Here is a 144,179-nt window from a genome sequence, read left to right as displayed (position 1 = left end):
TTAGGTGCTAGAGAAAAAATCAGTATCTGCATAGCCTGTCCCCTGGGCAATACTTGTTGACCAAATGTATTTTCTTTAAGCATCTAATAGTGAACTCAAACAACACTAAAAGAAACAAAAGTAATGAGGTAATTTATTTAGACCTTTCTTCTATAGCTTTATCTAAAATTGCTTTATACACATCCCAAATTTTCACTGAACTGACTAGAAGCACTCTGGGTGCCCTGGTTTTCCAATACTTCTTTCCCAAAATATCAAAATTGTAATGATGAAGTGCAAAATAAATGCAATAGATACAGTGAAAAATGACAGAGTCAAATCCCAAGTAATAATTCACTCAAGGGGACCCGCTGATGTCATCAAGCTTCAAAGTAAAGCTTGAGTTATTTATACTTCATAGAATTTTAAGAGTCAACTATCACAATTTATCCAACTTGTGGGTATCAATTGTCTTTTCTGTGTCTATCTATCTTGAAAATTGATAACCAAGGGGAAAGCAAACAAACAGATTATTCTTTTGAACGTTCTTATACTTTGTGAGTGATAAGCAAAAGCTATGGTGTTGTGTACTTAAATCAAAGCTATATGAATACACTTTAAATACAATCAAGGAAAGTGACTAAGCAAAGAAAAAAATCATATGCTGGTTTCTGTAATCAATTTGTATACCTTGTACCTTTTGGTTTTGTTTTGTTTTGTTAAGATTTTATTTATTTGACAGAGACAGAGATAGCGAGAACAGGAACACAAGCAGGGGGAGTGGGAGAGGGAGAAGCAGGCTTCCCGCAGAGCCGGGAGCCGGATGTGGGGGGCTCGATCCCAGGACCCTGGGATCATGACCTGAGCCCAAGGCAGACGCTTACTGGCTGAGCCACCCAGGTGCCCCCCTTGTACCTTTTTTTAATCAGGTAGTTTTCCTGATACCATGAGAAGTTTTATGTTACCTTTTGTTACTATTTCTCTAAACTGAAGGAAATCTTATTCAATATCTCAGGATTTTTATTTTTTATTTTTTACTAGACATTTGTACTGAGGGCACCACATAGAGGAATCATCAGTTAATGGGGCTTCATATTTTAGATTGGGCTGTAGACTCCCACTGGGAGGCCATCAGCGGGAATGAGTTTCTCTGCCCCTGGATCCCAGCCTCCTCAACACCTCAGCCTGCTCCTGGCCGTCACCCTGACTCTAGTATTTGTCCATTTGGGGTTTTACATCTAGTGTCTTCCTAGTCAGTTAATCTCAGCCTTATTTGCTTTCTGTCTGGATTCGAAGAAGTTATCTCCATGTCTCCTAAATAGACCTGATCATTGCAATCTAATCCTGTTCTAAGGGAAGGAAGATCTCTGGGGAATTTCCCCTAGTAGAATCATGACTAAACTTTCTCTCTTCCACCCATTAATACTGAGAGTAACTTTCTCTCTTCCACCCATTAATACTGAGAGTAACATTAACAATAACAAAATACCTCCTGTTGTGAATGTAAATTCTAGTTCACTCTCTCATCTTGTTTCTTACCATGTACTGTCCAATACAGTCCAATAGAAGGCTTTCAAATACATAAAACCTCTAATACTTTTCCTTGTTACTAAATAAATGTAGAGTCTTCTACTCCAATATTTTCACAAAGAGGATTTCCCTGGCAAATATTCTTTGTCTGTTGCCTTGTTTTCTTTCTGTTTCTTCTATTTCTCTTTACACATTCTGAAAATAATACAACATAGAGATAGCATTTTTCTTAGCATAAGAGCAAATCCTCAAGATTATAGTCCCTTTATGTTCTTGATAAAAATGAAAATTTCTCTATACCCATCCAAACTACTGAATCAAGATTGCTAGAGATAGCCTCAGAAGGAGCATATTAAGTAAACACCCAAATGTCATGCTTTCCCTTGAATGGGAAATTTGGGACAAATTAAGGAGTACATTCAGATCCAGGGCTTTGTAGATTTTTCCACAGTTTTCATTCCTGATTCACTATAAAAAACAAACAAACAAAAAAACCTAGTGCAAATGTCTCTGTGATCATAATTTGCCTACAATCATCTGTTTGGGGGATGGGGAAGAATCCAGTGGATAAAGTTTTGCAGAAGCAGTTAATTACTTATCATAATAAATTCCTGATAAATTGCCATCCACAGACAGCTTAAGCCATCCCAGTATCTCAAGGGTGAAAGGGATACAGTATTTAAATATACTATTAAATATAGAATTTTGAATAAAAAATAGATAAAATGCGTGTAAAACATGAGAACTGTATTGTATTTTTTTTTCTTTTTTCCTTTTTTTTTTTTTTAAGAGAGAACATTCGTGCATGCACGAGAAAGTGGGGGGTAGGGGGGCAAAGGGAGCGGGAGAGAGAGAGAGAGAGAATCTTAAGCTGGTTCCATGCCCAGCTCAGAGCCTGATGCCTCACAGTCCTGAGATCATGACCTGAACCAAAACAAAGAGTAAGGTGCTTAACCAACTGACCCACCTAGTTGTCCCTGAACTGCATTGTATTTTAGAATAGATAACGGATTCACTAATACATCAATAATTTAAAGCTGCATTATTTTGCCACATGTTCACTAATGCTGAACTGATGACTTACAAAATGAAGTTGTCACTGGAAAACAGCATCAACCATTGCTTCTGAATTAGAGCTTTGTATTCAAAGCAACTTTTAAGATTCACTTTTTCATCTGTAATTTAAACCAATTCCCTTTTGTGATTAAAAAAAATCACTGTATGTATAAGTCATGACATAACTAATATCCAACAGTTAAAAAAAAATCACTATAACAGTTCTTAATGTTGAAAATATCCCCTGAACTCCTTGAAGAAATCAACTTAGATTTTCAATAACTATACAATTGTCATATTAATATTCCATTAGAATATTAGAAGTTATAGGGCTGGGAACATCAGAATTGTCTCAATGATTATTTTCTTCCAAATTAGGACAGGTGTATAGAGAATGAAAGCTGAATGATGAAGGTGATGAATACTGTGTGGTTCAGTTGAAGAATCCTATTAAGAAAGGAGAGTCATATCTGAAGGGTCTGTAGCCAGGAACAATATTTAAAACACAATGCTGTTTGGATAAACTACTACTTCATTGAGTCTACTCAGTTCGTAGAATCAATTCTATATACGAGGTAGATTTATCGCTTTTGTAATCAATAGTGCTATATTGGTTGTTCATTGTAATGATGTCAACATACTTGATTATGCAGTCCGTGGTTTAACACTAGTATAATTCAAATTTTGGCTTTTTATATATTTTTTGCACCTTCCATTTCTTAGGGCATTTGTGTGTATTCAGTAATATATTGTCTGTGTGGTTCCACCTCTAAATCATAAGCACAGTCTTCTTTCTTTTGGGTGCAAAGATGCTGGATCACCAGCACTTCCAGGGCTACTTTTGATATGCTGAAGGATCAACCATCAGGATTTCCTTCAAAAATTGCCATGAGGCCACCAGGGAAGCTCCAGAGTCTTGGTCTCTTCCTTTGTAAACTGGTACAACTGCTATGTGACTTGCCTATCTCCCAAGGGCAGGGCTGCCTTCAGGGCCGTGTGACCTGAGCAGGTACACAGAATCTGGGGCTGACAAGGACCCCATACCTCTTTTAAGGTTGCGCCGTCGCCATCCTAATTTTTTATTTTTTGAATGAAGAGTCTCGTATTTCAGCTTGCTCTGAGTCCTGTCAATTATGTAGCCAGTCCTGAAAAAAGTTGCCGCAAAGATTGGACAAAATAACATAATGTGCAAGATTACCAGAGCTCTAGAAAATAATTTCTTGTCCTGTCCTCATAAAAGCACTTAAATAAATGCTTAAACACAAGGAAGAGGCAAATTATTCACCATCGAATCATATTTCAAGGTCCAGCTAAAGAATATCACCTCAATTTTAAAGTTGTTTTATGATTCTTCAGTTGAAGGCTGTTAGCAGTAAGCACCTTAGTTTTGAAAAGAAGAATCATAATAGCTAATTTTAGCAGTAAAAGATTTTTTCCCTTTCAACCCATTTTCCATGTGACAGTTAAGACTTGATCTGCTAAGGCATGTATTGGATGCAAAGAATGAACTTCCCTCCTATGCATGTAGAATGGTGCGATTACAGACCATCTTTGGGAGAATTGAGACAATAATCCCTCAAGTCATTTCTGCGTTGTGTGGTTCGGTTGAGGAACCCAGTTAAGGTAGTGCTTGAAGTGTCTGGATCCAGGAACAATATCCTAAATATGAGACAGGACACCTCCCGAACAGCCCATTGTGGCTTCAGGCCCTGCAGGTCCGTGGTGATGCCAAGCACCAGGTAGCAGAAGGATGTGTGTAATATGGCCGCTCCCTGGGCAGGTCCTCTCTCCTCACCCTTAATGGAATATGGATCCCACCCATAGCTGCTTCCTAGAGCTGACTTTCCAGAACCTAAATTCTATTCTGCTCCTCTTCTTGGCTTCAAGAGAGGCTGGGAAATTGAGCTTAGGGCTTCTACATTGTGGAGGCAGGAGTCATGAAACAGGAAATACTGACCTGCTATCATCATGAAAAATGTCCAGTAAAGAAGCAATTGCTTCTTAATCCCATGATTCTTAACTGGGGATATTTTTGTCCCAGGGACCAATTGTCAATAACTAAAGGCATGGTTAGTTATCACAACTTGCATGGGGAGGGCCAGGGAAGGGGGTGTGCTATTGTCAACTGGCATATGGAGGACGGAGATGTTGCTAAACATCCTATATGTGCATGTTAGCCCCCCGCCCCCCATAACAGAGGAGTATCCAGCCCAAAATGTCAATACTGTCATCATTGAGAAACCCTGCTTTAAGCTGTCTTTCCCCAGTAGTTACCAAGGATCTCTCACATCATAACGACTGGGGGTGAAGCCAAGAATCTGTATCATTTTAAGTTCTTCAGATGATACTGAAGTATCCAGGTTTTGCGCTCAGCCCAGAGCTCCTCAAGGTAGGGTACGCGTGTGTTTTCAATCTAAAATAATAAGTCTTAAGATTTATCTCTGTAAATTCTTTATCTGATTAATTTTTGTCGATGATGAATCTGTATCCTCTAGGAAAACAGATTGCACCAGGTGGTTCTCAAAGGATTTTTGTTTCTTGGTTGAGGAAACTAAGTTGTATAGCTATAATGTGACAAACATTGTGCTAAGTGTTTTTACATCATAATCCCACCAAAATCCACAACAAAACTCTGCTATAGCCTTCACCTATTCTGTAAGTGAGAATAAACGTTGAAGAAACAGATAATTTTATAAGTGGACCATGTTTGCAATGATGGGACTGACATTTAAATCAGTTCCTGTAGAATCCCAACTGTTTTGTTTCTGCCTATTCACTTATTCCTTTTTTTTTTCCCATTGATTCCAGAAATATTTTTAAATAGTGAATAAGAAAATAATTTTCAGGTTGCTTGGGGATCTCATTTGGAGAGATAGAAAAATGAATAGGCCCTTTTCAATTTATTGTGGAAAAATCATGGAATTATGAGGTATAAAGGGTCCTTCTAGAAACTGAAATTAACTCCAGACTGGGGAGGTGTGGAGGGTTAAGGAAAGCCATCAGGGAGAGAGGCTGTCAGCACTGATTTAGAGCCAAGAAAGTAGTGCAAGGGAGGGCCTCACCAAATAGGTGCAAAATGCTAACTTCTAAGGGGTTGTATTTGCCCCTGCAAAGGGATGCTTTTAAAAGTCAAATGTCATACAGACAGAACATGGATCAGGCAATTTAAGAAATGGTAGAATAGAGCAACTGCCCTATTTAGGGAGAAGATACTGATAGTAAGTATTAATAAAGCAGTAATAAAGAGGCAGGTTTGGAGTCGGAACATGAGGTTAACAGAAAAGGCAGGAGGCTAAGATGGTGCCCAGGCTCTTAGTCACCTGGATGGATGGTAATAAGATTCACTGCTAGTAGGATCATCCTCTGCACCGTAAAAGGGAACGATGAGTTTGCCTTCCAGAGCACTGTGTAACTATCAAGAGAATATAGACCCCTCTTGGGACTTCCTCTTGGATTTATTTCCTTTTTACTGGAGTGTTACTTTAATATTTATTCCAAATACAGACTTTGTGTTTCCAAGTCTGAGTCTTTTATGCTGAAATATATATATATATATTAAAATTTATATATATATATATATATATATATATATTTTTTTTTTTTTTTTTACCTTTTCATTTAAATATGAGTTTAGCGATATATAAAATGTTGAGTTCCACATTCCCTTCCCTCAGGTTTTGAGAATATCTCCATCTTGAATATAATATTGCTGTTCACATAGCCAATGTCAAGTTGATTCCTAGTTCTTTGTACACAAACCATATACAAAGGATTGTATTTTCATTCTGGAGGATCCCAGATTCATTTCTTTGTTTTGGATTTTTTAAAAATTCATTCAAATGGGTTGAGGTGTGTTTTTGTTTTTGCCTTTCATATATAGTGCTATGGGCCCATTCAATCTGAATTTCTAACTGATTATTAAATACAAGGAAAACTTCACTCAGTTTTTAAAATATTTGTTCTTCTAAGAACTATTATTTTCTTCTGAGATTTCTATTATGCAGATGTCAACATATCTTCTTTTGTCCACTATACCCTATTAGATTTTAAATTTTACTTCTCATCTATCTTCTGCGAGGCTTCTTCAACTGACTCTTCCAGTGCCTTATTTACTTATTAACTTAACCTATTTTATTACTTATCCCAACTACTGATTTCTTTACTTAAGGTAACATACTTATCGTAACCAGAAACTTCTTTGTGAATATCTGTTCCTGTTCTTCATGAATATTTGTTCCTGTTTCATTTTTTCTAATATCTATTTCTATTCATTCAAAGATGTTTATTATTATAGGCTTCTATTGTTCAATTTATAATCGCTCTAGTCTGTTACTCGTGCTACCTGGGCAAAAGGTTGTCCATTTTGGTTACTTTTTACGTTGCATACATTCCATAGATATCTCAATAATTTTTCTTTTAAACTCATATTCTTTTGGAGGATCTACTGCTGTATCTGGTTTTGGGTACCCATAGAGGTGATCAAGAACCAGGATCTCAGTATAAACTCCGACCAGACTGTAGGTATGGAAGTGTCCTTTGTGCAAGACAGCTTTTGGTGTACCACCAAGGACTCAGCTGTTCTGTGTCTCCTCTCTCTGCAAATACGTATATGGTCCCTATGGGCCATACCAGCCTCTCATCTCCATCCTGGACACTCCTCTTTTTAAAGAGATGCCTTCCTCATTTCAGGAAAGAAGAAAGATGCATGCTATCTTTTGCTTTTCAATCTCTTTCATGTACAAATGGGTTTGCATATCAGTTTAGCTTGCCATCTCATTTTGACACTGGATCTTAGCTACTGAATTCCTACCTTGGAGGTGACAGGTCTGGAAAATTTCCTCTCAGGTCAAGGTGGACGGGGAATGTAGGACAACTTGTCACTAGAACCTTTTTCACACACTATTATCACCCTACTTAAGATCATTCCTGTCCCCTCCCACACCCATAGCACACTCTGGACCCCTTTCATCTTTGGCCTCTAAGAGCTTCTTCATAGTATTTCATGAAAGATTACAAGACTCATGTATGCCTCTTCCCATGCTTGGGATCATTCCAGAGAGAATTCAAGCAGCAACTGTAGCTTTATCGCCCTCTCCAGAACTGGAATTCTCGTATCATCTGTCTGATTGTCTGCTCTCCTTACAATGTTGGTCTCACTTTGTGGTCTGGCTGATATTTCAAGAAACCCTCTTAAATAAGGGTATTTAAGTGTTTCTCTTTGTAAATGCTGTTCACCATTGGAGATGGGATAATTACATGTGATAATTATACTTGAAGTTCTTTGAAACAATTATCCAAGCCACTCTATTGTTTTACTTTAAATGACTGAAAAACTATACAAAAAGATTTTTTGGTAGTGTTCTTTGCAAAAATATTGCAGTTGGAATGAACTTCTCAGACAACCAGGGTTATTCACTTTTACATGCCTATTGTCTAACCCAGATCCTAGGATGTGATACAAGGCATACCCTCCGATAATGTCCATCTTATTGAAATGCTGGAAAACAAAGGGGAATGGTGCTTGGTTTAACAACCCGGTTTAAGTGCTAGCTAATGAACTAAGCCAGATGTTTGCTATTGCTAAACCTTAATTGTCCTAAGATAAAAGGGTAACAGTGGCTGTAAAAATGTGATGCATTTATGTATCTGTGTGTGTATAAAGTTCTTAATAAATAGTTATTGATGCTTAATAAATTTTCATCTTATGGTAGCCATTACTTCTGTAACAGTAAGTATTGATTCATTTCAATACATGTACATTCACAAATCTGATTCTCTAGGTACTATGCGAATCTCTGACCTGGCTTACATAATTACACAATCATCTAATTGATCCTGAATACTGCTGCCAAATCCCTTTTTCTTAGAACCACTTTGATCATTTCACATTCTTATTCAAAGGCTTTGTTGGTGTCATTTCCTATTATACCTAGTCACAATTTTTCTGCTCAGCTTTCATGACTCACCATGATTTGGCTTCATCCTACATATCAGTGCTAGTCAAGATTCTTTGGTTACAAAAAAAAAGAAAGAAAAGAAAACCACTTGAGAAATTCCAAGCAAGGGTGGTAGGAATAACAATTTTCATAGTGCAATAGCCCATGTGATGAACACAAGATCTAAACCACCATGCACAGTAAGAACATTACTGGGAAGAGGCTGGGAAGCAAATCTCTTCTTGTGTTCCTTCAGTGACATACTCTCTGCCTCTTCTGCTTCAGAAATTCTTCTACTAGGGAGTGGCAATGAATAGCCTCCAATGTCAAATCAATATGATTTTATAGAGTCAACAACTCCCAACGACTAGCTACAGACTCTCCATCTTTTCAGATATGTGTACTGGATTTGGACATGACCTCTACCTCTGGTCCAGTCTGCAGAAGAAGTGGCAGTTAGGGAGGTAGCAATGCAGTGGAGTGTGCTTTCTACACCATGGTTGCTAGGAGCATCTCTACAAATATTATAAATTATCTTTTTATTGTAGATTATCTCTATAAAGATTGTATGTACAGTGGAGTATCCAGTATAAATTTCTATGTTATTATTCAGTCTTCTGTGTTATCCAGTCACGTCTCTCCTAAATCAGGAACCAAACACATTCCAACCTTCCTCATTGTGTTTGCTCCCGATACCCAGGCCTTAACAGACAAGTGGCACCTTCCTCTTCTTTACTTCTACAAGCTTACAAGGGTCTTAGACTGGGCATAGATATATGCTTAATAAGTGGGTAGATGAGCGAATGAATAACACTTGCCAAGGTTGTTCCACTTTCTACCAACTCATTTCTGTGCTTCCAGAAATTTTTCTATCTGCCCCATATATTTATTTATGCCATTCTGTCATAGACAATCTGTTGTTTGATGTGTGTTAATTAGACCTTCTTTGGGTGTTACACATCATAGGGCAGAAATTATATCTGAACTTCTATTACATCTTGAAATCTTTTATAACACTTAGATTGTGGTTTATATACAATAAACACCTGTTAGACCAGGCCTATAATTGGTCAAAACCAGACCAAACTAATTTAGAAAAACTGGATGTGCTTTTTTTTTTTTTAATGTGGGAATAGTGATATTGAATCATTGGAGAAATCATAATATTTCTAAGTTATAACAGCCATTGCTCAGTGTTCATAAAATAACAACTCAATGATATCATTTGTTTTGCTTTTATTTAAAAATTTTCTTAGTCAAGTGAAATTGAAGAATTATAATATACAGAAGTAAGACAATGATCTGGACTATCACTTCAGTTAACAACTGATATCACTTCAGTTTCACAACACAAGAATGTGAAAGGAGGACTTGAGTGAACTCCATTCAATACACCAACATCAAGGGATTTGCTTAATATGCATCAGAGCCCTAACCCATATTATTCCCCCAGCTATTAATGAAGAAGAAAGAGCTCTAACAGCTCATGTTTTTAAGTATCTTAAAAGGAATCAAAGAGAAGGTTTGAAGCATGTACTCATGAGTCCGTAACAACAGCAGTAGCAATGCTTACTGAGTGCCAACTAGTTAACAAGCATTGCATTAATTGCTTTACATAGATGATCCATTTTATCATCATAGTTATCTAAGGGTTTACTAATATTTTACCCCATGAAATTAAGGCTGAAGCAGTTTGAGTAATTTGCCCAAGGACACAGTCAACCAGTGGCCGATTTTTAATTCAAAGGTGTTCGGAAAAAAAAAAAAAAATGTGTTCAGACTTAATAATCCAGGTTAGCTCCAGGCAAAGCAGACAGTTGAAGAGTCCTGATGAAACCAAATAGGGTTTTCTTTTTTTTAGAACATAGTTGATTTTGAGTATACTTATCTTTCAAAATATAAAAGTGAAAACTATTATGTTGAATCCTTAGTCATTTTGAATGCAATTGAGAAGACATTAAAACAAAAATCATTATTTCTTTAACAAATATCAAACATGGTAAGAAATTATTTTTAAATGAAGTTCTCTCCCTCCATTTTCTTTTATTGTACAAAACTTTTATTGAACTTAATGGCTCATAGAACCATAAACTCTGAATCTTTAGTGTACTTATTAGATATTTTTTTCTGTAGGTTTAGAGGAATTTCTTAATGCAAAAATGTCTTTTGAATTTTAACTTCAAATAACTGCAGTGTGCCACATCATGGATGACTCATAACTTTTGCTGAGCCCAATGAAGTGTAGATTCCCTTGCAATGGTAAAAAAGATATATGGTTTTATGCTGTCTTATGTTTTCTTCTTTTTCTCTTAATGGCTAAAGAAGTTGAAAAGACTAACTTGGCAACCTGAAAATATTCCTCAATTCATCCAGTTTTCCTCTGGATAGTATAGTATTTCCAGTTTGACTTTATAGCTTAACCTAAATATCATCTATCTCTGCTTAGAGTAGGATGAAATGAGGTCTATGGCTTCTCTTGAGTGCCCTGGTCAAAATAGGAGGAATAAAGAGAAAAAGAGAAAGAAGAAACATGCTCATCTCTCTATTCTTCCAATTTCCCACTTCTGTGATTCCAAACTTAGTCAAACAGGTTTATGTAGATATCACTAAATGTCTAAAAGGAACTTAAAAAAAATTTGCTACATATTTTATTTTAAATCAACAAGTAAAGGAAAGAATATTGAAAGGCACAGATGCGTGTGTGAATATGTAAACTTAAAGTAAGATTTTTTCAGATGGCTCTTCTCAAACATTAAGGTGCAAAAACTCCCCCAGGTCTTCTTACAAGATTCTGAATTTCAGACAAGCATCCGGGAGATATGGTAGATATATGATCCACTCCTTCAGTAGAAAGCGTTTAGATCGAATTACCTGGTCCCTGCAATATTTTGAATGCCAAAGGATAGCTATAAGAACTGAAGCAAGTTTTCATTTAGGCAAAGTAAATGTCTCCTTCCTCTGCTCCCCAAATTATTACTTTTGTTGACTGCTAGATCAAGGATGGTAAGAATAAACAACTCTTTATAGAGGTTTTAAAACCACCAATTTTTTTCAAGATCTTTTAATTTTAAGAAATTCAGGCACCTAGTTATACTTTTACCACATTAAAGTAGGAACTAGGGTTCTATCAACTCACATGTACCCATGGACGAGGCAGGAGATGTGAAAGTTTGACAGATACTGATGTAAACAGGTGAGTCTTAAACTGTGTGTATTGCATACCTTGTAGAATTCTCAGACAGCTCCCCATGTGTCATGCCTGTGTACTATCCTCACTCTGAGTGTGGGCAGGAGCTTTAACTTGTTTCTAACCAAGAGCTTTTGGCAAAGGTGGGAGGAGATACCACTCTCCTGATCATATTACCTTCTGTGGCAAAATTGAGAGGATTTTGCCACTGTTCCAAGGCCCTTAATCAGTGGACTTTATGTTCATCAAAAGGGAGACTATCCTGGGTGGGTCTGGCTTAATCAGGCGAGTCCTTCAAAAGACGGTCAAAAGGTCCGAAACCAAACAAGAGAGACACTCTGCTGCTGGTCTTGAAGAGGTAAAATGCATGGTGTGGAGAGAGCCACACAACAGAGAATGGTGGATGTCTGTGGAAGCTGAGGGCCTTAGTCCGATAACCACAAGAAAACCAATTCTACCAATTGCCAGTAAGCTAGGAAGAGGACACCAAGCCTCAGATGAGATCACAGCCACAAGTGACACCTTGATTGCAGCCTCATGAGACTGTGGGCTGAAATCCCATTTGAACCTCACCCAGACACTGACCTCAGAAACTATAAGATGATCAATGTTTGTTGTTTTAACCACTCAGCTTGGGGTAATCTCTTCTCAGCAATAGAAAACTAACACAAGGGCACCTGGGTGGCTCAGTTGGTTAAGCGACTGCCTTCGGCTCAGGTCATGATCCTGGAGTCCCGGGATCGAGTCCCACATCGGGCTCCCTGCTCAGCAGGGAGTCTGCTTCTCCCTCTGACCCTCCTCCCTCTCATGCTCTCTGTCTCTCATTCTCTCTCTCGCAAATAAATAAAATCTTAAAAAAAAAAAAAAGAAAAGAAAAAGAAAACTAACACAAGCATCATAATGCCTGCTTATTTAAGTTCATTGTGATATTATATGCTGGCCACAGAAGCTGCCAACACCCCGGCATACATGTGACCTGAACCTCCTTTATGCAACACTCCTCTTGACCTCAGACTTTGCAACCAATATGTCAGGTTTGTTTATAGTCCATGACTAGCAATGGTTTTACTCCTATAGGGCATTAGTCTTCTTATCTGCAGAATGAAGACCATGAGATTTATTCTACAGCATTGCTGTGAGTCATGTCAGGAGGGGCTCCAGCAGTCCCCCTTCTCAGGATGAAAGTCCATGTCCTAGATTCTGTGCACCACTGGTCAATAGAGGAGACAGCCTCAAGATCTGGAGTGGACCTGACAATACCTCCAACACTTCTGCTTTCCCTCTTATGCTTTTAGATGCTTCACCAATATCTGCTGGGGTATATCATCTCAATTCATCATTTTACGCTCGCTATTCTAGTTTAGACTGCAAAAAGTTAAGGCTATCCCTTGTCCCTGGTTGTCATTTCCAGATAGACTTGTAGTCAGTGTGGACACCTCCTCCAAGCACTTTGCCCCCTCCTCTCCTTTTTATTTATCTCCCCTTCTTTCCTTCCCCATCCCTCCCTCCTTCTGACTCTCTCTTCTCACTCTCCTCCCCAACCCTGTCCCCCTTCATATACCTTCTCTTCTCCTTCCCTCCCTCTACAGACATATATATGCATATAATTTCCTGAAGAGTGTGCTTGTCCTTATTTATTTTATTCTTTTAAGATTTTATTTTATTTTTATTTATTTGAGAGAGAGAGAGAGTGAGAGAGGGGGAGAAGCAGACTCCCTGCCGAGCAGGGAGCCTGAGGTGGAACTCGATCCTGGGACTCTGGGATCATGACCTGAGCTGAAGGCAGTTGCTTAACCAACTGAGCCGCCCAGGCGCCCTGTGCTTGTCCTTATAATATGACCAATAAAGGTGAGTTTCGTTTCTCAGTTCATCCCTCATGGGTAGTTATGGGAATTTAATTAAATACCCCATGTGATAGTAACTAGAACACAGAAAACTCTCAATTTTTGTTTTCTTTTCTAAGCTCTAAATGATAGACGCTAACTCGCTAGTAGAATCAATTAATTAAGGATAGTCGTGGAGGTTCTGCTATGGCAAGGTCTTATTATGGGTTCCATGGTGGATATACGAATATATTCAACTATAGTCTACCATTGAGATCAAAGTTTGTTTACATGAAATGAATTGATGCTCTGAGTCATTCATGAATACATTTTTTTTTCAAACTGCATGTATTTATGCAACTTAAAAGCCTGAAAATTTGCTTGAAATTTAGAAACGGTTTGTGCCTACACCATTATTCTTACCTTCTCAGAAATATTATTCATATATGACTATGTCAACATAGGCCTGAAAAGACAATTGTCCAAATCCTACACTATACATTGCATGGAGCTGTAAGGGTCATGTTCTTACCCTCACTTTTCTGAGTCTTCTCAAGAGCACCTCAGCCTTTTCATTGTTGTCTACACTGACCAATACCTTGTCACTGTTTTGTTCATCCAAAAGGTTAGATATTTGTTCATTTAACAAATATTATTTGAGCAGCTTTAGATGTCAAGCACTAATCTAGGTCTAGGGATATGACATGGTATAAAGAGGTGCCCAGGCCCATGTGTGTAAACCTGGCCTATACGGAGGCCTTCAACTACAGGAAATCATTGAAAGAACAAGATACAGTGTATGCGGGAGATGGGAGAAAAGGACAGGTGATCTTGGGAATTTTTATAAATGAAGGAGTTCTTGAACAATACTATTACTTGTAAGATCCAACTCACTGAAAAAAACAAAAACAGAAACCATATGTCAGCATTGTGTGTGTACTACTGAAGTTTTAAGTAGTTAGCAATAATCATTGGTAAATATTTATTTTGTATAAATTTGAGACCTACACACACAATTAAAAGCAACAAATAGCATTATACAAAGTCCCTATTTAGGGGCTCCTGGGTGGCTCAGTCGGCTAAACGTTTGCCTTCGGCTCAGATCATGATCCTGGGGTCCTGGGATCGAGTCCCGCATCGGGCTCCCTGCTCAGCGGGGAGTCTCCTTCTCCCTCTCCCTCTGCCTCTCCTCCTGGCTTGTGCTCTCTCTCTCAAATAAATAAATAAAATATAAAGAAAGAAAGAAAAGAAAGTCCCTATTTAAATTTCTCAAACTATCTTAGGCAAAACTTTTTTTTTTTTCCCAAAATAAATTATCTCAAAATGATAGCATGTGATTTTCTGTGTGCCTTAATGGATTTTCTCCAAAAAACTGTCAAGCTAAAGCAGTCATCAATAAGGTCTTGTGGTTTTCAGGAGAGATCAAAGGAGCCTTTCATAATGCATAAAACATGTATGTTTATAATATATCATAAACATTCAAATAGATGTGACTACAACACATTTAGCTCCTTAATAAGGCTATACAGTAGACTTTAAGTTAAGCCATTTGGGTTGGTTTTCACTTTTGATTTGAAACATTCTACTTTGGTTTTGCTAAGCTGAACATTGTTTTTAATCTAACCAGATCACTTGATCGGTTTCATCCTCATGGCCTTTTCATACCATATTTTGACCTACATCAAAACCTCTCTACCTGCAAGAGCACTGAAGAGATTGAGAGACTCTCAATCAATTTACAGAATGCCATCAGCTTCATGGTAATTTTCAATTCTTATGCATGAATCTCATGGCAGACCATAAATATATTTATTGGAAAGATGTAATTTACTTTTTTTAAAAAAAGTACAATATAAGAATAAAGATAAAGCATACGAGGTCTTGTAGTCAGGAAATTAATGTTCTTTTGTTCTATAAAAACCACACACACAAACTTGACAGAAATTTCTTATGAATTACTAATGGAGGTTTAATCCTGACAAGGCTTTATTTGTTCAAGAGTCAGCTCCTGGGTCTGGTTGCTCAAAAAGCCAATTATCAGAAAATATCCTCTTGCTGCTGTCATTCAAAGACAGACCCTGAGGACAGTTTAGCTTGGTTTCAGGGCAGCTCTTGGCCACAGCTGCTCGCCAGGCAAGCCAAGGACCACTGGAGATGCCCAGTTGCATATTGACCCTGTGGGAATTGAGGTTATTATGAATAGGCTCTTGTTCTCAGAACTCTTGAATGAGCTTCTCTCCCAGAGGGACCCCAGAGGACCCTTGAGGAAGGCCAATCCCCTTAAAATCCTGAACTGCTCAGAATCTCAGCCCTGGGCCCAGCAAGGTCAGGTCAAGAAACAAATGTTAAGGATGGCTATCAGAAATGCCAGAGAGTAGCACATTCATCTAAAATGCCGGATTCTGATTCTTTGTATTGTTTTGCTGGATGTTCTCTTTCATCTATTCTGCACCAAAAATAAGCACAGGAACTGAAATCTGTTAACATTTTAACCTGGGTGTCATGTGGAAACCTTCTCTTGTTGAGTTTTGGCCACCCGACCACTAAAAGCCAGGGAGTGGTTGCTGGTACAGATTTCTTTGGTGTGAAACTGCTACTTTTTTATCAGCTGTGTTGCGCACAAGACCGGCAACTAAACCTTTCCTCTCTCACAATAATTGTCATTATCATTAGGTGGGAATTAACGGGGAAGTGGTCAAGGAAAATTGGGATAATTAGCCCAATCAAATGAATTGCACAACAGCGTTTTTTAGAAAAGCATCTCCCATCAATTAGTTGTGCTATTACCTATGATTGATGTGATAAGTTTTTTTTTTTTTTTTTAATTAGTAACAACAATTACCGGGAAGGAAAATTATTGATAACTCTGTGGGTTTTAAAGGTCAAGATTAAATATGCTTGGTTTTAAGTATGATATAAAAGATAAATAGCTGCATTATGAATACTAGTCTTTTATTTATGTACTACACAAATGAAGAGTAAACATTTTGTGTAATTATTATCTGGCAGGTAATTGTTTTATATTTTAAATTACAGTGTGAATATGTATGTGCACAGTAAAAAAGAAGGAGCCAATTCTTTGACTTATTTAACAAATATTTGTGGTGCTTCTTCATTATGTTCTAGGAAGGATGGTAAAGGCCAGAGACACAGTGGTTGGAAAGATGATGACAGTCAATGCCATCATGGGGCTTGAAGTCAGTACCGCTCACCTTCTAGTGGAACTTAAGTAGAGTGAAGTGTTTGAGATTACTCTGAAGTTTTCAAGATCTGAGAAGTAGATAACCATCCACAGTAAAGAATTTTGTGATAAAAGGAGTAACAAGCTGGATTCTCTTTTGAAGGAGTTTGGACCCTTGCAACAATATCCCAGTCAGTAAGGTCATGCCTCAAACATGGAAATTTTAGTAAAATAGAAGTTCTAGTCACCACATTTATTTCTAGCTTCTCATCTCTTGTGATACCTCTGAGGTCAAGGAACACATGCATGAACTTGGTCACTTCGATAACTTTTTCAGATGGCTCGCTAGAGAAACTTAGTAAAAGCTAAGGTTTCCTTATAAAATTCTGGATAAGAACTTGTAGAATTTGTGAGCCTCAGTTAATGTTGACCTCAAAATATGACTTAGGACTTCTAATGTCCTAAATGTAAAATAGTGCTTCTAATAGTGAAGAAGTAGTTAGTATAAAACAGTACTAATCCAGAGATCAGGTTAGCTGAGTTGGTTGCAAAATTGTACATGAGTGTCATACTGTCCTGTGATTTATTTCCTTTGACATGAATTCTTCATTATACTGCAAAATAAATCTCCCAGATATTTCTAATATTTTGAAATTAAGTAAATGTATATATGACTGTTTATATGAATGTAGGTAGCTAGGTGGGGAGGGTAGATGGGAAGGATAGATGATAGGTAGTTGGTAGGTTGATAATGTAGAAGTTATAGTAATAGTGCTTAGAAAAATGTTGAATAATGTAAAAAACTATATTGTGACTTTAAAATAACAGCATATACAGTAAACTTAGACAATTAAAAAATCTAATTTTTCTCTTATAAGTTAGTTCAAATTATGTGCCTAATAATGTAACGAGGAAATTAAATATTGTACAGAAACTGCAATAGAATTCCAAATGGTTAAAGTCAAAATTAGCTTTATTTCACTTATACTTTCTCTCATTCCTGCTTTGTGAAGGTTAACTGTAGTACAGTTAATGGATGAATCCTTTGCTGTTATTTATTATGAAATATTTTCCCTTTACAGTTACCCCCCACTTCTTAAAAGTTTGTTTTATGCCAATTCACTTTTATGAAAGACCTACATTAATTCCTATTTTTGCAGGGTGCCTGGGTGGCTCATTTGGTTGAGAGTCTGACTTTTGATTTCAGCTCAGGTCATGATTTCAGTATTGTGAGGTTGCCGGCCCCCACAGCCGGCTCATGGAGCCTGCTTAAGATTCTCTCTCTCCCTCTCCATTTGCCCCTCCCACCCAAGTCATGCACATGTGCACACACACACTCTCTCTAAAAAAATAATAATTCCTGTTCTGGGTAACTGAAAGAAATCCAAAAAGGATTTTTGCTCTGAAAAACAGATTGTTCAGCTTTTTGCTTTGCCATGAGCCCTCACAGAGGCACTGCTCATCCCCAGCAGTGAGAATGGCCCTGCCAAGCTCCTTTCCTCAGAACCACACTTAGCATCTCAGCATTTAGCTGCCTATCTTTGAACCTTGCCTGTGAGCATCTGTGCTTTATCACACTTTATTTTGTGCATCCACTAACAAGATGTGTCCTAAAGCATCAGAAAAGCCTAAGAGAGGTGGTATTGTTTGGGTCTAGGAATGCTCAACTTTCCACGTAAATGAACAATAATTGCTCCTTTACTTTCTGCCATTTTGGCTTACTAAAGTTTTCATGGAATGCCCTATTTTGGGATGGGGGGATACCTGTATTGTTATTTAATTATGATTGATATTAAAAGCAAATACCAGCCGAATAAGAATGAGTTTCAACTTATATATCAATCTATAGTAGATGTTGGAAGATGGTTTGCTTTTTGATAAGAAGCAGAATGTATACTCAGGAAAGAGATGTTTGGGAAAATCCTGTTTAAGGTTCTCTTACCTTGTTAGTCGTCTGAGCTCATTAGGATTGCTAATATAACCTCTTCCCACCTCGACGCAATGATACACTGGGATACTATCTCACTTCAACAGAAAACAGGTAACTTTAACATCACAAATCTTATATACAGACTTTTGAATACTTCAAATCTTAAACTCCCAAGAATTTTGTACTTCACACCATGCTACATCTAAATTAAACACTAAGGTTGGAGTATTGAAAATAGTAAGTTGATGTTTACATAAATTTGTTATTTTTACCATTTCAATACTTAATACTACCACAAATTAGTTTTACGTGTTTCTTAGATAAGAAATGTGAATGAATTGAATAGAAAATTGTAAGTTTATTAACATGAGAATATCATTCAAATATTATCCTAGCCCATCACATTGGCATGTAATAAATGGAGAAGACCCCAAAGCCTCAAGGAAGGACCCTGCATTTACCATTGGAAGAAAAATGAGTTTGTCTTTCTGTTGTTACTCATTTTCCTCAAAACTTCCTCATCTGCCATGTGATTTTAAACTAAAAATGTACTCTTACAAATACTTAAATACTTTTTAACTTTGAAATAAAAGATATTTTATCGTTATCCTTTATGAGGATTTGTCTTAGAGTTTCTTCTTTCTTTTTTTTTAAGATTTATTTATTTATTTGACAGAGAGAGAGAGAGAGAGAGAGAGCACAAGCAGGGGGAGCGGCAGGCAAAGGGAGAAGCAGGGTCCCCACTGAGAAGGGAGCCCGATGTGGGGCTCGATACCAGGACTCTGGGATCAAGACCTGAGCTGAAGGCAGACGCTCAACCAACTGAGTCACCCGGACACCCCTATTCTTGTGCATTTCTTTTAAGTTCAATAAATTTTTAATTTTTTCATGTTTTTAGTCTCCTTTCCTTTTAGTTTTGAATTTAAATTCAAGGTGATTTTTATGTCCCTGAATGCATTTCTGAATAGATTTAATTTAATTTAGATTGTAGCCTGACAGTTTTGCTCTGCTTCAAGATGGATTGTTTTGGGGGGTAATTGTTATCATTTGATGTGCATTTGACATATTTTTGATTATTTATAATAAACCTGTATGGATTTACTTTTTTCTGTTTACTTTTCTTATTGATGTAGTTTATAAGAACTCTGATTCAATGATACACTCTTCTGCTAGCATAGCACAATCTTGATTCTTAAAGGATTATATATATATTTTTTTTTAGTGGTGGTTTTGAGATACTGTATAATTTTCCATTTGGGTTATTTTGTTCATTGAGGGCCACCTATTTTCCTCTTTTGCTTCTTTTCATTTTCGCCTTTTTGTAAAGTGTGGCTCACCCTTCCCTCTTTGCCTTCTTTTCTCTGGAGATGTAGACTATGAAACCTGCCACTTCAAAAGGCCATCTTTCAGGTCTGTTACCTGTGGACTGTGCTTTGGGCTCTGAGAGCATCCTTACTCCTGCAGTGTTTTCAGCGTGGGAGGAGACTCATTCTCTTATACCAGCTTCACTCTGGTTGCTGGCACCTCTTCTCTACTTGCCACTTTCTCTTGTCTGATCTTGCTTGATGCAGAGTTGAGGGACGGAGCATAGCCATGAGGGCTTGCTCACCCAGCTTCAGGATCCATTGAGGGTATAGTTTTTTGCTGCATATAATTTATTTTATATATAAATAAATATATGTAATAAATATAAAGATATATAAATATATGCTTTTTGCCAACTGTCATTTTCTCTACCTGCACCTCTCTAGTCATGGCTTTTTTTTTAATACATATATTTTTAATTTTATTTATTTATTTGTCGGAGAGAGAGCACAAGCAGAGGGAGCAGCAGGCAGAGGGAGAAGCAGGCTCCCCGCTGAACAAGGAGCCTGATGTGGGACTCGATGGATCCCAGGACCCCAAGATCGTGACCTGAGCTGAAGGCAGACGCTCAACTGACTGAGCCACCCAGGCATCGCAAGTCATCTCTTTCTTAATTAAAAAATATAAGGAAATGGGGCGCCTGGGTGGCTCAGTCGCTAAGCGTCTGCCTTCGGCTCAGGTCATGATCCCAGGGTCCTGGGATCCAGCCCCACATTGGGCTCCCTGCTCAGCGGGAAGCCTGCTTCTCCCTCTCCCATTCCCCCTGCTTGTGTTCCCGCTCTCGCTGTGTCTCTCTCTGTCAAATAAATAAATAAAATCTTTAAAAAAATAAAGAAAAATTAAAAGTTATCACATAAAATTTATTTGGAAAATAGAAAGAAAATAAAAATATTTCACCACCCATAAACAATGGAAGAATATCCAATTTAGGTCTTTTATAAAAAACAAAACAAAACATAGAAGTCTCCTAATGCACACACTTTTTATAACCAGCTTTTTGTATTTAACAGTATATTTTGAAACCCTTATCCTTAAAGCTAAATGGAATCATTTTTATAACACCATATTAGCAAATCCTAAGTTTTAAAACTAATTTCTTTTTGTTTGGTTTTGTTTTTTACCCTTGTAAATAATACTATAAAAAAGAAAACCCTAACAGCAAGTAATATGCTTCAGTAATCCCAAAGGACAAATTCCTTAGAGTGTTATGAATACAAATAATCACTTACTAAAAGTATTTATTGTACATTACCAAATTGCCTTCTAAAAAGTCAACATAATTTATGCTTCAAAACGTATTAGGAAAAAAATGACCATTTATTTGTCCGAAATCCTAGCGGCACTAAATATTGTGTATTTAAATTCAATTTTGCGGGGCGCCTGGGTGGCTCAGTCGTTCAGCGTCTGCCTTCGGCTCAGGTCATGATCCCAGGTCCTGGGATCGAGCCCCGCATCGGGCTCCCTGCTCTGTGGGAGGCCTGCTTCTCCCTTTGCCTGCTGCTCCCCCTGCTTGTGCTCTCTCTCTCTCTCTCTGTCAAATAAATAAAATCTTTAAAAAAAAAATAAAAAATAAATTCAATTTTGCATATATGTTAGACAAACATTTTATGTATTGGGTATCTTAGTTTATATTTCTTGAATAACTGGATATAACCATTTGTTATATCAGTTATTAGATCTTTTCGGTTTTCTCGTTTGTGATTTATATGCTAATATTTTTAAAATTTCTATTATGTAATTAATTTTTCCTAATTTTAAAAATGTTTACATATAACTAATATTTTGACCTTTGTTATTTTTTCTTTAGTTTGTTTAATAGTTTTGAAATGCTGATTATGATGATTTTGCCAGACAGGAGTTTGTAAACAGCAAGATTTATCAATATTCATGTTTTAGCCTATGGCATTGTATTTAGATATACAATATATTTTTAAAGCAATATGGTGTATGGGCTAGCAATTGGGAAAAAAAGGTTTCCTTCCCTCACAGTTTCAATAATATCAAATAAAGCTACCTCTATGATATGTGGTTTAAATTAAATATAATTGTAACTAAAATTATAGAATGCTAACTATGAACTAAGCACTCTGTCTCTCTCTAAACAAAGATAAGGAAAGTAGAAAGAAATATGGAGTGATAATCATTCTACTTTACAATCTCTTCTGTTTCATTTTGTCTTTTTCAAATGCTTTATATTTTTTTACAAAAACAAGTATACGTATCTGTAATATGCATATGTATCTAATGCAAATGAAAGAGTCAAACAGAGGTTCAGAGAGAGAAAACTATGAGGAGAATGGGGGAGGCTGGAGGTTGGGGAGTCTGGGGGAGGCAGGGGGAGGCAGAACCGGAAACCAACCCTCATTGGCAACTTTTTAGATCATCTTCAAAATACTCTAAACATATTATCTTCATTTTTGTTAAGCACAGAAAACAAACACTTCCCCTTTCCCCCCCTCCTGCTTGGTATCAGTTTATTTTAAAAAGGCATTGCAGGAAATTATGAATGAGAAGATAAAACAGTGGCTTCCAGCCGCCTCAGTAAAACATGCATACTGCCAACATTTTTGTCACCGATAATTCTCCCATAAACCTGGGTCTCTCCTCTCATTATGCAGGCTGTCATGCTTTATTGAACCACATAATTTCACCTAATTAAAATAAGCAGTATGTAGTTTCCTCCCCCCACTTTTTTTCTTTGGTTGGACAAATGCCAGTAATTATGTTTAGAGTGCCCTAAGTGGACACCATATTAAATATTCATCTTGCTGCTCGTCTGCACAACCAAATATAGCCCCTGCTGCGCTTGTAAATATTAATATTCATTTTATTTATAAGATCTAAAAAATGTACACTTCTGAAAAAGACACAATGAGTTAGGTTCGTGGAGGTGTTTGGCATGCTTGCAAAGTGGACATAAGTTGTTTGGCCTCAGTCAAGTTTGTGGTGAGACTCCTAACAAAACCCTCACATGCAATTAGCTTCTAAATTGTTTAATTTGTTTCAACTAATACAAGTCTTATTTAGGCAACCTGTCAGATATGAGAACATTTGTTTTTCTGTTGTTGTTTTTTGTTTTTTGTTTTTTGTTTTTTTCTTCTCCATAAATAAAAAGGTGGGTCTCTAGCCTTGTCAGTTACTGTGCTGGAATTATCCCGCAGCTGCCCACTATGGACTCCGAAAAGAACCTCTCATATTTTCAGTAGGGGTGGTAGTTGATACACAGCTGGAGCCGGACTCAGCTGTGGCTAGTCCGATGGAGGATACAACTTAAGAAATTACAACAAAAGAAAGGTAGCCTTTTTCGGTGCTTGAAATCAATATGATTGTCTATGGGAGAGAAGATACCCCTCAAAATATGTTCCCTGAGTTGAAAAAGGCAAAAATACGTAGCCTAACAGCTATCAAGCGTTCTGTCACCTTGACTGTGCCCTGAGGTGCATCTGGTTCTGCATAAAGCCTCGTCTTGAGTCACAGGTAAACTCACCCTAGGAAAACGCTGTTACATGAGAGTTCTTGCAGTTGCAGGTTACTCTCCTAATAGAAAGAGATATTCGTGTGAAGGCAGCTTACAATTTAACGTATCAACACCTTTTTATTCCATTTGTTCACTTCTGTTAACAGTTCTTACCTTGCAACTGAATTTCATTTTCAGACAGACTTAAGATCACACTGAATCCCATTTGCACAGATGGGTAGGCAGACAGGAAAGCAGGCAGCTTCTGAATCCCAGCAGGCTGAACGGGGCCACAACCATTGCCCACAGTGGGAGGCAGCGGGGCACCCGGGGCCCACAGACAGATCTCCCTTACCTGGGGGACCACTGCCCTCCCCTCCCCTTTGGGGTGTTGCCTTAGGACGACCCTTCCTTTTGATGCTTTCTTAGAAGTCCAAGAATGATGGACATGAAGTGTTCCCCACTGCGTAACATGTGCTGGGAGACCCACTCACACCTTTCTCTGACCTTTCAGATGTGTTTTACAGAAACCATTTCAAATCAACCTGATTGAACAATCTGACCCTTTTATTTGTTGTTCTTTCATATCTATTCTTTTCAAGTAAATGCTACTTAGGAAGTAGGTAACATTTCCCAAAGCCATCCCATTAACAGCGGGTTTATGTTCCCTTAGTCTGTATTATCTTTTCATTATCACAAAACAGAAGAAGATTCTGCATGGAGAAGCAGTTGTGGAATGCCTTGGTGAATGAACCTTGTATATAAAGATGGCGTCAATTTTTACAACAGAAGATAAATCTGCTCTCACTTTCCCCCCACAGCCCCCTTTACTTGCAGGGGATAACATGCCCACTGTTTTCACACTGTAATGCAAAGCAGACTTTAATGGCAGTTTTGAATCATCCCCAAAGTATTAGCTATTCAGACATTTTCTGTTGTGTCTACTTCTGAATCTGCCAATGGCATGATGCTGAGATTAATTATTTCCTGCTTCATCTGTTCCATAAAACAGCAAGGAACAGGTTTTCTAACTGACAAAATTTACTTCAATTTATGACAGGCTGCTCAAATTACAACTTATATTTTTTTAACAATGATAAAGTTAATTTGTTCAAGGGGAGGTAATGCTTTGGTAAACCCGTATGTGTAATTTTATTTTGTTTTCTGTTTTAAATCTGATTTCGTGTAGTTTGGGTCACGTTTATAATTGTTTCCCCTCCTGAACAGAGCAGGGGTGAGAGAGGGAAAATTATTTGAGTTCTAGAAGTGTTAGCATAAGATAACCACAAGATGCTGAGGAATAAAACATAAACTGAAACTTCCAAACAAAACATTTAATAAAATTCTGCTTACTTGAGGGTACAATTTTATAAAAGCAATTCTTATAATGTTCACTAAAATGGATCTTCAAAGAAGTAAGCAGATAAGTTCATGTAAAGACTGGAGTTACTTGAGAACAAAGACATTGCGAGAGAATCATCTTTTTGAGTTTGGATATCAAAACAGTACTTGGGGGTTGTGTTTCTTCCACATTTCAGGCTTAGGAAGGCCAAAACCTCCATGCAGAGGACAGGCAGGTAATTGGGGTTTGCTGGGAAGCATGTTCAGAAGCAAGCTCCTCCAAAGCTGAGGGAAACAAGGTTGGGCAGAAGGTGAAGGTAGATTTCCACATGGTTGTAACAGAGGACTCGTAAGATTCAAACATCTTGTGCCTGTCCTACCTGGGGATGGGGGAGGGGGGTGTGGGCCTGGCAGCACAGCTCTCTCCTCATTTCCCCCTGCAATGACCAGCTGTTGAATGCAGACTGCCTCAGGGACAGGCCAACAGCAGGAACACTCCTCTCGCCTGAGAGCAATTCCTGGAGAGCATCTCACCTGTAGTCCTTCAGCAGCAGGTACTACTTGCTGGTCCTGAAGGGGGTAATCAGAACCCTCTAAACTGATTGGGTGGAGTCATCACTGCAGGCAGGCCAGGCCACGAATACGCACCCCCCCCCCATTACCTCCACTCCAGATCACTCATTGGGAGGAAGTTCCACAGTGGGAGAGCTAAGTGGGGAAGACCCGGCTATTGAGCCCACCCAAGGATCCAGAGCAATTGCTCTGAGGTTTTTCCAGGGAGAAAGGTTGGAAGGCTGTCAGAACAGGGAGCTCCTAAATCCTCACCAGAGGGATTGACTATGTGAAACAGAGGAGGTGGGGGCAGTCCGTGTCTAATGGGGCATTTGAAAATGATGGAAATTTTGATGATAAGTAATTAAGATGACACTGGTAATTATATTAGAACAAGATAAACCATAGGATGGTCAGTTTATCAGAGAGAACCAAGGGAACACAATAGAGCAATCAGGTAACAATTAGTCAGTGTAGGCTAACAGCTGGGTGTGATCCCAAAGGAGGCAGAAAACATACCAGAGAGACTGGAAAAAGACAGTCACCGAGAGCAACCTGTATACACTTGTAAACTGGGTCCCCAAATGCCCTAGTTTTGTAGTCCTTTCTCAGATTAGGTGTCAGAGTTCCACGTGTCCCCTTTACCCACCAGCACCTGGGCTCCTTTGGCTCACTCTCAAATTATAACCTCTCCTAAACCTTCTCATTGTTTATTTTATTAAATTGTGGTAAAATATACATAACATAAAAAATACCATTTTAACCACTTTTAGGTATGCAGTAGAGTGGCTTTCACTGTATTCCCATCATTGTGAAAATTTGAAATGTTTATAATCAAACTTCAGATTAAAAACCAGTTAGCATGAATCATACACACAACTTTTTTAAAGTTCAGTTGAGCATTTGGAGTCTCATCCTCCGTTCCCTACTACTTTGGATATGTATAAAAATTATATAAAACTATATGTGAAATGTGCATGTGCAATATGTATATGTAATAAAAATGCACTTTTGTACTTATTTTTTAATTCCCATATTTTACAAAAAATATTTTACAAGAAGACATTCTTAGATTATGAGAAAATACTATTTCTCCTTCAACTCACTCTGGTCTCACTAATAGACTGGCTCTGAGGTCTAAAGTTAACTTTCCTTTTTTTTTTTTTTTTTAAGATTTTATTTATTTATTTGAGAGAGTGAGAGAGCAAGAGAGCACAAGTAGAGGGAGGGACAGAGGGAGAGGGAGAAGCAGGCTCCCCACCGAGCAGGGAGTCCGATGCGGGGCTCCATCCCAGGACCCTGGGATCATGACCTGAGCCAAAAGCAGACGCTTAACCTACTGAGCCACCCACGTGCCCCTAAAGTTAACTCTTCTTGACTTTTATTGACAGCTTCCTCTGTTGCTGCCACTTGATATTAATCCAGTTCTAAGCCCTGGGAAGCAGATGTGCTTCACAGTAATATCCCATTTAGCAGATGAGGAGACTGAGGCACAGAATTTTAATTAAGCTGCCTAAGGGCACACAGTTGTGAATGGGCCCATCTGGGATTCGGCATCAAACAGTCTCTTCTGCTTCCTATCTCATCACCAGTATCAAGAGCTCCAAACGTGGTGGGATTATCCCACCTGGCATCTAGTTTTTTTTGTTGTTTTTTTGTTTCGTTTTGTTTTATTCTCTTTAAATCTGGGTAACTACTTACTTATTTCATATATGTATTTCCTTTTAGTTCTTTTTTGGTAATATTTCAAAAATATACTAAAAAATGTTATATAGTAACACGAATGATGTGAGAAAGAAAAGTCCTCAGGTAGTCAGTCCTCCAGTGAAGTGTTACTCAATTTTTAAATACTCAGAATGCTATTTTACAATATTAAAATTTTGCTCCACACTTCAAATGTTCAAACCTTTAGTTCTTATGTTGGATAGGACAAAATTAATTGCAGAAAATAGGAAAAGTAATTCATTTTGATATTGACTCTTCTATATTTTTGTAAAAACTGTTATAACCCTTTATCCCTGGTGAGAAGAATTACTGCGTGCTTTTTCTGGGATTTGAGAGAAAATGATTTAGGATGATTATAGTATCTCACTTGAAAAAAATATTGGATATATATGATAACAATAGTTTATGTCACAGGTCAAGTATTAAAATATATTTAAATTCCTATATTGTTATGTGTACATTATAAGAACCTTCCGACCTATTTCTGATAGTATCAGCCATTTAATGATATATTTTATTTGCATGTATTTGTATGTATAATTTATAATCTATTTTGAGGGGTGTGGATATCATCTTTACTGTGAGTTCAGGTTCTTTATACTACAGTTGAATAAGTTGACCTTTCACTAAGGAAGTCTTCTTGAATGGTTTCTTTTTCTCTTACTCTCTTTTAATTAACTCTCTTTTAACTTTACCCTTACTCTATTTTCACACACCTCATAAGCATTATAACCATGTCTATACACTTTAAAAATGTTGAGCTTCAGATGCCAGAACTATGCAGTAGGGACAGATGAAAAAGAGAGGAACACAAACCTAAGCAATATAATATAATGTTACCAAGGCAAGAGAAAGGGTCTGCAGAAGAGTAGAGGGACAGACGTTCTATATGTGCTGAGAAGTGATTTCTTCCCAACTCGACTGGCATTTCTTATGGTGTAGGGCCAATGCCAGGCTCTGTTGCTACCTCCTTTAACAGGGGGCTGTGGAGAGAATACCCAGTGGGATCTCAGATTACACTTGTGTTACCGCTCTATGGCAGAGTAATAAAAGGAAAATAGTCTGACAGCTCCTCACATGATTAGACAGAGTTTCCAAATGACCCAGTGATCCCACTCATAGGTGTGTACCCAAGAGAAATGAAAACGTATGTCTACACAGAAACTGCTACATTATTCATTAGAGCCAAAAGGTGGAAACAACTTAAATGTCCTTCAACAGATGAATGTAAACAAATGTGATATGCACATGGTGTGGAATATTAAATATTATTAAAAAGGAATGAACCACTGACATGTGTTACAATAGGGATGAACCTTGAAGACGTCATGCTAAGGGAAAGAAGCCAGCCACAAAAACCCACAAACTCTATGATTTTGTTCATATGGAAGTTCAAAACAGGGATATCTATAGAGACAGAAAGTAGATGAGCAGTTATTTAGAGCTAGAGAAAGGAAAGGGAAAGAAGAGTGATGGCTAAATATTTGGAGTTTTTCCTTCAGGTGATGAAAATGTTCCGAAATAGACCCTGGTGATGGTTGTAGGTATTTGTTAAAAACCATTGAAATCTATGGGTGCCTGGGGTGGCTCAGTCAGTTAAGCATCCAACTCTTGATTTTGGCTCAGGTCATGATCTCAAGGTCCTGGGATCCAGCCCCACATTGGGCTCCATGCTCAGTAGGGAGTCTGCTTGGGATTTTCTCTCTCCCTCTGCCCTCCCCTTCTCACCGCTCACTCTCTTTCTCTCTAAAAATAAATAAATATGGGCACCTGGGTGGCTCAGTCAAACATCTGCCTTCGGTTCAGGTCATAATCCCAGGGTCCTGGGATTGAGTTCTGCATTGGGCTCCCTGCTCAACGGGGGACCTGCTTCTCCCTCTCCCTGTGTCTGCCGCTCTGCCTACTTGTGTTCTCTATCTCTCTGTTAAGTAAATAAATAGAATTTTTTAAAAAAGTAAATAAATAAAAAGAAATAAATATTAAAAGAACACATTGAAATCTATCCTTTAAATGAGTGAATTGTATGGTATGTGAATTATATCATAATAAAGGTATTTAAAAATTGAATTTCATAATTTATATATATGCATAGAAAAGTATTGGCAGGTTTCAGATCAGAATGTTAACATTGGATATCTCTGAGCTTCAGAGTTACTGTTGATTTCTGCCCCTCACTTCGTGCTTCTAAATTTGCTACAATGTATATATATATGTATATATATATATACATATCTTTATTAATCAAAGCAAAGAAATTATTTTTAAATCCCATTTTTATCTTGTATTGCATTCCAGTAATTATAAATCTCATGTAAATTGTTAATCAATTCTGACATGAATTAAAGCTAAGTTTTGATGGGGAAAAAAATGAAACAAGCCTTTTGAGAACACATGGTGGGGAAAAATAGAGGTCATGGTATCACAGCTGTGTACAACATATGCTCTATTTGGAGTGTGCATTTCTGGAGGAAAAAATGCATTATCTAGCTATACTAACTCTGGCAGGCCTTGCTTTTTACTTGTCTCTACATAAAGCTCAAATGTAGATATTACATTCTAGCATTTGTCTAAAATCACAGGAAGAAGTTACCCATTGTGTGAAAGTATAGAGAATTTTGCTTATAAATAAGTACTTTAGTGGATTTGCTTTTGTTTATAGCTATTGTCTTTTCACAGTAAACGTAGCTAAATGAAACATAACTACTAGCTGAATACTTACTTTATACAATCTGTAATATTTCTAAAAGCAATCTGAGGACTGAGTATGGGGAAAAAATGTTACCTTTTTTTGCTGGATTTTATGACTAAAAACTGAAGAACAAATACATTAATATGTTAGGTTGAATTGTCCAAAATTGCCATTTTATATGATAAAAACTGCAAACTAGTGGCGATTTCATATGGCTCAACTTAATGTAAATATGATTAATGTGTAGTTTCCCTGAAGGAAATATTTCAGTTTTAGATACTTTTATTTAATTAATATTATTAGAGGGGATGCTGGTCTTTTAATTATTTGCTCACAGACATTTTGCTTTTTTACCCTTCTTTGACAGATTTTTTTTTTTATGAACAAAATATCATAATCAACTTGATGTAGTCTTACTGTTGCAGGAATTAATCCCTACAAAAGCTAATTAGTTTCTTAAATATAGAAGTACCTAATATTAATTTTAGCTAATATCTCTGACCTCTATCCCAGTGTGTAAAGAAGGAAGAGATGTAATTTTCAATATGACTCCTGGCTATTCTCAAACTAATTCCATTTAAATCAACATACAATTGTTGGATATCCACAGAGTACATCAACCATGAACGATACAAAGACAATTAAAACTCATTGCCAATCATCAGGCTAGCAGAGAATTAGATGTGTTAGCACCAAAGATCAATAAAGCACACGTAGACAATGCATGTATACAATAAACTACAACACAACACAGCAGGGAACAAAAGGTTTATTAGAAGTAAATTAATCTGTCCTCAGCACATTGTTGAAGTTAATGAAGATATGTTGAGCTTATTTTTAGGGATCCATTCTTGGGCGGAGTCCCAGCAATGAAAGTAAGCTATTTAAATAGCAGTTGTTGAACACTAGGCTGTCTTGATAATCATTTTCCCCTTCATCTTCTTACTCTTCATTTGGGTACTGGGGTGTGGCCAGGGGCATTAGTGGGAGTCCACCGGGAAGAAGCTGAGTCAGGTGTACATTTAAAATCAGTTTGGTGGGATAAGTTATGTTGTGTGCACTTACTTCCATACGAAATTAACTTAGACTGGGCATTCTTGGGTGGAAAAGGATTCCTCTGTCACTGGGCACTCACCCAGGGTCATGACACAGTTGTGTGGTACTGGAGTGGAGTTGAATAGCAATATCAAGCATCCTCAAACACGGACCCCCAAAAGTGTGTGTGGAGTGGCAGGGCAACTTCTTGAAATGTTTAGAGACAGAATCTAGTCCGTGGAACAGTCTTTAAAATAGTCCAGCTGATGTATGGAAGAAGTTGATAATCCTATAATTTTTCATAATAGTAACAAGTTTTTAGACAAAAGGAAATTCTAAGCTATTGGTAATCTGAAACATATTTTGATCAATCACGATGAAATACTGAATTACATTTCTACTCTCTACAGAAGAAAATATTATAATATATAATATTATCCTTGATATTATAATATATAATGATATGTTACATATAACTATATTACAATATGTAAATATTGCATTTATTATATAAATATTATCATTTGTGTTATAGTGACCTGGCAGGTAGTTCACTAATGAAAATATTATATAATATTGCATGGTTTGTGTTTTTTGCAGTTTTCATCAGTTTTAAGACATGTTTAAGATCTTGTGATTTCTTTTCCCACTTTGACAAATTTCACTTTCTTATCCAATTTTTTTACTCATAGTTTTCTACCTTTCTTTTTCTCTGGGACTCCAAAAATTCTAAGAGCTTCAGGCTTTACAAACCCGAATCTGCCTATTATTTTGACAAAGTAGGGGAGGAAGTTACTTTATGGTAACTTGTGGAATAAGTGAAATCTCCAGTAGGAAAGATAAGCAAAACATGGAAATGTGGAAGAAAGGCAAGCAAATACGTCATTTCAGGAGAGGAGTATTTGAACAAGGGTATACCTGTAGGAGGTTATTGCATAGTCTGAAGCAATAACTGAAAGACAGAAGGGGATATGACCGGAGGTGGGGTTAGAGCCAGGTGTTGGAGAATACTGAATACCACTGTGACCTTTAGTCAGGCAGCCATGGTGAGTCACTGGAGTTCTTTGAACGGATAAGTGACTTGATCTTATCTGTATTTTATTAAGAAAAATCTGGCAGCACTGAGGAAGATGAATATAAAGAGCAATAGATTTTATCCAGGGAAAACAGTACAAAGCAATTGAAATAGTTCATGTAAGAGATGATAAGCATCTGACCCAGAGAGATAGTCATGGGGATAGATTCAGGCTAAGACTATGAGGCCAATATAGATTAGCAATTTTCTGGATTATGTGAAGGGAGCCTGGTAGATAAAGGCCAAATGAGAGCAAGGAGAACTTAAATATAATTTCAAGTGTGTGCAAGTGGGAGAATGAGGGAGAATTGAGACAAGGAACATAACAGTATGTAGCAGAATCTTGGGTGAGAGTATAATCAAAGTATGAGAGAGGGGCACTGAATTGAGTAGGAGTCAGAGACATTGAGGGTCATCCAGTGTTCACATCTGTGAAGGGAAACAGATCAGAGATCTTAGCTGGAGTGGAGATGATTTAGAATAAAAAGAGGCTAGAGGACAAGAGGCTATAGGAGACTATAGACAAAAATTCTGAAAACATCTACAATTGAAGAATTTTTTTTTATTTTTTTTAAAGACTTTATTTATTTATTTGACAGAGAGAGACACAGCGAGAGAGGGAACACAAGCAGTGGGAGTGGGAGAGGGAGAAGCAGGCTTCCCACTGAGCGGGGAGCCCAACATGGGGCTCGATCCCAGGACCCTGGGATCATGACCTGAGCCGAAGGCAGAAGCTTAACGACTGATCCACCCAGGCACCCCTACAATTGAAGAATTTAAAGAATTGTCAGAATTTAAAAAAAAAGTGAGCCAACAATTTTGATTTGCATTAATTTTAAAAAAGTATACATTGAACAAAATTATAAAAAATAGCTATAGCATAGATAGTTTGTGATATGAATGAAAATAAGTTGCCCTACTCTTTAATTTGAGATCAGTAATAGCTGTTATTTATTGAATACTCACTATGTGCGAGGCATTTTTTTTTTTTTTTAAGATTTTATTTATTTATTTGAGAGAGAGAGAATGAGAGAGAGCAAGCACATGAGAGGGGGGAGGGTCAGAGGGAGAAGCAGACTCCCTGCCGAGCAGGGAGCCCGATGCGGGACTCGATCCAGGGACTCCAGGATCATGACCTGAGCCGAAGGCAGTCGCTTAACCAACTGAGCCACCCAGGCGCCCTGCGAGGCATTATTTTAAGAGCTTTACTTACACCTATTAACTCACTGAATTCTCATAACAATCCATAACTGAATACAATCATAAATATTCCCACTTGCAAATGAGAAATCAGTGCACAAAGAGGTAAAGTATCCTGGCCAAGATGGCAGTGGGCAAACTGAGGAACCTGAGTTTAAACATCAGCGTTCTGGCTTCAGAATCCATTCTCTGCAACACAGCGGCAAGCTGCCTCCTAAAACTCAAACTTAGGAAAATGTTTGACTGATAGATAAAAAACAAACAATGCACCTTCACACATAGTTTGGACTGGAGTCTGAAACTATGTCCCCACATAACGTACTCATCATATTGGCATGGCTTTACCATTTCAGGAAACTCTTGCCCCAACAAAAGGCCTGATGGTTCCTTTTTTTTTTTTTTTTTTAAGACTTATTTATTTATTTGACAGAGAGAGACACAGCAAGAGAGGGAACACAAAGAGGGGGAGTGGGAGAGGAAGAAGCAGGCTTCCCGCTGAGCCAGGAGCCCGATGTGGGGCTCGATCCCAGGACCCTGGGATCATGACCTGAGCTGAAGGCAGACGCTTAATGACTGAGCCACCCAGGCACCCTGGCCTGATGGTTCTTTACAGAAACTCTCCATGGACTCTTCAATGGAAAGATCAGTAGACAGTCCTCTGTCCTAAGGTTCTTTGAATCTCTTACCTCCAAAGTTCTCACTTTGCTGTTTCCACCAATACTCAACAGTTGTTTTATAATCTTCACCCACTCCTAATCAGCCCCTGCTTTGGAAGACCTGACTAAAACTAAACCTCAAATTCACACCCACTTCCACCTTTCCCTTCTGCCCCAGATACCTCAACAACCATCCATGGAGTTGGTATTCTCCCTCACTGCAGTAAGCAACAAGCTCAACTGTGTTTTATCCTCAGCTTGCTTAGTGATTATAGGGAACTGGCATTTGACAATAGCGTACTTATTGTTATAATTCTAGTAAAATGGCAGAAATTCAGAAGCAAGAAGGCACATTCTAAAGAAAGAAATTGTAATTTAAGAAAGGAAGTTTCTACCGAAAGGAAAAATTAACCACAGAGCAGATGATACACTGTTCTAGACCACTGAATGAGTAAGAGATTTCAAGGAGAAGGGAAATTTCTTTAGGATACATATCCACTGAATGGGAATTAAGAAGAAAACAAATCTCTAGTAAAATTTTTACCAGGAGAATTTTGCCCATCACATTTAGATTAGAGCCTTTACATTGTACTTACTATGAGTTAAGAGTTTCTGATTCTTTACAAGCATTAACTCATTTAATATCCATAACAATCCTGTGGGCTAGGCTCTAGTTAGTCCCATTTTGCAGAGAGGGTAAGGAGGTTATAGGGTCTGCCCAAGGTTACGTAACTTCTAAGGGATGGGGCCAGGATTTAATGAGGCAGCTTCTATCTGAAGTGCAGCTCACTACCCGACTTCCCTAAGTAATGAATATCCATTGAGTATGGTTTCAGTCCTAAAGAACTGTACCAATTTCTTTGAAATACCCTTTCCACCATTGTAAATATTTGTTATATTCCATCTGGAATATAATAACCATTTTTCAAGATTGAACCAAGTGTTCCCTCCACCAGAAGGCTTTCTGGGCTCTTGGTGGAGAAATGCAGAATGGACATTTCCTCTTTGGGCTGAGGCTGTGTGTCTGCATGTGTCCAACTTAATTGCTAGTTTGTTTCCTCCCCATACAACTATAAGCTTTGTGCATATCCTATCTCTGGTACATAACACATGAGAATTGATTAAATAATCTCCAGTTTCTTTCTTTCTTTTTTTTTTTTTTTAAAGCTTTTATTTATTTATTTGTCAGACAGAAAGAGAGCGAGCACAAGCAGGGGGAGCGGCAGGCAGAGGAAGAAACAGGCTCCTGGCAGAGCAGGGAGCCCGATGCAGGACTTGATCCCAGGGCCCTGGGATCATGACCTGAGCCAAAGGCAGATGCTTAACCGACTGAGCCACCCAGGCATCCCTAATCTTCAGTTTCTTTTGGTGGTCTTTCACCCACTGAATTTGAGAACATAGGGCAAAAATCATGCAAGTGCAGGGCAGCCTGATAAAGCGATGGACATTTTCTTTGTGGGCAGTGTTGCCTCACGGGCCCCTCCCTATCAAGTCTCAGAGTCTGAACATTCCTGCTTCTTCCATACCACCTACCTCATCTTCTAGGCTTCTGTGTTTGGTTTGGCAATCACATTCTGCAACCTATTTCTGCCCCTATGGCTTATTTGTTTTAGCTGCCTCGCCCGATTCTGAACTCCTAGCTAAGGCGGCTGGCCTGGTGATCCTGACTGTTCTCTCTATTGGCCAGTTCGAACTGATGTTCTTCCTTCACATGGACTTTGATCTGAATTAACTTTGTCAAAGTGCTGTAAGGAAAAGAGCCTGGAAACCAACCCCTGACAGCTATTAGCAATGCAAATATAAATATCAGACTTTCTTATGAGCAGAATAAACAAAATAATGAACTCATTAGTAAGGCCTTGTGAAATATTCAAGCTTTGAGAACTTTGACATAGAAAGGCCTAAATATGTAGTACAACTAATTCCTTTATTCTGCTTGAAGCGTGTTAAAGAAAATATTCTAATATTCAAAGGCATTCTTAATGGTTATCATGATTAATTTAGCATTCTTCCTGGCATTTATTTTTCAGATATCCTATAGACATGAAATAATTTTGTATGACCCACAGGAAAATTCCTGGATGCCCTAATCTTAATTCAAAAATTTCTGGCTGACAGGTGTTGGGAAAAAGATTCTAGACTGCAGTAAAGGGACGTTGGCTCTAAGTTTTACTCTGCCACTTGGAAAATTCACTAAATTTTTTCAATCTCAATTTCCTAATCACTACCTCTCTCTTTATGTGAACATGTATAATCTATCTTCTTATTATTGTACATATTTTTAAAAGTGGCGTATACTTGCAATAAGATACTTATCAAGCAATCCTGTGTCTTACTTCCTTTGAAAAAAGCACATGCATGAAATATCTTAGAGAAACACCAAAATACTTGCTTCTACCACAACCATGATTAGAGTCAGAATTTGTTTCATTGGATGGCTCTTTCTATGCAAATTAACTCTTGAATTGAATTCATTGCCTATTCTTTCAAATTATATACAACTGTGTTTACTTGGATATATCTGCAACATTAACATTTGTTAATAAAAAAAAAACTTATCAAAATTAACTGTCAATTAACTCAAGAAAGAAATTTAAAAATAACTGAGCTTATGTGAAGTAAACTGTCCAGACATGGTATATTTTATAATAAAAGTAAAATCACCTAGTCTACTGATTTTAATACATTAGCTGCTCTTCTAGTTTACATAAATGAAAATTATGGATTTTAAAATCAGTTTTACTTTCCATATACACAGAAGGAAAAGGAGCAAAGCTTAAATCTTTGAGTTTATCCATAAATCATAGTTCAAGGAAAAGAGCCAATTTAGTGACTTCATAATAAAGATGTAGTCAATATGTTTATTGCCATCAATGACTTTTTTTTTTTCCATTTTTGTAGGGAAAATGATATAAGGGAGCAGTAAAAACATAACATTTGATTTAAAAATGCAATTTCTGCTACTTAGCTGAGGTTTCCACTCAGGAGATCCCTGAGTCATAGTTCCATCCTCTGTGACATTATGTCCATGAACTTGAATTTATGGAATTAAGCTCCATAACCTGTGTGAGTCGTCTTGGAATACAGGAGCCACTCAATTCCTGTTTGATAATTTTTAACATCAGTTAGAAATATAATAACCTGGAGAATGTTGGGCTTACTTTGATGTAGATGAAACTATATTCTGAAATCTTATAGCCTATAAGCATCATTTTCATTTATATTCTGCTCATATAATTTTTCTATCATCCAAACTCAAGCCTGACCAGACACTGAGATATTTGCTTACTACAAAACTGGGAGTATTTAATTGGAAATATACAAAGAAATTCATGGATAATTCATTTTATAAATAACTAAGAATGGCCATGTGTATCCATCTACAGTGGAAAATATATATCTTCTCTGGGATTCCAAAAACCTTCATTCAAAATCAAGTGTCACTACTTCCTCGCTATGAGAACTTCAACTTAGCTTCATCCTGTTGTGCCCTGCCATTCCTTGATCTGTTAATCTGGACAACAAACCTCAACCTTGGAGCAGAGTTATGACATTTAAATGAGAAAACATAAATAGTGTCTAGGATTTTGCAAGGGAAATGTTAGGCAAGAAACAAATCTCGGTTCCCCTCTCTTCTTTCTTCTTTCATTTCAGTCTTTATTCCCATGCTGTTCTGTGAAGTAGAAGCCAGCACTTGATATTTTGAATCCAAAACTTTTTTCTCAGACTTCACTCTCCTCAACTATTTTCAGTTTTTCGACTACTGCTGACCACTCGTTCCATTTTAATAGGTTTGCCTGCCTATCTCTATTAAAATAAAATTTGCCATTGCAAAAGTGAGAGGGTAGACATTCCAGATAAATGGTCTTCTGCATCTTGTCCAGCTGTATGATCATGCACAAGTTATTTCACCTTCCAAAGCCTCTCTTCTTTTCTTTTTTTTTTTTTCCCCCAGAAAGTGGGGATAATAATTTCTATCCAGTAGGCTTGTAAAACAAATAAGACAAAGATCCTAGCATAGTGTCTGGCACAACGTATGTATTTAAGTTTTATAAAAGGCAACATAATAAAGATGATGATAAAATCCACTATTCATCGGTGCCTACATTCTGCCCCTCATGCTCCGATTAGCATGTTTCAGAATGATCTGAATGAAGCATCCTTAATAAGGATGGAACATCTAACTGATTTATGAACAGACTTTGACAAGCTCTTTAAGTATTAACTAACAACAGGAATAAAGTTCTGAAATTCCTTTGCTAGGTCCTAAACCCCTGATTCTACTCACTGGAGTATTTCACTGATTAAAAAAAAAAAAAAAAACAGTCCAATTGGGCAAAGAATTCTGTCTCTTTCTCAGTGAGATAATAAATAGAGATACCATCTGCAATGTCTGAGTAATGACTTTTAATTTATTGGTGATTAGAAAATACCTAGAACAGGTGCCAGGTCCAATAAATTCGGATAGTGTCCTTTTTTGAAACTTGCAACCCAGTCAGTGCAAGATGTGGCATGTTATTTCATGATCCTATTTGATATCTCTTCCCTTACTAAACCAGCAGAGAATCTTTCATGGTGTATAGTATTGGTATGACTTTGAACTTAAGTATTTCTTACAATTTATTGAAATGCTATCCTTTTAGGAAGACTTTGTGTATTTTGAGAAGAAAAGAGAAGTCTTCCAGGATATTCTTTATCAATTTCAGAGATGGGAAAACTGAACAACAGGAGCGGCAGATGTTGCTGCCTTTTGAGGACTTCCTTCACCTGTAGAAACATCCCTTCCATCCACCAACTGATATTTTTGACTTAGCAACTTTGATTTGGGTATAAAAAAGTATTCATAGAATAAATAAAAATAATATTTTTATAAAAACCTTATTATTAAAAATATGTGTTTCTAAAATCAAAAATACAAGAAATAACAAGTGTTGATGAGGGTGGAGAAAAGGGAACCCTCCTACACTGTTGGTGGGAATGTGAGCTGGTGCAGCCCCTGGGGAAAACAGTATGGAGGGTCCTCAAAAAGTTGAAAATAGAATAACATATGATCCAATAATTCCACTACTGGGTATTTACCTAAGGAAAATGAAAACACTAATTTGAAAAGATATATGCACACCTATGTTTATTGAAGTATTATTTACAATAGCAAAGATACAGAAGCAACCTAAGTGCCCATTGATAGATGAATGGATAAGGAAGATGTGGCACATCTATATAATGGAATATTATTCAGGCATGAAAAGGATGAGGTCTTGTCACTTGCAATGACATTAGATGGATCTAGAGCGTATCATGCTAAGTGAAATAAGGCAGAATGAGAAAGGTAAATATCATATGATTTCACTCATATGTGGAATCTAAAAAAAACAAAACAAGTGAATAAACAAAAAGCAGAATCAGACCTATAAATACAGAGAATAAACAGATGGTTCCTGGAAGGGGGTTTGGGGGATGGGCAGAGAGAAGGGGGATGGGAGATCCAAGTTTCCAGATATGGAATGAATAAGTCCCAGGAATTGATGGTCCAATATACAGAGTACAGTCAATGATACTGTAACAGTGTTGCGTGGTGACAGATGGTAGCCACACTTGTTGTGAGCATAACCCACAGAAAAGTTGCATCATTATGTTGTATACCTGAAACTAATGCAACATTGTTTATCAACTATATGCAAATTAAAAAATAAGAAAAAAAAAAAGAAAAGAAAGAAAAGAAAAGCTTTCTTGGGTATGAATATGTACTATGTTTTCAGTTGGAAAAAAATGTGTCTCCAAAGAGTTGTTTCCACCAAATATATATATACATGTATGTATACATATATATGTGTATATATATAGTATTTATATATATGTATGTATATTTGTTGTTTGTTTTTGTTTTTTTTTGCTTAGTTTTAAAAAAGTCACCTGAAAGTTTTCTAGGTGGGCATATCTTTGAATATCAAATGAAAGGTGAAACATTTCTAGCAGCACAGGGAAAAGAAAAAAAAATCCCCAGATGGAATATTCCATTTAGAAGCAACTCCGGTTGGGGGCTGGCTTCTAAGATATAATTGCACTATATCCTGAGGACAGCACTGTGCTGCCAAAGGGAGTGGTTTTCCTGCTGATGCCCAGGCAGTTCCTACACCCACAGATGCTATAATACGGCACAGCCAGCCTCACCCCTCAGTAGATGCTCCAACAACAACACATCCGTGAAGACTCCATGGCGGGATGTCACGCATGTTGCTGTGGATAATAAGAACTCTATTCCCATTGTGGAGCACTTTCAGGGAAAGGAGGCTGGGAGGGAACAGAGCAGGCCACGCATCATGGGCATGCCTCTATCCTAGTTGTGCACCTGGAGTCCAGATCAGCCAGAGAAATGCAGAGAACAGAGCTACTCTCAGAACATTCCATTGACACTCTCCGAATGCCTCTCCATGATGCCATTCATCTCCTAGGAATATGCACCATGACTCTGACATGCTGGACTATATAGCTTGGGCAGGAGAATGTTAGTTATGTTTTGAAGACTGCCTTCTCATGGTATTCTGGCACTGAGACATCTTTTTAGCCAAAAACCAAGTAATGAGATTCTTCAGTTAAGCAAATGAAAGAAATTCTCTTAATAAATTAATAGTGTCGGGTGCCTGGGTGGCTCAGTTGGTTAAGCGACTGCCTTCGGCTCAGGTCATGATCCTGGAGTCCCGGGATCGAGTCCCGCATCAGGCTCCCTGCTCGGCAGGGAGTCTGCTTCTCCCTCTGACCCTCCCCCCTCTCATGTGCTCTCTCTCTCTCATTCTCTCTGTCTCAAATAAATAAATAAAATCTTTAAAAAAAATAAAAATAAAAAATAAATTAAGAGTGTCATACCCTATTGTAGTTTGTAAGAAGATACCTAGAAACTTACCAGTGTTCAGGAAAAGGACACCAAATAAGATCAGAGATGATTTCTTCTTGTTATAAGAAATATATTCACAAAAACATATAAGATATGCTTTCCAAAAACACATTTAGATTTATAAGTCCCTATGTATATATACACATATGTATATTTGTGTGCTTATGTAATGATTGTCCTATAGTATTAAATAACAATGATAACATTTGAAACAGGTTAAAAAGCAAAATAAGAAAAGGAAAAATATCTCTTTAACTGGCTTTATGTACTTTGAAAAGAATTCACTGATAATTTAAAATAATCACACTTTTAATACTAACCAGGGTGTTACAAGGTTACCAACTGCCTGTTTGGCTAAGATGAGTCTCAACATCACACCCAATAATGTTGCTTAAGTAAAAACTTTAGATTTATATTTTATTATTTTTTTTAAAGATTTTATTTATTTATTTGAGAGAGAGAGAATGAGAGACAGAAAGCAGGAGAGGAAGGAGGGTCAGAGGGAGAAGCAGACTCCCTGCCGAGCAGGGAGCCCGATGCGGGACTCGATCCCGGGACTCCAGGATCATGACCTGAGCCGAAGGCAGTTGCTTAACCGACTGAGCCACCCAGGCGCCCCATAACTTCAGATTTATTTGAAGGTATAAAACGCCTATGCTTTCTGGTAGCTTTGCAGAGCCCTTATAAAAAACTATTGTCTTTCTGGCAAATCTAACAAATCTAAATCTGAAAAACAATTCAGAGTAATAGAAACGTTTATTGGCATTTACCTGGGCACTATTGGAACACTGTATGAGTAAAATGCACATCGGTTTCGTAACACTTATTATGTAATAATCAATACAGATCTTCCCAGCTAATACATGCTTGTGCTAAGTAAGCAATGTTGTTTACTCCATTAACTCAGTCAACATTTGGCTTTCCAAACACAGACAGAAAGATAAGAAGCCAAAGCAAGGGAAGGAGAAGGAAGAGGGGAAGGAAGTTCTTTATTCCTCCCCATTCTTTGATTTTCTGAGTCACTGCATGCAGCACGAACCACATTTTGTTGTGCCTTGAGGTCTACCATTATGTTGCTCAGTTTGTGATAAGAGGAGCAAGAAGAGGATATTTTTGTGAATGTTTCATTTCTAGCGCAATACCCTGAGTTCTCTCTCTCTCTTAGTAAGTGGGCAGGTATATATACAATGTGTAAGTTACTTTATGAAATGGTGCTCCCGTGAATCTCTTCCAAAATCAAACCCCTCAATTAAGCCCCAGTGTTTCAGGCACAGTGTTTTGAAATGTCTCTGCCTGAGTCCCTACCTGCACATCTGCGCCTCGCTGGTGTCTCTATTACAACATCTGACGGTTTCTGCGGGCGGCCTTCGGCAGCAGTGGGCAGGTTTACGGGGAGGGTGTTCTCCTGAACAACCACACAGAGAGATGTAGCTCAGCCCCTCCTCTGATTTTCCTTCAGCTAGGAAAATTTTATGCTAGAACAACTTCATGCAAATAAGGCTCATTCTTCATTGGGAGAGTTTTAAAGGTGGAAGGGACACAAGGAAAGGAGAATTTCAATGGGCTGTAAACCCAGGTTTAAAAAAAAAAAAAATCTTTAGAGGTTGTTCAGCTGAACTTGTAAAAACAAGTATTTATTTTTTATTTATTTATTTATTTATTTATTTATTTATTTATTTATATTTACACACACACACAATATCTTTGAAAATTTAAAAAGTAAGGCAAAAATTATAAAGATACCCATGCATGAAACTGGCCCATGAAATTCATATGGTTGCTGTTGGTCAGTGCCATTTCCGTGCCTGGGCTCTGAGCATGCCCATTTCCTTTCATCTTAAGGAGTCCTTATGCTTGACAACAGTCTCTCCCCTCCATCCCTCCTCCCATCTCAGTGTATGGAACCAGCCAGCTGGAATTAATGGGTAAATTAAAAGCAAAAAGCAAAAAAACACAGCAGTGTGTCCCTGGGTACATTCTAGTGACTCAAACCTGGAAGGCCCCTAGTAGATGCTGCCTTCTTAGGAATATAAGTGAACTTGTTGAAGAATGAAAGTGACATATTTAGTTGAGTAGTTTTCAGTGGTATACATTTGCCAAATTTATGGCATTTGGAACCATATTAATCACCTTCGCTGCCTTCTTGCTGTCACAGAGAGGGAAAAGGAGGCAAAACAAAAAACAACAACAAGAAAACAACCCACGGAAACCCCAACACATTTTGTCTCTTTAAACACTTGAGCTCTTTTCTTCATAAGCAGTTGGAAACATTCTATAGCAATGTGTAAGCATCGGGAGGTCATGCAGACACGGCAACATTCCAAATATCTAATTTCTTTATAGGGCATGCCATGTATCATACGTTTTACAGAGAGAACCAGGACGTGAAGCATCCCTTAAAAGAATTAAGTGAGATGGCATTGGACCTTGATTTTTTTCAGCCCATTTCTTCTTGCTCAAAAGGTTAAATATCTAAAGGAACATGAATCAGACTTACATAATAGCTTGCTCTTACGGCTGCTCTTCTAACAAAAGCGTGTTCAGAAACAGGAAAAGGGGGAGAAAACGTAATGAAGAAAATCTGTGCTGAGAGAAGACCAGAGAGCCAATAAAAAGCCTCACTTAATTGACAAGCAGCTGCCTTAGCTCTGAAAGCATTTATTCAAGTATTTTTTTGGCTCTTGCAGTAAGTTGGACAGATCTACAGACCCTTATATTTCCTGTGGTAAATCAAGGTGCAGAGATATTAACCATGAAAAGGATTTTAAATCATCCATTTCGTGAATGAAATATGGGAAACAATACCCTGTTGTTTCAAAGGTTCCAAAAACAGAAAACAGAGTCTGCAGCCTCATTTGAATTGAAAAGGAAGTTCTGTAATTGACCTTGTAATTCCTTTTTGTGAATGCAGTTTAGGGGGTTCTCTCGCTAGAGATCAGAACCCCCCCTCCCCTCCACAGGAGAGCCTGGAAGCTCTTGGAATTTAAATAAAGGAAAGTAATGGAACCACTCAATGCTATTAAAGGCTATCGCTAAGACAGATGATTAAAACATTGAGTTATTATATTAAATAATATATTTGTGTTCAGTGACAAAATTCTAATTCTGTTTGTGTCATGCATCTGGGGTTTAAGATACAGAAACTTTATAATTTTAGTCATATTTTCTTCTTAAAGATGTACATTCCTTAACTGTTTTTCAGGAACGTGCTGATTAAAACAACAATTTCATCTGAATATTTCAGAAATAAACAGTGTTGTTCTTTGGGGAATGATGTTAAAATTCACCAGTTAGCATTTACGAATTTTTCCATAATATTGTTTGCTCCTGTATTTAAGAGGCTTTGTCATTATCTGACTTCCTCTCTTCATTTGATTTTTACTTCTGTCCTGTTTTCTCCCTCCCTTCCTTCTTTTCTTTCTTTCTTTTCCTTCCTTCTTTCCTTCCTTCCTGCTTTTCTTTCTTCTCCTTCCTTCCCCCCTTTCCATCTCTCCTCCTTCCCTCGCTTCCTCCTTCCTTCTTTTCTGTCAATCTTTCATTTCCATTCTTCCTACTTGATTTATGAGGTACTTCTGTCTCACTCTACTAAAACTGCAACTCCCAGAAAAAGGAATCTTTTCTACTTTGTTCACAAATGTATCTTCAACACCTCTAATAGTGTTTGGCATATAATAATCCATTTAAAATGTTGTTTGAATAAATGGTTGAGGAAAATTTATAGGTAATCTCTCTAGGTGCAATTACAGACTAAATGTATATTATAAAAATCAGTGTTACATTGGCAATAAATGTAAAACCCACAAAGTCCTCTGTTATATTACTGGATAACTAATTTGGGCAAACAGGTCAAAAAATAATCTGACAACATCTAATCATCTATAAACATTTAGGCATTTCCTAAATATTACTTATAATGCTGAGTTTTTAAAAACAATTGTTTTCAGAAACATTATACCAGCAGAAATAGAACTTATTAAGGACACTAGGATATCAACATTAAAAGAATAGTGTTTTTGCAGCCATTAAAATTATATTTATAAAGCAGTTAAAATAATGTAGAAAAGGGCTTGTTTTCTTGTTATGTAAGTAAAGCAGAGCATACGATTTTATTTACTGAATAGTTGCAACTATGGAGAGAAGACGAATGTCAGCAGGAGCGTTTTTGTATTTTCGTTTGTTTTTATGAGACTATTTAATTTTTTGAGTACTTTTTCCATGCTTTATATGTTTGTTTGATTTTTAAAACTTTCAAGTCTGAATATGAAGTGAACAAATTTATTTAAAAAGACTGAAGAGAATCAGTGATAGTTCTAGTGATAGTACTTGTATAAAAGAACAGTTTAAATCCAAGGAGGAGTTGGATCCTCTATGAATTGGAAGAGAATAAAACTAAGATCACTAAATTTTGGGCATAGCCTCTTTGGCATTGCTAGGTTTCAGAGTGGAAGGAAATTCCTGTCTGTAACACTAAGATTGTCAAATTTAGGGCAGCAGTCTCCAAACTATTTAATTTGTAAGTGTTTTTCTTCTTTAGTAATACTTTCTTTTAAATCACAAAAAGCAATTGAATTTTCCATATGAGAGAGTAGAGGACTTGAGAGACCAAATTTATGAAGTTTTCAGAAGTTTCTGAAAACTTCATAAATTTAGTGGTGGTAAGGGTAAAGCAGAATATTAATTCTAGCCATGAATTCATCCAAAATCTGGGCTCTTAACTATTATTCTCTAATGTCCTTCCTCTTATTCCCATGTGATGGAGAGGACGCTTGGGTCAGGGGTGTGCAAAAAAAAGAGCAGAGTTACCACTCTGTTCTAAGACCATCCTGGAGCTTATTGGGAAAGGCTGTTTTTACTAAAGCAGGGCTTGGAGACTAACCACCACGATTTGGCACCAAGATCTGATGATTCTATTCCTCCAAAACAGGCAATGAACATTCATTTTCCAATTAGCTGTTTGTCATCGAGTCTTGATAAGCATATAAGCTTTCATGCCCCTGTTGAAGGTAACCACAATGTCCAAATATTTGTAGGCTGTTTTAGCAGTAGATTGGTGTTATCCATGCTCTACATTTACCCTAGATCATTATGATTTTTCTGTAGTTCTACTGGACTAGAATATGTGGTACAGAATAATGGTAAAAGATGAGGTTGGAAAGAGTATCGGAGGCTCATTCACAAAGGACTATGAGTGCCATTTCGAAACAGTTGGCTATAAACATGGAGAAATCAGCAAAAATGGTGACTCACAGACAGTGGGAGGTGAGCGAGAGGCAATGCCCATGTTTTATGAGAACTTCTGTGGCCACATTAGGAAACGTGGGGTAGGGAGGAGCGATCAAAAAGGGAAAAGCCAGGGAGGAAGTACACAACTTCAGAGGGATGATATTGCACCTATGTGTTCTAGCAACAGAATAAAATGTGTCTGTGAGATCCAAGACGCTCACAAGCTGTTTGCCCCAGGCCCCCATCCTTGGCTTCCCAATAGCATGGTTTCCTTATTACTTAACTGCTCCTACTTTCTCCTGATGTCATCCTTTTTTTTTTCTATTTGAATCTTGATTTATAAATGCCAACAGAAGAGTCATCAGGGAAATTAGATTCTGAAGTTCCTGGATTTCATTCTTTTTCTTTTTAGGATGCTTTTTCTTTTTCTTCTTCTTCTTTTTTAAGATTTATTTATTTATTTTAGAGAGAGAGAGCACTCAAGTGCACGCACATTGAGGGGGTAGGACAGAGGGAGAGGGAGAGAAAGAATCCTCAAGCAGATTCCCCACTTGAGTGTGGAGCCCAATGAGGGGCTCAATCTCATGTCCCTAAGATCATGACCTGAGCCGAAATCAAGAGTCCGATGCTTAACTGACTGAGCCACCCTGGTGCCCCTACAGTGCTTCTTCTTTAAGGGAAGAAGAAAAAAAATGAAGGTAGCTTAAAATATGCAAGATGACTGATTTACATGAAATACTTGGATGATACCAGATATTACATAACAGCAGCGCAGATGTATATGAATGTATTTATATATACTGTTGCTAGAAATTTGCAAATTCATCACAGATTGAATCCCAGTAGTCTACTTTTCAAAACTTCTAAAGACCTTCAATGCTTGTGGAATTAAAGTTCCTATCCAGCCAGTTAAAAACTGCTGTGGGCTACTACCTTGCAATTAAAACCCATGTCCTCAGTTAGACCAGCGTTCCCCAGTCTACCAAACAAACCACACTTAGTCATTCTTTCCCCCTTTCTGTCTCTCCAGTTTTGCAAGATTTGTATAATTCCTAACTTATAAAGCACTCTTGGTTTTAATATTCTATTTTATGTGTTTCTGTTCCACATATTCTGCCACCCATGGAGTATCACAAAGCAACTTTAATGTGTCTCTCATTGTACCTCTAAAATTTACAGTATGGGAAGTTCTTCCTATGTCCCTGGATGAAAATTCAGGCCGTCTCCTGGCTCTCCTCAATGACTCTTATGTGGCAAAAATTCTTTTGTTGTTTTAAGAAACACTCACAAAAATCTGATTGGTTCTTAGACTTCCATTCTCATGAAACAGTCAGACATACAATTTTTTTTCAAAGTGGAAGCTACTGCACTTCTCCCACCCCCTCTGGCTTGGGCTGGGTACCTGAAGCCTGGGGAGGAGCTGTGCTTGGCTTCCCAGCCCCTCCTCATTGTCTCTGTCCTCACTGTGTATTGTTTCTAACTACTTAGGTATTAGAGGGTGTGCACGGAAGACAGAAAAGGGGAGCAAGGAAGTCTTTACAAATGGAGCTGCTGAATGATGACTTTTAGGTTTGGGGTTACAGCTCATGCATATGGCAGCCTCCTCTTCTGATGGCCCCTTGGGGAGCTGGGGAGACCTAGCTTCCCTTGCCAAGACCATGTCACCTGCACTTTTGATGTGGTCAGTGTATGATTCTCTAGCTCATCATCTACTCCCTTCTCAGTCTCTTGGGATCCTGTGATGCCTTCAGCAACTCTGGGATGAGGTCTGCATCCCCTTTGAGATAGTCCTATGTAGCACAATTTAAGATGATTTAATTCTGTATCTCTCTTACGTCGATAAGGACCACACATCCTTTGTCCTGGCAAACTCCAGTGGAACAGAGCCATCCTTGGAGCAGAAACCTTTTATTTATATCTACCATCATGTCCAACAATGTTGCTTGTTTTTGAGATTTCTCAGGCAGAAATTCAAATGTCACCTGTGATGGTTAGGTTTATGGATATAAATCAAGATTCAAATAGAAACTTATCTAGGCTATAGTACCCATTCAACCAAAATGAATCTAGGTATTCCTGTGAAGGTATTTTGAAGATGTGTTTAACATCTGGAATCAGTTGACTTTAAGGAGGTGATCCTTGATAAGGTGGGTTGGCCTCATCCAGTCAGCTGAAGGCCTTCAGAGTGGGAATTGAGGCTTCCCAAAAAAGAAGATATTCTGCCTTGATAGTGGAGTATCAGCTTTTGCCTAAATTTTCAGCTTGCCAGACTGCCCTACAGATTTCAGAATATTCAGCCTCCACATCATGTGAACCAAGCCTTCAAAATACCTTTATCTATCATCTATCTATCTATCTATCATCTATCTATCTATCTATCTATCTATCTATCTATCTATCTATCTATCTACCTATCTAATATCTATACTACAGGAGAACCCTGACTGAAACACCATCCTCTCATGCCTCCAACTGTAGGAGACAGGATTTAAGCTTTACAAATGATCCAACTGAAGCCTCTCTCACTTGACTTGAATTAAAAAGACGTGAAACCCAAACCCCCCCCCCCATACTCCCCGAGAGGCTCTGCACACACAACAAACAAATCTTTTCAGAGCATCCAACCCAAATTCCCATAGTTCTTTCATACCTTGTTATTAGTACCTGTGAACTAATTCCTGGTTCCTTAGAAAAATTTCGATATGATCAGATACCTACTTCTTTTATCGTATATGTACCATGTAGTATCTTTGGTAAAAACTTACTTATTCTTAAACAGAATATCTGATTCATGTGAATATGTGAAATGGAATTCAGAAGCATTGAGCAGATGTTATGATGTGGCCAACCACGCATCTGCTGTACGACCCATGGTACTGTCTTAGCTTCTAAGGAGCTTACAATGCATTTGAGAGACGAAATTCACAAACACATTGTGATGCTTACATAGGAGTTAAGGAAACAAATTTTTTAAATGGCCTAAAGTGATTGTTGGTGGCCATTGAAAAGATGATGCCTTTTTGGAACGGTGAAGAGGAGGGAAAGAGGAAAAGTATTTCAGTTGTGCAGAACAGCAGAAGTAAATGGCTGGGTGGGTCAAATGCAAGATTAGAGTGGGAAAATGAAAACAAAACAAAACAAAAGAACAGTGAGATGGGAATGGATGCTACCTTGTGAGAACTAGTGGAATATATGGTTAGAACGATATATTGAAAGTCAAACAGATCAATTTGTGCTTGAACCAAAAGAAGCCAGAGAAGCAATTGGTTGATGTGTAATGAATTAGGAAGCTATATGCAAGAGGGGACCTGGTAGGGTGGGGAAGAGTATAGAGAATGGTAAAAATATGTGAAGGACAGCAAGCTAGCTAGAATTCTGTTGCAAAGATCCAGCGATGTTGAAAGCAGGCAGGCAGCAAGTGATGGAACACAAGAGCTGAAGGACACTTGAGTGGATCGTGGGTTCCAACTCTGTTTTATTGTTGCAAGACTATGACATGGCCTGTTCACAGAACATAGCAGCTAGTGTCAGAGCTACAACTATATGCAGTTAAGCAGGTTTCTAACATGCATTATTTCCCCATTGTTTTAATTGAAATATATCTGTTTGGAATAGTTTCGAACTAATCTTCTGACATAAGATGCTATTTTCCCAACTGTCATCCAAAAGTGTTGATGTTATGTACACTCATCAGAAAAATACTAAAGGCCCTTATCTATGATAAATATGGTGACCAAGCACAGATCTTTTCATTTACCTGTGCCAAATTGAAGACATTTTGTTCCCAGTTCAGTTTTCTTTTTACTTAAGTGTCTATGAATTAGCTAAAACAATGTATTGCTACCATTAAGAGGAAAGTAAAGCATAGCACCTGACTATAACACTAGGTGGTAATTCTATCTTTTTTTTTCTATTTTCTCAGCAGGCCTGTTCCATCTTTTGTGAATTTTTGGCAGTCAAAATGCCAAGTTCTAAGAAGGAAGAACAAGTGAGTACTTTGCTTTAAGAAGTGCTTTTGAAATGGGTATTTAAGGTTTCTGAGAAGTTATTTACAAGAATAGATTGGATAAAATAGCAACATACGACACAGAAGTGGCAGCAACAGCAGCTTCCTTTCTCACTCTCAGTGGTGGGAAAGCACTTATGATAATTGCTAGACAATTGGTAAACTCGGTTGGAAGTATGAGATGGATTTCCACTCCACCCCACTCTCGGTATTTTGTATTTTTGTAATTATACCATGTCTTTAATATTTCTATTGGGTGCAACAAAATTTTTTTAAATACTGTTTTTTAAGATCCCAAGGAACAAAAAACATCCTAAATTCAATATATTTTGAGACATAATCTCGATCGTTCAACAAATGTGCTTAATATGTTTGAACATTATTTATGGAGTAACTATATATTAGTGATTTGTTTAATAAATCAATAAAGATTCACACATAATGTGTTCAGTGATTACAGAAGGTACCCCTCTTTCACAAATAAAAATGTGTTTGTACTCTTAAAGGCAAGATTCTACTGAAGATCCTACCCCTTTCACTTCAACTGCCTTTTGTTTTACTTCAGGGAATATGTAAGAATTGATTTGACTCTTATATTTATGTTCTAGCATCGTTAATGATATTGAAATCATAATAGCTTGAGAGATAACATGGAATTTTTGTAAATGACAATTTAGAAGGTAGGTGTTCAGTTTTGATACCAAAGCTACGCCAGTTGTAAATTGTGGAACTGTTGGAACCGGAAGCAATCCGCCATCTGGAATTTGAACAGAGTGTTGGCATGGTTTGCCAATGGTGCTTCATTCAAAAGGTTTGGATGTAGAGACAAGTACACACATTATCATACTCATTATTTTAGCTCATCTGCGATCAGAGGCTCACAATGTACAACTTCATTGGCAGATAGGCTTTTCAGTACATGAATTCCCCTCTATAGTTCAGGCATTTCAGGTACAATATTGTACCTCTCACCATGGGATATACTTCAGCTCTCCTAACTATAGAAATCTGGAACAATCACTCATCTATACCCCCAAGACCTTTAACTGTAGACATTTTAACATTTTTACCAAATATGTTAGAGAGATAGCTCTTAGAAAACCAGTGCCCCTGTTGAGAGTATCTGGGGGAAAAAAATGCCATCTCAAAGACAAACAAACAAAAGAAAATGAAAGATATTAGAAACTACTAATTCAATCAGGCATGCAGATCAAGATATAACTGGGGTTTCAGAGAGGTGGACTGGCCTTGTTTAAGCTCCTTTTCCCCAAGGTGATGCCCCATTTTGTTGGTGTAAGATGAGAAACTAAGACTTCAGGCAAGAAGTTGATGCTAAAATTCAGAGAAGCTAGCAGAGCTTTTGATAATCTAAGGTGGATGGAGATAAAAATTACAGTATGGGGAAATCAAGGCAACCAGAAATTAAGAGGCTAATATCTCAGTGAATAAGGAGATACACAAAAGTAAACTTTATGTTCCACAGGTTCCTCCTCAGCATAGTTACCAAATTGTTAAGTTCTGTTGGGTAAGAAGCTAAGATGTAAAGCAAAACACAAATAGAAATGACCCACGTACTTGGTAAAAAAAAGGTTGCCAATATCAGCTAAAGCTGACAGGCTTAGCTTGATTCAGCACTTCCATTACTAGCCATGCCCAGTAAAAGGATGTATATATATGTATATCATCTATCTATCTATCTATCTATCTATCTATCTATCTATCTATCTATCTATTTATCTATCTATGTCTCTATGAGGGTATATATGTGCATCAAAAGCTTTCTTTAGTAATGCTCATGGCAGCAACATTCATAACTGCTAGAATCTGAAAACATTTCAAAAGTCCATGAACAAAAAATACGGATAAACAAATTATGTGATATTTTACTATAATGATAGCAATTAAAATAAAAGAATAAGTATAAGGAAGAACCTCAGAGTTTGAAACTCAAGTGAAAGAAACCAAAAAACATAAACTGTATATACATATATATATACACACATACATAAGCAAAACTAACTCTGAACTGACTCAGAGTATTAGATGTGAATATAATGGTATAATGGTGATCTGGGGAGCCAAGGTTATAACTTTGAAGGAGTAAGACGGAGCTGATGATAATTATCTCTTCCTTGGCCTGGGTGATAATTACAGTTAAAAACTTATTGGCTTTTGCTTTTATGATTTGTGAAGTTATATTATCCTTCAGTAAAATTTTTATTGAACTACTTTGGGGAAATTTTCTCTTGAACAATAGAGATGGGGTAGGGTGGCAAAAATGTCCTTGCTAATACATGTTTCTATTGCATGTGTGCTGGAATTCTGCTATAAGCTTCTCCTTTTTCAAATACTCAGGGTTTAACCTAGGTTTCTTCTGATTTCCCCATTAGGGTTGGCAAAATATGTGAGAAATTCAGTGAACCAACTTAACATGCAACACAACCTAGGAGAAACAAATCACAGAGATTAAAATAAATGGTGATATGTTTGATGTGCTCAGAGCAGCATGACAAAGATAAAGCCAAAGAGAGGTGGTGGGACTACTACTGGATGGGGAACAGTATTGATGTGGAATTGTAGCTTGAGATAAAAACAAAGCAACTCTGGAAGTCTCTACTTTATTGTATTAGGAAGACATAGGCTTGGGAGATCATGGTAGACGTGAAATCATGGTGTGCCTGATGAAGGAGATCGAGGTAGCAACGCCTGAAATGCCTCAATAAAAACGAAAGAAGTAACTAAGAGTAGCATTATGGAGACCCTGAAAGTCCAAGAACCTAGAGCACCTTGAGGTCTGGACAAAAGTTTGCAGTAGTGGATGCAGTTTAAGTCACACGTCCAAGTAGAAATGCAAACATCTCTATGGATTGGTGAGAGAATGACCAGATGTTTGGTGTCAGCAACATGGCTACTGAACCAGTTAAAACCTAGATGCAATCACTGGGGGAAAGAGGGAGGTAGGAGGCCCTGTAATAGAAAATCTGGCATTGATGGAATTTAATTTGACTCGAGATCAAAGGTTTTTCGCTACTTGATGGAATGGGGCAGTCAACATAGAAATAATCTCAAAGTGAAAACCTGTATGTATAATCCAATGTCTTACAGACTGTATATTGTGGAATTTCACAATGAGAAAGGAGTGCTATTATGTACCAGGATGTCAGACAAGTCCCTGTGGGTGGCAAGAGCAACAGAAAATACAAAGAGTAGAACGTGTAGATGTAGGAGTTAAATAATGAAGCTGGAAAGTTGTGTGATGAGAACTATCAAAAAGTATTATTTTAAGGTCCAAGGATCCAATGCAAAACTTCTGTCCCAATGCTCTTTCCATTGGCCATGCTGCACTAGAATTTTTAAAGACACTACAACAAGTTGAGAGAGAAAAAAAGTAAAAATATAACTCAGACATTACGTGTTTAGTCTAATTGGAAAGATAAGATATAGACACAGAAAACCATAATACAAAGTAGGAGAGAAGTGATCAACGAGTTACATGTCACAGACATTGCGGACTAGAAACAAATAATGGAGAGTTTGAACAATTAGGGAACTTTTCATGGGGCATCAGTTTTGTATTTCTACCTGAAGGATGTATAGCATTTGAACAAAAAGAACCAAAGTAACTTTTGCATACCTGATATGTTATGGATGCAGAGACAAAATTATGAATGCATCACAAAGTGGTGAGAAAACCAGAGCTCATGTCTGGGAACAGAGATTTAAGAAGGGTAAAATTACAATATAATATATATATATATACAAATTATAACATAATACAGAAAGCTAGCTCACCATTTCAGAGCATTTTATCTATATGCTATTGGTAAGGGGGAGTTGGTAAAAATTCAGCCAGACAGTCAACAAATAGCTATTGAGAAACTACTTATTTTCCCTTCAAATGGCAGTGGCAAGATGATTTTTGGAAAATAATTTGGTGGGGATATTTGTGAGTTCAGGAAAGACAGCATAAAACTTTTGCAGCATTTTAGGGAAGTGGTAACAGCTTAAAATGTGGTGATGATGGGGGAAATGGAAAGACATGGTGGAGGGAGAATCAATTATAGTTGATCTGATTAGAGACCACTAGAGACAAAATCATAAATACTGAGCAGAAGTGGCCAAGATAAATATGATAATATCACCAAAAAACTGAGGACCGTGGAAGCGAAGAAGCCAGTGAGTTGGAAATTACAATAAAATTTGTTTTGGGAATTTTGAACATGGATCTATAAAGAAGAACCAGAATTTGGAAGAATGGTGTTGATATGAATCATCTCGCAAAAAGGACAGTGGACACTATGTTAATATAGAAAGACAAAGGCTGTAGGGGGAAAAAAAAAAGCCTTGTAGAATATTCTTACTTAGGGGATGTAATGGAACTTACAGTCCTGGGGCAGGGTCCAGTTAGAGAGTTAGAAAGAAGACAAGCTAGGGTTCCAAATAACAGTGCCAAGGGCCACAGCAATATGGAGAGCAGGCAGCCATCCCTGTGAATACTCAAAGTCAGGGAGAATTAAGACTCAGGAAGATCTTTGAATTTCAGACCTATGGCTTTATGTATTTCCTTTTAGACATATAAAAAGAATTAAAAGAAAAGTGTGCTGAGATGAAGTAGTGATTTTGAACATTTCTGGCACCTTTTCCTCTTGTGATCTGACTAAAATAAAGAGGCAGAAAATTGTTGTTTTTCTGAATGAAAAAGTTTTCTGTGGGGAAGCTTACCCCTCTTTCAGGTATAGTAGTTGTTTTTCACACAAATACAGCAAGAGGACATTATTATATACTTTTTAATATATACATTATATAGAGAGAGTGTATAATTATTACAAACTTTAAAAGGAGGATTGCTGGTTGAATTCATTTAAAAGGCAATAAATTCTATGTGCCTTGCTTCACTACACAAATTTCATTATGGGTACAAATGTTTGTCCATGTCTTTGGACAAACACACAGCCATGATTATTGTCTCACATAAGTTTTGGGGAGGGTATCTGGAAGCTGGAAGGTGTAAAGATGAAAAGGAATTATGGTAATGAATAACATAAGGAGGAAGAGGTTCCCCCCAAACACACACACACTCACGGGAATGTGGTATAAACTCCAGTAACTGTAGAATGTGCTCTTGGTGAAATATATCACAAAGGAAGGACAACATCCAAGAGAAAATCCATGTGTATTTGGAATGTTATTAGATGATAATGATAACATTTCATATCATGAAATAGCTGATGGATGAACTGTTAAATAAATGGAGCTGGGAACATTGGCTCCTCTTATGGAAAAAGTAAGGATATCTAACTTTGTTAATGTGACACTTGGAATTTCAGCTGAAGAATGTATATTTTATATCTATCTATCCATCTATATGAGGTTTGCTTTTCAAATTTTGGATTAAAATTTGTAAGCATGATAAAAAACTCGTAAGACATAAATAAAAATATTAAGATAGAAATCATTATTAAAAACAAAAACCATGTGGCAAACACAGCATAAACTTAGCTTAATAGAAATACCAGTTGAGGAATGACATTTGTGACACTAATCATAAATAGTTCATACATAAAATATATCAAAACGATACTCAAAATCATTGAGGAGAAATGCAAATAACCAAATGGAAATCTGAACAAATTATATAAGTATATGAATCCCAAAGAGGTCATGAAAATGGGTAAGAGCCAGAAAAGAGCTGAGAATATATTGAAACAAGTTAGGATATTTCTCACTCAGAATGGGGAAAAAAAAAATTATGGAGTTATACGTAGAATATTGTTGAGAATATAGAGAGTTCGGTATTCTCATATTCAACTTGAGGAACATGATGTAGCAACAACTCTCAGAAAAGCCATAAGTACTATCTGTTATTTTTAAAAAACGTGTGTAGCCTAAGACCTGTCAATTCTACTTCAGAAAAATCTACCCTATAAAGATATTCCTATGGGAATGCAAAGTTATTCACATGAGAATCTTTTGTGATAGTACTCTTAAAAAATAATGAAAATTGAATCATAATAATAATGGAATGATAGGTCATGCGTACATACACCAGGAAGTGAGAGGAATAAGTAATTCCACTCAGTAAGACCAAAGAAACACTGCTAAATAATAAATAATAATAATACAAACAACAAATCGCTGTAGAACAATTTGGGATAGTCCTAAGTATTCAAGAGAGAAGTCCTAGGAAGGAGGAGAGTGGGGAGTGTGTCTGGGCATTGACATTTTAAATCATGTGGCCAGAAAAGACCCACTGTAGAAGTAATGATGTCAGATAGGTCTATGCGCTCCGAGGACACATAGAGAAGGGAAAGGAGACTGGGAAGAACTGAAGTTTATGTAGAATGGTAGTGGACGTGGACGCTGAAGCCAGCATTAGAAGTTCTGGATACACAGCCCCATGTCCGTGGGAGAGACTGAGCACTCCAGGGGAGGGAAGGGCAAGTGCAGAGGCCCCGGCTAGGGAGGGGAGGAGCAAGGGCCCGCGTGGCTGGTGTTGGGACACCAAGCAGGCAAGCAGCGACATTCAGACAGCTAAAGGGATAGGACTTGGGCAGATCGTGCTGGTCTTTAGGCAACTGATAGTATTTCCTCTGAGGTAGAGGAGAAGCCAATGGAGAATTTTTAAATATCTGATGTTTATTCCTGGGTTGAAAGTAAGTTTTAGGGGGAAACAGGGAAGCAAAGCCTCTTCTCATAATCAAGGTAAGCCATGAAGGTGGCAGGATCTGGGTGGATGTGCCAGGTGTGGGGAGAAGTGGTCAGATTCTGGATGTCACTGGGGGGCTAGGCCAGAGAATGTTCTGGTAGGTAGGATGACTGTCCTGAAATAAATTGGTTTGTGGCCTGAGCAACAATATAGGCACCATTGAAGAATGGTGAGAATAGTTTGAGGAGACAACAGGGGAGGGCTTCTGCATATGGTTGTGCAAACTGTGCTTGGCACATTTTTCCAGCCATGGCAGTGAGTGGTGAATAAAATATAAATCCCATTCTCTACAAAACGTGCACTTGACTCCTGACTGTTTTTTGCCAGTGTCTTTTTTTTTTTTTTTTTTTTTTGATATGGTAATGCAGTGTGCAATGTAGTCTGCATGCAGCCAATGTTTTGGTCTGTATCTGGCCAAAAAAAATGTTTTCTGATTCACAAACAGGCATTGTGAATTGGCCTAGAGGGAGATGTCCGGACATATGACATACCTTTTGACCCATGAAATTGGATGTATCTATTAGGCATGTGTATGGATTTGTCAAGTAGGCATCAGGATTGGCTTGTGTGGAGGGGAGAGGCCAGATATAAATTACACGAACTTGGGGCTGAGTCTTAGAATAAAATCTTATGATTTGATAAGCTCCCGGAGGGGGTGAATGCATAAAGAGTAAGGGAGACCAAGTTTAATCTCTGAGGCTCCCAAATGTTTGGACTTCAGGAAATGAGGACAGAGTAAAGGATATTGAGAAAGAATAGCCAGTGAACACACAAAACATAAGCTCACACTTAGGAATTCTGCAAGAGAATATGGCCTCTGATTTAAGTGATGTGTAAAAGAATACTTCTTAATTAAAATCGCTCCTGTGAAATGTGAATGGATTATGACCCTTTACAAAATTACTTTATGAAACTTGAGAACTGGGCCATGTGAATCTGTATATTACCCCAATTTTTAAAAAAAATATTTTTACAAGATACATGCCTTGTGTTTTTTAATGTAAAACCAAAATAATGAAAATGAGGACAAAATATTTTAAACTTTATGATATGAACCAGTAGCAGATAACAGGTTCTTTTCAACAAAATTATATATGTATGTATGTGTACATAAATGTTTGTGTGTGTATGTGTGTGTGTGTGTGTATCTTCCATTTGTTTTGAAACAATGGGTCATAGCATTTTGATGTTGGCAATCTACATAACATACTGAATCAAACTTTGTAACATTTTAAGATCTGGAGTAAATGTGGAGACTTGATTTAAGAAGACATTACCATAAATTTCTGCACAAAACGCTGTGTCAAACATATTTTTTCACATCTTCAAAGAACCAGAGTCCATATTTCATATGGAGCAAAGGAGAAATGGTTCTATTGAGATAGACCTTGAAACCTCAGGAACATTTGAGGAAAATCACAATCAAAAGTGAAAACAAAATTAATACTGCTCAAAAACAGTTATCTTCCCAGAAGGAAAAATGTATTCAGAATGAATGTGGTAAATATATATTTATCATCATTGCTATACGGTTCTGATAATCTCCTCCCAAAAACTGCATGAAGAATGTTTTATATGCATAAATATATATTAGGAAAGTGTTTATTATTTTCTGATAGAAAGAATGGTTATAAACTTCCTCTCTACCATAGAAAGTAGTTATCCATACATCACGGCTGCTTATACCCAAGATATATTAAATGGGGAAAAATGGAGTCCAATCGCTTATATAAAATCCAGAAGGAAAGGATAGTCTCTGCAGAAACACACACTAATGTTAGAAGTATTGCAGTCAGATGCTTGTGTTTTAGAAATGATAGGGTTATAAATTAAACTTTTATTTGACCTTAGTTAAACATGTTTAGCAAACATGAATTTCATGATTTGCCAGTTCCGAATCTAAGAACATCAACAATGCTCCCACCACCAAAGGTATTTATGTGGACCCTGTTTACAACAGAAACAAGAACACTGACTTGATGTATCAGCTTCTGACCACCAGCTCTCTGAGGAAAGGGAAGTTAATAATATACAATTTAAGATGATAAAACAGAGGTTCCAAATTCTTAAGGGATTTCTCTAAAATTTACAACCCTGAGCATAGGTGTTACAACTAGACCCCATGACTGCAAGTAAAAATACTGCCATTGTATTATATATCCTGTGATATTTGACCAAATCATTGCTGTGTACTTTGATCAGAGATGTATGCACCATACCTGACTTGGAATGGCATTTGCCTAATTTCTAAAATCAAAATCATTCCCTTAAAGTAAGATTTCTCACCAGTCATACTATTTAAAAATTTTAAAATACTCCTGAAAAGTTACATAGGAATAAAATTTGGAGTTATTTGGGCAAGTAAAAGCATGGCAAAATAAAATATCAACTTTCAAGATTAAAATATGAGGAAGATCACAAGGTTTTGACCTTGTGTGTTCTGATACACTTGCTAAAAATAAAATAAAAGGCATCACTAAAAATGTCCCAGTCCACATGGGTTATGCCGTTTCCTACACTTTCCAGAATAGAACATTGTACTGAATGACACCCAAGTGACCCAGTAGAGTTAATTATCTACATTAGTGTCTAACTTAAAGCCAGGAAGTGATTTAGGGTTTGACAAGAATAAAGACCAATATGCACTCTATATATTAAGTCACTAAAACTCTAAAAAATGCAATTCCCCATTCCTTTAACAATTTATATAGCAACTATTCCTTCTGACTATATATGAAAATCCCCAAACTAAAATAAACATATTTTAATTTCCTATATTAGAACTATACGGATATAACCATAATTAACATTTTGGTGTGTTTATCTTTTCAAATTCTATCATATGGATGTTTCCTAATTCATATAAAGTCCCTTCATTCTAATAGACGAGCTCATTTCCCTTCTTTCTGTTTGCTTATTTATTTGTTTCTATTTGCTAATCACATTATCTGGAAATAATAACTTTCTAAATATTCAATTCCAAGATGTATTTTATTTGCTGTTGTTGTCATTGCTGCAATTTTGTCGTTGTTGTGTTGATATGAACTTCAGAACACACCACAGACTCAGGTGGACTTCGGACTTGGAAAGAAATTAATTTCAACTCAGATGGCATCAACCATTTATCTGCAATAGATATGTTTTCCTTAATAAGAAAGAAACTATATTTTAGCCAAGAAACTTTTCTTCAGAAATGGAATTTATCTTTTTAGTAGCTCCTAAATTAACGTAACTACTTAACTCCCCCTTGACCTCCTAATATAAAAAGTTCATATTGATAGCTGTCCTTTCTAAACAATGTGCCTATCACTTGGAATAAAGAATGCATAGTAATAGTTTTTTATTATTAAAGTAGCGATGTGCATTATTATCCTGTGTGCTAGAATTTTAAGATTTTGCATTCTTACCAATAAGTACAGATAGCCAAATTTCTTGTTTGTTTTTCTCCTTATTAATTCATCTTGGTTGAGTCTTTTTCCTAGATATTATTTCTCTTCAAATAATGAAGATGACATCATTTTGTATTCTCTTACCTTCCTGGTAGAGATTGAGTTTAGAATGGAGATAGACACATTGTTATCTCAATTTCTTTTTTCTTCTTTCTACTTTTTTTTGGTTTATTTACTTCATAAATATGTATAAGTGGACACCTTAGTAGAAAGGGGTGATATGACAGTGAGCATGAAAATATATGGACCCTGGGCGCCTGGGTGGCTCAGTTGGTTAAGCGACTGCCTTCGGCTCAGGTCATGATTCTGGAGTCCCGGGATTGAGTCCCTCATCAGGCTCCCTGCTCGGCAGGGGGTCTGCTTCTCCCTCTGACCCTCCCCCCTCTCATGTGCTCTCTCTCTCTCATTCTCTCTGTCTCAAATAAATAAATAAAATCTTAAAAAAAAAAAAGAAAATATATGGACCCTGATACACAAAATCAAATAATCACACGGATAAATATAAATTTTTTGTCTGTTCGGAAGACAAGGGAGATTTTTCTCTGAGGAAGTAACAATAGAGTTAAAATCTGAAAGACAAGCTGGACTTAACCAAGTGAATTTGGAGATAGAGGTGGTCAGGAGAAAGAAGCAAACATATTTTAAAACCCTAAAAGAGAGAACAAGGAAAGAACAGAAACTCAGACAAGACCAGCCTGCCTGGAATTTGCAGAGAGGGCTGAAATACAACTTGTCGGCATCTGGACCTAAGGAACCCTCTAGGTCCTATTACTGAGTGCCATCTTTAAGTGAGAACAATGGAAGCCACTGTGGCACATAAACCAATGGTGGACACTATTCAATTTGTTTTAAGAAGTTAACTAGGTGCAAAGTGGTGAAGGGACGGGTCTGGCTCGAGGACCTGGAGGTTGGGGGACCATGAACTCACTGCAGCAGTACTGGAAGAGGACGGAATCAGGAGGGGCCATCACGGGTTGAATTCTGGATGTTGCAGCAGAGCTTTCCACTGTTGACTTGAAACCCTTCATTTTATGAACACGACCCTGTTTTTGTGAGGTCGTCGTACTACATGTGGGTAAAAATGTGATTTTCCATACTACCTTGCATCTAGGGGTGGCTGTGTAATGCATTTCTGGCCAATGAGATAGAAACTGAAGCCTACTGCCAGAGATTCCAGGAAAATTATTATTCTGTTAATTAAGTAATTAACATTATCTCCACATGCCTTTGCTCTTCTCCCTTCCCCTTCTTCTTGCTTGAAATAAAGATACATTCCTTGAAGGAGGAACAGCCCCTCTTATAACCATGGGGAGACAAACCACACATTAAGGACAGCTCTGCATGACAAAGGAAGGAGCCTAGAACACTGCCCAACTGCAGGAACACTGGACTATCTGCCCTTAGACATTATATTGCCTGAAAAAAATCACTTACTTATTTAACCTACACTTTGTTAATGTGTGTTACGTGTGACTGACAACCCTCCTCATTCTTATTGCCCTGTTTGAGGTATCATTCAAGTGAAGGTATCTAGAGAGAAGATAGATATATTCGTTTCTGGGAGCTCAGTGTGGGCTAGACAGAAATTGTGGGGGATCTGTGAACAGGTGGTAAACAAATCCCCAACTGTAGATGAGATTGCAGATGGAGAAAGTACAGAGCAAGAATGTCTGTGAAGGAAGATGTATTGGCTTAGAAGATTTATTGGATAGCTAGAGGAGCAGGAACTTTTAAGGGCAATAGGAGTATATCCAAAGCATTAGGAAGAACATCAAGAATTCCCATTTTGCACACTTTTCCCTGACTGGTCTGCCAAATGTCGCCTTCACTGTGCGAACCCTCGCTTAAATGTCTATGATCCCTCTTAACTTTATACTGTATCATTATTTAATGAAGCTGAATGATTTAAGACCTCTCCCCTTCATTCTCTAACGACACCAAGTATTTGCTATCTTAACCACTTCATAGTTTTCTTGCTCCACGAATTAAGTGTGCCTTTTCTCACATCCTGTGTACTTTGTATTGTCTTCTTTACCTGAAGTATATTCTTCTCCACTCTACTTTTCCAAATACCACTCCTAAGTCTTTGCTCAAATCCCAGTTCCTCCATAAAGCTCTATTCGATGCTCTAGTCCAACTTTCTCTCTCTCCTACAGCCCATAATACTTGAGAGTTTTCATCACACAGTCTTGAGAATTAATGATATGTGTTGTTCACTCATGGTTTCATGAATATTTATCAGGTCTCCCAAGGAGATTTTAAGGACTCTTTCTTATACTTCTCTTTTGTATTATTAAGAGTATTTAGTGAAATTTTACCCAAGGGAGGCTTGCTCTGCTAGGTTAGAAAAATGTTGGTTTAGAAATCCCCCTGTACTCCAATCCATGGATTTGCCCCTATATGTTACTCCTCCCATAGCAATTCTTGGATTCCCTAGGGTCAAGTACTCTATAAAGAATACTGTGGCTCATTTATATGACCTGTTTCTCGGAGGATGGATAGCATGTCCCACAAAAAAATAGGAGAGACTCCTATTAATTAATTAATATTGTGCTTAGATGTGGGACATGGCTGAAAGGCATGATTCTCTTTAATGATGGGGATAAAAATCATGCTTTTGCCAGTTCATTTGGAATAAACCAAACACCAAAGTTTGTGTGGATACCACCCCCAGTGCTGGTGCTGATGTTGGGGTAACACTTGGGTGTACAGTAGTTCTTTATCATCCACATGACCAATTGAATCTCACAGGTATAAAACTAGCTGTTGAATAGGTATGCAGTGGGAGCACTGTTCCTGTAGACTTTAAGTCTTTGATGTCGCCCTAACCTCTGCTGTTTTTTTCTGAGACATAGTATTATTTCTGCCTTGTCATCTTGCCTGGGGGCAGAAAGCTTCAAGGATTTCCATGTGGTCTGCCCACCATATTAAGTTACTCCCAAGGTCAGGGAACCAAGGGGAGTGCATTGCTTTCCAATCAGTTGCTAAGAGTATCCATCACAATTATGCTCACAGGGGTCAGGGAAATGACAACACGGTAAGGTGTGGTCCCATCTGACTCACTTTAAGTGAACCTTAGCCAAGGCTCAATGATGTAGCCAGGCTCTTCAGTGAATTCTATATTGTCAGAGTAAAATGAGTGACCACTGGGCCTTCGGGGGATGTAATCAATCAAGTGATGGGTTCTCTGGTCTCACATAATATATCAAAACTAATATCTTCCTGCTTGCTTCTTGAACCTTTCCTCAGGAATATGCCAGAATGTTTTCAACATCTTTATTCCATTTTCTGTAGGTTACCATCATGTCTAAGCTTCAAAAAATAATGCAAACAGCTGATTAGAACCTGCACCAGGTGTCCTGGCTGGGATATCCAAGCCTGAGTCACTAAATTGACTCCAAGTGCCCCATATCAGTACATTCCCTTCTTTCCAGCTTTATGTTCTGGCCACCTGGACAACAATCCCAAAAGCCACCCGAAAACATGATCCCCCCATGTCTGCTGGCTCATATTAGCTATATACATCTTTTCCTTCTCAGAACAAGGACTGTATTTCCTTGCACAGATTAAAATTTAATATTCTCCATCCAGAGCAGTGGTTTATCTAATCAACACTGTCAGCAAAACCAGGGAACTTACTGGAAATGCAAATTCTCAGCCCACCCAAGACCTACTCTGCTGTTGGGTCTTAGAAATGATCTTATCAGGTCCCCTAAGTGACTCTGATAGATTCTAAAGTTTGAAAACTAACAGGTTGAGGTCATCAGTCAGCAAACTATGACCCAGGGGCCAAAACCCACCTGTTCCTGTTTCTGTGTGGCCTGAGACCTAAATATGGATTTAACATTCTTAAGTGGCTACAGAAATGACCACATAATGATATCAATTTTGCCCTTTGGCCCACAAAACCAAAAATAGTTATAATTTGGCTAATTATAGAAAAACTTTGCTAATCCTTAGTCAAGAGGCAATGTGGGAAGATAGCACAGACTTTGAAGAACAAAGATGATCTTGTAAGACATTTGTGTGAGGACATGTCTTTACACGTTGCCATCTGAGGAGAGGATGTTTTCCTCCACCAACAGAAAGGGAGCTCAGTGACAACTGGAGACAATTAAAGATTCTCAAGCTCATCAAAGTAGTGTTCCCAAGGCAGATCTCAGGGCCCCAATGTTACCTTATCAGTGCCTTTGATTTAGCAAAAGAGACCTATTAAGTGTTGCGTTTAGTCTACTCATGGCTCTGCAATCCTTACAATTAAATTTGGGGCCTGATTTCAGCACCATCTGTCATTGCGCTGCAGAAGATAAGGGTCCTTTTGAATGATGATATGGAAGTTTTTGACTTTCATCATCTGTTTTGAATTAATGGCTCAATTGAGCATGTCATTTTGTATTTTCAATGTTTCAAAGCCATTTAATAAGTCAGTTCACTGTCCTGTCCTTCTACTTACCATTGGCTAGGAAATTGAGAACTCCCACCTTGTGTCACCTCAAGCCACCATCAGCAAGAACCCTGTAATTGTGGTATTATAGCCTGCTGGGCAGGATACCCAGCCCACACCACCAATAGTGGATCCCCACAGCTGTGGGATTAGCGAGTGCTCCAATCCAGAAACACTTCTCCCAGTCCTTGTCCACAGCCACTCACTGTGCCAGCTCTCTTATGTGTGACTCCATCCAGGTACAGAGCTGAGGCTGAGGATTGCATGTGGATCCTCTATTTAAAAAAAAAAAAAAAAAGTAATCTCAAGGAACAGGAATGGCAACTGGAGAAAGGAAAACTGAGAAGGAAAAATAGCTAATCAAAGGTCTGCTATTGATCTGATTCCTGCTATGGGCACCTGGGTCTCAGATCCATGGGGACCCTTCATGGAACAGTGCACCCTACAATTTTTTATGCAAAATAAGGAAGAGTAGGGCATTTATAACCTGGCTTCATCTCCCATTGGTCAAGGGATGTCCCAGCCAGCATGTACAACTCTAGACTTGAACAAGGGTCAGCATGACCAAGAAACTCTTGCAGGAAGAGAAGCTGTAGAGGACACAAGATGTTACTGAGCTGAGAACTTACCAGGCTACACTGCAGGCCTCTGGTTACATCAGGATAGACCTCTGCGATGGCATGAACAGAGAAGTAAGCAAAGAGAAAATGAGACTGAGGAGAAAAGAATGTCTGGCATACGAGAGAAATACTTTTAGGTCTACAGAAGCAAATAAATATCTCAGAATACTGCTGTCTTTAAATGAATCCAGTAGCACATCAGTCCTGCCTGATGTCCTCAGTTCTGCTAGGTTCCTGTGGCTCTATAACAAATTACCGCAAACTTGGTGGCTAAATCCAACAGAAATTTATTCTCTCACAATTTGGGAGTGCAGAAGTCCAAAATAAAAGTCACAGACCTAGGCTCTGAGGACAATCCACTCCTTGCTTCTCCCAGCTTTGGTGGCTGCCAGTATTCCCTGGCTTATGGCTGACTTCAAGGCAACATTTTCAAATGTCTTTGTGTTCCATCTTTGTATCACCTTCTCCTCTGTATATGTCAGATACCCTGCCTCCTTCTTATAAGAATAAATGTGATTATATTTAGGACACACCTAGATAATCCAAGATTCCAAATTCACAACTTACTCATATGTGTAAACACACTTTTTCCATATAAGGGCAATATTTGTAGGTTCTAGGAATTAGGGTCTGATCTTTTTAGGAGTCATTTTTCAGCCTACTACATGTCCCATTCTGGAACCATTGCCAGGGCCTAATTTGAGATTGAAGCAAAATGTAGACCATAACCTATGTTGAGTGCTTATTTAATTTTCTTAAAATTTAATTTTAAATTTTATTTATTTATTTGACAGAGAGAGGGAGAGAGAGAGCGCACAAGCAGGGGGAGCAGCAGAGGGAGAGGGAGAAGCAGGCTCCCCACTGAGCAGGGAGCCCAACTCGGGGCTCGATCCCAGGACCTTGGCATCATGACCTGAGCCAAAGGCAGATGCCCAACTGACTGAGCCACCCAGACACCCCTAAAATTTAATTTTAAACTTAATTTAACATTTTATTTACAAAGATGTAAAAATGAATATATTAAGGTATTAATAAATATTTCCAGAATTTACTCCTGACTTTTATAAAACTGACCAACAGGAGATAAATGGTGTTTTTACCATGAGCTAGTGTTAGGTTATTAAAAGTATCATGTGACAGAAATTTGATGACCCCATTCTATGAGAAATGACAATTAGGAGAGTAAAGAAATGCTAAGAAGCAGAAATATTGCATAGTGGGGACAAAAGTATGGAAGAAAGAGAAAACCCCAAAAAGCCAGAGTAAAAAAAAAGTTCTCTACTTGTTAGCTAACAGTAGGTTTTTTCCCTGGTGAAACCCTCTTTGAGCCTCATCATGCGTAGTTACAAATTCACGGTAGAACAATAGTCAAAACTTCATACAAAGTTATGCTGCAGAAGTTATATCATGAAGAGATATTTCTTAGTAATTAGTGAAAGAGAGATTTGAAATTATCTAGTACTGATATAGTTATTTCTTAGTTTTTTTATATTTTTTTAAAGATTTTATTTATTCATTTGTCAGAGAGAGAGAGAGAGAGAGAGAGAGAACACAAGCAGGGGGAGTAGCAGGCAGAAGGGAGAAGCAGGCTCCCAGCTGAGCAGGGAGCCCAACATGGGACTCGATCCAAGGACCCTGGGATCATGACCTCAGACAAAGGCAGATGTTCAACCAACTGAGGCACCGAGTCATCCCCTTGTTATTTTTTAAACAATTTTAAGGAAAAGACCAATTTTGCTGATGTCATTCTTATGTCTGAAAACATTATTTTTAAATACTTTCCTTGTTATACTTAACATAACCTGCATATAACATATTTTACCAATGCTTTTTTTATGAAGGTCCCTTTTAATTCTCCAGTGGTGATGCAATGTATCATGATGATGGTCATGGCAAGCTTACTTTTTATTCTTTAATAAGTACAATCATATGCAAAAACCCACATAAATTGTTAGCATATTAGTCACACTTTCTTAGATTGCTAGACAATCTAAGGTTCTTTCACAATTCCCTAAGCATCCTTATGTATTCCCTATGTTTAAGTCTGAACTTAATCACACAAAAGGCAGGAAAATTTAAGACATTTCATTTTAGATTATAGAGATAATTATAAATTAAATTTATATCATAAATTAATAAATTATTACAAGTGCCAAGTTAAATTTGAAAAATATACATCTTTAAGTTATTTTTAAACATTCATTTGAAAGTCCTGAAGAAAAAAAAAATATTGCCTGTATTTGGTTTGGTTACAACTATAACTACAGAACATAATTTTGTGCTTATTGGGTTAATAGATGGTGTATAGTGGTAATTAAAGAGTACTTACGAAGCCTGAATAATTGAACATCCAGCTGTTGTGTTTGATTTTGATATGGGCATAGGGAAAGGGGAGATGGTGTTGTTGCAATATTACGAAGGACCATTTCCAGATGGTGGGAACCCATCCTTTGCCCTTTGGGCATTTCCAGGACATCTGGTAAGCCATATGAATCTAGACAAGATTAAGGGGAAGATGTGAGATGTTTGAATACCAATGCCTTCTGATTCCATTGAGGTTTCCTTATGAAGCTCAAATACTGAGTGGAATTTAGAAAAAGATGCCCTCCTCTGTTGAGCAGGAGAATATTATCTATTATAAACTGGGTGCTCTTTGAGGGCAAGGATTGGACTTATTTCATATTTTGTCATGACCACCTAGGTCAACACTTACTGTGGTATATTGTCGCCATTTATCTTGTCTCATTAAGATTATTTAGAATGACCAGCATGGTGCCTGGCACATAAAAAATGTCCAGTAGTTTCATTTAAATGATTAAATCTTTGAAAAATATATAAACTATCTTATATCTGATGTTGATTCTAATACAAATGATTTATGATTTCATGTAGGTTTTGATGCTAAAAAGAGTCCCCTATAACCATCTATTTGTTTACTCAAGAAAGAGGCAAAATATGAGAGTTATCTGAGTACCTGGGAAGAAAGAAATCTTTATGTAGGACCAAAAAGAGAGCATCAGGTTGAAACAAAACCGATGGATATAATGAAGGGGGATTTTGCTTACTTAATTCTTTACTTTTGAGGTGACTCATTACCTATGGGGAGTGATTCTATCCCAAAATAACTCCAAATCTTGGGAAGCCAAATAGCCTCCTATTTTTTGAGATCTTTATTATTTGAGGTCAAGAGCAGTTATGTAATTCCTGGAGAAGTGAGCGGACAGCGGCAAAAAGCATAGCATTTGTAGTGAGAAAGCATTTTAAGACAGTGTTTTCACATATTAGCTCTAAGACTAATGGAGTATCAATCTCCCCAAGACTGTCAGTCTGTGGGTCCTTTGACGCTCAGTCTGGTTTTATTTTGTTTTGTATTTGCTTGTTTACTGTAATTATGATGAAACCCTTCTCACAGGGCTTTGAGAATTAGCTTATATTTTAAAGCCCCTTTGAAATGGAAAATGCAAAACAGAAGTTCATTACAATTAGCAGTAGTAGGTACAATGTGAACCTGGAGTTTGAAAGAGAATACTGTTAACGTCTGTTTTCTGCAAGTTTGACATTCACCAATGCTCCCACGGTACTGTAGTATAGCATTTGTGTTTGTAGAAATTCAGTCCTGAAAATACCCCTCTACTCATCCGTGAGCAGAGGACGAGTTGCCTTCTTATTATGATATGAAGGATGCAGAGAATCTACCAGAGAGACAGAAGAAAACAAAACAAAACAAAACAAAATCCAAAAGTGCTAATGGCCAGATTAACGAATGGTACAGCGCTGCATCATAATTACTTAGAATAAATATGTCTACCCTGCATTAGGTGCTTACTGTTTGTCGCTCTCTATAATTAATGTCTTAAATGTATTATCTGAACTAATACTGGCAAACCCTGTGAAGTCAGTATCTTTGCTTCTACTTCTTCCAGATGAGGAAAGCAAGTCTTCCCATTTAGTTAGCAAATATGCCCATACAAGTAAAAGCAACTTCATTCACTCAGCTGCTCCAGCCAAAAAGTATGGAGTCAAACTTGACTCCTTTTTCAATTGTTTTAAATAAACAAAAACCGAATAAAAATAGTGTAAGCTCTCTTCAAAATACATCTTCAATCAACTCCCTTTGAGTCACTCCCAGAACTGCCACTTGTCCCAACCGTCGATATCCCTGTGGGGTCCGAAGAGCCTCCCAACTAGTCCTACTGCTTATTTATACCCTTGTTCCTATGCAACAGCCATGGGATCTTTTCAAATAAGTCAGACCGTGTTATATCCTACTTGACTGTATTACACTAAGAATAAAACGCCAACGCTTATTCTATCCTCTGAGGGTTTGAAGGACCAGCTCCTCACTCACTCTTATCCTCACCCTCTCCCCTCCCCCAGTGCACAGCTCAGTGCACAGCTTTCTTTGCTCTCTGGACTGGCCGAGCACACTCTGACCTCAGGAACATGGCCCATGCAATCTCCCTTGCCTAGAACACTATTGTCTAAGAGGAATCCTTCATTTCATTCAACACTTTGTTTTGTTTGTTCTTTAAAAGTCGTTCTGGCTCAGATGGTAGAGCATATAGGACTCTTGATATCAGGGTCGTGAGTTCAAGCTCCATGTTGGGTGTGGAGCCTACTTAAAATTAAAAAAAAAAAAAAAAAGTCATCAAGCAGACCTGAGCATCCTATAGAAAACAGAAGCTACTCCACCATTTTCTCTCTTTACTCTTCTTTTTTTTTTTTTTTTTTCTCTTAATAATAGTTTTTTACTCTCTGGTGATATATTAAAAATTAATGTATTGCATTCTTTATTCTTTCTTTTCTACACAAGCCTTAATGTGATATAAATACTATGAGAACAAGGAATTCATTTGTTTCCTTTATGGCTATTTTCTATGCCTTGAAGAGTGCCTGGCTCAGAGTAGGCACTTGGCAAACATTTATCAAATGGAAAAAAGTAGAAAAGCTGGATATTCAAACTGGGGTCATTTTTGCTCCAATGCTTTTGTTCATAACCATTTTTGCATACTGCTTCTAATAAGTATATAAATCTAGATAAAATAAATTCAATACAGATATTCTCACAATTAAGGAAACATGTCCGTCTGCTAGGGTATGGGCATTGCTGTGGTACAATTTGCATTTTACATATTCATCCAATTAATTACATGACGATTTGGATAAAAGGAGACAGCCGGCTGTCTCGTAACTTTGCAGGCTTTCCTGGCATTGATACTGAAAACTAAGTTATACCGATTCTGCCTCTATCAATGTATAATTTCCAAAAAGTAACTTGTGTTTAGTTTTTCAGTTACAGAGTTTTTATTTCTACAATTTACTAACCCCATTAAGGGTTTTTTTTATATTATTAATATACATAATTAAAATTAAGATTTTTCATATTTCAGAAAGAGATACAGGGTAGCTTTTCCATTTGAATTTTTTAAAAAGATTTATTTATTTATTTATTTGAAGGGCGAGGGGCAGCAGGAGAGGGAGAGAGAGAATATTAAGCAGGCTCCAAGCCCAGCACAGAGCCCAACACAGGGCTCTATCCCACGACCCTGAGATCATAACCTGAGCCAAAATCAAGAGTCAGTTGCTTAACCAATTGAGCCAACCAGGTGCTGCTCCATTTTAATTTTTAAAAATACAATTATTAATAAGTTTGTTAAAATACTAACATATTAAATGAACAATTGTGCAGAATTTTGTTGAATGTTACCAGGTAGCTCTAGCACACTCTCCCATAAAATGCTTTTTTGTATATTATTTTTCCAGACAGCACAGTACTTTTTTGTTACCAAATGCTCAATCAGTTTAACTAAAAGGACAGCCAGAAGCAGGTAGGGTTGAGGAAACACACAACTGTGTATTTATCAATAAAACTGTATATATGGAGAGATATTTATTTAAATAGCTACTATGGGATGTACTTCCCTAATCAATATACGCCATGAAAACTTACTGTCAATAATTGCTAGTTCTAATTCAAAAATACCTTTTCCTTTGTCATTATTGATCTTGAAACCCATGATTTTGGTTCAAGATGAGTGACTATATTTGCAAAAGTATCTAGAGCATAATGCCTTCTCACTCTGATGATGCAATTTATGCATAGGAAAAGGGCTTTTTACCTCCCAAATATAATCACAATGAAATCTGAAATGTGTATAGTACATATAAGCAACACTGTTCCCTAGGCAGACACTGCTTCCATTTAGAAACAGGTTAGGTTCCAACAGGCAGTTTATCTATTTCACTGGTTCCTAAATAACATAAAACTAAAGGAGCGTAGGCATGGGACCCCACTTGCTTGTCCTCAAAATAGGCATGACTTTTAGTCCTTCTTAGTGTTGAAACCAAGAATACTCCTTTTCTATTTCATTAGGCGTCTTTATTCAATATAGAATTTTGGTTAGTTTGGTTTACATTGAAAATGTCCCCTTTTCCAGTAATATTTGCATTTTGGTAGATATGTCAGCATCTATATTGTCCTTTGAAAATCTGAATGATCCATAAAATTATCTACTGTTCTTGAAGGAAAAGAAAAAAATAAAAAAGAAAACAAGCAAAACAACATGTTTTTACTATGCATGGTATATGAGTTTTCAGTGAACTATGAGCCTTTTCCTAAATTAATATGAAGTAGATTAGCATCCAGCATCTATGTCATTTTCTAGCACAGACTAGAAGAAAGTGTTTTACTTTATCAACTGCATTTCCTTTTCTTATGCCGATAATTAATAATAACGATACCACTATAATTCACATTATTTCACATTTTGCTCTTTAGGATTTCTTGCACTAGAGATTAATTTGTACTATATACCCCAAAGCTTTGTTAATTTGTTTATTGCTTTTAATTTTCCTTATATTCATTTCCAACATAACTGAATATTTATGGAGTAATATCTATGAAACTCAGGCTACACATTTAAGTGTGAAGCAACTATACCCATATTTTAAACATACACATCGATGTGGGAAGTTAGATTTGCAAGAGAAAATATTCAAGAAAATTTACTTGCAGAACAATCAGACTTGTACAGTATTTGACTGTAGATTTTGATTATGTCCCTATATCCTTAACATAACCAGTTGTATATATAAAATAAAAAGCAGAAAAAGAGGTTTATCTGCTCTTTGACTTCTCAAACAAATGGCTTAGCCAGTTCTCATTGGTTTGATTGATAACCAGTTTTCAAGCATTATCAATTTATCTTACGATTTAAGTCCCACGATATGCGGGAAAAAATGAAAAGTTTGAGAAAGTTATGTTTTCCTTCTTTTTGTTGCTGTAGTAACTGACTTGCGCAAGATGAAAAATATTTGGGGGAAAATCTCTTATAATAAATGGAAAAGTTATTTTATCCATAGATTTTTCTATATTAAATCTTATTTTCATATTGCTAGACTTATTAAAAGGCACATTTTACTGATGTTGAAATTATATTAAAGCTGCTAATTGAATAATGTGTGTTTCCTATTTGAGTAATAATACCGTATAGGAATTTTGATGCATTTCTCACATGAGTCCCATTTTTTCAGTGCTAGCTATTTAAGCCTATGCCATTTAGTGCTATAAATCATCTCCTACGAGCATAAAATTATCCTGAATACATTTGCTGATACATCATTTAAAATGGCATTTTAATGGTAAGAATGGATTCATAATGAAATATGCATTATATTTGATGTTGAGGAAACAACCTCAAATAGGTCTCATCATATTATGAATGTAGTGTGTGTGTGACTTCCTCACTAACAGACTGTAAGAAATCATAAAGCAAACACGCCATCTATTTGAGATAGAAAAGGTCACAGTTGAGCGTTGATCAAATTACTCCCTTGAGATGTACCAAGGATAACTCTCTCTAATGCTTTAATATGGAAAATGAAGGAGGCTTGTCTATCTCTCCCCTCTGTCTTTGCAATTTATGCTTTGCACTTAGCAACCTTATTCTTAACAGTATCTGTTTTCACTTCGGAAGCTGTCCATCATAGTTGTCAGAAGACTATATGGTGAAGCACCCACTCCCCAGACCTCTAGCCACCAGAAGCCCTTTTCCTTCACAATATGTTCTGTCCTTGGCCTCTCACAATACGCTCAATTCCCCTGACAGAACAAATTTTTTTAAAAATTCGTTTTGTGTTAAATTGAACCCGGTTTATGTTTCACATTGGTGACATCTAATAAAATACCACAAATAGCAGCTTCTGAAGATAGAGGCCCCAGTCTGGCCCAGTTATGCCTGAAAACCATCCTGGTTAGTGATTGCCATGACATTCGCTAGCCATATTCCAGGGTGATGCATTCACACACATGTCTTAGTTTATGGACTTGGGACAGATTGCTGGTTGCCTTCTTTTGAGGCCTTTCCTTCTGTATTTTGATAGATCTACACATGACCTGAACCTACGGCAGCCTGGGATTACTTGTATTTTTCAGCTTCCTTATAACTGAACTAACTGGCTTTGAGAATGTTTTGGCCAACGGCACGTGAGTGGAAACCTTGTACGCCATTTTTAGGCTGTGTTCTAGAGAAGGAAGCGGGGCAGAGAGGCACAGTGTCCTGCTTTATTGAAAATATGTCACTCTCCCCCTTTACTTCTTCTAAAATTTGGTTTTATATTACTATTCCAAGTTCGTTTTGTGGACCATTCCTAACCAAGTCTTAACAAGTATGAAGCTCTGTTATATGCAGTTAGATTTTCTTAGTTCATGCAAAATATCAGACTATTTACTGTTTATTTACTATTTATATCAGACTATTTACTGTTTATTTACTATTATTTATTGATTTATTGATTTATTTATCCCAGTCAGTCAACTGAAATGCCACCTGCCTTATTAGCCAAGAAATCCAGAGTGTTTTTCTTAAGTGTTCCTCTCCTTCATCTAACTTTCTAAGAACGCTGGGTGTTACAGAATCAAAAAGGGGAGTGTGCAGGAATAAGTTCATGGGCGTCCATAGCCAGGTGGATCTACAGCTTGATTCGAATCAGTCTACCAGCTGGCCCTCTTACCCCTGCCCTTAAGGCTGTGATTTCTAGATGGGTTCGATCCTGATTCCTCAAGATTAAGCTTCTTTGCAGCACAGGCCCTTCTGGTGATTTGAAAATTGAACCTCTTGGTTCTATTGGTCCCTTGGTCGCAGGGTCACCCCCCATCTCCACAGAACCAAGCCAATGAAGTTGGTTAGTTCCCACTAGATCCAGGGATCATTTCTTAGAGACCTAGAAGCAAAATTTCCCTTCCGTTCTCAGTGACTCACACCAGATGTTTAGGAAATTTTACTTTTGAATCCCCAAGACCCTAAGGGCCTATTACCCTCTTTCACTAGAAACCTCTCTAGCTTACTCACCCCCCCCAGGGGAGTCTTCCCTTATAAACTATATGGAACCCACATTTCTGAGGGAGTAATTCAATAGTGACTTATGTGCTAAGGGTAATTGGTAGGTGCTTTCAAGGTGCCCAGATGTATGGGTGATGGTGAGGTGGGTGGAGTTGTTGAGCTGACCTCAGTGTTTCCATGGTGATTTTCTGACATAGACATTTTTTTTTTTTAAGATTTTATTTATCTATTTGACAGAGAAAGACACAGTGAGAGAGGGAACACAAGCAGGGGGAGTGGGAGAAGCAGGCTTCCCACGGAGCACAGAGCCCGATGCGGGGCCCAATGCAGGGCTCGATCCCAGGACCCTGGGATCATGACCTGAGCCGAAGGCAGACGCTTAATGACTGAGCCACCCAGGCGCCCCTGACATAGACACTTTTAAAGAAAAAATAATGAAGCAGATTAAATCTCTTGGAGGAACATCACTCTACAAAAACCAATCCATTCATAAAAATGTCTCAAAATAATAATAAATAATTTCTCATTCTTAGTTTTGATTTTTATAATATATATTTATAGTCTAATTGGAAAATTATAATTTTGATGGATTTATGTTTCAGGGATAGGATTTTTTTTTTCCACAACAGGTTTACTAAACCTTAACTTAAAAAAATCCTTCCAAAGATCATATCCTTTTGGAGGCAAAATTAGTTACTTTAATATCCAAAGTCTATTTAGAGCTTTGTGTGGGCGTATATGCAAGGTTTCTAAAGCAGGAACAACGTGAGATTTGCTCAAAGACCTGAGGAAGGTTTTCAAAGAAAAGAACCATATAGTGAAACCCTTACTTTATACCACAGGAATACTAATATTTTCACAGATATAATTTTTTTAGGATATGTTTTCATATAATTATCCAGAAAATTAGAATAGTTGTTATGGGTTGAATTGTGTCCCATTAAAACATGTTGAAGTCCTAGCTTCCAATACTTCATGATGGCTTTATTTGGAAATAGGTCTTTGCTGATGATCAAGATGAGCTCCTCACCCAATGTGTCTAGTGTCTTTATAAAAAGGGGAAATTTGGACACAGAGAGGCACACAGGGAGAACACTATGTGAAGATGAAGGCAGAGATTTGGATAATGCTTCTACAAGGCATGAAATGCCAAAGATTACCAGCAAATCACCAGGAACAAAAAGAAAGGGCTGTAACAGATTCCCCCCCCAGACCCTCAGGAGGAATCAACCCTGCTGACACCTTGACTTTGGTCTGGTGGCTTCCAGAGTTGTGAGATAATAAACTTATAATGTTTAAGCCACCCAGTCTGTGGCAAATTTGTTACAGCAGCTCTCCAGAAATTAATACAATCATTCTGTATTTATTCTTTAAATTTGAATAATGAAAGTCCCTTTATTCTGAGACTGCCTCTTAGAAATTGAATCTTTGATCAAATATGGACACCACCCAATGTAGTTCTGTTCTGTACAAGGTAGTTGCATTCTTCTCCTTTCTTTAACCAATGGCTAGTGCATATTTGTACCTCATATTTTTTCAAGAGCTCTGATTTTCAAGGGGATATAGGCTCAAGATAAATCAGTGAAATGTAAAGCAAATAGCAAGCAAGCTATTTATACTCTTAAAATCTGTTACATGCTAGTGTTTCAAAATTAGTATTATTTCAGTATTCAAGGTGTTAGACTTTATGAGGATAACAAAGTAAAGATATTTCATTTCCATATTCCCTCAGTTATTTTTGAAATAATGTATTTTGTATAATTATGTTTTACAAGTTTATTGTAGATACAATATTTTAAAGCAATTAAAAACACAAGATGCAAACATATTCTCTTGATAACCATGAATTGTGATTTCATTATAACTCTGCTTTACTATGTATTGTTATTAAATATTAAATGATCAATTAAATGAATATGCTAAATACAAATCAAGGTACAGCCAAGAAAAATATGCTGAATAATTAATTTATCAATTAATAATGCACTTATGCATTTCAGAATGCATAGGAATTAGCTAATTAGCTTTTCCCTAAATGCTTGCATTGACATGAGCTTAACGTTTAACAAACCACTTTGTTTCAGTGTTTTTGATCTGTACTGTTCTAGGCTTCCAAATACATATATTAAGTCTAAAAGGAATCTAGTTTCTAAAATGCCACCAGAAAGAAAAGGATTTAAATAGCCTACCAAGTAATATATTTTAAAAATCTTTGATCAGACTGGCTCAATATCTCTCTGTACCTCTATTTCAAAACTGCATATAACTGTCAAGAAGGATAAGATTACGTATCAGATATTGTCATACTTCTGCCCTGTCTAGTGATGAGATCTTATCAAGGTGAAGCTCTTCAATTTCTTTCTCTCTCTCTCTCTTTTATTGTAAGTGTGAGATGCATTACAAGGTCTTCAGGCCATAAGTAATGTTTTATAAAAAAATAATAAAAAATAAAAAAGGGGAAAAGAGTTTCTAGGTTTTGTTTTTTTTTTCAGGCTCATCAAACTCCATGTCTTTTTCTTTAAAATCAAACCAAAGCAACCTGACCAATGTATGCATGAAGGCATGAAGAAGATAAGAATCATTCAGTTTTTCAGAGTTGCTTAAAATTCAACTTTCCAGCATAACATCTTACATCGGATCATAGACTAAGTGGAAACATGTCGTTATCCTCCTATCTCATGGCTTTGCATCATGGAAGTAAATTTGGTGATTTTTTTGAGATGATTCATTCATTCATGCTCATTTAGAAGAATGAGAGGACTTGAACAATCAGAATCACATAGAGGTGTTTGCTGTAACTAACCTGCTGGGGCTTCCTGAACAGAGTGCTTTCTATATAGTTTTTTAATTGGCAGATAGTTTTTCATTATACCATAGATTCAGTTCACAGAGAAGGCCAGAAATTTGGACATCAAGCCTTCATGACTATGCTTCTAACCCCACCTATTTATATGAAAATCAAATTTTTGGTTTCATTGGAGGGGTCCCCATGGTTCTGAAAGAACATAAAAAGGGGCTTTTATGTCAGGTTAAAGAGCTTACATTTAATTATGTGATTAATGAAAATCCAGTAGAAGGATTTAAGCAGAGGAATGCCTGGTCAAATGTGGGTGTAAGATCCTTCTGGTGGCACCCTGAAGGTTGAACTCAATTTGAGTGAAAGAATACAGCAGGGTACCCTGAATCAAATGATTGAAAAGATACTTTCAAAATTATTCCTGTATTTTATAGTAATAGTATTATTATATTGACCTGGATTTGGATTTTTTCCATTTTTTTTTTAACTTTCTTTACTCCTACTTCCAAATGTGTTCTTCCTCCTCTGTCCTAATTATGTCATACCTTTCATGGGGCCATACAACTAAAAATATCATTTGTTCCTTGGATTCTATCCTCTCCTCTATTTCTTATCTCTAATAAAATTCATAGGTTATAACCATTCCATCTCAGCAATACCTACACATTTCCAGTTCCTCTGCCTCAATCCTATTCTTTCTCAGTCTATTGTAATAGACTGCAAATGTGTAAATCTCTTCCAAGTGCTCCCAAGTCAGTCACCTCTAAGATTATTGACAAGACTCATCTTTTTTGTTGTTCTCTACCTCATACCGCATTATCCATTTCCTTACCTGAGAAACTTTTTTCAAGTCCTATAGGTCCATTTTCTACACAGGGAAACTCAAAAGGCATCTTCCGTAAGAAGACCTCTGGTCCTTTCCAGTAAGCAGTGGGCACAATAATAACCCTGCAAAGATGAATATGTCATGTTACATGGTGAAGGAGAATTAAGGTTATAGGTGAAATTAAGATTGCTAATCAGTTGACTTTGACATGGGGAAATTATCCTGGATTATCTGGGTGGGGCCAATGTACTCACAGCAGTCCTTGTAAGTGGAAAATGGAAGCAGAAGAAGGAACGTTAAAAGGAAAGAAGCATGAGAAATTCTTGGTCCAGTGTGGCTGGCTTTTAAGACAGAGGAAGGGGTCCATGAAGAAATGCCTATCAGAAACTCTGAAAAATGGGAAAGGCAAGACTTGGATTATCTCCCAGAACATCCAGTTAGAACGTGGACTTTTAATTTTAGCCCAGTGAGACCAATATCATAATTCTGACCTCCCAAACCAGAACATAATGCGTTTGTGTTCTTTAAGTCACTACGTTTGTGGTGATTTCCTAAAGAACACTATTACACAGTAGAACTAACATTTCTCTCTTTAAGGTGAGGAAAAAAAGATGCACACAGAAAGCATGCAATGCATCTGTCTCGTTTCTTTTAAGGGCATTGGGATCTACAGAATTTAGGGGGAAATTATTCTTCCCATATCCACACAAAGCACAACACCATCAGGTCCCTCTGAGACTGAAAAATATTTTGTGGGAAACAGTACTTTAGTGTGGACCTTGTTGGTCTCATGAGGAGCTCCGTGAGCCTGGCAACCGTGTGTCAGGCTGCTCTCTGACCAGGAAACACTGAAATGGAAAGAACAGGAGGGTGGAGGTGATGACTGTGGAAGACAGATGCACTTGGGATGGCACATGAGAAAGCTCTTGTTAATAGCTGCTTGTATGTATTTGTAAAATACAAATGTATGGTAAAAAGTCAAATTGTGTCAAACCAGCTCGTAGGGAATTCAGTCTTGGAATGCTATCAAAATATTTTAAAATGCTATCCAACTTAATTCTATAGCAATTCATACAGTTTGGCTTTTTCTACAAATAAAGAGATTATCACTAGTCTCATTCCTAAATACTAAAGGATAAATGAAGGAGGAGAAAAAAAACCTGGTGATACATTAGAGTTCTTGTAATATGTTTGTATCTGCATTAATGAAACATAAGGAAAAGTCCACAGGTATTGTCCTTAGATGGGAGAGACCTATAAGTTGCTACAAAATCCATGCTGGGGGATAAACTAGTCATTTCAAACCTGTGTTGTGTTGAACAGTTTCTGTGTGATAGGACATGTCTACATTTGTTACAGGTGTTAGGTCTTCTAACCCTATTTAAGAAAGGTGCTGTTATTCACCCCAGTTTTTCCATGGCAAGAAAATGAAATAATGAGAAATAATAATAAAAAAAAAAAAAAACTTGCATAAAACTAACATTTGGTAAATTGCAAAGCTGGGATTTTAACTAAGCCAGCCTGGCTTAGTAACTCATAGTTACTAATTTTGCTGCTTCTAAAAGCCTTTAGCTGAAGGAAAAAATAAAAGAGAATCTATGAGATGGATAACATCAAACATCAAACTTTGACCTTTTTTTCTGAATGCCTATATATACACAGTAACTAAAATGAACATCAAGCTCTGACAATATTCTAACTATCAAAATATATGCGTGTATATATACTTTGAATATATATACTCAAAAGAAGAGAAAGCCATGTAACAGATCCCATGTAGCTTTCAGTCAATTTCAATAATTATGGAATTATGGCCAATATTGTTTCAATTCTACGTATTTTCCACCCCCAGATTATTTTGAAGCAATTCCCAGACATCTGATCATATTTGAAGATGTAGCTAAGGGAAAGTTTCTACAGCAATCCAGGTGTGAGATATTTGGAAGTAAGAAGAGACACGTGTTGGCAGACACTGTTAAGAGAAAAAGAGGGGGAGGTTTCAGGGCATCCAGAGGATCCAGAGACTTGCAGATCAAAAGGCTTCTGGCAAAGCAGAAAATGACTGTAGCCATGGAGTCTGCTGGAGACCCCAGGAGCAGAAGCAGCTAGAAGTAACCATGTGAAGTCCAGCCACTCAGCAATGACAAACGAAGTGTTAATACCCTAGAAACAAATAAGACAGCGATCATTCAACAAATGACTTGGACTAACAAGGCCATTGAGCTTCATTTCTCATAAACACAATCTTCTTATCCAAGGGTGGTCCTTCCTCTGTGGATCTTCAGACCAGCAGAGAGCCCCATGCCATGGATGTGCTGAACTGTAACTAACTTCAGAAACAGAAACTGGCTAATGTTTAATAGCACACTGAAATACGTGCCCACCTTGCAGAGTTGTCATTTTTCCTAGTGCTGCTTGCACTGGTAGAAATAAAGGTGGTAATCGTTCTCCATAAAGTTATTTCTGACAATGAACTTAAGCTCACGGAAAGGTTCGCCTTATACTGTTTCTGACACAAATTTGAGTGTTATACAGTAGGAAGTGTTTGACACTGTAATTTAAAATGACAAAGGGAAGTGAGCTGTGAGATCCGCCTGAATGTGATATTCCCCTTGGACCTTGCCATCCCAACATCATCGTCTGAAACTGTCACATTGTGTGAGGTGCTAAATGGAGATTAAGGGGGGGGCAAACTTATTTTCACAGCAGGTTAAGTACATAGAGTTCTGGGAATAGAGACCATGTTTTAACTAAGCCTTGAAAAACTATCTATTGATCTATCTATCTAGACATCTATTGTTCCCAGCTTACTGAGTGTACCCAGAATATGTGGATGGACCTGTTTCAGATTTCACTACATGTAAGCAGGAAGGATAAATAATATATATTTTTTTGAGAATTTTGCGTTTGAAGTCTGGATGCTGTTCTTAAGTCTGGAACGTATTTTCTAAATTAATGAGAACATGGCCTTTTTCCATGTCAAAGAAATAACGAAAACAATACATAGGAAAATGGAATTAAAAAAATTAAGCATTGCAGCTATAGATTTTAAACAGGATTAAAAATTAAATGATAAGAAATTAAAACATGCTAATGAAACGTAGATATTTATAATGGCAACCCCATGATACAGATCATCATTACAGAACTTTGGTCAGATTTTGTCATATTTTTTCATGTCAAACCAAGTTTAAGTTTAATACCAATTTTGTAAAGGGAAAGAAAAAAAAAAGCCAACATAAAGGAGCTATCTTAACTAAGGAAAATATTTCTGCAAAATGCTTTAGAGAAGCGGTACTTTATATTCAAATCCAAAATATAGCTTTTAATTTTTTTTAGGAAAAGAAGCATGATAAAATAAGACATTTGAATTTTACAATTTTTAATAGATAAGGTTGAACAGAATGCAGTTGGTGATTAATTGATGATGATGTCATGTGATGATGGTGATGATGGTGGTTGAATCAATCTGACTTGGGAAGGTGTATACTATTTAACACTTGTAGAAATACACATATTTTATTACAGCTATCTTTAAACTCCAGATCTTGTGGTTCATTTGTTAATAAATTCAACTGAAGTATACAATTAACAAATGTGAATGGATTAAATTTATTTCATTGGCTTAAAAATTAAGGTAATGCTATAGTATGATTGCTTCTACCAAATATTATTAACCTTCTTGGGGAAAATGTTATTGCTGAATTGAGCGCTATAAAAATATGGCACAGTGGGAATAGATCACCTTATACTGTTCCGCAGAAGACTGGGTTCATTATCCATTATACAAGGGAAATGTCTTTGAAATGTAAGCTGCACATTGGTTTGTTTTTAGTTGTGATCTCACATGAGTTACTATGTGATCTTTGGGAATTTCCCTGATGCAAAATGCAGTGCTTGATTTTGAAAGACACCGCTGGGGCCAAGATAAGTGAATTTTCATATAAATACCTAGGGAGCTCTGAAACTTACGTTAACAAGTGGAAATGCATTATCAAGAGTTTTAGAACTCTCTAAGCTTAAAGAGGTTGCTACTAATTGGAGAGTTGAATGTACATTAGGTTGAATTATTCTTGGTGCAAAATAATAGTTTTAATTTGATAACCTCATATTGTGTGATAAAGCACATCAGCATCATGATCCAAACTTATCTTAACCTTCTAAAACAAGTTCAGTGTGCAGGTTACAAAGAGCAAAATATAGAGAAAATAAATATTTGGGTTTACTGATAATTTTATTATAGTTGTTTCATTTTGTCTTTTGATAGTTTCCATGTGAAAATAGTCCAAAATTTGTGCACTATTGAAAACTTTTGGTGTCAGGACTTTCATGACTAAAATATTTTCATCAAACCTCTTTCATCCCTCTCATTCATATTACCAGTCAATGACAAGCAACCAGTAGACCAAGTTCATCCTTTCACATGAGTGGTGATTTGCAGTCTAGTTGTTTCTAAATCTACTCATCCATGTGCTTTTAAATAGTATGCTCTGTGAAGTTATTAAGAGTAGAGATAAAGAAACAAATTCAACTAACTCTGATGTCTCACTTTTTTTTTTTTTTTTTTTTTAATAAATGGTAGTAGTGATTTGGAGCTTGTCAACATCTTGAACAGTAATACAACCTGCCTTCTCCATACTGGAAAAGATAGCCATGATTTGAGTTTCTCCTCCAAGCTCCTAATTGTACCATTTGACCCCCATTCTCTCTTACTTCTTTAACACATGTATTAAAGAAGAAAAAGAAAAGAAGACTTCCAACATGAATGAAATGAAAGTGTGTTCAAGTTTCGATAGAACAAAGTTCTTCTGGGGCTGAATTCAGTATAAGGCAGATTCACCTCAAAGTCAGTTCAAAGAATCTTATTATTGAAATTACCAGAAAGACATAATTATAGTATTGTCATGTGGTCTGAACCCTAAGGCCAATTTCATAGTGAGACTCCCTTGAAATATGAAATCAGAGGTAAAACTCACCTTTTCAAGAGTAATTTCATTGTTCTATTGGCACAAAGAATATTTTTTAAACTATTATACTATCTTACCTCAATTAGCAAAAGTGACCTTTTTATCATAATGAAGATTGCTAATATGAATACTTCATTAAATCAAGGGATACATGAACACCATAAATCCATATCATTTCTGTATATTTAATTGGAAAAAAATGATTATAGTTCAATAAAATAGGCTTTAATATTTTCTTTCTCTTGGATTGTAACACTGCTGGAAGAACAATTAGTTTTATGGGAGACTGAGAGAGGACAGTATCATTAAGCTATTTCTATAATCACCATGAGGTTGTGTGGGGCCTTCTCAGTGACGGGTCTCTGTCTTTAACATGGGTGTGATCTTAGCATATCCCCAGTTCCCTTGAAGAAGAGCCATGGAATCCTACAGCTAACCTCCACCCCCAGAGAACCTTATATTTAAAAAAAATATATCCTATAACAAAGTAATAAATATTATCTAGGAAAAAATCATTTTATTAAAACAGTGCTTGTCCAAATGCCTGATTTTCAAAGCCTAACACCTTGGTACTATCTTGAGCTCGCAGTTTGGCATTTTTTGTGGCATTTCATGTCTGGTGTCAATAGTAATTGATTTCAAATACATGCAGTAGGTCAAGAGGTAAGCAGATGTGAGGAATCGGACACACTGAAGGGCTTGCCGCATGACAGTCCTCTGTTTTAAGTTAGGAAAGACACCTTCTCAGATTCAGGCCTGAATTACTACATCTTCTCTTGTTGGCGCAATCTTTCCTATTCACCTTACAGTGGCCTGGCTCATGACCAAGCCCACTCAGACACTGCTCAGAGGTAAGGATCACTTCTGTGTTGCCCTTGGCTCCCCCTATTTCAGAAGCATGCAGGACGGGGAGCTATAGGAGCAGAGGGCACCCAAGGCCTTGGTCCTTCTCCTTTACAGCCTTACACCTGCCCTCAGTGTCAGATGAGGCAAGAGGGGGCAACTGTGTTCTTCTACATTATCTGTAAATAATTGGCCGCCTTCAAAGAGATCTCAGGACATTCAAAAATGAAAAGGGTTTCTCCTTCTTACTTATTTTCACCAAGAATAGGATAAAATTTTTCTCTGGGTATTGGATTCATCTTGCTTTCACATAATCATGTATGGGTTCCCTAACTATAAATTTGATCCATAAAGACAGTAAAACTTGAAACAATAAATATGAAGGTCTTAGGGAAAGGATATTGATACCACTTCTTAATTCCTTCTACCCAATTCAACACATGAGGTCCCCTTTCACCTATGAGCCACTGTGGTATTTTTCCTACAGAGAGCTACATAAACACATGTTGTGTTTGCGATTTACACAATAAACAGATTTACTATAAATCTTGATAATCCCTCAAGAAGGAACAACGTTGGAAGGCTACATACAACCTCTCAGAACAATTTTTGTAATTGATTTTTTTTTCTCCATGGGTGGGGGGATCCCTGTTTTGTTAGGCGAGTGCCTGATTCAGCAGCGGCTTGAATTCATGGCCCACACAGGCCCCAAATACCTATCTTTTTATTATGATGATGATGATGCTGCTGATGATGATGTTATGTTAATCACCATACATTACATCATACACAAATATTTAAATTGATTCCATGCTCTTAGGGAAAAAAGAGCAAGTTAGAATGTGGGTAAGTAGAATTCCATTTGTCCCCGCCAGTCCATCACCTAGAAGAGAAAGGCGGTAACTGGGTGTGTGACAGATTCTGTGTCACAGAATTGTGTTGCCCCTCTCAGGCTAACCCAGGGTGGGGGGCACAGCTCATTAAGGAAACGGTTTCACCTAAATCAGCCAAAATATTTAAATAGTCATTTCTCTTTCCCCTTCCCTTGTTTCTTCACTTGCCTTCAACCTTACCCCCATTCTAACTTGCTCTTTTTTCCCTAAGAGCATGGAATCAATTTAAATATTTGTGTAGTGTGACACTCCTGTTCCCATATTTGAACATCAATTCTGATTTCTCTCTACTGGTTACTATCTACCTATTAGGTGATAAATCACAAGTATCTTCTAAGTTGCTGGGTTTAGATGTGTTTAAGTTTTCATACTTGATTTAGTTTATTGTAATAACTCCATAAATAAGTTATGATTACATCTGTTTTACCCATAAATAAGTTATAATTACATCTGCTTTCCTAGTAAAAAACAATCAGAGAAAATAAACGAACAACTTTCTAGGATCTTTAAGTGGTAGAGTTTATATTTGGTTTGGCCAAAATGTATATGTGTTTGTTTTATTTTGTTTCACTTTTCACAAATAATAACAGCTTTTTAAAAAGTGTTAATCATGCATTGTTGATACATTAATTTCATAATAACAATGATATACTTTTTTTAGGAAATACATAAGTTCTGACTATGTGCCAGATATATTTTAGATGTTAGGTATATGGTTATAAAATAAACGCAGCTCCGCCTTCATGTAATTTAAATCCTCCCTGTGGGTGACAAATAACAAACAAGTTAGTAAAATTATGATAAGTCATATCATATAAGTGCTACGAAAAAAATGAAGGAAGGGAAATGGGTACTAAGCGCTGGTGTGTGTGATGTGTTATTGAGGAGATCTGGTGGAAAGTGAGCAAAGATCAGAAAGCAGTGAAGGAAGAGCCAATTTGGAAAGACCATTTCCTACTGAGCAGTGAGCCTGTACACACGCCCTGAGTGGAGGCAGCTCAATGTGTTCGCAGACAGCATGAGAGTGGATGGAAAATTTTGCTCCAGAGAGAGAATGGAGGGAGATGGGGTCAGCAGGCTATAGGAGGCCATCAAAATGCCTTTTGCTTTTATGCTGAATGAGCCCAGAAGCCACTAGAAGGCTATGAGCAGAAGAGTGATGTCCTTTCCATTTTGAAAGAATACCTCTAGCTACATTGCTCTATATTGGGAACTAAGAGTGAAATCAGGGGAAAGGAGCAGGATGCTATTTCAATAACACAGGCAAGAATGATGGTTTCCTGGACCAAAGTATGACTGAAGGACCAGCGAAGCAGAGAGGACATTAAGATACTAAGGGGGCAGATAAGGGAAAGATTGTCTATATGAATTTTTAAATCACCCAGGATTATGGCAGGAATAATAATGAAGAATGAGACAGTAGCCCAGGTAATAAATTTTGATGGGATGAAGGAAATGAGGCCAGATGACGATAGAAAAATAGAGCAGGAGGAGCAGCAACCATTTGGGGAGTTCCTAGAGAACATGTAGCCATTTGTCATGGGTCCTTCTTTCTTATTTTCAGCTCTATGGCAGGAAGTCCACAGACTCCCACAGCCTGCATATCTCTATGACCATTTTACAAGGGCTTTTTCTGCTTAGAACTTGATTTTCCTTTTGCCTTAACTTGATTTTCCATTCACTTTTCTTTCTCCTTGGCAAAATTTCTACCCCATATCCTTTCTATTTCCTACAATTTCAGTCTCTGGCTTACACCAAAGAAATATATGTCTCTCCTAATAATGCTTTTCTTATAATATTTATTTTCTTCTGGGCTTCTTTCTCCCCAATATATTATGCTTATTTTCATTGCAGCCAACATGTTTTTGCTCTCTTACACAGCTCTGCTTTCTGTAAATAGACTTGCCTTCAGTTTCTTAATTATTTATTCAGGTTATAATAAGTCAGAGGATGCCAATGGGCAGTAGTTGCTGCTGATGGGTTAAGAAGTAAATATGTAAATTTGTAGTTTCTTAGGCCCTTTTCCCCCAGACCCTGTCCTTCTTCAAACTCTGCAATCACTCTACTGTGTTACAAAGCCTGTCAAATTTCATCTTTTCAAGTTATTCCAGGTGTCCTAAATATCCTCTTTTCCTTATATTTTTCTTTATCTTGCCTTTTCTCAATACTCTTCAAAAAGATATATCACAAAACATCTACATTTTCTAAAATAAAACTTAAGAATCTAAGTCAACTGGATCATTTACTTTGTGGAAAAAATACCATAAATCTTGTTTTATGAGGATAGTAAATTACTGAAAGTGAAAGGTAATCAGGTGAATCTTAACATCTAACTTGCTTTGTGATTTGGGGCAAGTTTCTTCACATTTCTAGGACTTATTTTCTGCATGTATAAAATGTGGTGATGTTGGCAGAACACGTTTCACGTTCCCAGGGTAACTGTGAAGGTGGAGGGCTGCTGATCACCTGTCTAACAGCAAAAGGTGAGAACACATTGAGTTCACCTCACCACCTACTAGCTCTGTCTCAAAAGACAGAAGGAAGCTTAACTGAGTGGGCAGCCTTGGCCAGTGTGATGATATGAGCACCATGCCTCACACTTCCATCTTCCCCTGTTCAGGTAGAGACTGTTCCCTGCCTCCTGAACTTTCATCCACTCTCTGCTCCACCCTCTGAATCCTATACCTGCTCCAAGGCAGGATTTCCCCTGGGCTTGCGCTTTTCCTAGCCTCCTGACACCTGGGGATCCACTCTGCTGCCTCAGCTCTCCCCATGGATAGGTTTCCAACTTCCAGATTCAGGGTGAGAGTAGAACAAACCTCTCTGGCCCCAGGTTCAAGTCAAATCCATCACTTTTCTCCATACCACAGAGGCCTTATACTGAAGTTGAGTTTTAGCTCCATGCCTCCATGCCTTGCCATTAGGAAGGCTAATATTTTTGAAACAATCTAGTCTGGGATATTTCTGTGTGCAATGGTGGGATAAAGACAGATAGATCAATCAGTTCCTGAGGCATTGCATTGTTCCTGTCAGGAGATGTCTCTGCCTTAGACCAAGGAGGGTTTTCATTTGTGTGGCTTGGAAGTTTGCATTATAGACCTAATTTAAGATCGCTAGCTTTGCTGCCAAATTTCTGTTTTGTTTCGTTGGTTCATAAATAAACTTTAAAAAATTTTAGAACAGTTTTAACTTTACAGAAAACTCGTGAACATAGCACCATATGCCCTCCACTCAACTGCCCCTGTTAACATCTTGCATTAGGATGGCTCATTTGCTAACAATTAATGAACCAATATTAATGCATTTTAATTGACTAACATCCATAAATCACTCAGACTTTCTTAGTTGCTACCTAACGTCCTTTTTCTGTTCGAGGATACCAAGTTCTATCTATTAGTCATGTTTCCTCAGGTGCCTTGGGCTCTAAGAGTTTCTCAGACTTTCCTTGTATTTTGGTGACCTTGACAATTTTGAGGAGTACTGGTCAGATATTTTATAAAATGGCCCTTACTTGGGGTTAGTCAAATGTGTTACTCATTATTAAAATGAGGTTATGTGTTTTGGGTACAAAGACCACACAGAGGTAAAGTGCCATTATCATCACATTAATATCAAGGGTATATACTATTATTTTTTAAAGATTTTATTTATTTATTTATTTGACTGAGAGAGACACAGCGAGAGAGGGAACACAAGCAGGGGGAGTGGGAGAAGGAGAAGCAGGCTTCCTGCTGAGCAGGGAGCCTGATGTGGGGCTCGATCCCAGGAGCCTGGGATCATGACCTGAGCCGAAGGCAGACGCTTAATGACTGAGCCACCCAGGTACCCCCAAGGGTATATACTATCAACCTGATGTATTACTATAGGTGTTGATCTTGGTCACCTGGCTGATAGGTTTCTCCACTATCCAAGTCACCTTTTTCCCCCCTTTCCATATTTACTCTTAGGAAGAAAATCTCTACGTGCAGCGTATGCTTAAGGAGGGAGGTGTCATGCTTCACCTCCTTGAGAGTGAAGTATCTACATACATTATTTGGAATTACTGCACATGAGATTTGTCCTTTCTCCCCCATTTATTTATATATCCAATCACTTATATCAGTATGTACTTTTGGGTATTTACTGTACACTTTGGGTTATAATTAAATATTATAATCAAATACTTTATATATTGTTACTAAAAATATTCTACCTTTATCTCATTGGGGGTTCTTTCATTTGTCTTCTGTGTTTCTTTGACATACCTCATACCCATTGTTTTGCTTGTTTGTTTGTTTTATGCTTCCTTACTTTTTTACACTAAGAGATTGTCACCTGGTATAATTCCTGACCCAGTTCTAGTACCATCCATTTTCACCAAGCAGCCTGGGTACCTGTTATTTGAGATGATATTAGAAAGCAAGATCTGCATGCTAGAAGCTCTCATTTCTACTCAATTGCTATTGTTTTAGGTGCTAAATGAAGGCAAAATACAACCTTTTCTATTAGTCTTATTCTTAATCTCATAGATTTTGTTGAAAGTAACAGTAACAATGTTTCAGGTGGTTAAAGCATATGAATAAAGGAAATTAAGGACAAGAATGTTATAAGGGTTAGGGAGAGGAAATAATTTACTACACTACCCATGAAGCAGTATAGTGTTATTTGAAAATAGATCTCGATTACTTATGAAGGTATATTGAAAACTCAGGAGCAACCACACACACACAAAAATTTGAGAACATATAATTCACATTTTTTTTAAGATTTTATTTATTTGAGAGAGAGAAAGAGAGAATGTGCACAAGTGGGGGAAGGGCAGAGGAAGAGGGAGAAGCAGATTCCCCCTGAGCAGAGAGTCAGACATGGGGCTTGATCCCAGGGTCCTGGGATCATGAGCTGAAGGCAACGGCTTAACCAACTGAGCCACCCAGGTGCCTTTATAATTCACATGTTAAGAAAGGGTATAATCGAAAGAGTTTAAACTACTCAATTAAAATCTGAGAAGACATAGAAAGAGAGGAAGGAAACAAACCCAAATAATGCCAACAAATAGAAAACAGTTATAGGGCGCCTGGGTGGCTCAGTCATTAAGCGCCTGCCTTCAGCTCAGGTCATGATCCCAGGCTCCTGGGATTGAGCCCCACATCAGGCTCCCTGCTCAGCGGGAAGCCTGCTTCTCCCTTTCCCACTCCCCCTGCTTGTGTTCCCTCTCTCTGTGTGTCTCTCTCTGTCAAATAAATAAATAAAATCTTAAAAAAAAAAAGAAAACAGTTATAAACATGGTAGATATTAACTCAACTATATGCATAATTACTTTACATGTAAATATTTTAGCTATGATAATTGAAAGACAGAAGTGGTCAGAATGGATTTAAAAAAGGCCCAATTATATGTTGTCCACAAGAAATTCTCTTTAGCTATAAAGACATAGGTACACAGATGGGTTAGATGTAAAGGAATGGAGTAAAATAAACAAAGCTAATATGGAATGTAATGTGATATTTGTTTGAAATTGTGGAAAAGAAAAATGACATTAGGTAAAAACTAAGGAAGTCTGAATAAAGTATAAAGACTTTAATAATAATATAGCAATGTTGGGTCATTAATTTTAACAAAGTATCATACTAAAGAAAGATGTTAATAATAAGGGAAACTGCTTATAGTGTACATGGGGATTTTCTCTACTATTTTGGCAACTTTTCCATAATTCTAACCTAATTGAGCATAAAATGTTTATTAAATATAGTCAGAAAGTCACCTTATTAAATAATGATCACTAACAATTAGGACCAGATAAGGTCAGGTAGAACTGTATATCTGATAATCAGAACTTTATTATAAATATATTATGTTGTATTCTGAATAGGCTTTTATTTTTTTACTATAAATGTATAAATACCTCATTACTTAAAAATATAGCTTTGTTTAAAAACATTTAATACCTTTTTAAAATAAATTTTTAATAATTAGGAGATTAAGAAGCAAAAATATTATTGGAAAAGACATGAGAAAAGAAATAAAATATAACCCTCATGTGTTGGAAAAAGTTCACACTCACTCATAGCTACAAAAATGCAAATTAACGCAACATTGAGATGCCATATCTCACTTATTAGTGTAGCAAAAGTGGGAAAGTATGACAATACACTCTGCCGGTGAGGCTATGGGGAAAGAAATGATTTCATTATATTGCTTGTGGGCACATTTCTGCTGGAAACTTTGCCAGTGCTTAACAAACTACAAATACGCTTACATTTTTACCCATCAATTCCACTTCTAAGAATCTACCCTGAAGATATAAATTTAATAATACAAAAATACACATGCACAAGTTTACTCATTAAAATGTTTTTAATCACAATATACTGGAAACAACCTAGATACAAATGCCTAGGAAAATAGTTGAAAAATTTTGGTACATCCACACCGTGGGATACCATGCATCTGTAAAAAAGAATGAGAAAGATATTGATGAACTGTTTATGGGGTGATTTCCAGGATATATTGTTCAATGAGGCAAAGCAAAATGCAGAGTATCTATAATATGTCGCCTTTCATTTAAGAAAGAAATGGGGTTTTAAAAATATGCGTGTATCTGAAAAATAACTATAGGAAGGACAAACCAGAAAGTAAAATGATTGGTTACATATGATGTAGGGGATGGGGGATGGGGAAGTGTGGAAACTAGACAGAATAAATGCTCAAATAGGAGAATGAGAGTTTGAAACTTCACTTCTCGATTTCTCCTTAAGAAACAGGATATTTGCATAATCCCCAAATTGTGTTCTACCAAATATGCACTCTAAAAGAGAGAGAGAGAGAGAAAGGAGAAAACAGCAAATTACCATGAAGAAACCCAGCAGTCTTTTTCAAGTAATCAAAATGGGAAAGCAAATACGCTCCAAAATTTTAAGCTGTCTTTCAAGTCCTACCCCCAATCTATGGTAGCTGAATGTTTGCTGCGATACTGCAGTTGGGAGAATGTGTTTAGCAGCTACAGGGATCTGGGTGGGAATCCTAGGCATCCCACTAAGGAGTTCTGTGACACCAAGCACATCACATCAGCCCCACCAGCCTCCTTTTAGCCATTGTAAGCCCGAAGCAGTGTGTGACCAATCTCGAAAGGTCTTCACCAACATGAAATGATATAAGAGCTTTTATTTTCTTGTGTAATCTTGACAGCGTAACGAGTGATTAGTATGTGTCACTGTGGCCGGTACTCCCCTGAACTAGGTACTGTCCCTGGTGCCTACCTTTAACAGGTGAAGATCGTGAAGGTCAGAGAATTTAAATAACCTGCCCAAGGTTAGAGGGCTGGAGACAATTAAACTGATAGTCCAACCAATGCATTTTGATTGCAGAGCTTGTTCTCTTAATTATCACTGAAAGGAGAACAAAATATGTGTCCACAAAATGCTTCCAGTTTGAAGCAGTATAGACTAATGATTAAGAACCTGGGCTCTGGGGCACCTGGGTGGCTCAGTCGGTTAAGCATTTGTCTTCAGCTCGGGTCATGATCCCAGGATCCCGGGATCCAGTTCCCCATCAGGCTCCTTGCTCAGTGGGGAGCCTGCTTCTCCCTCTGCCTGCTGCTCCCCCTGTTTGTGCTCTCTCTCTCCCTCTCTCTCACTCTCTCTCTCTGACAAATAAATAAAATCTTAAAAAAAAAAAAAAAAAAAAAAGAACCTGGGCTCTGGAGACAGAATGGCTGGGTTTGCCTCCCAGGTCTGTAACTCATTCACTGTGTGATCACTCACAGGCAAGTTACTTAACCTCTCTGGGCTTAGTTTCTTCATCGGAAAGAGCACTACGAGAAAGAGTACCAAATTAACAGTGCTGCTATAGAATTAAAAGAATTACCATATATCAAGAACCACTTAGAACTTCCCTTCCTGATGCTGTTACCCAAGTATTAAGTACTAAAATATGTGTTCTGACTTCTGGTGTTATTTTTACAATCATTCACATATGTCTTCATTTATACTTCTGTTGAGCGAAGAGGAGATGAAATGAATCCGATGACACAGTGTACATTTAATAATTGCCAGAGGTAATCATCAGTGTTACTGTCCAAATGTTGCTCATTCTCAGCCTTCTAAGTGCATCTGGGAACTTACTTGCTGGCCCCCCGGGGAGCTCTTGACTAACTGGCCAATGAGCTGTCGGTAAAGCATCGGTCTGCAGTATTTAGTTGCCAGCGAAACATCTTTTTTTCTGTGGTCTACTAACCAACTGCTTGATTTGCCGGAGATCCTGAGTGACTACAATGGGTATAGCCTCCTGCTGACTTACAAGAGAAAAAGGGTTTTTGTGGGAACTAAGCCTTCTTTAAACAAACAGCAGTGAAGTTTCAGGGTCATTCCAGCATTCTAACCAACCTCTCTGGGCTGAATCATTGCCTGACTGAATTGTTAAAACTTGGCAAAACCTGGCCTAACCCGAATGATGTATTTAACAAAACAGGGAAAAAATAAACCTCACCATAAGAAGGCAACATTGTTAAACATTGTTTCAGTATACACGGGAGTAGCTACAATCTGCACGTTCTGCTTTAAACGATCACATTCATTTACATTGCAATTGCCCATTTGAAAAACATAAATGTGTAGCTGGCCGAGTTTTGGGACAAATATGTAAACTAAGCTTTCACACAGTTTTCCCTGAATTTCAAGAAGTATAAACACTGCAAAGTGGTGCAAGAATTGAGAGAACAAGGAAGCCACGGTATGTAAACATAACTTTGAGAACATACCTGAACCCTGACCATCAGCTTGTACCTCTTAGAGCTGGACTCCTGTGTTCTGGTTGATCTTTTCCTCCTTCTCTACTTTATATCCACATGAAGTCACTGACACTGGGAAGTCAGTATGCAAGTTGCAAACTATACAAATAATTAAAAGTATATATTTATATTTTCAACTACAGCATATTGTTTGAGTTGAGAATGAATACTATCCCCCCTTCCCATCAACATGCTTGGCTATAACTTGTCTGAGTCTTGGGCCATGCTGTCACCTCTGCCCACAATGCCCTCTCTTCCTTACTTACCATATAACTTCCCTTTTACTGAACACACACACAGACACACAGACACACACACAAACACACACCCTAATCTTTGGTTCATATGATTATAGAGGAATATAGAAAAATGTTTTTGTTCCATGGATTAATCACATCTTATAACCATTTTCTCTGTTAATACTTGGCTTTAGAACGTAATGAATATTTATTTTTAAAATACCTTTAAGTTATTTTACACTCACTCCAAAATTGCTTTCCATTAGAAGGCTTTGTATGCTGTAACAGGTCAGCCAATAATGCCTTTAATGACTATGGTGAAATACTACCCTTGTTTAATTGGGGCTATGGCCACAGCTGTAAGAAATTATATGCAAACACTTATGTGTGTCCTAGCAGGTCAGTTACATGAAACAAAATGAAAGTTACTTTACCACAGGCATATAAAAACCATATACCAGTAGGGGATTAGAGGTCTGTAAATGAGGAATCCAACTTCATCCAACGTGAAATATAAATCTTACTTGCTTTTTTGGTGTATCGTGTGAGCCTTGGGAGTCCTTTCCGATTCGAACTAAATCTTTCATAGTATGACTTCAAGAAATTCTACCTGAGTGATTCTAGAATTCCCCTGGTCAGCAAAAGGCAATAGAACCATACTTCAGGTCAGAAAACTTCAATCCTGTTTTTAGAGCCACCATTACTTAGTTGAATGGCCATGCTTTTATTAAAACCTCTCAGGTCTTGTTTCTTTGTCTATAAAATGAGGGTTTGGATAAGAGAATTGCAAAGACCACACCAAGCTCTGATGCCGTGAAACTTCATTCCACGTTCTCCAGTTTGATGTATAAATAGCTCTACTCTGAGCAACAGTGGTTTTCCTTCACGATCAGCCTAGTCTTTCTGCCAGAAGTATATTTGATTCAATGTCCTCTTGATCAGATTGGCAAAGCATACCCAAGGAAGATGATCTTCTTAGGAACATACTCAGAGAGACCTAATCTGTAAGACTGACATGCTATGGCTCAAACAGAAGTACTGTGTCCCAGGGCAGACCTGAGGCAGCAGTTCAGAAGGGGATGAGCAGGACCCAAGCTATGCAAAGAAAAAATGGCAGTGTGACTACAATTATTCTCTTAGGCATATGCTCCCCAAGGAGAAGGAATCAGAAGTTGAAATCAGGAGCACACTGTAAATCCTTTTTTTTTTTGGTTGCACCTATCCCTAGTTAATTTTAATTATGTCATAGAATGTGTATGCTTCTCAATGTATAGTGTAGTTTCAGTTATCCTCAATGAATCAATGTATTCTTCTTCCCAGTTGCACATTTATCACGTCTAATATCTGCACTCCGGTTCCTGCCAACACCAGAATTTTGTTCTTCATTAATTCTTGTTCGTCATTGACATTCGTAATGCTAAAAAGCAACATACATCATGCTATTTTCCAGATTAAAGTAGTATTTTTATTCACTTAAGGTTTACATAAACTACCCATGGAGTGGCTCCTGCATTATCGATCCATCTACATTTTTACTATTCTCATGCCATACCTATGGTGGTGTGATACTGAATTATGTGATTATCCCCCCTTCCCATCAACATGCTTGGCTATAACTTGTCTGAGTCTTGGGCCATGCTGTCACCTCTGCCCACAATGCCCTCTCTTCCTTCTGCAAAGGTATCATTCAAGACTAAGCTATGAATGTCTTCCTCCTTGCCAGGAACCTTTTCCTGTTTATCTGAGATTTTCTGTATTCATTCTTTTACCGCCAATGTTATGCCAACACGTATGTCTGTCATAGCATTTTTATTTTTATAACACATATGTTTATTGTGCCTAATCTGTATGTTCTCAGAGATAAGAAACTTAAAAAAAAAAAGTTTTCGTATTCCTGGCACCCAGCAAAATACTTGACACATACCAGGGTCTCAAAATTGTTGAATTAATTTCATAAATATATTACCTTCAGGAAACCGTAAGTTAAACAGTTAATTCAGATGGAGGCTATATGAGGATATAAATCAAATTCTCCTGTCCAGAGTGGGTAAATTAGGAAAGTGTCATTACACTGAGTAATACCTGACCACACATTTCTTCCTGAAAATGCTCCCTGTTCCATTTATTATAGATGAGGTACACTGACCTGCCTTTATCAGGGTAGATATTGTAGAAAAGGTAAGACATCTGCAGTTTGCACTAGGAAGGGTCTGTGATCTGCAGTGGAAATTATATTAAAATTTTAGATTTTTCCATGCTATTATTTTTTCTTTTTTTCGTCTCTGGTTAAGTAACAGCTGTACTAAGTTTTAACTTCTTTATCTAACTTCTAATCATACACAAACAGTAATAATGTCATAAAAATTATAAAAAGTAACATTAATAGTTTGCCAATTCTTAATTACTAAACATGAATAAAGACTGTTTTTATAAAAAAGTATAGCAAGTTAGAATGTAGTATGTGCCCTAAATAACACTTAGGTAGAACACGAGAGAGGGAGGAGTTGTTGTTTCTTTTTAAAATTTTTTTTAATTAAATTCAATTTAATTAACATATAGTGTATTACTAGTTTTCAGGGGTAGAATTCAGTGATTCATCAGTTGCATATAACACCCAGTGCTCATTACATCATGTGCCCTCCTTAATGCCCATCACCCAGTTACCCCATCCTCCCCACCCTTCCCCTCAACCAACCCTGTTTGTTTCCTAGAGTTAAGAGCCTTTTATGGTTTGTCTCCCTCTCTGATTTCATCTAATTTTATTTTTCCTTCCCTTCCCCGATGTTCATCTGTTTTGTTTCTTAAATTCACATATGAGTGAAATCATATGGTATTTGTCTTTCTCTGACTGACTTATTTCACTTAGCATAATACCCTCTAGTTCCAGCCACATCTTTGCAAATTACAAGATTTCATTCTTTTTGATGGCTGAGTGAGAGGAGTTGAAATAAAAATATGCAAACATTTGGCTTATCATTCATTCTTTCTTCCACCTATTCTCTTTTCTTCCTCCTACTTTCTTTCCATTTATCCCACAAAGGGCTGACCTTTCCAGGGAACATGTTTGTACTTACCTTTATTGTTATATATCAATCCATGTGAAAATTTCCCTGAATAAATATGTGAAGATGTCAATAAGATAATAAACTTACTTAAAAATCAAGGAAGTCACAGATCTCGTTTATATGTGAGGTACGTCTTTCACAGCCTTTGACATTTAATAGATATTCAATAATTATTTGATGAGGTTAATTGTCTTAAATTGCTCCAAGGGTTAAAAAAGTCTCTAGGAATGTGTCCCTATATACAAATTAATTTACAGTACACAATTACATGTTGTGGTACATTATGTCTCCTCAGGATCTATAGGGATTGGTTTTCTATAATTCTTTGATTATGTATTTCCAACGAGACTTTTATGCATAATGTGAAGGGATTAGTTCTTATATTGCACACCAAAACCAAGTAGTATTCTATTCCTGCAATTATACATATAGACAAATATGCATTATTTTGAGAGAATTAAGGACTAATTAACCTTACATTCCCTGAAGGCCACCAATTTGGAAATTCTTTTTAATTATAATCTGTGAATTCTAATAAGCTCAATTTTCTTACACGAGAAATCAAATTCATAGATGATAAGAGAATGTGAAATACGCCAAGTCACCTATCACCTTGGTGCGTATTTGTATTTCTGAGAGAGCAAATTTTTATGTTCAGAGATACATTTAATCATGACCAACTGCATTTAAAACTGAGAGGTAAAATTATTTGATCACAATAGAAAATTAGATCCTCAAAATCTGGTTTGGACTGTTACATATTCACTCTGTGACCCTGACGGCATCACCTCTAACCTTCCTTTGTGTGTTCCTTCATTAACAAAATGGAACACAAAGACACACTGCTATCAGGGCCGTCCTCAGAATACATTAGCATTTGGAACGTGCTTTTAGATCTCCCTTTTAAGATGTTTTCAGTGTGCAAAAATGTCATTATCATGGTGAAACGCTGTATTCAGTCCTATAAACGCTGCATCCTAATTTTGCGTTATACTTTGCCATGAAGCCCAGATAGACAACATTTTAATAATTTCTTAGTAAAAAGTTTCATTTGTCTCTTCTTTAGTCCATTAGGTGTATCATCTTATTTATCTGATAATGCACAATTCTGTTTAGTTCAGGGGTGGTCCCAGCCTTGACACTGGGGACATTTGGGGCTGCTTAATTCCTGTGCATTGTGATGTTTAGTACCATTTCTGTCCTCCATCCTCCAGATGCCTGCAGGACCCCCTTCTCCAAGGTCATGACAATCAAAATGTCTCCAGGCATTTCTAGATGTCCCCTGGGGCATTTGAGAGCAACTCCTTCAGTTTTATTTACATATTCAATGTTTACAGAAAGATTTGTATTACAAATATCAAATTGGTAAACATAATAATGAAAAATATTTTTTGTTGTTTTTAAATTCAAAATCAGAAATATTTTAAAATCATGTTTCTATATACATAATTTACATTCTTAACTAGATCATTTTCTTCATGATTCAGCACCTTTAAACTAAAAAAAGATAAAAAAAAACAGTTTTCTGTGTGACTCGGGATTACTCTTTTTTTTAGAAGAGCAAACTCCTAGACCTTGGTGAGCAGTGTCTCAAAGTATGTCAGAGTATGCCTAACAACTACTTTTTAAATTTTTTTTAATTATTTATTTATTTTAAAGATTTTATTTATTTATTTGACAGAGACACAGCGAGAGAGGGAACACAAGCAGCGGGAGTGGGAGAGGGAGAAGCAGGCTTCCCGCTGAGCAGGGAGCCCAATGTGGGGCTCGATCCCAGCACCCTGGGATCATGACCTGAGCCGAAGGCAGATGCTTAACAACTGAGCCATCCAGGCGCCCCACAACTACTTTTTTTAAGATTATCAGTTTTTGAAGATTATCAGAATAATAAAATCTTCACTGTTTTACTTGCAATAACTCCTTCATAATAAAAAGGATTTGGAGGGGTGCCTGGGTGGCTCAGATGGTTAAGCGTCTGCCTTTGGCTCAGGTCATGGTCCCAGGGTCCTGGGATCGAGCCCGGCATCGAGCTCCCTGCTTGGCGGGGAGCCTGCTTCTCCCTCTCCCTCTACTGTTCCCCCTGCTTGTGCTCTCTCACTCTCTCTATCAAATAAATAAATAAAATCTTAAAAAAAAAAAAAGGATTTGGAGGAACCATCACACTAGAAGTCACAATACAGAGTCCAGCCATATATCACGAGCACACCCCCACACAGCACATTCCGTACATTATTCACAAGCAATTCTAACTCTGTATAGCACAAACTATCATGGTTTCTGGAAACTCCAGCCACAATAGCATCTTTCCCTATAGCCAAATACCTTCTCATTAAGGTAGACTTTTCCGTACTAATAGCCGGATATTTACATATTCCCACCATTCTTTCTTTGAGGATAATTCCGTGGCAGGAAGGAGCATTCTATGACTAAATTCTCCAGGCTCCCTGTTACTGTTTCAAAACTCCCCAGGCTCATTCTTGCCACTGCATTCTCCTTCCTAGTGATTGCCTCCCCTGATATCTTACTACTCTTCCTGCTACTGATGTGAATCCCACAAACCCTTAAGACTGGGTGAAGTCTGTGGTTAGCCTTCAGGGATCCTCCACTGGCTGCTTCAGTCCTCATTTACCTTCTCTGCCAGCCAAAGAAATTTGTAGAGTGTCCCCCATAAGTGGGGCCCAATTATATTCTTTTTTTTTTTTTCTACGTAGATCTCCAACTAGATTTTAAGTGCCTTGATGGCAGACAACCTATTCAGAATATTGTACCTCTGCAACTCTCATAAGAATGTTAACGTAAGAATTCCCTCAAGGTATGTTCAGTCGAGCTTGGGAGGAAACGAAATCTACTCTGAAGGAAATAAATATATGAGAAAGTATTGAATTGTGCAGTTCTACTTAATTATGTGTTAGAATTCAGGGAAGTGAGGACACAACAAGGACTGAGTAATGAAAAAAAGCTTCATGGAGAAAGACATGGAGTCGTATCGTCAAAGGAAGTTTCAGATTCAGGTAATTGAAGGGACAAACACATTCTGCATTGCCATAGACAAAAAAGAGAGTTTAGGGTTGCTGAGTGGAAGTTTCCAGAAAAATCCAGAAAAATGCACTCTTGAAGGTCAGAGGCCCAGACTGAAGTGTGCAACTCTTGGTAGGCTTGCTGGGATCAGTTTGAGTAGGCTGATTTCAAGAATAGCAATAAAGGGATGTAGGATATAAAAGGCATGCTACTACCAAGGAAGGGGCCCAGCAGGAGAAGATCCCAGAAACACTAGGAAAAAATCTTATCCTGAAATTAAGAATCATTGTTGAGCCCCATGGTTTACCTGCTTTAACTGCATTGGCTGCTGTGGAAACTCAAGTTCATAGGAGAGACTGTGGAAATCCTCCTTGATCAAGTTTGGTTTCAGGATCCTAAGGCTGAGAGTTGACCCCACCCCACCCCCCAATAAAAGTCAATCTACCTAATAGTAGCTCTCTTCCTGATCGGATGTGTTGCTATGGATGAACTTGAGCTGACACTCACTGAGACCTCTTTGATGTTTTCCTTTTGTTCTGCTAGGGTGGTGCCCATATTCTACCGGGAGCTAAGTATTTTATTAAATATCTAAAATATTGCCCTTCCATGTAGCCGATGCCCCATCAGAATATGACTCAGCCTCTTTCCTAGCTGACATCACCATTCCTAATAATCAATTAATAATATATAATATACATTTCTACCACATGTAATTTTAGCGATACATAGAAAAAAACTGAAAATATTCTCCCTCAGAGGCATTATTCACATACACAAAGTGCTGGTTCATAATCTACACATCATAATGCAAACTGGTTTTGTTTACCTTTAGAATAAAATACCTGCTTCCACATATCTGGAGAGTAACTGCTCTTGGTTCTCTATGGCATTGGTATTTTGTCACTGCCAACCATATCATTTAATAGAGAGATTTTTGTCATTAACTCCTTCTGATTTCTCCCTGAGCATAATATTTGTGTTAACCCAGTGGCTAGCTTTACGGGATTCTAGGTAGTACACTGCCTTGTACTTCTTGAGAGGAAAAGTGTTAATTTGAAGAAGCCTGGATGATTCTGTTCTTCCTTCCCTACACGTGGTGAAAAAAATAACCAACTTGGTTCTGTAAATACTGTTTTGAATTTGTGGCGAAAGAACATAAAAAACATTGTGTTAGTGCGAAGGATGTACATTTTATTTTATTTTATTTTATTTTATTTAAAGATTTTATTTATTTATTTGACAGAGAGAGAGAGACACAGCGAGAGAGGGAACACAAGCAGGGGGAGTGGGAGAGGGAGAAACAGGCTTCCTGCGGAGCAGGGAGCCCAAGGTGGGGCTCGATCCCAGGACCCTGGGATCATGACCTGAGCTGAAGGCAGACGCTTAGCGACCGAGCCATCCAGGTGCCCCAGGACAGTACATTTTAAAAATGAGATCAGTCTGTCAATGACATCAGCATGCAGTTTGATGAAGTTTGATAACAGAACACGTCGTAGGCCCTGGGTGCAAATGGATCACGGATTCGCTAGGATCTGTTTTTCTCATGCTTATGGTACTTCTGTGCACAGTTTCCTTGATTTGTTGCTTAGGAGAAACCATTATATTTATAGATCACTTGTCAATGCACATGCAAATTCATATTTCTTTTTTTTTTAAAGATTTTATTTATTTATTTGAGAGAGAGAGAACGAGAGAGAGCATGAGAGGGAGGAGGGTCAGAGGGAGAAGCAGACTCCCTGCTGAGCAGGGAGCCCGACGCGGGACTCGATCCCAAAACCCTGGGATCATGACCCGAGCCAAAGGCAGATGCTTAACGACTGAGCCACCCAGGCGCCCCAACATTATGTTTTGTTTTTTTTTTTAAAGATTTTATTTATTTATTTGAGACAGAGAGAATAAGAGAGAGAGAGAGAGAGAACACATGGCGGGGGGAAGGTCAGAGGGAGAAGCAGGCTCCCCGCCGAGCAGGGAGCCCGATGCGGGACTCGATCCCGGGACTCCAGGATCATGACCTGAGCCGAAGGCAGTCGCTTAACCGACTGAGCCACCCAGGCGCCCCTCATATTTCATTTTGCCCTGGAATTTATCCTTTTTATGTTTATGATGTTTTGTGCTGTTTCAGTCCTTGCGCTGCAATTTTGGTCATTACTTTTATGCATCACTGACCTATTTTTAAGCCATTCATCCAATTCTTATGAGTTAGAAACATAATGTAACATAATAGTAAAAAAAGATATCAAGTTTAACAAATAACAGTACACAAGTCACACAAAAATCCCATTTGTATGCATCAGAAATATAATGCAACATAATAGTTAAAAAAGATATCAAATTTAGCAAACAATAGCACAAAAATCACATGGGAATCCATGTCTTAAGACAAATGGCGTATTGTTCAAATGGAATATGATCTAAAACAAATCAATACTGCAGTTTTTGTAGTAAATGTTCTACCTTAAAGCACTGATTATTAAGAATATAACCAGAAGAGTATGTGCACAACCTGGTTTTGCAGACTTCCCACATTAAGCAAGAAAAGTACCATCATGTTTTACATACTTTAGGAAACACTGCACTGGGAGAGATGAGGGAGGAATGGAAATTGGTCAACACTGCAATGATGCAGAGGAAGGAGCTGAGCAAGGAGTGAAGTGGGTGTTTTCTGTTTGCTTGTTTGATGTGTGCTTGTCTGCTTTTTATAGGAAAATTAAAATAATGAGTGTTAAGAAAAAATGCCAGGGCGCCTGGGTGGCTCAGTTGGTTAAGCGACTGCCTTTGGCTCAGGTCATGATCCTGGAGTCCCGGGATCGAGTCCCGCATCGGGCTCCCTGCTCAGCAGGGAGTCTGCTTCTCCCTCTGACCCTCCCCCCTCTCATGTGCTCTCTCTCTCTCTCATTCTCTCTCTCAAATAAATAAATAAAATCTTAAAAAAAAAAAAAAGAAAAAGAAAAAATGTCAGACTGTTTGAAAGATGACAGCAAAAATTCTCATTGCTGTACCCTTTCCCACTCACTCTGTGACTCTGCTGCTTCTCTCTATCAGGAGATAGAGTCTATTTTCCCAACCTCTATCTGGTCTGGCCTTGTGATTTGCTTTAACCAATAAAATGTGCTGGAGGTGATGCTGTGCGAGGGCAGAACCTAGGCCGCAGAAGGCTCTGTAGCGCCAGCTTGTATGCTCTCTGAGCAGAGTGCTGCAAAGTGAGGAAGAACCATCTAGCCTGTGCAGAAAGACAGACATGGAGTCAAGATGTGCCAACCAGCTAAGTCCCCCTGTGATAGCCAGCTGCTTGGTGAGCCACAAGGTGACTGCAGGCGTGACCTGATTTGGAGTGTTCTATACGATGCAGAGGAAATGCGATCCCAAGCCTAAGCCTCAAGTGGCCTTTGGATTTCCATTTGGCATTCTTGGAACACCGTGCCACCATGGCAGGAATGAGAGGTTGAGACCACATACATGGTGCTACCCCAGCTGAAGCCGTGGAAACAGTCTGCAGTGACACCTCAGAGGATTGCAGTCCCATGGATGACACCAGGCAAGACCAGCAGAATCCCCTGTACGAGGCTAGCCCAAATTGCCCGTTCCTCTAAATTATGAGCAAATATAATCCTTGTAGTTCAAGTCACATACATTATGAGTAAATATGGTATTGTAGTTCTAAGACATGTGAGACAAAGATAGCGATTTTTTGGAGGAGCTGAGTTACCATTGCTGCCCTGGGAGTGATCCAAAGTCCAGTTAGGTCTGAGGAACTATACTCCTATCATTCCCACCTGCCTAAGCCTCCTGGTTCAACACATTCTTCAGGCCCTTTATTGCTAGTTCTGGAGGAGACAGAGGGACCTGCGTTCCCCAGTAGGTGAGCACACAGGGCTGGCTGGTTCTCTGGGGAAGACAGGTTTTGTCCTCCTTTAGCAAGAGAATTGGGGGTGGGGGGTGGAGGTAGACAAAACTGTGAAAGCTGCAGGGTGTATCTGCGGAAGATTATAAGAGAGAGGCTACTGAGAAGCCAAGTGGGAGGGGACGGGTGAGTCGAATGCTTTTATCGTGGAGGAAGAGAGCCAGAGAGAAGATGTTAAACTCATCTCCTTCAAAAATACAGTAAGAGTTTTTCTGGACTCCTTGTAATTTTATGAAGATGCCTGTCCTGTGATTTTTAGACAATCACACTCAATTATATTTTGTATTCACTAACTGTTCTCAATGTTAATATATGTGTTAATGTAATATCCTATAGAGAAGCAGATAAAATATTTTTTTAATTCCTTGCTTTTCTGTGAGAGTACCCCGAATATATTTCACTGGTAATTTCACAGTAGACTCTGGATGAGTTGAGCTACCCAGGACTCCAGGAAACTGATACCCCAGTCTTCCAGCTATATAATTCTTCCTTACCATATTTCTTCCTCAGTAGGATATAAAGGCATTTCATTTCCCCTTCCTCTGAAACAGAATTGAGAACAAACTAAGAGTTTCTTCAGCAACCTCTGGAGTTGGTTGTTATTAATAGCAGGCAAAGAAATAGGTAGAAACATTATTTGTGACAAATGATAATTATGTCCACTTATCTCCATTGAGATTTACAGTATATATTCAGTTCTGACTGCCTGCATCTTTTGGATATATATGAAATCATCTACATCTAGATTTCATTCCAAAATTGTGAACCTCATCATCTCAGGTGCTCTTACCTTGGCTATAAGAGCTCCAGGACTTCTTTCCTAGGAGGGACATTTTTCCTGGGACAGCACCCTGATGTCAAGTTCACCTGAGGCACCCACACAGCAAAATTAAAGACTTCACCTTGTGGAAGTTTGTTGAGCGTATTTCTAATGATGGGAATTTCTCATGACCTTCAAAGACAAACAAACAAAAAAAACCCCCACCTGATCATGTGACATAAAATTCAATAAGCAAGAGGAAAAGAAAAAAAAAAGTATAATGATGGACATGTGTAAATATTAAGCTTATATGCATGGGCTACATTTTCTCCAGATTCATTTTAGTCTTATAATGACAGAGCTATCATATACAAGAAAATTTGCCTAATAATAGATATTACACACTAAGGGCCTCTCTGCCAAGGATGTAGCATACATTATGCATTTAATTCCCTATATAAATCTGCAAGGTAAAGATTGCAGCCTACTGGGCCGCCTGGGTGGCTCATTTGGTTAAGCATCTGATTCTTGATTTCGGCTCAGGTCATGGTCTCAGTGTTGTAACATGGAGCCCGGTGTGTTGGGCTCAGTGCTCAGCACAGAGTCTACTCATGTCTGTAACACTTTAGATGCTCCAACACTTTTCACCAAGTGTCCCTCAGGGTAAAAATAATCAAAAGAAAATCAAAGGGATTTTCTTTAATTTTTGTGTATTGACACCAAGTTTTGGATTGGAAAATACATTGATGACCTACTTAAAATGTTCAATTTCTCCTTGCCTTTGTTTTCATAATCAAAAACTAAAGGGGATGTGGCTATGACAGTGGGGATGGAGAGGTACATTGGCAACATGGGCATCATGATGCTACTAAATCTCCATGAAAAGGGATTGTCATAGATAAGTTGCAGCAGCTGGAGGTGGAAAAAGCAGGAGTAGAGTGAACGAGACTTCGAAGTCAGGAGGAACCAAACAAGTGGAAAATATTAAACACGGAATTGAAAGTTTCAGGTTACCGGATTACATTATTTTATTTTCCATTACCTTGAGGAGGGAAGGTTTTCTAAGGATATTGTTCCTCTATCAGAAACCTCAGCACCACATCTGCATCACAGAGATAAAATTATACAGAAGAAATGTGTGTCTATGGAGCACTGAACTATTTCATTTGGGACTGGTTGAGCTTGAAATGGATTTCAGAAAATGTGGTCCCATTCCTTACTTTGTAATTAGAAATAATTTATACACAGCTATTAAATATACACAAAAAAAATCACATCTCTTAATTGCTATCTACTTTATCCAATATACATGAAATATTACAATTGAATTTTGTATTCCTGACTTACTCTTCACTACCCTTCCAATATATATCGTGAGTAAAATGAGGTGATTACTAAAATACACCCTGGAGAATATTTTCTGCAACATTTTTATGTTTTGGGTTTTCTGTGTTTTGCTATTGTCGTTCACACCTGAGATGAAAACAGAAGGAAATCACTGTCTTGATATTACTTGTGAATGTTGTGAACAGTTTAGATCAAAGTTTGACATTCTGAGTTGTTTCACTCTCTCAAGGGAAAAAGTTTTCCTGCTTGAGAATCTTCAAAAGTAAACCTCCACATCCCAGGCCTTTTTGAAACAAATCTGGAGCCTTCATAAGATTATGTTTAGATACCTTAGTGCTTGTACGGAGATAATAAATAAATTGTTTAAATAAGGGCCTCAGGCAAGGATTATAACCCAATACCTGTATGTGTGCTGTGTTTAGAAAACATCAAAAAAAAAAAAAAACCCAGATGTTATACTGTAAGAATGTCCTCTTTAACCAATAGATGTGTATTCCTAATAAGGGTGTAATTTTTATGCCTCATGATTAACAGTTCTTTTTTTCCGATGACATGTGATTATTATAAAACTTGTTCCCTTTATTGCTTGTTGATCTTTACTTTCCAGAGTTCGTTGGTAATGTTGCATCACATTTACATATTGCTTTTAGATATTACTAGAGCTATTTTACAGATTGGGAAAGTAAAACTCAGCATTAGGAAATGACTGAGCCATCATATAACAGGTATGGAAAGATCAATGTGAAATTAAATCAATAGTTTGAGCTCACTTACTTACAGATACTATGGCTCAAGATTATATTTGTTAAAAATAACCTAAGCTGAGTACTTCATCTTTCTCCAAGTGTTGGGAGAGCAATTAATAGAGAAGGGATTGGAGGTTCATTTATATTCCAGGGATTTCAGGAACATAAGGATTAAAGAGGTTAGACAGAGGTGAAAAAAATCTTATTACAAATTAATTAATAGATGCATTCTTGGAGATTTGGTTGAAAATCTTCCTGATATTCTCACAGTTCTTCTATCCATGTTATATATTGCCTATTTTGTATAAAAGGTAGTAACAGAATACTATATTTTTTCCATCGTTAGTTCAGTCTTTTAATCCTCACAATGGTCCTATGAAGTAGATGATCTTAGCCACATTTTATAGTCAAGGAACCTGGGGGACAGAGAGCTTCACTTCAGGTCTCACAGCTAGTAAATAAGGCCAAGGTTTCAATCTAAGCAAGTTGACATCTAAGCATATTGATTTAACCACTAAATTATCTCTTTTATAGATTAAGCCATAAGAAATTGCCAAGATTCAATGATGCTCACATATAAAAACAGGCATTCCTTATGGTGTAAACGAGTATTATCACCATGGCTTTACAACTGTAAATGTAGTTTCTGTTCAGTCCACCTATGCATTATGGCATTTAAATCCAAAGCATAAAAGATCAGGTATTTATCATTTATCATTAGGTTAATTATAGTGAGTTATAGGTCATAAGATGAATAGATTCGAGCTGTAAATCAGACTTAACCCTTTTATATCACATTGCATTTCCTGTTGGTGGCATATACTCAGTTTCCTGTGTGCCCTTTTCCCTCCTTGCTCTCCGTGCAAGCAAAACAAAGATCAAGGTTCCCCTGGATTCATATTTAAACATAATATGAATCCTTAAAGTTTCAGACTTAGAACTTAAACTTAGGAAGTCTCTCCTTCCAAGACTAGAGAGTTTTTTTTTTTTTAAACATCTAGTCACAATATCACCTTAAATGCTTTGCCAATGCTTTTTGAGTAGAATTAGAAAATTTTCAGAAATCATCATTAAAACACCTTTTAGAAAAGCATAGAATCAGTCATTAGCCATTAATATAAATACATTGTGGATTCAGATTTTATGTATTTTTCTTAAAGTAGTCTAAGATGAAATGTTTTCAAATCCCTGAAGAGAAAGTGATCAAAATATTTAATAATAACTTGAAAATTAATGTAATTTAAGCATTATATCAAATTTTGCCAACTCATGTAATAATGCAATACAAAAATTTCAAAGTTCACTTAATTTTTTGCTGTATCTAATTTATACCTTCTTACACTAACTTCCAAAGAAATACCAACATCAAATTAAATAATATTTTGAGGTCAATATTATTTTAAAAATCTATAGCTTGATTATTTCTTGATTGCATGAGAATACATGTCGATAATGTTGTATTTAAATAAAGAATGTGCTATAGCTCTCTTAGCTTCCCATCATAAGCTACAGGACAACAGACAAGTGGTGAACTGATTAACTCCCTGCCATGGGTGAATTGAAGCAGGAAGGTTAAACATTTAGCACTGGTGTGGGGTACAAGATGGCATTGTGCAATTTTAATATGTGCATTTGAGAAGGAATAACTGTCATTTTAATGATACAATTCAAGGACATTATGCATGGTTTACACCATATTGTAAAAATCATATCCTTTAAGTGTGATCTCCATCATTTAATATTAACCGGGAAACAAACTTCTAGTTACTAAACCAGTAACGAAAGGGAGAGTTTGTATTAGTTCAGATCATGGCAATAGAAAATAATGAAAAGCTTGAAGAATTGGTGATTAGTTACAGTGGAGAAGATAAGGCTAAGAAAATATTTAATATAATATGGTCTGCAATTGGAAAAAAAATATTTTAAAGAGATTTGTCAAACTGACACTTTTTAATTGAAGTTTTCTTTGTGTTCACCATCATACATGCAGATATTCAACCCTGTCTCCTACTTTTAAGATATACATGGTCCTCAAAGTCCACAATTCAGTCGCAAACTTTGTAATTTAAAATAGCCAAAATGGTTGAACGGTATTCAGTTAAAACTGTTCTTTTGGTTTTCTGAATAGCAAATCTGGTTTTCTATTTGTTACATGAAATTTAGCCACTGGTAGAATAAAGACAAAAACAGTAAGGGCCTCGTAAAAAGTAGCCAATACGATAAGGTCTTTTTTTTTTAAATGTTATTATGTTAATTACCGTACATTACATCATTAGTTTTTGATGTAGTGTTCCATGATTCATTGTTTGCATATAACACCCAGTGCTCCACTCAGTATGTGCCCTCTTTAATACCCATCATCAGGTGAGCCCAGCCCCCACCCCTTCCCATCTAGAACCCTCAGTTTGTTTCTCAGAGTCCATAGTCTCTCATGGTTCATCTCCCCCTCCAATTTCCTCCCCTTCATTTTTCCCTTCCTACTATCTTCTTCTTTTTTTTTTAATGTATAATGTATCATTTGTTTCAGGGGTACAGGTCTGTGATTCATCAGTGTTACACAATTCACAGCGCTCGCCATAGCACATACCCTCCCAAATGTCTATCACCCAGCCACCCCATCCCTCCCACCCCCCACCACTCCAGCGACCCTCAGTTTGTTTCCTGAGATTACGAATTCCTCATATCAGTGAGATCATATGATACATGTCTTTCTCTGATTGACTTATTTCACTCAGCATAATACCCTCCAGTTCCATCCATGTCGTTGCAAATGGCAAGATTCATTCCTTTTGATGGCTGCATAATATTCCATTGTACAATAGGGTCTTTTAATGAGAACTGTTGCTGTCTTTTTAAATTCTAGAACATCCAAAGTTCCTTCCCTAATTTAATAATTGTCAATTACCAATTAATGTTAATTATTAGTGAATATAATTTTATTTTTAATTCAATGTTGTTAAGGAAAAAAGCTAATGTACATCTAAAAAATAAATGGCATTTTCTTTGAAAAAGTATGACTTTTAAACTTCTCCAGCAAAAATATAATATATACATGGTTAAAATATATAAAAATAGAGTGCCAATTCATTGCAACCTACAGATTATCAAAAATAGACAACATGCATTTAATACTAAAATTTCAAAAGTCTACCAATATTTTATTATAATCAGAAAGAGAAAGAAATCAGAAGACAGGTAGAAAACTTTTATGCCCAAGTGTGGTGGTTTTGTCCATGTATTTTTTTATATAAATATATAATTATATATGCATATATATATATATAAGTATACATATACACATATAAATTTGTATTTTGTTGGCATAAATTTAGTCAAATGGAAGGTGAAGGTGAGCATCTAAGATACCTGCTTTAATTAAAATTATTTTTTGGACACCAAGATTTAAGATTTGTTGTAGGATTTTATTTCCTACCATTTCCATAAAAAGCAATCATTATTTTCAGTTAATAAATTATTCCTGAGTTCCCAAACACAGAAGATTTGTTTGGTTGAATCCATCTCTTCAGAAACTGGAGCCGTAGGTCAAAACCAGTGGCTTATGGCAAACGAGGGAAATGGGGAGCTGCTGTCCACCTCCTCCAGGTGCCCCAGCAGCTCCAGGCTTATGCACCACCACCTCAAGGCACAGAGAAGGAGGTGTGTCTTAAAACACATACATGAACCTCCAATCTTTCTTTTGTTGCCTAATACATTTTCTGAAATGCCTTCTAAATAAAATCTCGGTACCAAGTCAAAGGTCGTATGTAAAAACTGACCATAACCTTGGAAGCTCCTCCAGGAATCACATTTACTGGAGCCCCACTATCCCCACCTCCCACCAAGCAAGGCTGAACACAGCTGAGCTGACACTGAATTCACACTTCCCTTACCCAGCTCGTTTCCTTTGATTTCACGTATCATGGCTTCTTGTCTGCAGTCCATTCTCTGCTATCCATTAGACAAGCATTTTAGAATATGGTATTTAGCAAGCCCATCTTGTTACTACAAGTCAAAGTTGACTTTCCTAGACATGCATGGTAGAAAGCCACAAATGTTAGTGGCACAAATATGCAAAAACAAGAGAGCATATTTCATGTAATAATTACTATTATTATAATATGAAGTTACTTTGTAAAAGGAAGTCCCCTTTGCTGTTCTGTTTTTATGAAACCATTTTCTCCTTCTTCAATGCCAACTCTTTCTTACCAAATAATTGTGTTACGCTGACCCTGTTAATAAGAAATCTTACTGTCCTCCCACATAGCAGATGGCCCTGCTCTACAGCAAGGCTTTGCTTGGGAGAAATTATTGTCCAAAGCTATTCTATTCTCCGTGACTTGCTTGCAGACATTCCAAACTACAGCATCCTTTAGGAACACTGTAAATATCATTCGTGTTGTATATAACTCAGGCTTCTCATAAGTGTATGGAAGTGTCAAAGCCATCTGCACACAGAAGTTCCTGGTAATACATCTTTAATAGCCGAAGAAAGCCATCCAGCTGACCCAAGGCATCTATTTAATGTGCTAGGTGCCATTTCCCTGGTCACAGTGGGATCTGTCAGAAAGCTGTAAGGCAAGTGGTTCTGCTTGTCAGGTTATAACAGTTTGAAGAAAATGAACTTCTCAGAAATTGAGCTCAACTAGTGATCACTTCTGATTTATTCTTTGCTGTGGCAGACCAAGGCTCTGCACGATTGCTTTCTTCATCTATACCATTTCATCTAGAGGCTTAGTCAAAGGAAAGAAATGGTCCAAGTTCTGTATCACAACTGCTTCTAGTAAAGTACTATCATAATTATGTTATAAAGAGAAACACATGCACACACACACAAACCCACAGAGGTATTTCCCTTTAGATGTTAAAACTGGATGTTGGAAGGCTGTATTAATAATTTTATTTAAATGGTCAATGTCATATTGATTCCCTGGGCCAGGATGACCAGGATGGAGTTATCCACAAACAAGGTTGTCACTCGGCTATATAGGAAACAAAATGAAATATTGATTGCCATTAAAAAAATAAGGTTCATATAGTTTGGAGTAGATATAATAATTTAGTGATTTTCTTGAAACTTATGACTGCATTTGAAGGATGTCCTTTCTATTAAGTTAGCGTTGTATTGACTACTGGTATCTAGATTCCTTATTCCTAGTAACAGTTTTTAAAAACTGATAAAACATATTTTGAGAAAAAATCATGCAGTAGATAGAAAAAAAGGTGGAAAATATCATTTAAATGAAAATAAGTAAGACATGTTTTATCCAGAATTTCTAAGAAATGTAGTTCTAGATATATCAACTTTCCATATACTAAAATCTAGAACTCTGAGCTACTTGCCCTTTAATGATACTTATTTTGTTACATATATCTCCAAAATGCACTGTGCATTGCCTCTTGTTTTATCCAAGTGTGCTAAATTCTATATGGATACCAGTTCTAGCTCCACTTGAACTGTGATTGGAGGGACTTCTGTGGAGAGCAACGATATCTGCCCCTACAGTTAATACAATAGACTCGAGCTCTTCATCTCTTGGAACATTTTAATTTCAATAGAGACTATCAATGTGTATAAAAGTTAGTGTTCACTGATGTCAAGTCTTTTCAGGCTTTTAATCTCACTCTGAAGCTTCTGCCCGCTCCCTTTTCTTATCTTTGTTTCCTACTATTCATGTATTATCTCCCATGATTTTCCAACTAGCTGAAGGCTAATTTTGATAGGCATCACGCCAGAGTGTCTACTTTCTTGACCTAGTGAGTAGGTAACACTGAATTCTCAAATAACTTCACACCTACGGGGATTCTTGGCTATTTTGATCATCATTCATATTTGGAAAATTTTATTTTATTATTAAAATTGGGCTATGCCGGATATCTGAATGTAGTAGCTGTACACCTCACTTGAAAAACAAAGCACTGTGGTAGAGCCACGTTGATAAATACCAGCTGCTTGGAAAATATGATGACCTTTGTCTTCTTTGAAGAGGAGAAAAACAAAAAGAAAATGTCAGTGTCCAGAACGTTGGTTCAAGGCACCTACAGCATGGCAGCATACAAAAACACCAAGTTAAATAATCAGAATGCTTGACACTTGGCTCTTGCACAAATGTCCATCTCCCTCCTGGATTTCCCCTGGGAGCGGAGCACAATTCTGGCTACAGCACAATTGGCTGTCCCTCCCTGGATGTCCTTCAAACAGATGATATGCTTGTGGGACTGCCTTTCATTCTGCACAGTCCCTGGGACAGAAATACACACAAACTGAACAAGGGAAGGTTAATGAATGATATGAAGGGGAGAGAGAGTATGTTCAAAGTTTTAAAACATATTTTTGCCAAGACACATAATATTAATTAGTCTCTTTTCCTCTAAGCAATGGGTTCTCCATGAAGTATACCAGTAATAGTCACAGGAATTATACACAATAGTGAAATTGTATGTGAATAGTGAATACATAATGAATATATATACTAATATAGAATAATATACCTTATAGCATCATCTGTTTTCTAGCTTATATATAATTTAAAATATATATTTTATACCTAATATTATCTATTTCCAAATAAGTGGTTGCAAATCAACCCTTGAATATTACCCATTCATTTTCCAGCATGAATTATTGATCACCCAATATTATCCTAATACTCCTCAAGTGCTTTGAATAGTACAAAGAACAGAAATCAAGTGGAGAGATAGTACATAACAAAAAATATTATGGGAAATATTGGACCTAGGAAAACGTATCAATGATAACGTTACCTGAAATGATGTTGCAATCTCAGTAGAGTTAACATAGCAGGGAAAAAAAAAAACGTTTCTAAAGGATTTTTTTTTTTTCTGCAAAAATTCATTTCAGGGAAGGCTGAGGTCCTTTTGAAATGTGAAGTATAGATTGATTTTATATGGTGAGAAGTGCTTCATTCGTTCTCATTAGATGGAATGACTAAAAAAATTGACCAAAATAGATACTTTTTTCACAGTCTTCCTTTAGAAACTTAATAAGTGATTTCACAACTAGGACTACATGATACATAGAAAGGGAAGAAGAAACAAATAAATAAATATACTCAGTGATAAAAAAATATATATATATATATATACTCAGTGATAATTTGGGGGTCAGGCAGTGTCAACGATGGTAATGACATTCTGCAGAACGTAAGGAGTCAAAGGAAACCAGCAGCCAACAAAGCTGAGGAAGAGAAACTTGAAGCATACTTAACCTCTTTGGGTTTGGTTCCTTTCTTTTCCCTTTTTACTGTAAGAGGTCAAGCCTGGAGACTTTTTTCAGTTCAAACTCTTCCCAAAGAAGCTTCTTTTTTTTTTTTTTTTTTTCAATGTAAAAACAAATGGAATTTCCCACACTAGGAAAGACCATGAAAGTGCCAAATAAGGCACTGTAGTCAAAGAAAAAGGTCCATAATAAATGATTTTATAATCCTCAGAAAGGGTTGAAAGCATCACACAAACCTACTGATTTAACGTAGAGGACAGGTGCTGGTGTGAAGCAAGAAAACGTGATTGTATTTTTGCCTATATGCTACCTGGTTTACTTAGTTAGAGAATCAGGAATATATTCTAGTAAAACTTTTATTAAAATTTAAAATATAGGTGTAGGTTATATTGTTTATTATTTTAAAAGCACAGTTTAGAGTCTTCCCATAGTCGCAGTAATACTTACGAAATTATTTTAATTAACATTATAAAAATATCAATATTTTATTCAACCTGAAAAAATCAGTTTTCATTATATTTTTTCACAAAGATAAAGAAAGTGATAAAGTGATAAATTTTAGGCACACAATTCTGCATTTCTATTTTAAATTATCAACATGTCAGATAAATCTGCATAGGTTTGAAAACAGCATAATATGTGTGCCTATGAATTTATATCCAAGCTCCTATTTAGTTGCTTAAAATTCTGGTCACACATTAGGCATCTTAATGTGGATATCATTATCTGAAAAAATACCTTATAGAAGAAATAAAGAGTCTCAACAGTCTCACACTTTACCCTATCACTATTACCAGTATCCTGTCAACCTCAGATTCATTAGATTTTGAAATTTAAGGTCAATCCTCCCAATATCCACTGAGTCCCAAAGTTTGATAATAAATCTTATTCAAATGAGGATCACACAGGCAGAAAAACCACGCAGCAATGATCTTCATGCCAGATCACTACCAAAGTTCATGCTTCCACAATATAGGACTCTTCTATCTATTAAAATGGTTTTGCTCAACATTTTGCAAACTAGCCAGGTTTAAGGCTTAACTTATTTTAAAGTCTACCTGATGCTGTAAAAGGTGAAATCTATTCACTTAAGTTTCCTATCTGTATCTTGTTCTAGAAATCCCTAATAACAGATAGCTTAAATCAAAAGAAAAAAAAAAGAAAGGGCTTTTTGGAACCTCAAAAGACCCCAAATAGTCTAAGTAATCCTGAGAAAGAAGAACAAAGAAGGAGGCATCACAGCCCCTGATTTCAAGGCTTACTACAAAGTTGTCATTATCAAAACAGTATGGTACTGGCATAAAAACATAAAAATAGACCAATGGAACAGAATTGAGAGTCCAGAATAAACCCAAGCATATGCATTCAACTAATATTTGACGAAGAAGTCAAGAATATTCATTGGAGAAATGAGAATTTTTTTTTAATAAATGGTGCTGGGATAATCATAAAAGAAGGAAACTGGACCCCTATCTTACACCATTCACAAAATTAACTCAAAAGAGATTAAAGACTTAAATGTAAGACCTGAGACCACAAAAGTCCTACAAGAAAACAGAAATATGGCTCCTTGGCATGGGCTTTGGTCCAGATTTTTTGGACATGACACTTAAAGCATAAACAACAAAATAAAAAATAAACAAATGAAATGATATCAAACTAAAAAGCTTCCAGATAGCAAAAGAAACCATCAATAAAGTGAAAAGACAAACTATGGAATGGGAAAAAATATTTGCAAACTGTATGTCTAGTAAGGGTTAATATCCAAAACATATAAAGTACTAGTAAAACTCAATAACAAAAGGCCAAATAACCCAATTAAAAAATTGGCAAAAGACCTGAATAGACATTTCTCCAAAGAAGACATACAAAAGGCTAACAAAGACACGAAAAGATGCTTAACATCACTAGTCATCAGGGAAATGCAAATTAAAACCACAATGAGATATCATCTCACGTCTGTTAAAATGACCATTATCAAAAAGACAAGAGATAACAAATGTAGGCACAGTTGTGGAGGAAGGGAATCTTGTGCACAGTTAGTGGGAATGTAAATGGGCACAGCTGTTATGAAGAACAGGATGGAAGATCTTCAAAAATTTAAAAATAGAACTACCATATGATCCAGAAATTCCACTTCTGGGAATATATCCAATGAAAATGAAAACACTAACTTGAAAAGGTATCTGCACCTCCTTGTTCAAAGCAGCATTATTTACAATAGCCAGGACATGAAAGCAACCCAAGTGTCCATTGGCAGGTAAAGGGATAAAGAAGTTGTGGTATACATACAATGGAATATTATTCAGCCATCAGAATGCAGAAATCCTTCCATTTTCAACAACATGGAAAGAACTTGAAAGCATTATGTTAACTGAAACAGGTCAGACGGAGAAAGGCAAGTACTGTCTGATTTTACTTACATGTAGAATCTAAAAACAAACAAATAAAAAACGGAAACAAAACAAACCCATAGAAAAAGAAACCAGACATATGATTACCAGGGACAGTGTCCTAGGGAGATGGAGAATTGGAGGAAGGTAGTCAAAGGTACAAATTTCCACTTAAAAATAAACAAGCACTAGGGATGTGATATATAATCTGATATCTATAGTTGACACTGCTCTAGGGTATATTTGAAAGTTAAGAGAGTAAATCGTAAGAGTTCTCATCACAAGGAAGATGTTTTTCCTTCCTTTTCTTCTTTTCATTCTCTTGTATCTATATGTGAAAATGAATGTTAGCTGAAACTATTTTGGTCATTTCACAATATCTGTCAATCAAACCATCAAACTGTACACCTCCAATTTCTACAGTGATATATATCAGTTACTTCTCAATAAACCTAGGATGGAAAGGCTTTGATAAAAAACATTATAAATCAAACTTAAATTCTCCGGTTAGAAAAAAAAAAAAATTACAGTATTGCAGGACATAAGCATGATTATCCTACATAAAACAAATTAGTTTATATAGTTGTTTTCATCTCCTGATCACACTATCCCAAATTATGCAATGAAAAATTTAGATAAATTTTGCCCAAACTCAGGAGCACAAATAAAAAATAAAATAAAAGCAAAAAATACTATTTTTCATATTTGACTGAACAAGGGAATGATGTAATAAATTAAAACTTTGTGAATTACTCGGGAAAGTTAAGTGTGTCTCCTTCTCCGTGTTCAGATAAGGCAAATACTTGCGTATGTTATAACCCTTATCACATGATTCTAATTACCTTATATAGCTGAATCAATTACAAGACTTTGTATTTTCTAAAGTCTTTCATTATATGATAGTCATGATCATTCTGTTACAAACCACAAAAGTGTGGGGGGTTGACACTGGCCTGAAATCACTTCAGTTTTAGGTGCTTATAAAAATACATTAAATATAAGGAAAAAACTCATCAAATAATATATTATTTATCATTGCATTATAAAGTATGTTATATAAGCTATGCCAGCCTTACTAAACTAATGCACTAAGTATTTTAATTAGACTTTGATTATTTTGTCCTGACATTTTCTTAAAGAAAAAAAAACTTAAAAAAATAATATATAGTATAAGTGTCCTAAAAGATTACTAAATAAAATGTATTATAATAACTGAACCATATCAACTACATATTTTGAAGATTTAGCCATATGATTTTGTTTCCATTCAAGTTTTGTTTATGCAACCTTCCCCCTCCTTTCCTCTTCAAGATATGTGAGATTTTAATTCTTCCCTGTTTATGTTACCAAGAAGAGTTTTAGTTCTTATAGATTAAATGCAAGCATTCCATGCTAGTTACTTTGATGTCTTCCCTTTGTTTTTCATTGTCCTCTTCCCATAGGTGACATTTTAACATTCATGCCTTTAATGATATGAAACAGACCAGAAGTTGTTTGCAAAAGAGTCAGATTTGGAGGTTTTACCTTATATTTAAATATCTTATTTCATAAAATAGACCATTCTCTTTCTTCTTTTTCCCAAATAATTGCCATCATTAGCTTCTGCTCTCTACTAGGAGGTCACTTGCTGACCATTGCATAATTTATCCAATTAACTGACATATTGAGTCAGGATCTCCTGTAGGGGTAACATTTTTTGATGGGTTTTCTAAACTGCCATTTAGCTCCATTACATAAACATCATTGATATTAACATTTTTCTAGCACATTGCTCTTGGAAGCCTGTCTGCCTGAATCACACCTAGGAGATGAGTCTCAACTTGCGGACCTTGTGAAATTGAAGCTTTGACCATTGAGACATTTGAATGGGACTCATATCGTGACAAGGAAACACATAAAACCAGAAATTGTTTTAAAGGATCAGCAAGGTGAAGGCTCATTCTTATTTCTCAATCTTCTTCCTAGACAGAATATTTAAGGTTTTATGACTCATCTTTTGCTAGATTACATGTGTTTTTGTTATTCATAAACAGAGCTCAGCAAGATGTTCATTACAAACTGAGTCTTCTTTTTTTTTTTTTCTTCCCACCTGGACTGAGTTTTAAGGAAGCCTGCAAAGAATTATGGTTTAAAATTGAGGTTGTGCCTAAATAGGTGATTTCAGCTAAAATCCTAGGCAACACCTATCTACTGTGAATTTTTCACAACCAAAGCCTTAGACTGATGCCATTTTCCCTACAAACATTGGAGGAAAACCCTTTTTCCCACTTGCATACAAGATGCATATATAAACATATACATATATAAATATATATATATGATACAGTTTTATAATTAAAAATAAGGGGGGAATAGTACAACAAAATGTTACAATCTGTATGAATTCCATGGAGTCCTGCAAATGATGTTTGGCTTAAAAAAATTATATGTTAATATTTTCAATTACATGGATTGACTGGGAAAAGAATGATCTCTGGAGAGTTGAGTATAGCATTCTTTTTTTTTTTTTTTAAGATTTTATTTATTTATTTGAGAGAGAGAGAATGAGAGACAGAGAGCACGAGAGGGAAGAGGGCAGAGGGAGAAGCAGACCCCTGCCGAGCAGGGAGCCCGATGCGGGACTCGATCCCGGGACTCCAGGATCATGACCTGAGCCGAAGGCAGTTGCTTAACCAACTGAGCCACCCAGGCGCCCGAGTATAGCATTCTTTAAGCATCTTTAAAAGGGTTCTCTAAAAAAGATGGAAAATAAGGAATATATGTGCTTCTTTAAGTACATGTGATTTATTTTTATTTAATTTCTATTTATTTATTTTTGTCCTTTTTTTCCTCCTTGACATTTCCTTATAAAAAATGTTTAAAATTATATGTATTAAAAACATCGTGGGCGCCTGGGTGGCTCAGTTGGTTGCACGACTGCCTTCGGCTCAGGTCATGATCCTAGAGTCCTGGGATCGAGTCCTGCATGGGGCTCCCTGCTCAGCAGGGAGTCTGCTTCTCCCTCTGACCCTCTTCCCTCTCGTGCTCTCTATCTCTCATTCTCTCTCTCTCAAATAAATAAATAAAATCTTAAAAAAACACAAAAAACAAAAAACAAAACAAAACAAAAAACATCGTAAAGGGTGACTAAGTGAAATATGTCAAAATAATGCAGGAAAAATTAAACTTATGTTGACAAACTAATACCCTTCTATAAAGAAACAAGTGCCAAAAACTACTATGTTTAAGTAACAATATGATAAGAATATGTATTTCTTCCTTTATAAGTGTATTCCAGTCATTGAATTTGGGAGAAAAGATATTAAGAGGAAAATCCCTATTGAGCTAATGCTTGCTGGGAAGTAAGCTCCCAAGAGTGGTCTGGTTCAAGGCCAGAATTGTTCAGTGTCTTCTGAAAGAGAAAAATCTTTGCAGGGCACACATGTGATCTACATGAGATAATATAAATGGTTATAGCAATTGCTCAAAAATGTCAGATAAATCTGAATGAAATGAAATTTATGAAAAAGCATTTTTTAAGTACATACACATAGAACACAATCCATGTACATAGTAAAGAATTCATGTACATAATGAAGAATTAGGGACTCTCTGCCAAAACTTCCACTTGAAAATTTGTGCTTACAGAATTAATTGCTATTTCTCCAGGTGAAAGCAATGTATTCTATATAGAAATTTGAAAACAAAAGGTATTTCTTTTTTATTTTGCTATTTTAACAACAAAGTTAGACACTAGGCAAATGATAAAATTCACAAAACAAAAGAAAAATTTTTAAGTAATTAAGTAGATGCCCATCTATAGTGAAAGAATTGGGGGATGGACACATTTTTAAATTGTTATTTGGAATAAGGGTATCTGTTTCTATTTCAGATGAAGATACAAATTAATTTTTCAAGGAGATTTGTTTATTATTTTTTAAAGATTTTATTTATTTATTTGAGAGAGAGAGAGAGAGCATGTGCACATGAGTGAGGGGGAGGGGCAGAGGGAAAGGGAGAAGCAGACTCCTTGCTGAGCATGGAGCCCTATGTGGGGCCCAATCCCAGGACCCCAAGATCTTGATCTTAGCCAAAGTCAGACACTTAAACAACTGAGCCACCCACATGCCCCAATTTGTTTGCTACAGATCCCATGTTGGAGGAGGTCATCTCTCTTGGTTTAGTTTCTTATGTATCATGAAGGTGTGAGCGATATGGTCTAGCAATAAATTCTGTCTTAAGAGACTAAAAATTCTAAAGTTCCTAGAATGTTACATTCCATGGAGTAGTTTGAACAATCTCCTCGCAACAATTTTGCTCACACTATTAATTCGTTCAACGATTTTTATGTATAAATATTGACAAGATGAAAACTTCTAAATTCTTATAATATCACAATTATTGATGTCCAACCTAATGGGTATAGGTAATTTTATTTCAATCTCCTTCTTCATCAGAAAGAAAATGAGATAAATTGTTAAGTTTAAGACCTCTCGAGTCAAAAAACAAGTAAGTAGAAGCCCAGGAAGAGAGTTGTCAATAATTTTCCAGAGTTATGGTGCTTTGCCCCATCTCTAGACACTGTCTTTATTGTAAGGGACCAGCTGGTTTAATTGCTTTGCGGGCTTATGGAGAGTCTTATGTCTCTGAGACTCAGAACTGCTGAGTGTCTTTTTCTTTCTTAATATTAAGTCATTGTAGTATAAGGCGCTTGTTTGAAAACATTTATGTGAATAGTAGTTCACACTGTACCTTCCTTTAAAGTAAAGGTTAAGCTTTAATTTTTCTGTTATTATTTACTATGGAATTAAAGTGACTGGTTTAGACGAGCAAGATCAAAATGAGTCTTATATAGGTCTTAGTAAAAGCCCATGAAAGAAGATAACTAAATATGTACCTAGTAAATTAAACCTTAGTTTTATTCAAAATATTTTACATATTATTTTATGAAAATCAGAACTGGATTAGAACTATATTATAATGGGTTGTTTCAGTTTTTCAAATAAATAGGGCATGCAAACATTTCAGTATTCTCAAAGGAAATCATGGTACCAAATAAAGAGTGAAATTGTATACATATTTTATTAATGTCTTACAGTTTCAGACCTCTCCTGTTAAACAGAACAAAATAAATAGGTGATCCCACTTTACACACATCCATGATAAATCTTCCAAGCATTTATTTAAAACAAAAAATAAACAAACAAAAACCTCTTTTAAGAATGAAGAAGTCCACCAGCTCCATCATTGTTTAAGTGCTAAGTTCAGCTTGGAGGAAGCACTGCAGGTGACTGAAGTGAGAATCAAAATTGCCATGTTCCTGAAGCTTATGTAGTTTAATATTCCCTTTCAAAGTTTCCAATCATGACAAATGCTTTCCAGCCTTGTAATATAATTAGTTGGGTTTTGTTTGTTTGTGTGTTTTAAAGATTTAATTATTTATTTTAAAGAGAGAAACAGAGAGCAGGGGGCAGGAGCAGAGGGAGATGGAGAGAGAGTCCCAAGCAGACTTCATGTAAAGCATGGACCATGTCAGGGACCTCAATCTCCTGACCCTGAGACCACAACATGAGCTGAAACCAAGAGTCAGTTGCCTAACTGACTGAGCCACCCAGATGACCCTATAATTAGTTCTTTTAATTTTAGGGATTTTAAAAACTAAATATGCTCTTCGTACTGTGCTAATAAGAAAGAGAGTTAACAGTTGTTATTTTGTTTTTTTTTGTTTTAATTTTATTTTATTATGTTATGTTAATCACCATACATTACATCATTAGTTTTTGATGTAGTGTTCCATGATTCATTGTTTGCATATAACATCCAGTGCTCCATTCAATATGTGCCCTCTTTAGTACCCATCACCAGGCTAACCCATCTAGGAAAAAAATAACAGCACAAGTAGGGACTTCTACTGGATGAGCTTCTACCTTAAATGGGATGGACTTCTACCTTAATTGGGAAATACAATAACATAATTAATAGTAACTTCCTGTGAAGCAGCTGAAATATTTTGAACATCAATATAATTTTAGTTGAAGCATTCATGGTAACTTCTAGTTTGGTAAAAATACACTGGAAAAATTTCAGCTTTTTAAAAATATATTTTATTTATTTATTTTAGAGAGAGAGAGCACAAGCAGTAGGGAGGGGGAGAAGGAGAGGGAGAAGCAGGCTTCCCACTGAGCAAGGAGCCCGATGCGGAATTTGATCCCAGGACCCTGGGATCATGACCTGAGCCGAAGGCAGACACTTAACTGACTGAGCCACACAGGTGCCCCAAATTGAAGCTTTATAATGAACAAAGAGGCCCAGCAAAGTATTTAATATTCTCAGTGAAATTGCTAGTTTAATTATTTTATTCCCTTTAACATCCAGGGTTTTTGGCCTTTCCGTATATACTTTAGAATTAGTTCATGAAATCCATAAAATAATTTGCTGGGATTTTAAAATTAGTATTGCATTGAATCTATATATCAAGTTAGGAAGACCTGACATATTGACAATATTGAGTCTTCTTATCCATGAACATGGAATATCTCTCCATTTATTTACTTTTTATTTTTTTTTTAATTGGTTACCAGAGTTTTATAGTTTCCTTGTATTGATCTTACATATATCTTGTTGGATTTATTCTTGATTATTTTTTTTTCAGTGCTAAAGTTGCCATGTTTTAAATTTCAAAATCGACTTGTTCATTTTTTGTATATAGGAAAGCAACTGACTTTTGTATATTAACCTTATGTCCTTCAAACTTGTTATAATCACTTATTAGCAAACTGGGAGCTTTTAGTGCATGCTTTAAGATTTTCTAAGAAGACAATCATGTTAACTGCCAACAAAGCCAGTTTTATTTCTTCTTTCCAAATATGTATACATATTATTTTCTTTTCTTGTCCTTTTGCATTAACTGGAATTTCCAGTAAGATATTGAAAAGCAGTAGTGGCAGGGAACAGCCTTGCCTTGTACCTGATCTTAGTGAGAAAGTTTTGAGTTTCTCTTTAAGTATGATGTTAGCTATAGATTTCTTAAATATCCTTTATCAAACTGAGGAAGTTTCACTTTATCCCTCGTTTACTAAGAGTTTTTTTTTTGGGGGGGGGGGCGCCTGGGTGGCTCAGTTGGTTAAACGACTGCCTTCGGCTCAGGTCATGATCCTGGAGTCCCGGGATTGAGCCCCGTGTCGGGCTCCCTGCTCAGCAGGGAGTCTGCTTCTCCCTCTGACCCTCCTCCCTCTCATGCTCTCTGTCTCTCATTCTCTCTCTCAAATAAATAAATAAAATCTTAAAAAAAAAGAGTTTTTTTTTAAATCATGAATGGGTGTTGAATTGTTTTGAATGCATTTTTGCATCTATTGATATGTTCATGTTATTTTTCTTCTTTATTCTCTTGATGTGATGGATTGCTTCATGGATTTTTGAATGTTGAACCAGCTTTGCACACCTGGGATATATCATACTTGGTTGTGGTATATAATTCTTTTTATAGATTGTTGGATTCAATTTGTTAATATTCTGTTGAGGATTTTTGCATCATTGTTCATGAGAGATATTGATATGTAGTTTCTTTTCTACAACCATTCTCCTTTGTGTAACCTATATATCACTGAATTTAGCTACAGATATAAAAAATGTGGAATTACAGAAATATAGACTCTATTTGTCTTTTTTTCTCCCCCACCTTATACACCAAAGTCACCACTGTCAATTTTACTTTGTGAATGTGCATCAAGTCTATCCATTTCTTTCTATTGTCAATACAAAGACACTTTAAACCAAACTGTTATCTCTCAACTGGAGAGAAAAATAACTTTTTTCCAAGATGCACTCATGCTTATTTGTCTTTTTTTGATTTTTGTTTGTGGTTTGTTTGCACTGTTTTTGATTCTCCATAATGCCTTCAAAGTCATTCCTAAACAGAGCAATTGGAGCATCTCAAGCCTTGCTAAAAATGCCTCTGTGGTTTATCTCAAGACATTATCCTTCAGTTCAAATGTCCCTTCCTCAAATATGCTACCTCTAAGTCAAAGGAAAATTCAAATTCCTTTATTATATGCTTTCTTTTTTTTAAAATTTTTTTGAAGATTTTATTTATTTATTTGACAGAGAGAGACACAGTGAGAGAAGGAACACAGGGAGGGGGAGTGGGAAAGGGAGAAGCAGGCTTCCCGCGGAGCAGGGAGCCCGATGTGGGGCTCGATCCCAAGATGCTGGGATCATGACCTGGGCCGAAGGCAGACGCTCAACGACTGAGCCACCCAGGCAAAGAATTATGTGCTTTTCTTTAAAATACTCAGTTGAAAGTTTGTATTTACTTGTGCAGTTGTTTCAGTAATGTAGCAGTCTGCTTATAGAGTATATGCTTCAGGAGGTCAAGGGCTATCTTACATCACAGCCCCAAAATTGAACTCAACATATACTTAGACATCTATAAATCCCTGTTGAAGAAAGTTGAGGACTGATAAAGTGATTGTTGGAGTGGTCTGTTAGGCAGCCATTTTGTAGATTGGACAAGAATATTTTATTGTCCTGTTGGACATACAGGTCAGACTGTAGATGCTAGGATTGGAAAGCAGAGTGGACAGAGATTGGTTTTAAAACAACAACAACAACAAAGAAACAACCAAAAAATGACATAGATTACATTAGAGCTAAAGAGAGACACAAGTGAAAAAGGTTATTAAATAAAAACTTTATGCTAATTTTAAGTTAGAAGAGACCTAAGCAAAGTCTTGGTGAGGGGTAAAAGACAAGTATAGAAAAGTATAAGTCAAGTGTGTGAATATACTAGAAAGAGAGGAAATGCATTTTGCACCAGAGGGCAGGGTACTTAAAGCATGGAGAGGGAACATTATTTGTCTAATATGAAGAAAACTAAGTATTATGAGGTATTTGGTGTAGTTATTGAAGAATTTTCCGCACTACCAATGGAGAGATGTCTTCTGTCCCAGTGAATTCTATTTACTGAGGAAATAAAATCCTGGAAATTTTGCTTTGGGGAAAAAAAGTGGAATTCTCCTGTTTAGATGTTCCACTGATGCATTACAATTTTAATTTTTCAAGCATGAGCTTTATAGATAAAAAATATGATGACATGAGTATTTATGCAAAAATAGGAATGCATTTGCTACCAAGAACTATATATTATAACTGGAGTCACAGACTTATTTACTATTAAAGGTAAAAAGATCTAAGCAGTAAATAAACCAGTTTTCTCATGTTACAGGTTTTAAAACAACTCACATAGCTAGTTAAGAACAGAGCTAGAACAATAACCTGATTCAGTATTTGATCAAATGTCCTCTCAAAATGGATTCCTAGAATTTTACCTTTCTTGCATAATCCCACTGTTCTTAAAATAGAACATCTCTGTTTTCTTTTTAAATATGCGTACTTTTTCTTGGCTCACATCTGCACAGACTGCTCTTTATGTACTGTACACATCTTTTATTTTCAACTGAAGTTATGTAGGTAATGCAATGCAATGCAGGTATTTTTTTTTTTCTTTTTTTAAAATGGGGTTATCATATAGACAGACCAGAGAATAGAATCTTCCAAGTTAGAGATGGAAAAGACCTGCCAGGTCACCTAATCTCTTCAACAATGCAGCGTTTTCCCTCTTAGATTATCTTTTTGAATATCTGACCAGTCTAATTTTAAAATGATTCCAGTAATGGAATCACACATTCTCAGCGAGTGTTTTCTAGAGCCTCCTAAATTCTCAGTTACAAAATGTTGCCTGAGGAGGTGTTTTAGTTCTAATTTCCTTTATAATTAAGATTACCTGTTCTCTCAATTGTTGTTTCAGTTAATCCATCCAGTCACTGAAGCTTTCCCTCACTCTTACCTCTTCTTGTGTTACTGACAATCTCTCTTCAGCCACCTTTGAATTTCTGTGTGACACTGAAGTACCTACAAGCATTTAAGCCTTAAAGTTTTTTGGAAAAAAGTTTAAGAGAAGTAATTAAAGTGAAATAATTATTCTATATTGAATGAATAAAAATTGATGTTAGCTTATTTGTATTTTACAAAGTGATAGAATAAAAACATGTGACATATACCTGAGAAATTAAAGGTCAGGCCCAAATATTTGCAAACTGCAAATCTGGAGTCTCAGCCAACTTCTAAATTACTATTTTTATTTATTTTTTTTAAAGATTTTATTTATTTATTTGACAGAGAGAGACACAGCGAGAGGGGACACAAGAAGAGGGAGTGGGAGAGGGAGAAACAGGCTTCCCGCCGAGCAGGGAGCCTGATGCGGGGCTCCATCCCAGGACGCTGAGATCATGACCTGAGCCGAAAGCAGATGCTTAACGACTGAGCCACTAAATTACTGTTTTTTAAAAAGAACCTAATGATTTATTATATCTGTTGTTATTATATCATATCTGCCAGTTAATTTTTATGCCCTGGTTCTGCACTGCATATTTGACTGGGCAATTTTCTGTTTCTGTGGTTGAAGTTTCTTATAATTGAGGAGAGGTTGGAAGGGGAGGAGAGGAGAAAAGGAAGTGATGTATAGCTATTTTGCTGCAATAGCGTGAGGGATTTATTGAAATCCAACTCCCTGTCAGCTTTTGCCTAATATTTGATACAATTTTGTATTTGTGACAATGAATTCAGGTGAAAGACTGGAACAAAATCTACACATTCACCGTCAAGAAACAATATAATAAAGCCTGGACCACCTTTGGTGCAAAAGCAGATTTGAATTCAAGTCTTCACTATGCAATGTATGCACTGGTTCTGGGTGGGTCTTCTGCTTCTAGCAGCCATGTGCTGAGGCCAAGGGGCTCTCTTTGCATTTGATTGTGCTTAGATGCAGACACCATTAAATTAGGAGCAGCCAGGCACTGTGGGCTGTTTCTAAACACGGTCATTCTTCAAGGAGTACATATTGAGGAGATATAATGTGTCACACACGAAGAAAGAAAAGAGAAATTGAAAAATCTTCTTTCTGTGCATTATGAATGGAGGTAGCAAGCCATTCTACAAAGAGCATGATGATCAGCTCTTGCATAAGAAGCAGAGTTAGATATTGTTATTTTATCATCTCATTTTTCATTTCAATTTAGTTGATATCTTACAATACACTTAAGAGAATAGTAGGATTGCATATATGTATAATTTATAAATATACTTACTTATCAGTTTAAAAAATCATTGGGATCCAATAAAGAGAAAATCTTTTAATTATTTTCCACCAATGACCCTTCAAATCTATTCTTCCCTGCCTCTGGTTTGTTAATGCCCCAAACTGTTGGGAGAGGCAATGCCCTATGGGCATGCAGAAGTCTGCATTTTCTTGTTCGGTGGCCAAGGATGTAAGTGTCTGAGCACTCTTTATCTGGTGCATTACCCAAGGTCATATTTCCTGAGAGCAGACTTGAAGGATAACATAATGTCTCTCTCTGGACCAAGAGCCGGCTTGCTTACTGGTTGTTATAAAACAGCAGCTCCCCGAACTCATTGATCCCCTCCCTCCCTGCACGGCAACATTCCGTCTGTTCTGACCACCACCTGGGATCATGCTCATGCTGTTCCCTGTGCCATGAGTAATACAGTCCTGTCTGTAACCCAGAAGTCTCACGTCTTCTGCCAGCATTCTCCAACCAGTAACCGATGAATTTAGCCATTTGTAAGTAAGGCAAAATCAAATTAGAAATTCTGATAATTTTTCATAATCCACAGGGGATGTTGAAAGAGACATGGCTTTGGGGGAAGAAGGGAGGAGGGCACAGTGAGCTTGGCTCAGGATTAAGACACCCTATAATCTGGTAGCTAATGTTTTACTCAAACACTGAGTGGAGGGGACCAGGAGTAAGACCGCTTCAGTATTCCTCCTCTAAATGGTGCTGAGTGGGGAGGGGGAGAATCGGAATAGGCCATCAAAGTAATGACTTGGTTATTTTCCACTTCCATCCAAGGACAAAGGACACTTTCATATCAGTAGGTCGGCAAGCCATAGAACACCCCTCTGAAAGACAATAAGCCCATGGCTCCTGAGCCAAATAGCCCATGAAGCTAAAATAAACAGTGTCAGCAACGTGGGCTTGTTTTTGAATATATAGATTTGAGTTAACCAAAACATCAGAATATTGTTCAGTTGAGCCTTAGCAGGTGGTTGCACCAAAATGAAAATAAAGGTAAACTCTTTACTTATGGGAGGGAAGACACTCTGTCCATTCATGCCTCCAACGCCTCCCTAACCTTCTACCCAACCTCAGCTGCTGTAAGGAAAAAATGTAATTATTAGTGGTATCAAGGTCTTCCTGTCTCCAATGTGGACCAAAGGCCATGTGCATTCTCCTGAACATCCTAAGAGAAATTATGGGAAGGGCAGGGCCCAACATTTATTCCCTGTTGGATTCTACCACATCTAGTCTGATAAGGAAGTGGGCACAAGAGTGTGCTGACTCACCAAGGACTTCATGGCAGAAAAACAGAGTCATTGTGAGCTCATAAAGTAGGGACCTCTGAGCTTGGAGATTCGCTGAACACCAGGCAGCACACGTGGGAGTAACCAGTCAAACCCAACCCTGGAATGAAGGGCGAGAGACAAAAAATGCCAGTTGCCGAACCTGCTGGGCTCATCATGCCAACTCAGCTTCCTTGCTCAACCTGTGTTCTGCATGTTCTGGGCTGAGAAGCATGTAGCCCCCTGGTAGTTAATGCTGTGAGGCATATGTCAAGTTCCTTGGCCTTCTCATGGAGAAAAAGCACCGACGATCAATTGGTGTTTGGACCAGTCTCATGGTGGGGAAGGAAGCTGATCCTTGGCTATCCTACTTAACTGCTATCCTGCTTAACTGATGGAGCCACCCAGACACCCGTATAGCAAACTTTTAAAAACTAACAAGAATAACCATAATTTAGAACCAAGGGGAGATGTTAAACAGCACATCAGATTCTACTACTCTGGAAGATAGCCACAAAGGAGTAACAGAATGGAGCCGTGAGAGCTAAACTGATATAAAGGAGAAAAGAAAAGGTCAGATGCAAGGAAGCGAGGAGAAAGGAGATGGAGTGGAGGGGACCAGGAGTAAGACCGCTTCAGTATTCCTCCTCTAAATGGTGCTGAGTGGGGAGAGGGAGTGGAGTCTAATTGCAGAGGTGTAGGTAAAAGCAGAGTTAACCGAAAATGAAAATTATGTTTATGAATCTAACTGATTATGAACGGCTAACAATAATAGTAGGGCTTCATGAATTTCGAAATCTCGTAAAGAATAAAATATGGAGCAACGATAAAAATGTGTGGCGCCAAGGATAAATAAATACAATCAGTGTAGTAAGCTCTTACAATTTCTGCAATGAAGGTAAAAGTAAAAATTTGCTTTAGCTTCTGGTAAGTGTAGGAAACATTTTTATTTCTGGCAATAAAATAGATGAGTGTGATGTGTGTGTGTGTGCATACAGAGAGAAAACAGAACCTGATAATGAATAAATAGTCATCAAGTAGAAAACTGGCAAAATAAGTCCATATATATAAGTTATATGCTGAATACATATGGATGAAATGCTATAATTTTGGGGTGAATCATTCAGACTGAATAAAATGAAACAAAATCATGTGTTGTTGATGAGGAACATATAAGAACATAAACATGCAGAAATGTCAAAAATAAAATGATGAGAAAACTGATATAAGAGAAACAGTAATAAAGAAAAGTGGAGGAAGTCATGTTAACATCAGATAAATTAATTTGTGAATAATTACTAGAGATAAAGAGAGGCATTTGATACTTTAAAAAACTAATTCACCAGGAAAACATTATAGTTCTCAGTTTATATGCACCTAAAAAATGATATCTGAATATATAAAATAAAATGGGCTGCTCTAAAATAAGCAATGATATTGGGTGATTTTGACCCACCTCTAATTGAATACCCTAGGAAAAACAATCAAAGATTTATTAAAGGTACAGGACTGTCCCAGTCTTATATGATAACACTTAGCCACATGTGGCTATTTAAATTTAAATGGATTAACTCTAAAACTTTAGTTTCTAAATTATGCTAGTCACATTTTAAACACCCAATAACACATGTACTAGGGATTACCATTGTACAGTTCAGAATACATAGATCTTACATGATCACAAATATACTCTTGGACAATGCTGAACAAATGTATTGAAATAAGTTTCAAAAAGTTGTACACAATGGTTATATAATGAATACGATTCCCAACAACCTAAGAATACACGTTCTTTTCAGGAATATACTTTCCATTTTCAAAAATTGGTTGTAGGATGCCCACAAAGCACATCAGTACAAATTCACATTTAAATATTGATGAATAAGGGCACTGGGTGCTCTGTCAGTTGAACCTCTGACTCTTTTTTTTTTTTTTAAGATTTTATTTATTTATTTGACAGAGAGAGACACAGTAAGAGAGGGAACACAAGCAGAGGGAGAGGGAGAGGGAGAAGCAGGCTTCCCGCAGAGCAGGGAGCCCGATGTGGGGCTCGATCCCAGGACCCTGGGATCATGACCTGAGCAGAAGGCAGACGCTTAACGACTGAGCTACCCAGGCGCCCCAAACCTCTGACTCTTGATCTGGGCTCAGGTCATGATCTCAGGGTTGTGAGATCAAGCACCACGTTGGACTCCTCGCCTCAGAGGGGAGTCTGCAGGAGATTCTCTCCTTCTCTGACCTTCTCCCCCATGCTCGCTCTCTCTCTCTCAAATAAATAAATAAATCTTAAAAAACTAAATGTTGAAGAATATTAACAACCACAGCAAAAACCCAGAAATAAATAACAACAAAAAGGAACTTCATCTTCCTGGAAAGTAATTGTGTGTGTGTTTATACTTAAAAAAAAAAAAAGGGCAAAATAGAAATTAGAGAACACTTTGAACTGAACAGTCATATGAATGCCATGGTACAACCGGTGGGATGAAACCCAGTCAAGTTTGGGGGTATAACTGTGGCATCGTTGCATATATTAAGAAATGAAGATGAAAAATGGATAGACTGAACATCCATTTAAAGAAGTTATCAAAAGAAAACCCTAAAGAGAAGAACAATGATAATGTGAGTATAAATCTATGAAACAGAAAGCAATTACATAGTTGAACATATCAAGAAACTAATGTATGCTCTTTGAAAAGATGAATACCGTTAGCAAATTCCTGGGGAAAACAATAAAGAAAATGAAAGAAAGCACAGAAGAACTTAGGTGACAGTTAAAATGTGGGACATCTCCACAAAAATTGCCAACAGCAGAAGGACAGAAAGAATATATAAGCACAACTAGATGGCAAAAAATAAGTAAGTAGGTAAGTAAATAAGTAAATAAATAAAAAATTAGATAAACTGGAAATTTATTTGAAAAATATATAACTCACAAAAATCACATAAGTAGGAAACAGAAAATCTAAGTAGTCACACGACTACTTCAGGAAATAAAACCATAATTAATACTAAATTTTCATATCCAGATAGTTTCACTGGGAAACTCTACTGAATGCATAAGGAAGAAATAACCAAGAAGTATTCCATTTCTTTCAGAAACCAAAAAATGAGGGATCAATCCTAATTTTTAAAAAGGTCAGAATTACCATTATTCCAAATCTTAATACGAACATCAGTTTAAAGAAAACTAAAGGCCAAACTCATTCTTGAATATGATTAAAAACAGAGAGAAAATATTAACAAATTAATTCCAGAAATATATAATTAGAATAATACATCATGGTAAGGTTGTTTTGTTTTGTTTTTGTTTTTCTAAGAATTTGAGGGTAGTATAACTTTCAAATAGTCTATCAATTGAATATTTCTCATGATTAAAGTAAAGAAGAAATGTCATGTGGTAATCTTAAAATATGAAAAATAAGGTAAAATATCACCATACGTATTTGATAGAATATTTTTTTTTAAGATTTTATTTATTTATTTGAGAGAGAGAGAGCACATGAGAGGGGGGAGGGTCAGAGGGAGAAGCAGACTCCCTGCTGAGCAGGGAGCCCGATGCGGGACTCAATCCCAGGACTCCAGGATCATGACCTGAGCCGAAGGCAGTCGCTTAACCAACTGAGCCACCCAGGCGCCCTATTTGATAGAATATTTTAACAAACAGGAAATGCTGAAGCTTCGTAGTTCCTTAAAAAATATCCAAAGACAATAAAGCAAACATAATACTTAATAATGAAATGCTGAATATATTCCTTTTCAGGTAATTGATAGGACACCATAACATTGCTCCCGACTTTGTCTGGTTAGTGCAGTAAGGTGAGTAAAAAAGTAGAAATTATGAAGATTGAAAAAAATCATAAAAAACATAATTATTCATGGATGATATAATTTTGTACCTAAAATATTAAAAAGCAACTACAGATAATTATTAGAATTAATAAGTGATTTTAACAAGGTTATTAGAAATACAGTTAATATCTGAAATGTACTTGCATTTTAAAATGGCAACACTAAGAGAAAATGCAAAATGTTCAGGAGATATCATTTATACCATCAACAAAAATGTAAATGGCTAGGAATAGACCTAATGAAAGATGCACAATATCTTTACTCAGAAAAAGTTATTAATCACCACTGGCAGCAATTACTGTAACCTAAATAAATGAAAGAATATGCCATGTACATGGAATAAAGATGACTTTTTAAAGGCATCAATTCTGCTTAATACAGTAAATAAATTAAACAAAATCCCAGTTGATATTTTGATAAGCCATGACAAGCTACTTAGAAATGCATGTGAATTTCAAAGGAAGAAGAGTAGGCAAGAAAATCTTGAAGATTAACGTGGAGGAACTTTCCATGCTGAATATGAAGATTTATTATGATGCTGTGATAAATAAGGGAGTATAAGTATGAAGATAGGCAATTGAACCAAAAGATCAAAATAAAGATTCAGACATACCCTGACATATTGATCAGTGACAAATATGTAGTACAAAAAGTTACCGTGGAGAACAAATTTTTCAGTCTGTGGCACTGAGGAAAAATTAACTACTCATATGGACAAATTAAACAAGAAATTCTCTCTCCCTGATGCCAAATGAAATTTGTCAAACAGGATAAGAAAAAACAAAGTACTAAGATAAACTTTTCTACTTTACAATTAAGATTAAGAATTTTGTTAGAAAAATGAAAATTCAAATCACAGGGCGAAAAAAGGTATTTCAGAACATAAAACTGATGAGCAGTCCATATTCAGGATACAAAAATAACACCTGATTACCAATGAGAAGACAGACAACCCAATAAAAAATCTTACAAGCAATGTCAACAGGCATTTCACAAAAGAGGAAATCCAGTTGGTCAATATGAATACAAAAAGTGTTCAACCGAAATAGTCATTAAGGAAATTCAAATTAAAACCACATGAAATACTGCCACGCCCCTATCAGAATATCTATAAGCTTATACAGTCTGACAACATTTGGTGAGAACGAAGCGAAATTGGAATTCTCATTCACATACACTGCTGGTGAGAATTACATTTGGTGCAATCATTTTAGAATACTGTTTGACATTATCCTCTAAGTTGAAAAAAAGTTTATCCTGTGATCTAATAATTATACTCCCAAGTGTATACCTAAATAGAAATGTAGGCGTACGTGAATAAAAGTTACACATGAAGGAAACATTATTTGAAAGAGCAAAAAAAAAAAAAAAAAAAGGGGGGGGATAATAAAAAGTCTAGCAAGGTGGAATAGATAATTAAATATTGGTATAGTCATAGAATGTGAAACTGTGCATGGAGTGTCCTATGCTCACTCTAGCCACAAATAGAAACATGAATCAATCCCACAAATGTAATGCTGAACAAAATTAGTCTGATAGAAGAGTAAGTACTGTAGTGGATTATACTATATTATTCCATTTATATAAAGTACAAAAATAAGACTAGAGAGTTTGGAGATGGATACATCAGTGATAAAATAAAAGACAAGCAAAGATGTGCATACCATCAAGGGCAGAATAGTGATGACCTCCAGGGACATGGAGGGTGGGGTGACTTGGAAAGGTATAGTTTTGGGGATTCTAAGGTCTTGAGGATATTCTGTTTCTTGACCTGGAAAATGATGACAGGTTTTCACTTAATCCATCACACTCTACCTTTCTTTTATAGACTTTTACAGAAATGATAAAAAATGTAGTATTAATGACTAAAGAGATCATTTTATTTTGTGGAGGGCTCATAACATTTTACCTCCATTTATCCATGAAATCTACATGATTCCAGGGATATGATTTTGGGGAGGATATGACAAGAGTTCCCAGTCTTCTTCAGTTTTAGTATAAGGTAAACACAGTGATGGATTCTGGAAGAATGACCATTCTCTACTAAAGTAAATTAAGAGGGCTTAAGGCTTTGGTTATGGCAGTTAGGTCTCCTGGCTCAGCTATTCTAGCTCAACAGCATGGTCTGGGAAATAGGGCTACAGGTATGATTACGAACCAATCACGAATTACTGATATGGAACCATTGATTGGATGGGAGCTAAGCAGTTAGCACTGGCCTGTGTGCTCAAGGTTCTGGAGAAGTAGTGTCTGCCAGAAGCCCCATGTGGCAGATATTGAATCAGTGCTCCTGCTACCCATTTGGTCCTGTCTCCTCCTCTACCTGAACTGAACTTTCTTGGACTTAGTTAATCTCATAGATCCCTAGGCTTGTTGGGTATATATTTTTGATCAGGACATAGACAAGAACCACCTGCTCAAAAAGGCATGTACAACTTAAGCAATTAATTGGCAGGTTAAGAAGATAGGAGCACATTTGTACTTTGTATGGTGACTCTTTTTCCTCAGCTACATCTGATTCTGTTATGCAGCAATCAAAGTCAATCAGAGTACCCACATCTCTGGTGCTTTTGGGTACTTTCCTAGTTCCTGACCTACATTTGCTTTCAGGCAGTGGTTTTCCAACTCCCTTCATTGATGAGGCTACTTGTATTAGTTTCTCTAATGTAAAGCTCAAGGCTCAACATGCCCAACTCACTCAACAGGGCAGGAAGCATGTTTGTCTCACACATCCATTTCAAGCTTGCATTCTGGTTCTGCCAATTTCTTCATAAGACAGACTTTGCCAAGTGATTGCTAACCCAGGCCAAAAACCAATGGGAGAGTGTCCTCTATATAGTATATACTCAGTATCTATATCTACATTTATAGATATAAGTATAAAAACATAATAAACAGTCAAAATAATAAATTTATATATGTCTTGATTTATTATAAATCAATAAACTTAGTGTACATGTATAAATGTATGTATCATATTCCTTAATATTCAAGATTAAATTTCTTATACTAATTTCTTTATCAAGGATCATACACGGCAGTAATTAGGGCTTGTACCTTCAAGTGCAATATGAACAGATTTTCACAAAGTTATGTAAAGGTCACAATAATTTAATTTGGGTAAATAGAACAATTAAAAAATTCTGTGTGCTCTGTAATAATCAATGGCACGAAATCCTTACCTGTGCCCTACTGAGCCCTAAATCCATGAGCTCATAAAGACCTATACAGATCACCATAGGTCCTTCTAGAATCTTGTATGAATCAAGGTCACACATTGACTTTACTCAGGAGGAATGGGAAGATGTGGACACACATGTACACACATGAAGCTCAGTTGAAGCTCAAATAAATTACTTTCAATAGTCCCTGAGTGCTCTCAAGTGAAGGCTTCCTGAAAATACTCCTAGAAATCCACCCTAAAACTCAATTTAGCTCTTCAAAAAATGAAACCCCTTTCAAGACTTTTTCCCTTTGCCTGTTCATGAAAGTTTCATTGAAAACATCAAATGTGAAGCTGATGCACTGAGGAGGAAAAACACAATTCTCTTCTTATCCATGAAAGTAATTTATTCAACAATGTAGAATTCAAAGAATATATACCAACTCCTTAGCAACTGAAAGAGAGGTAAAAAGCTGGTTTTAATTTTTTTTGTCTCTTTGAATTCTACCAGATTTCAACTTCTCATAAAGTAAATAAGTATAATTATTCCAAACAAATTCCATCCCCATTATAATTCTAACTCTATTTGGAAAAAAGGCAAGATGCAGATATTTTTTTTTTCAAACTCCAAGATATTCCAAGTGAATAGAAATTAACTATGAAGCAATTTAAATATTGTGTGTTTGTTTATGTGTAGCCTGCCTTATTCCAACAACTGCTTACACACATTCACGTGGTTCATGATTAAGAGGAAACTGAACAAATTTGGGCAAGAAAAAATAAAGTTATGATAGCAAGTTGATACCAGGGAAAAATTAGACATCAATTGTTAGGTGTGGGCTTGGTAGACGTGGGCTAGAATCTTGGCTCTCGATTCCTATAGATCAAAGCCGAAAGCAAAACATAAATACATGATTCATAGTGTCTAATGGGGGGGAAACAAACAAGTTGCTTTGGAGAAGAAAATCCATTGCTGATCATTTTTTTTAATGCAAGAATTTCCCCGGGCGCCTGGGTGGCTCGGATGGTTAAGCGTCTGCCTTCGGCTCAGGTCATGATCCCACGGTCCTGGGATCGAGTCCCGCATCGGGCTCCCTGCTCCGCGGGAAGCCTGCTTCCCTCTCTCTCTCTCTCTCTGTCTCTCATGAATAAATAAATAAAATCTTTAAAAAAATAAAATAAAATAAAATAAAATAAAATAAAGAATTTCCCCTATGGCCTTGCTTTGTGAAGAGAAGATATCAATGTGGACATGAGTGTAGCTGTGGTTACGTGTATACATGTAATGTAGTAAATGTCCACAAAAGTATTTGTCATAAAACAATATGAGTGGGAATGTAACATGGGGCGCAAATGTGAAAATGGTATGGCAAGTCCTCCAAAAAGTAAACATAAAATCACCAGATGAGCCAGAAAGTGCACATCTGAAGATACACCCAAAAAAGTTTGAGCAGGGACTCAAAAAGTTATTTGGACACTCACGTTCATTGTCGCATGATGCACAATAGCCAAAATGGAGAAGCAGTCAAGTATCCATCAGTAGATGAATTGATAAGCAAATGTGATATATGCATACAATGAAATATTATTCAACTTTCAAAAGGAAAAGAAATGACACATGTTACAACATGGAGAAACCTTGAGGACATTATGCTAAGTGAAATAAACTAGACACCAAAGGACACATACTGTCTAATTGCACTTACATAAAGTGCATAGACTGGTTACATCCTGGAGACAGAAAGTAGAATGGCGGTTGCCAGAGGCTGGGGAGAGGGGGGAGTGAGAGCAGGTATTTCAGGGTTACAGACTTTCAGTTGGGTAAGATGAAAAAGCTCTGGAGGTAATAATGATTAGCTGCACAACAGGTATCTTAACGCCACCAAACCATCCATTTAACAATGGTTAAAATGATAAACCTTACGTTATGTATATTTTGCCACAATGAGAGAAATATATATGAGATTTGCGTGGTATTTCTTCTAACAGCTCTAGATTTAAATTAAGAGCATAGCGTTCAAAATGCCATTCCCTAGAAGCATTTCTATAAAGGCCACATAATGTGATCTAGTTACGTAGTTGTCAGATGGTCTGACTTAATAAAATGGTACGATTTAGAGATAGTAGAGTAAAGGTTTTCAGGATTGCGCATGAATGAGTGTGTGTGTGTGTGTGTGTGTGTGTGTTCGTTGCCTTTGAAGTCGTATACTAGAGAATGGGTCTCAGAGCTGTGTTGTGTGTTGTCTCTTGGCCAGTTCCAAAGGCACCTCAAAAGAATCCCACAGTTTCAAAAAATACAGTTTGTAAGCTGCTACTCTGGAAAAACTGAATGATCAGTTTATCTTTCTGGATATTGTTGTTATATTATCTGAAGTCTTTTAGTATCAAGTATGCCAGTATTTAGAACTTGTGGGAGCCCAAGTTCACTCTTTAGTGAATTAGCAGAAATTCCACTCTTGGACTGTCAGGCACCAACAGTCATATGAAACTATGAATTCTGGGTATTGGTTTTCTAGCTGAATTACAAAGCCCAAACCCCTTTAACTTAATAAAAGAGCTTTTCATGGAGACAAGGGGCTACACAAGATACGGGCTTATTCATGACCTATACAACAGCTTGAGTGGGACAGGGAGAGCTATTTCTCTCTCCAAACAACTCAAACCTTGGATGAATTAATATACATGGTGATGTCTTCAAAATGGTGGCAACATCTATTAAGTAAGAATCTAAATAACTGTTTGTTCTATCAAAACAAAACAAAAAAGCCCCTTTCAATATATAGGGTCCCATGTTCCCAAAATAGAGGAGAACCAGGGTCACATTTCCAAGGGCTAATCCAAAACTTAGCCACTTCGTTCTAATGTGTTTTGCTAAATCCCATGTGCTGTAAGAATTGTCCAGGATATTAAGTAAAACAATCTCTTCCCGCTAGAGCACATACTCATCATAAAACCTAAGGCTCTGTGGTTTAGGAGCACTACATTTCTCCTGACCCTTTTCCTTGGGATCCTGTGGCATCTGTCATATAGTTGGCCCAGATTTCCTGATCTGATAAGTATATTTCATGATTTTAGTCAATGCTTAAAATAAAACTCCTGTTTCTTAGTCATTTCTCCTCTGATTCCAAAATAGATTTTAAGTAGCTCCTTGGTAGATGATCCCAGGAACAGCTCCCAACCTATCCCTCAAGTATATGTACATGATTCACATAACCAGTAGTTATAGTTAAGAGTGGGTCCCAATTGTCCATTCATACCTAGAGTCTATTTGTGGTACCTGCCATGAGAGGCAAATGCTTTTGGTCTAGTAAATATGACCTACTTGTTAAAAGCACTAGTGCCCTCCACTTGGTTCCAGACTTACGGAAGCATAAATAAGTGAAATGGAGTTTTTTCTGATGGACGGGAACCAGTCAAGGATCTCTGAGCTTAGGAATATATCATATTCTTTCTTACAATTCGTGGTAAAATGGCAAGCTCTTGAGATCCCCACAGTGTATGTGTTTTCTTTATGCACTCTTACCATCATATGAGCCGTCTCTTTTAAGACAGAAAGAAGCCTTCCATTTACGAATGCCTTGCCTCAGATACTTGGCTATGGTGTTACTCTCTTACCTATTCATCCAGGGTGTGGTGTTTTATTTGTGCAACTTAGAACACCGCTCTGGAATGAGAAGTATGCCTTGATGCTGGATAATAGCATTATTTCACATAAACAGCATCAATACTGATTAGCCACAGTGGCCTATCACCAATATCAATATTTTTGTTGGTGTAAATGAACTTATCGGTGCTTCAGATTGTCTGAGAGGGCCCCTCCCTACCCATTAAAGCTTTGGTTACAATTACTGCTCCAAGGTAAAACTGGCTTCCCATCTTACCATTGTTCCCCAGGATGCAAACTGATGGGCTAAAATATTTTGCCAAACTTTATGACAGCCAAACAACATATACTTCTAGTCACCCCATGAGCTGCTAGACTCTCCCACCCTCCACTGATAAAATTCTAGTATTGGAGTCACAGGTTTGTGAAGAGGAGAGAAAAGATAAGTCTTCCCTAAGTTTCTAAGTTGCCAAGTGAGGTTGTCTACTGCCCTTGTTTGAATGCTTGAAAAGTTAGGCAATAACCTGTCAGCACTCTTGATCTTTAGAGTTCCAAGGGAGATGATGCAGACCAACTTTTCTGTCTGGACTATGAACACCTCCAAGAGTAAGTTACACCCAGTGTGAGTCCTTTAATGAGTCAGTCAAGTTCCCTGGTCGATACTACCAATGTTCTCACATGTGTCGTTGTTCTTCCATCCTTCCTAGTGTTTTTCCAGGGCATGGTTATGAAGAGGTGGGACAAAATAATGTCTGTGTCATTGTTCTTGGTTGGCATAGGAGCTCAATTAGTGGGAGAGTAAGGTCAGAAAGAGGAGGGAGCATCTCTGAACCAGACCGATCTCTTCTTGTCCCTTTAACATTTGGGTAATTGGGGGCAACATTTGGTCAGCTAGACTTACATGTGTCTTGGTGTGAATTTATCTCAGTGCACAAAGATAAACTTGTGCTTTCCCATACCCATTCAGGGCTGCCTCCTATCATCTCTCCTTACTTAAAGGATCTGACAACTTCTAATTCTTCTTTACCATAGTGGACTGTAGTTACCAGTCTTTTATCCATAGGATTGATGGCAAATGGAGCTTTGCTATATGGGTCCTCTACTTCCACTGAAGTTCTTATTTCCCTAATTATGTAATCACCACGATCCATTATTGCTTAATATGTGGAATCTGATGCCAACACCATTTCCCCCCTTTGTTTCACTAATCTGGAGCTCAAACGGAGAGATTTAAACTTTCTTGGGAGAATTATAGGTTATTCTAGGTAAATGTCCTTAGGTCTCCAGAAGCAGATTAAAAATATAGTAGTTGTTGCTGGGATGGAAAAGAAGTTTCAGGATACATGAAAGAAATACAACATAGCACCTTATTTAAGAACAACTAGACATGTGAGTGCACCTGTGATACACGAGTCTAAATCCACCAAATTCTACCCATTTAACATGTGTAATTTTATTGTATGTCAATTATATGTCAATAAGACTATTTAAAAAACATGAACAATTAGAGAGGTGATCCCACCCTCCCCCAACTCCACCTTCAGAAGATTGACCTTGATTTTAAGTTCTGAATGCCTTTGCTCCAGCTCAAAAAGGCATAGTCTTTTTTTTTTTTTTTTTAAGATTTTATTTATTTGCGAGAGAGAGAATGAGAGACAGAGAGCATGAGAGGGAGGAGGGTCAGAGGGAGAAGTAGACTCCCTGCCGAGCAGGGAGCCCGATGCGGGACTCGATCCCGGGACTCCAGGATCATGACCTGAGCCAAAGGCAGCCGCTTAACGACTGAGCCACCCAGGCGCCCCAAAAAGGCATAGTCTTTAAAAAGCCATGCAACTGCTATATCCATGCTGTTGCTTAGGGATAGTAAGACAACTGGAAATGCCTCACACTGAGAAATTTTGCCCAAATCTTAACATCAGCAGCAAAGAAGTATGGTTTTTGGTTAGAAACAATGGTAGCAGGAGTTCTATAAGTTTTGTTAACTTGTCCTCAACTTCTTAATCCTGACTGCATGATCCAACATGCAGCGATGGTCACCTTTAGTCCTCATTAAGAATAAATAACAATGAGCTTATTCAGATTTCTTAGCAAATATGTTCATTCTGCTGTTGAAGAATGGTATCTTCTAATGAGAGGTACCATCTTGTTCTCCTTGCCTCATCTCTTTTAAGGCAATCATACTTTGTGTAAGGAAGCACCGAACCTTTGTGACATGAGTGTTTATGGACGCACCTCATTACCTCTGTGGTGTGTGTCAGGGCATTGGCTTGCAAATTATATTGTAGGCCAAGGCAAGCTATTCCTGTGATGTTCAGGTATCCTTTTTGTATCTGTAAAGCACCAATAAGATTGCATTTAGTGCATTAGATTTTATCAGATATGCCCAGGCACATAGCTTAACCCTAATCCATGTCTTTCAAGGTCAGGCAAGTCTGCAACTGTCATCCCTATTCCCATGGGCAATATAAATAAAGATCTTTTCATCCCATCTTGAGATTTCTCACCTGGTAGCAAGACTGCTCAGATTCTACCCATTGCACATTCTGCCTCCTACTTACATTGTTATGACTACTAGGTCACTTTATAAGTAAGCCTGCGTCCCTGGCATCTTCCATATGTTTCCAGATTTTGAATCCAGTGTTATTTGGCTTATAAAATGGGGTTGGTATCATACCAGGTTAAAGGAATATCAATCTCCTTGACCTCAGGCTCTTGTCTCCTAGCATTGCCTACATCTGGTGTCCCTGGCATTGTTGCTGCAATCCCTGCCTTAAAAATTGTCTAACTATCCTATGATTGACATAGGAACAAAAGTTACTATTTGGATTCGAGGAAAAAGATTAGTAGCTATGTCTCATATTTTAGAGCTTTTCAATTTAACTCAGAATTACGTGTTGGATTGTGTACCCCAAAATCTATATGTGAGGTCCTCATCTACAGTACTTCACAAGTGACCTTATTTGGAAAGAGGGTCACTTGCAACGTGATTAGGTAAGACAAAGTCATACTGAAGTAAGGTAGGTCTCTAACACCAATATAGGTGTCCCTATAAAAAGGGGAAATTTAGGCATAGATATACACAAGGAAAGAATGCAAGATGAAGAAGAAATTAGAGTGGAGGTGATACATCTACAAGCTAAGGAACACGAAATATTGTTAGCCAATCACCAGACCCATGGAACAAATTTCCCCTCATAACCCTAAGAAGGAACAAACCCTTCCAACATCTTGATCTTGGATTTCCAGCCTCCAGAACTGTGAGACAATAAATTTTTGTTGTCTAAGCTACTTAATTTGTGGTAGTTTGTCATGGCAACCCCAGCAACTAATACAGTCTCTTTGTGGTGTAATCTTGGCCATGTGATTCCCAAACGCATGTGTGTCTATGGCCTACTGCATTCTCACAAAGAGATGTAAGAGTCTGAATCTAACCCTGTGTTATTTATATTCCTTTTTTTATTATTATATTCTCCCAGGAATTTGTCCTTGAATGACTTATTACCATTCTTTAATATTTGCCTTAGGTAGAAAAATGCATGTTTCAAAGTAAAATTGAAAGGACAATATTTGGGGCGCCTGGGTGGCTCAGTTGGTTAAGCAACTGCCTTCGGCTCAGGTCATGATCCTGGAGTCCCGGGATCGAGTCCCGCATTGGGCTCCCTGCTCGGCAGGGAGTCTGCTTCTCCCTCTGACCCTCCTCCCTCTCATGCTCTCTGTCTCTCATTCTCTCTGTCTCAAATAAATACATAAAATTAAAAAAAAAATAGAAAGGACAATATTTGGGCTTCTCTGATAAATGTTTACCTACTTTTATATAAAAACAACAACAACAACAACAACAATGGTATAGATATTAAATCTTCCTGGAGAAGATTTATGAAACCTACAAAATGTTGTTTATTGCTGAAGTAATATGAAATGCTTACATATTTAACAATTAGATTTTTCCAGGCTTTTTACCCATGATGGATTTATATTTTTATGTTCTTGAAATGGTATAAATTTCTTCATGGGAAAAAATATAAATTTTAGGTTAATTCTGATAATATATACACTCCCTAAATCTCCTGATGTTTTTTTCTGGCTGGCAACAGTATCCACTTTGGAAATTATTCTATAATGTAAAGTTACGTAATTTTTCTGTAGTCCAAAAAGTAGTCAACATAGGACCATGATATGTCTGTGATTTATTTTTATAAATAATGCCTATGTCTAAATGACATAAAGAAGTTATTGAAATGGATTAAAATCACAGAACTAACAAATTTAGTGTGTAGCAGGAAAAGTACAACAAAGAACTATTGATGGGATATTCCACTAATTAAAAGAAATATATATATATGTGTGTGTGTGTGTGTGTGTGTGTGTGTGTAGGTATATGTATAAATACACACATATATAATGATTTATTTTGAAAAATGTCAAATTACTCAGTACCTATATGCTTTTTTTTTTCTTTATCAGTTTTTCTGTTGCTCATATATATTCATGAAAAACTAGAGCTGGAATGGAATATTTTTAAATACAGAACTCTCTAAGTTAAAATTTATTAAGTAAATTGGGTCTGAAATGGGCAAGTGAGTATACTCTGATTGATGATTTGTAAATAAGACAGAGATTATTTCTCAAAGCTCAGCCTTTTTCTAGCTCATTGATCATTCCAAGACCTAAAGATATGCCAATGTGTTCCACAGAACTTGGTGGTGCACAGAGCACCTCAGGGCCCAACCCGAGGCAAGAGATGAATTAAGTGCATGAGGTTCCTTATTTCTATATTCTAAACAGAGTAGCTCTATTTCCGTGTTTTTAACAATATATTTTTGCATCCTATAAGATTATAGTAGCAGTGATAAGTCCCTGTTAATTAAGAAAAATTATGAAAACACAGGACTTCTCCAAATAGTATCATTTAGATACCAAAATTTTGTTTTAAAACGATTTTAGCTTTCTTCTTAAGAATTTCACTACCATA

This window comes from Mirounga leonina, unplaced genomic scaffold (assembly GCF_011800145.1).
Source record: "Mirounga leonina isolate KUSES-001 unplaced genomic scaffold, KU_Mleo_1.0 Mir_127, whole genome shotgun sequence".
In the NCBI taxonomy this organism is placed as follows: Eukaryota; Metazoa; Chordata; class Mammalia; order Carnivora; family Phocidae; genus Mirounga; species Mirounga leonina.
The sequence above is the reverse complement of the archived record's forward strand: the minus strand, read 5'-3'. Positions refer to the sequence as shown.